The sequence below is a fragment of the Gymnoscopelus microlampas genome (genome assembly GCF_963454915.1).
Source record: "Gymnoscopelus microlampas genome assembly, chromosome: 14".
In the NCBI taxonomy this organism is placed as follows: Eukaryota; Metazoa; Chordata; class Actinopteri; order Myctophiformes; family Myctophidae; genus Gymnoscopelus; species Gymnoscopelus microlampas.
The window spans coordinates 13584801-13710242 of NC_139951.1; the positions used below are offsets into that span (position 1 = coordinate 13584801).

Here is a 125442-nt window from a genome sequence, read left to right on the forward strand (position 1 = left end):
TTCTTCATGTAAACTGTCAGGAGAGTCTGAGGAAACCTATGAGGAGATGAAGAAGCTGGACACCACACCAGTTGGCTACCTGGTCCAGAAAACCCCTATATTGTTACCTTTTGGAGAGGCAATGTACCCCACGGGCTGTTGCCTGAGCTACCAGGTAAATGGTTTAAATGCACTTTTGGGATGAGGTGAAAATAAACCCATACATACACGCAGTTACACACACACAATACAGCATAGTGATTTATTTTCCACAATACAGTATTATATACATAACAATATTTTACACATACAAGTAATGATGCAAATGGCCACATAGTCAGACAGGAAAATTCCCACATCCAGAATTAATTCCCAGATACGCATTTATTATCACCTGTTACTTTAATTTAAATTCACATGATCTCAACAGCCCCCACTAGTAAATGACTCCGTTACTGCAAAAATCTGGTGCTATCAATTGGTTGAAAGTTGGAGAGCATGCTCACAACGTACCAAATCTCATTTATGTTGTGCAAGCGGTCGTTGGGGATTCTGCCAGAGACAATTTTAAACATTTTCATTTTCGAAATAGCCCTTTCAACATGAATTCTGTTCTTTGTGGTCTTTGTCCGATCTAACCGCCAGATGCCATTGTTTGATGTCAGCCAAACAAAGGGAGGGGTGTTTAATTTCAACCCCAAGTCCTCCACATCTTGCTCTATTAGGAATTCCTTATCTGCCATAAGCCCATCACCCTGCTTAAGGTAGCCATGCTCTATCAGATTTCTCAGGAGTGGTATGATTCCACACTTCCTGAATATCTCCTGGTCTGATATACAACCTGTATATAGGGTGGAACAAAACATAATAGAGCCTCTTGGGTCAACAACAATCAATGATTTGAGTGTGTTGGTAGATTTGTAATTTGAAAATGTTTCGCTCTGTAGCGCCAACGAGCTTGGTTGCTGAATTTTAATCTCTGTGCAGTCCAGGATTGCAAATGTTGTAGGGAATTTAAACCGGTACCACGATGGCATTTTCTGTGTGATTATATCTCTGTCGGGCCACATAGGAAGTCGCCCAAGTGTGGTGAACATAAAATCAATCCAAGAGTTGAACAAAGTGCTTACACTTTGATGACTAATGTTAAACTTGAAAGCGAGCTCCTTGTGATCGAAATTTTGACGTAATTTCATCAGAACCAGGAGGAGCTGCTGACGCAAGGGCATGAGAGTTATTTGCTGGTCAACTTTTTTGTAAATTAGGGGTGCCATTTGTGGCGGAGCTTTTACACTGTTAGGAATGCCGAATACTGTGCACAGGCTATTAAACTGCTCGTAGGTAAACCCTGTGTTATACTGGAAGAAATTTGGAATGGTACTGAGCTGAATTCCTTCTGGGGTAATTTCATTTCGAATTCTGAGAGTTCTTTCTAAATGATCAATCCGTTTGAGCAGTTCAGCATTCTCACTATGAATGCTGGCATGGCATTGCTTGGTAGCATGGCAGCCTCCGTGAGCATGGCATTGCTCCAGGGCATGAAATTCTTCATGGGCATGGCATTGCTCCTTGACAGAGGATTCTTCATCGGCGTGGACTTGATCCTGGGCACGGCAAGCAAGTATTTTTGGCATCCTTAGGACATCTAAAAGACATATTTAGATGATCCAATATAAAAAACCTTGTAAAAGTATACATTTGGTCCCTGATGACCACAAATATATTGAAGTCAATGAATATAAATAAATAGACTATCATGGGGATTTCTGCCTTGTATAACTCACCCCCAGAATATAACACACCCCCAGCCACAGAACTGGAACTGACATCTGGGTCTGGTCCACTTGAACTTGGGGATGTGATAACCATGACAGGCTTCCTCTTTGGCAAAACTGTTATGGGCCTGGAATAGAATTTATTTAAAAAAAAAAAGTTAATAAGTGCATAGAATAGCATGGTCCAATCAATGCTCTGCCATACTGGACATATTTAATAAACAAGACACAATCAAGGAAACTTGCTATTCACCAGGTCGCTGGTACACCCATAATGATTATCTTGCTTATGAAACCTTACGCTTTACATCAGCTTCAATGTTGGAATGTTACCTTTTTTTAGGAGATGGTCTACATGTAATATGTGAACCTCCTGCATCAGCTGGGTGTGGGTGTAATTCTGTTGGCCTCCCATCAATGAAGTGCTAGAAACACATACACACAAACAAATCCCCATTGATTAATTTTAACTCCAGTGTTACAAACTTTATACATGCATGCATGGAGAAGTGAATTCCTACATCAATGTAAGACCTACTTCAGCTGACATATGAGAAATCAAATTTCTCAACATTGCTCAACATTATGCTTATTCATAATGTTTGCCAACTTTAAATTTACGTTGTCTGGATCTGTCTGGGCTGTAAAAGTTTTAATGTACAAACATTAGCCACTTAGCTGAGCCTTGTTGTCTCCATTTACCGTGCTATAGCCACAGCCTAGTCTACCGACCTAGTCTACCGAGCACAGAGTACAACAACTTACAATGGGCCTGGTCTACAAGATACGCCACAACATTGGGATCCCCCTGTATTTGGGGGGATCCCGCTCTCATGCTATACAACAAAAATGTGGAATGCCCTACCAAAAGGAGTAAAGTAGTGTAAAACCCTACTCACTTTCAAAACTGCCCTAAAGAACCACCTTCAGGAGGCTGCAATTCCAAACTGGCCCCTGTCAAAGTCTTAATCTCGTGGGTATATCATTTTAAACAAGCTTAGAGCTTTATGAGCCTTCCAGTTTAGTAGACCTTGTATTGTGAATCTGTACTTCCATGTACTATTTTTATCATGTCTTACTAAATAAAGCACATCAATCAATCAATCAAACAGATATGTAATGTTATTCATAATGGATATGGCGAGGCTATGACACCACTGTTCAAATAATTAATTATTAACGTTATACGGGGGCACGGTGGCGCAGTCGGTATCGCTGTCGCCTCACAGCTAGAAAGTCCTCCGCGTCACCAGTGCCCATACCCTAGGTGGGGTTGGCGAAAGGGCCTACTCTGTGTGGAGTTTGCATGTTCTCCCCGTGTCTCCCAGGGTAGTTAATACCCTCACAAAAACATGTAGTAATCCTGGTCACTATACTGCCTCCCCCTGGTCAACCGGGGCGCCTGATGGAGGGAAAGGGGAACTGGCTAACAAAAGCTTTCAAATAATAGGGCTTAACAGGCTGACGTCACTCGGCGACTGTGGCTTGCCCCACCCCCGGTCGGTGGGGTTGACATTTCTCTTCACTCAGAGGTTGAGGTTCGCTAGTAGTAGCCTGCTAGTTGGTGCTCTTTCAGCCGTGTTTCGCCAAAATGGGAATGAATTGTTGTATGAAAAACTGTTCCGCGGCTTCTCACCATCGACGAGGTGAGAATAAAGGTGCTAAAATGGACAACGGACTAACTTTTCGCCACATTCCCAAATGGAAGCCAGCCAGGTGTCCGACGTAACAAAGAGACGATGCATGGCTTGGTTGTCTGACAGCCCAGATGACAGAAAAAGACGTGGAAGAAACACGCAAGACAGCACACCTCAGGATCCATGTAGAGACGGTTATAGGCACTATACGCAACAAGTAGTCTACCACATATTAAATGGTAGGGTACCCATCACTCTGAAGCATAAACCTAGCCTGGTTCCAAACAGGCTGATAACCAGGCTAGCATAAACCAGGAGTGGGCGAGGACATGATCAATCCTTGACAAAGTTGTCCGAGCGTGATCTGACTAACTGGATGATGAGTAACCTGCTGGTTTTATTTTTAATAGTACCCTTCTGCATAGTAAAAACAGACATGAGGTTATGCTCTGTAGCTAAATTATCTATTCCTTTTTTATGTACATAGTAACCTGTACATGTTTTCAAATAAAAGACACAGAGTCTTTCTACATAAAATGATTATGTATATGCAAATAGAACCGCATTCTTTCCCATGGCTAAAATGCATAGGCTATTCTATCATTATGCAGTGCTTTCATTCAATGCAAATATAACAGAATCCTGATGATGATGGCTCAGGTCACCAGTTGCCTCACCTGTTAATGATCACATTATAATATGGATGGGCAGAGACCATTTTACTCCTCTTTGAGCCTGATGAGGTTCCTTTTTTATACACATAGTAACCTGTAAATGTCCCTTGTTTTCAAATAAAAGACACCTTCACGTGACGTTGACTTACAGTGGTTACTTTGTAGATTTTGATTATTATTACAAAACATACAGTAAACACTTCAGCCCATACATTTCGGCCATTTGGAAATAGACACTCTACAAGCATTGTGAGCTTGCAGATCTGCTATTTTCCAATGATTATACATTTGTGTTGTGTGTACTAGCTATATAGTAGTGTAACCTGTTGGATGGGTCTGTAGACTGGTAGTGACCCAACCAATATGGTGAATCTTGGCCACGCCCCCCAAATCACTCCCCCACCGGGCCACCAAAGCGAACTTTGCCAGCCCTATTGTAATGGAGTAAAAGTACAATATTTCACTCTGAAATGTAGTGGAGTAGAAGTAAAAGAAAGGTATTGCATTTGAAACACTCCAGTAAAGTAAGCACCTCAAGAGTAAATGTAATTAGTTACTTTACACCACTGCTAATGCTAATGCTAACCGAGCCAGGCTGTCTCACTCATACCCTGCTACTATAGTCTAAAGCAGGGGTCTTCATCGTTTTCAGGCCAAGGACCCCCTAGCTGAGAGAGAGATGAAGCAGGGACCCCCTCTATATTGTATAAAATTGTGTTTCAGATTAAACTGTTTGGTTTTTTACTTTGTCTGCTGTTTTTTTTCCCTCTACACCTTCCTCTTTGCCAAAAATAGCAGATCTACAAGCTCACAACGCCTCGCAGCTTGTAGATCTGCTATTTTTGGCTAAAGTTCTCCTCAGAAAAAAAGGATGCTAGGGTTCAAGAAAATCATATCACACAAAGATTTTGCGGACCCCCTGTAGTAACTCTGAGGACCCCCTAGGGGTCCCGTACCCCCTGTTGAAGACCCCTGGTCTAAAGCGTAACATTAACGTCAACTTTTACGAAACAATGGTTCAATCAATCGTCTGATAAACCATAAATAACTTACCTTGGTGCAAATATAGGTGTCCTTACAAACTTTCCCGACATGGAGCTGTTTGTGTGGTCGGCCACACAGCTTGATCCACAGCTTGCACTTTTCCAGTGCAGCTTTGGGCTTGGGAAAAGGGATAAAAAATGCCCCCGCCATGCGTTCTGGGTACCTAGAATCGCTGTTGCAGGTTCCCCAGCAGCAGCGCTTCACCATGGTGTTATTGTAGTATGAACGTTCTTCTTGATATTGATTATAATCGTGTGAAATAAGGCTAAAGTTACTTTGTCTTCGATGCTACGCGCGGCCAGCTTGTCCTAGTCTGGTGTTGCTAAGCTGCGATTGGACGATCGCAGTTTGGGGAGGGGCCTAGTCAAAGGTCTAACACAGCGTTATTCTTTGAGACATACATCCGAGGTTTTTGACAAGGTATATAGAAAAGATGTGAATGTACAGAGAAGTCCCGCGAAAGGGGCTAAAACGTTTAAAAGCTAAAAAAGATTAAAATAAAAAAGATCAGTGAATCTACGATCTGCTTGTTGAGTCTTCTTGCTAATCGATTGGTCACGCCTGCAGAGGGGAAGGAAGGGGAGGAGCTCTTTATCTTTATTCAGTAACAGTTACACACCTCCTCCACCAGGTGGCGAAAGGCAGTAGTGGGGTGCCTGGATCCGCTTTTAAACACAATGACCCGGAAGTAAATATGTGTTGTTGCTTACTTAGCTCGCCGTAGCAGCTCAGTAGTGGTAATGTTGATATTTGTGCCTTTACACATTATATAAGTAAATTACAGTAGGAACAGAGAGCTTGGTGAAAATGTCTCACAAAGGAGGTAAAATGTGTCAAATGGAGTCTGTACGGCTGTCGATAAATGAACACATGACGTCGGTGGGAGAGGAGATATTGTGTGTTTTGGAAAAACAGCAGCGTGGTGATGTTTGTAGTGTGAAGCTTAATGTCAGAGTGTTTGTGTTGGAGCGCCTCAGTGCGGCTGCAGAGTTCATGTGCAACCTCTTCCAGAGAGAGACAGAGACACTAGAAACTCTGCTGGAGAGACAAAACAAACTGCTGGACGTGATGCTACAGCCACACATCAAACTACACAGAGCAGGTTGGTTCATGCTTCATGTCAAACTAACACATGTAGTTCTGGCCGAACTTAGATCTGTGTCCTGAGCGTTGGCGAGTTCTCTCTCTCTAGGAGCGGTGCTATTTCAATGTAAACTGTAAACTTCCACTACCGTGCGAGGTCTCCAACTGTAGTGAAAATAAAGACAATGATTTCACTACTCATCGAAACAAAGGCTGTTTTGTGTTGTTGAAAGACTATTCTCCATGGTGGGAAACGTGTCAGGTTCTCACCTTCTCTGTATAATACACTATTTTGGCAGAAAATAAAATATGTCCGTCAGACGGAAATGATTTTACTCAACTGCGCCCTCTACAGATCTTGTCGTTATAAACTACCATTGGCCAGATCTGTAGAGGGTGCAGTTGAGTAAATAAAATAATTTCCGTCTGGCCCAGCATATTATGGGCTTCTTTTTCTGTAAAGTTGCTTGTAAAAATTGCTAGTTGCGGGTTGCGTTTTTTTGGGGCTAGTTTCTAAAGTGTTGTTGCTTATTTAGGCTTCATTCCAAATGTTTTAATTATTATTCAAACCAGTGGGGAGCATTTGTGTATATTCCAAATATTCCACATTGTATTGCAAGAGGTTTTGAAAATAGCAGATCTACAAGCGTCGCATCGCGATGCATTGTGAGCTTGTAGATCGGCTATTTTCAAATAGCTCCCCCCCGGGGAGGACAGGTGTCATTAATTACTTCACTGCAGTGATGCTCAAACTGGGGTCAGGGGAGTGTTGAACCGAGTACTGCGTCTTTTTGGGGGGAATTTCAAAAGGTTTAAACTCTTGGAAACCGCACAACCTTACAAATACCATTATGTGTTCACTGGAGAAAATGTGGTCTGAGTGAAACTCGTGGGAAAGTGGAGATATTTTGCTAAAAACACATTTTATTTTTTGTGTTTTTTTTGTATTTGCATCTTAATTGTTACAATCAAATATTCCTTTAATATTACATTTTATGTATGAATGTGTAATATTCAGTGGTGTGCTGTTGATTTTTGAGCTAGTGGAGCTCTATTCTTAAGACTTGGAGTCATTTATTGTCCTCTAGTTTCATATCTGTGCATCACTGTATAAACTAGCCCTAGAATGTCTGTGATCTTACATACATTTCAAGTATTTCAAATACACAGTCATAGATAACTCTCGTCGCCGCGCTGTGTAGTGATGATCTGCGCGGCCGTAAAAGTGCTCTAAACTCCGTCTGTACTCACCCAATAATTAATTCCTAAGACTTGGAGTCATATTTTGTCCTCTAGTTTCATATCCATTTGAAAGTTTTGCCAGAAAACGTGTGTTTAGTCAAATATCTCCACTTTTCCACGAGCTGCACACGGACGACTGTATGGACGCGCTAGGGGGGAGCGACTTGACTGACGGACTCATTTACCTAAACGGGTCCGTCTGTCAAGTCGCTCCCCCCTAGCGCGTCCATACAGTCGTCCGTGTGCAGCTCGTGGAAAAGTGGAGATATTTGACTAAACTTGAGAGTTATCTATGACTGTGTATTTGAAATACTTGAAATGTATGTAAGATCACAGACATTCTAGGGCTATGTATAAACAAGCACTGAAAATAATGGATAAAAAACGAATGAAATGGCACCACTGCATAATCCTTAGAAAATATGACATGCTTAGTTTTGACAGTTTTATTAAATTCTCCTTCATCAAATTGATTTTTAAATGTGTTAATGATCTTGCCCCAGCTGTACTTTGTCCTCAGGTGAAAGGGACAGGTACTAATAGAATCACCAGGGGATCAGCGAATGGAGACCACAAGGTAGCAATGCGCAGCACCACTTTTGGTCAGTCATCTTATTCAGTGAAAGGGATACACTTGTGGAATGCCCTACCAACTGAAATAAAAAAAACTAACAGATCTCAAAATATTTAATGAAAAGGTTAAATACTGGCTGAAATCAAACCAAAGCTGTGAACACTAATGTTAGGCACGTTTTTAAACGTAAATGTCACTGCTTTAATGAATGTAATTTGGGAATGTTATTGTTATTGTACTTGTTTAGATTAGAGCTTCATGCATGTCCTTTTTGTAACCAATTTTTTAGGTAGATATTTATATTTGTATAGAAAGGTCTAACCAGGGACTGGGGTCGCAAATTAGCCTCGGCTATAAACCCCTTGTACAATTGCAACGTTTTCATGTTTTTATAACTGATTCATTGTTTTTTGTATTGTCCCTGTCAAATAAACATATAAATAAATAAAATATCCATTTCAAAGTTCTGCCAGAAAACGTGTGTTTAGTGAAATATCTCCACTTTTCCACGAGCTGCACACGGACGACTTTCTGTACGGGTGAGGGGGACCCGACTTGAGTGAAGGACCGAATTTACCCAAACATCACAAACGTCATCACAAGTTGATACAGGGAAGCACAAACGAACGGGGCACACAATTGACAGGTGCTTGTGATTGGTGCGGGGTAATGAGTCACTCCATCTGCCAATTGTGTGTCCCAAACATTTGTGCGTCCCAAAGGAAGTTTACATATTCAGTCCTGCACTCATTCCAGGTCCCCCTCACCCGTACAGAAAGTCGTCCGTGTGCAGCTCGTGGAAAAGTGGAGATATTTCACTAAACACACGTTTTCTGCCAGGACTTTCAAACGGATATGAAACTAGAGGACAATAAATGACTCCAAGTCTTAGGAATTAATTATTGGGTGAGTACAGACGGAGTTTAGAGCACTTTTACGGCCGCGCAGATCGCAACTACACAGGGCGCCGACCAGATCCATCTATGACTGTGTATTTGGAATACATGAAATGTATGTAAGATTACAGACATTCTAGGGCTAGTGTGCACATAAGCACTCTGCTAGTTGAAATACTGTATTCAACATTATGGCATTGCCTTGAATGACTTTTTTTAAAGACTTAACATTGTTTGCAAAACAGTGGTTTTAAAACAATCATATGAACAGTCATAAAGCCCCTTACACATCAAACAGACTGGTTCTGACTACTTCTGACTACTTCTGACTGCAACAGACTGGTATTTGGTTGGCAAAAGTTGGCATTTAGTCTGTCGGCCGACTCGCCCTTTGATATGCTAATTCGAATAACTTCCAGCCCAATCTAGAAACCCATCACCAAAGAAAAAGGAAAAACAGCGCCCTCTGCAATTCTTGAGAGATTACTTTCAGCCTAGTTGCCAAGTCTGCTTATTATAAGCGACTTTGGGCAAAGTCACTTGGATGTTCCCAGCGTTTTTTTTTTTTCTTCACTGATGTGCAGTGGTGTAAAGTAACAAGTACATTTACTCAAGTACTGTACTTCAGTACAATTTTGAGGTACTTTTACTTTACTGGAGTATTTCCAATTGTCTATACTTTTACTCCACAACAATTATTTGAAATGTTTAGTTACTAGTTCATTTGCAGATATAAATCATTGTAAAACATACATTAACCACTTTAGCCCTATTTTATACCTATAATCTATTTGAAAATAGCAGATCTACAAGCTCACAACGTGTTGCGATGCACGCGTTCTGAGCTTGTAGATCTGCTATTTTTGAACTTGCACTAATAATGACTTTAGTTGATTTTTCACTCTTTAAAATATACTATTTCTTAATTATTAATAATTACAGCTTGTAGATTGGCTATTTTCACGATTTTAAATTGTTTTTAAATAATAATAAAAAAGGAACATACAAGATTTCCACCCGACAGCCAGTCACATTCTAGCTGCTGAAATAAACTTCCCATTTAGATCATTGTTGACAAACGAACAGGGGACTGTCTGGTGTCTAAAAAAAATAACTTATTGACAGGAAAATCGTGCATTGATACTTTTACTCAACATTTGAGTACTTTTTCCACCACTGCTGACACAACATTTTTGAAAACGGTTATTCGAATAATAAAAATTAAATACATTAATTAATTTATTGAAATTAGCACCCAGAAAATAGCCAAAACTGAGCACATTTCGAAAATATTAAGAGAAACAGTGAATGTAGGTTTTCATATACATGGTCGCTTGTTTCTCTCACATAATCTGGCAACACTGATAGATAGCACGCTGCATGTTTGTTGATACTACTTCTCTGCCACATGGCTACTCCAGTCGGCTAGCCCGTTGGCTAGCCCGACCGGACATGTCCGGTCGGCCGAAAAGGTCCCGACGGACCCCCGACGGACCCCTAACCGACTGGACGACTATATACGACGCTTCCCGACACCGATTCGGCCCCAAATCGGTCCGCGTCTGTTTGGTGTGGAGCCAGCTTTAGAACTTCCAACAACGGTCAGGCATAACCTTGTGAGTGTCTGGTAGCTTACAGCTCATGTTCTTGGGTCCTCTGCTAAACGATGGGATCTATTCTATGTTATTACATAATCTGTATAGTGCAGGAACCAATAGCCCAAAAGTTGACTATACCCCTCCCCGGGTAGAACAAAACGGGACATATTTTTTTCATATCTTTAGGATGTCCCCTTCATGAAATGGATTGTCCCAAGTTTTACTTTTACTGCAAAAGTCATGAAATTGATCCATGAAGTGACTCACCACATAGGCAAAAAAAACGCCTACCCTGAAAGTGGGAGTAAATCCTCTGTCATTTTCTACCTGCTGGTTGTTTTTAGATCATACCTCCACAGATGGTCTACAGGTAGTGTCCCTACATCCCAAAACAATCAGAATGCCAATATGTGGTTCTATTGTGAATCAGCTGCCTTTTATATAAGGCCTTAAATAGGCGGAAATATCAAAAAGTTGACTTTTCTGGGCAATATATACGTGTAACTTTGGTCCAACTCTTTATCAGGGGTAGAACTAGATGTGACATTGTTTTTTCATGTCTTTAAGATGTCCTCTTCTTGAAATGGATGGTCAGAAGTTTGACCTTTACTGCAAAAGTCATGAAATTCATCCATTAAAGGACGACTTCACCACTTTTCAACATATCTTCATATAATAGGTCCTCACTAATGCTCATGATAAAATGATACCATTTTTTTCTACTTGGTCTGTGTCTCGTAGGAGGGCTGTGGACAGTCCAGAAACCCGTCTACCAGTGACATCATCGTTAGGCAGGATTTTTCCCCCCAAAAAGAATACAATTTTTTTATTCCGATTTTTATTATGGCGAGAACAATGGGATCTATTATTAGCCTGGTGAACCCTCCCTCCGGAAATCTCATTTCCATTTGATTTCAGGAGTTAGTCTGGGCTGATCCACCTTTCTGCAATATTCGCTGTGGGCTGGAGTTGGGCGGGAGTAATACCATTGACTGACAACCCCTTCAGCCAATGATCGTTTTTCCCCTTCAGCCAATTGCAGTGGATTTTTACCACTCCGTCACTAATATGACGCAACGGGACTTTTGAGATCGCCATGCCCAAAATAGGTTGCCTTATTCGGATACATGCGTGTCACAGCCCGCCCCTCCCGGTTCTCTGAATTTATATTTTTAAATAGGCTCTGTCATGATTAATTGACCACATATATGAAGTTAAACAACTAAATTCTATCCAAACGATATCTTAAAAGTAAATTCCGTGCCTCAAAAACGAAGTTTGAGACCGTTTCATAACCGAAACTAAGAAGTGACGGCACTCGCACAAAAAAACAATGGCTGCCGTTAGTCTTTTTTCGCTGCAGTCAGGCAGCACTCGGCATCATTCGGGCTCACTCGAACTCGCCACCTGATTGGCCAACTGTCGCTGTCAATCACAGAACGATGAGCGACGACGCTGATAGGCTCGTCAGGTCGGCGTACAGAGCGAATATTGCAGAAAGGTGGATGAAGCCAGACTCTCTCCTGAAATCAAATGGAAAATATAGCTGCAAGCAGCAATGAGCGGTTTCGAGAAAACTGGCAGAGTGGCAGACTGGCAGACTGTGACAGACTGGCAGACTGGCAGACTGTGACAGAGTGGCAGACTGTGGCAGACTGGCAGACAGACAGACTGAGGCAGACTGGCAGACAGACAGACAGTGACAGACTGGCAGACTGTGACAGACTGGCAGACTGGCAGACTGTGACAGAGTGGCAGACTGTGACAGAGTGGCAGACTGGCAGACTGTGACAGAGTGGCAGACTGGCAGACAGACAGACTGTGACAGAGTGGCAGACTGACAGACTGGCAGACAGACAGACAGACAGTGACAGAGTGGCAGACTGGCAGACTGTGACAGAGTGGCAGACTGGCAGACAGACAGACTGTGGCAGACTGGCAGACAGACAGACAGACAGACAGTGACAGAGTGGCAGACTTGCAGACTGTGACAGAGTGGCAGACTGGCAGACTGTGACCGAGTGGCAGACTGACAGACAGACAGACAGACTGTGACAGAGTGGCAGACTGGCAGACAGACAGACAGTGGCAGACTGTGACAGAGTGGCAGACTGGCAGACTGTGACAGAGTGGCAGACTGGCAGACAGACAGACTGTGGCAGACTGGCAGACAGACAGACAGTGACAGAGTGGCAGACAGACAGACAGACTGTGACAGAGTGGCAGACTGGCAGACTGGCAGACAGACAGACAGACAGACAGTGACAGAGTGGCAGACTGGCAGACTGGCAGACTGGCAGACTGGCAGACAGACAGACAGTGACAGAGTGGCAGACTGGCAGACAGACAGACTGTGACAGAGTGGCAGACTGGCAGACAGACAGACAGTGACAGAGTGGCAGACTGGCAGACAGACAGACAGACAGACAGACAGTGACAGAGTGGCAGACTGGCAGACAGACAGACAGTGACAGACTGGCAGACTGGCAGACAGACAGACAGTGGCAGACTGGCAGACAAACAGACAGTGACAGTGGCAGACTGGCAGACAGTGGCAGATTGGCAGACAGACAGTGACAGAGTGGCAGATTGGCAGACAGACAGTGACAGAGTGAGGAGTATGTTTGTAACAAAGTAAGAATTCCAAATAATGATCACCTCAATGCATTGTTGGGGACAGGGATCAAATCAGCGACCTATGGATTCACAGGCTGCCTCTCTTCTTATTGAACTAGAAATATAGCCTCCCTGATGGTGTCTGTTGATATCTATAGGTTTTTCAGTCCGTTATGAACCAAGCCTCTGTTTTGCTAACTACTCTAGATTACTGGTTGACAAATATTTAGCAATAACGTTTTGTTTTGTGTTCTTGTAATGGAAAGTAGTGAAAATAGTTGATCTACAAGCTGACAATGTGTTGCTATCTGAAAAGTTGTGAGATTGTAGATTGGCTATTTTCACAAGAAAGTATGTTGTACATAAAAAAACAACTAATCTCAAAAAAGCATTTCATGTTATTGTTTAAAAGTTGCACATGTCTGAATTAACAGGGTCATGTTTTGTACAATGCAATTTAAATGTAAACTGTAATCAGTGGGATTTGAACCAGGGACCTTCGGCACATGAGGCTCACACTCTACTGGTGGAGCTATTGAATACACAGGATCAGACAGTGAGAAAGGAGAATCTAACAAAACAAAACAAAAGGGCGAATGAAGTACGTCATGCATTAAAAATAACTACTTTCAAGTATACATTTCTCGTTATTTTTAACAATTGCACATGCATTTATTGATAGTCATGTTGTGTGCAATGCAATTATAAGTCTACATGAGGTGGGATTCGAACCGGCGACCCTGCGGTTCCAAGGCAGATGATTAAGCGATCAAGCTATTGAACCAACACACCTGAACCTGTGAAAAAGGGCCTCAAACATTTATTTGACACAGTTTCACGCAAATTGCTCAGAAATCCTTGGTTTAAATGTTTTTCAAACTGCTCAATACATTTCGGAATGGAAACTTGTGAAAATAGTCGATCTACAAGCTCACAACGCGTTGCTATCTAAAAAGGTGTGAGATTGTAGATCAGCTATTTTCAGAGAAAGTATGTCATACATAAAAAACAACTACTCTCAAAAGCAATTCATGGTATTGTTTAAAAATTGCACATGTCTGAATTAACAGGGTCATGTTTTGTATAATGCAATTTAAATGTAAACTGTGACGAGTGGGGTTTGAACCGTGGACCTTTGGCACATGAGACTAACACTGTATTGATCAAGCTATTGAATCCACAGCCTTGGTCAGTGAGAAGGGAGAATCCAACAAAACAAAAGAGGGAATGAAGTACATCATACATTGAAAACAACTACTCTCAATAAGCGTTTCATTTAACAATTGCATGTTTATTCATTGATACAGTCATGTTGTGTGCAATGCAATTGAGTTGAGGTCTGCATGAGGTGAGATTTGAACCGGCGACCCTGTGGTATCAAGGCAGATGATTAAGCCATTGGGCCAACAGACCCGAACTGATGAAAAGGGAGTTCACACACATGACACACTTTCACGCAAATTGCTCAGAAATGCTGGATTTAAATGTTTTTCAAACTGCTCAAAATTGCAGACAATCTAAGGGCGGAGCTTACTGGTTAACAATTGCACATGCATTCATTGATACAGTCATGTTGTGTGCAATGCAATTATAATGAATTCCACCTGAGGTGGGATTCGAACCAGCAACCCTGTGCTTTCAAGGCAGATGATTAAGCGATCAAGCTATTGGGCCAACAGACCTGAACTAGTGAAAAGGGAGTTCACACACATGACACACTTTCATGCAAATTGCTCAGAAATCCTGGATTTAAATGTTTTTCAAACTGCTCAAAATTGCAGACAATCTAAGGGCAGAGCTCACTGGTCAAAGTGATACATGTGTTCCTCATGAGTCAAGGCACATGTGTAAGCAGGTTTAACGGCTGTCGGCCAAACGAGGCATGACTTTTGCCTGTTTAAAGTTTGCATTTTCAAAAAATTGCTATAGCGCCCCCCTTTGACCTATTGGAGTAAGATTGGTTTCAGTGATACTTGGAAGGACCCTCTACAATATTGCAAAGTGTCAAACAAATGTGAGTCTGCATGTATGTGTTAGGGGCAGATGAATAATTGTCATAAAACTGCAATTTTCATTGGCTTATAAAAGCTTAACGTTTTCACTTATGGAAACTCCGCTTGCTCACGTCTGTCGGCATTGGTCCAAAGTTCATGTGTATACAGTTTCGTACAGATTGCTCAATCTGTACGAAGGAAGAGTCTTTTTTACTGCTTTTCATAGAATTCGAAATGGTGGGAGATCTAAAGGTCAGAGGTCAAAAGTCAAGAGTGTGAAAGTTGTTAGGCATGAGGAGACGCATGTGTGCATCGAAGTTTCATGGCTGTGGGTCAAACAGGGCATGAGTTGTACCTCTTCAAAGTTGGCATATTTCTACAGCTGTGCTACAGCGCCACCCTTTGGCCAATGGTTGTGAGTTTCGGGTTTTCGCCGTTTGGCATAGCCCTCTACCATATTGCCGAATTTCGTAAAAAGTGACCACGCGGTTAGGCCAGAACTGGCAAAACCGGCGGAAGATCGTGAAAGTGTAGAGATGTTATAAGGCTTCGAAGCCTGATAGGCTCTCGAAACCTAATGAGATTTCCGGTGGGAGGGTTCACCAGGCTAATCTATTATTGCATTGCAACTTTCCAGGAATACAAAGCCTGCAGTTTCTATTAGCTTGGATTCCCCATTGATGATGTCACTGGTAGACGGGTTTCTGAACTGTCTACAGCCCTCCTCTGAGACACAGACTGATTAGAAAAAAATTGTACGATTTTATCATGAGCAATAGTGAGGACCTATTATTATATGAAGATATGTTGAAAAGCGGTGAAGTCTTACTTTAAGTGATCACCACTGCAAAAAATACGCCTACCCTGAAATAGGGCGTTCCAAGCCAATCCTTTCTCATTTTACCTGCTGGTTCTTTTCACATCATACTTGCACAGATGGTCTACAGCCTTTTATATACTATAAGGCTTTATTATGGGTGGAAATAGCAAAAAGTGGACTTTTCTGAGAAATATTAACATGTAATACTGGTCCTACTCTTCTATCAGGCGTAAAACAAAACGTGACATTGGGGTTTTTCTTCATATCTTTAAGATGTCCTCTTCATGAAATGGATTGTCCCAAGTTTTACTTTTACTGCAAAAGTCATGAAATTCATCCATGAAGTGACTCAAAAACACACCTACCCTGAAATAGGGAGTTCATTTTCTACACGCTGGTTGTTTTCACATTGTACACAGATGGTCTACAGGTAGTGTCCAGCAGCCCTTTATATAATATAAGGCCTTATTCAAGGCAGAAATAGGAATATTCACTTGTGATTTTGGTCAGAGGTAGAACAAAACCTGACCTTGTTTTTTCATAACTTTGACTTGTCATCTGACTATCAACCATCAAACTATTTACATTGACTGCAAAGGTCATGACATTCTTCAATAAAGTTTCTGCACCAAGAAAGTGCAGAACTGCCCCCACCTGCATGAAAAAGGGATCATATTTGCCCAGATTGTCTACAGATAAGACCCCTACACCCCAAAGCCACCAGACAAATATGTTAAAATTGGCTTGTATTGTGAATCAGCAGGGTTTTATAGGCTTTTAGGCCTGGTTACAGGCATTAAAAAAATCTGAGTTACTTCTAATCCTGATCTATTAATACTGTAAAATGTCTACAAATACAACAAAATGACTGCTTCAGGGGAATACAATTTGATACCATGTTTTTACCCTGCCACTTCATATTTATATGGAATCTCTCAGGTAGGCCTAATATCTCTACACCTCAAAGCCTCAGGAATGACAAAATATATTTCTATAAGCCCATGCTGTAGAATACACTTTTTGTGTGCCATCCTTAATGAATAATCATCAATCAGCAGCTTATGGAAAACGGTTTGCCCCCCACTCTGCTCAAAAAAGTAAATAAATATATGAAATTGAGAATAAGCTGCTGATTGATGATTATTCATTAAGAATGGCACACAGTTGTGTATTCTACTTAGCCCATACTGCATTTTAAGTCTGGCTACCATAGAAGGCTTATAGAACTATATTTTGTCATTCCATCTGTTTTGAGGCATCAGGATATTTGGCCTACCTGAGAAACATCTTTAGATTCCACATGAATATGAAAAAACATGGTAAGGACCCGCTCCCACCGCACTTTTATTTTACCTCTGGGGCAGAATCTGCCAATGCTTTGTCAATGTAAATGCGTGGATTCGCGCAAGAGCGGATCTTTCCGCCTGTCGCGCAGACCTTGCGTTTATCTGCTCTACACGACTTGTCCATTTGAAGCAGAAAACTGCTGGAGGCAGGAGCTGATTTTCGCCCTCTGTCCAATCGGGTGAGTGGAAGGCGGACCGTCTCAAGACTCAGGAAGCAACATGGTGCTCAAGGCAGCAGGCGGTGCGGGCTACGGGGAGGGTCCTGAAAGTGAGTGACAGGCGCGTCACTCCCGTTTTTTAGAATCCACTGGCTGCAAAAAACTGTGGCCGCGCACACCTGCGTTTAACGCTAGCCGACCATGTTTTGGTGGGAGCGCGCCCTAACAGAATACATGTCCTGTTATTAAGCAGTCATTTTGTTTGCAGGCATTTTACAGTAATGGATCAGGATTAGAAGTAACTCTGAAAAAAACAACTTCATAATATAATATTTAACAAGGCCTAGGAGCCTAAAATCCTGCTGAATCACAATACAGCATATTTTGACATATCTTTCTGGTTGTTTTGGGTGTTGGGGTCCTACCTGTAGACAATCTGTGCAAATATAATGTAAATCCAACCAGTAGGTGGTCAATGAAGCAGGATTAACTTAGGTAGGTTGGGACTTTTCTGCATAGTTCTTTTCTTTTTGCAAATGTTCATGGATACATTTCATGAATTTTGACTATCTAAGAAAAACTTCTGACCATCCATTTCATGAAGACGACAAGTCAAAGTTATGGAAAAACAAGATGAAGGTTGAGGTTTTTTCTACCCCTGTGTGTCTACTTTCTGTAGTAGGACCAGTATTCCATGTGAATATTTCTAAGAAAAGTCCACTTTTAGCTATTTCCGCCTAGAATAAGGCCTCATATAAAAGGCTGCCGATTCACAATAGAACCTCATTTTGGCATTCTGATTGCTTTAGGATGTAGGGACACTACCTGTAGACCATCTGTGCAAGTATGATGTAAAACAAAAAACATCAGGTAGAAAATGAGAAATGATTGACTTCGAACTCCCTTTTTCAGTGGTGAGTCACTTTGTGTATGAATTTCATGACTTTTGCAGTAAAAGTAAAACTTCTGACCATCCATTTCAGGAAGAGGACATCTTAAAGACATGAAAAAACAATGTCACATCTAGTTTTACCCCTGATAAAGAGCTGGACCAAAGTTACAAGTAAATATTGCTCAGAAAAGTCGACTTTTTGCTATTTCCGCCTATATAAGGCCTTATATAAAAGGCTGCTGATACCACATATGGCATTCTGATTGTTTTGGGATGTAGGGACACTACCTGTAGACCATCTGTGCAAGTATGATCTAAAAATAACCAGCAGGTAGAAAATGACAGAGGATTTACTTGGAGCTCCCAAGCCTACTTTCAGGGTAGGCGTTTTTTTGCCTATGTGGTGAGTCACTTCATGGATCAATTTCATGACTTTTGCAGTAAAAGTAAAACTTGGGACAATCCATTTCATGAAGGGGACATCCTAAAGATATGAAAAAACTATGTCCCGTTTTGTTCTACTCCGGGGAGGGGTATCTCAAAAACTAAGGCTCTTTTTGAGGGGTTGTTCCTGCACTAGTAGGGTCCCAGTCATCTACAGGTGGCCCATGTAACTTGATGAACATCAATGCTGATACCTGTTTAACCAGTAACTTTGTACGGATTGGGGTGATGATTAAATTAATCTGGCTGAATCCCTTTTTGCACTCTGCAATGCAGAGACCAATTGTCTCTCATTGTGAGACACATTCAATTTCATGGCTTTTCTCAAGTAGCTTAATGTTATGCAAAGCAGGCAGGTAGAGGGGCTGTTGTTCTCTATAGTTGTTTAGGCGCCGTCAACGCGTGTTGATGGCTCTCTCGCGGGTGCGTGCATGTGGGTTGTGCATGCGTGCAGTTTCAAAGTTAGTGGAGCAGCACCCATCCCTGGTAATATTCGTTGACAACCCTAGTCGGACAGTTGCATCAGTTGCATATTATATCATTGCTGTCGGTGGAAACCTTGTATGTCCAAAACTATTACTTTTCATGAAATGTGTTCCAATGGATCCAATTTAGTTATTTTTTACAAGCTCTTTTTATAATTTTCATTGGTTCAATATTTTTATAACCCATGCACACATACTTCCACATTCTCTTTAAAATGTGTTGGAAATAGCACAAATATCAAATCTACGAGCTCACAGCGCTTGTAGAGCGGCTATTTTCACTCCTTTAGTGAGACACTGTTGTAGGACAAAGTAGGGCATTCATTTACAAAAGAAAACAATAAAATGTTGAAATGTGGAGATGTGAGGTTTCTGTACACAAACATTTTGACATGTGTCACTTGACACATGTGACACATGTCCGAATAAAACTGAAACAATCACAATATACAGTACATTGAGAAGTTCTCTGCTTACCTCCTCTCTCCTCCTTGTAGATCTCACACTCCTTCCTGTGTGTAAAGAGGAGGTTTCCCCTGAACAGGAGGAGAGGAGTCCCTGTCTGGTCCAAGTGAAACTAGAACCTCCACAGATTGAAGAGGAACAGCAGGAGAGGAGACCCAGTCTGGTCCAGGTGGAACTAGAAACTCCACAGATTAAAAAAGAACCTGAGGAAGAGCTACTTCAAAGACCACAGGAGGCTGCAGGGTCATCTTTGACATTACTAGCAGTGAAAAGTGAAGATGATGATGAAAACCAAGAGACAGAGCCTCTAGCTAGCACCTCAACTAAACGCATGAAAACACAAGCTGATTTAGAGCACTGTGGAACATCGCAACCAACTAGTGATGACCAGCTCCCCTCTTCACACAGTTCTGAATCTGACATTACTGAGGACAGTGATGACTGGTCTTCACACTGTTTTGAATCTGATACTGAAGACAGTGACACTCAGTCTGTTTTAAATACACTGAAATCACACAAGACACAACATGTGGAAGGACAAAGGTTGTCTTTGAGCAAGAAACTATCTCAAAACATGAAATTGTCCAAACAAACACCATCCATGAGGAGTCAAACAGGAAAGAAAAGCTTTTGTTGTACAGAGTGTGGCAAAGTGTGTGCTTCCAATGCTGACATGATAAAACACACAAGGATTCACACAAAGGAAAGACCATTTGTTTGTTTGGTTTGTAGCAAAAGCTTTAGCCTATCTCACAATCTGAAAAAACACATGAGGACACATACAAAGGAAAGACCATTTGTATGTTCGGTTTGTAGCAAAAGCTTTAGCCGATCTGACCATCTGAAAGGTCACATGAGGACTCATACAGGGGAGAAGCCCGAGAAGGCCTTTGCTTGTTCGGTTTGTAGCAAAAGCTTTAGCCGAAGTTATCTTAAAGTACACATGAGGACTCATACAATGGAAAGACCATTTGTTTGTTTGGTTTGTAGCAAAAGCTTTAGCCTATCTCACAATCTGAAAAATCACATGAGGACACATACAAAGGAAAGACCATTTGTTTGTTCAGTTTGTAGCAAAAGCTTTAGCCAATCTCGAAGTCTGAAAACACACATGTTGATTCATACAGAGTGTGGCAAAGTGTGTGCTTCCAATGCTGACATGATAAAACACACAAGGATTCACACAAAGGAAAGACCATTTGTTTGTTTGGTTTGTAGCAAAAGCTTTAGCCTATCTCACAATCTGAAAAAACACATGAGGACACATACAAAGGAAAGACCATTTGTATGTTCGGTTTGTAGCAAAAGCTTTAGCCGATCTGACCATCTGAAAGGTCACATGAGGACTCATACAGGGGAGAAGCCCGAGAAGGCCTTTGCTTGTTCGGTTTGTAGCAAAAGCTTTAGCCGAAGTTATCTTAAAGTACACATGAGGACTCATACAATGGAAAGACCATTTGTTTGTTTGGTTTGTAGCAAAAGCTTTAGCCTATCTCACAATCTGAAAAATCACATGAGGACACATACAAAGGAAAGACCATTTGTTTGTTCAGTTTGTAGCAAAAGCTTTAGCCAATCTCGAAGTCTGAAAACACACATGTTGATTCATACAAAGGAAAGACCATTTGTTTGTTCAGTATGTAGTAAAAGATTTTCACAATTAGGAATTTTGAAAGTACACATGAAGACCCATACAGGGAACAAACCCTTTGCTTGTTCCGTTTGTAGCAAAAGCTTTTACCAATCTCACAATCTGAAAAGACACATGACGACTCATACAGGCGACAAACCTTTGCTTGTTTAGTTTGTAGCAAAAGCTTTAGTGGTCCTCAGTCCTCACAATCTGCAGAAACATGATGATTCATACAGGGGACAACCCCCTTTGCTTGTTTGGTTGTAGCAAAAGCTGTAATGTAACTTAATCTCTGAAAAGACATGCGAGGACTCATAGAGGGGAATAGCCATTAGCTTGTTCAGTTTGTAACAGAAGCTTTAACCGGTCTGAATATCTGAAAAAACACATGATGATTCTTACAGGCAAAAAGCCCTGTACTTGTACAGCTTGTAAGAAAAGCTTCAATCAGAAATGTTCTTTGAAGATTTACAGTTACAGGGCAGTAAAAACTTTGTTTGTGGTATATGCAAAATACAAGAAACCTGTCTTTGACAGGGCTTGTGGTATCACATCTCTAGGGTCACACAGTCTTTGTCTCAAATCTGCACAAGAACGTTATATAGAGTCTTCCTTCATCTCGGTAGCTTTCAGCAAATGGCCTTTAAATAAAAAGAGGATAATACAATTAATTTGTAAATAAAAAACTATGAAGTACGACAACATTAAAACGACATTGAGTGTTCAAAAGTCTGTAACTGTACTTAACTTAACCTTAACTCCTGTCACATCTGTATCACATTCTTTAAAATCCAAGCTGAAGACTTTTCTGTTTGCTGCTGCCTTTTACTGAGGTTTTTGATTGTGCACTGATTCGGTCATTTTATTCTTTCCACGACTTTAATTAGCTTTAGTTTAATACAAATGTCCTTTTATAATGTGTCTTAATGCTCTTCATGTTGTGTAAAGCATTCTGAATTGCCTCGTTGTTGAAATGTGCTGAACAGATAAACGTATACATATGTATTACGTAATTACCCATTAGGGATACTTTATTACTCTAAAGGGCAAAACAGTGCTGCCTCTTCATTACACTGTTGGATTGATCCATATAGAATGTAATTATGTGTACCAAATTAGAAATGAAATATCATAATTACTTGGTCCAGAAAATATGTTTAGTCTATCAATATACAAATTATTTTACTCCACTAGAATTATTTGAAAATAGTTACTTTGCAGATCTAAGATATACATTATTATAAAACATACATTAACCACTTTAGCCCTATTTTATACTTGGGCTATTTGAAAATATCAGATCTACACGCTCACAGCGAGTAGGCCTACTTTTACTTTTGGTACTTAAGAATATTTTTATGCCAATGTCGCAGGCTCAGGCGCCCTAGCTAAATAATTGGAGCATTCTGGGCGACATCTGGGCCAAATTTGGGGCTTTTAGACTGATTAGCATGAACTTAGCATCATATCTCCTTAAGATCCTATTTTGAAAATATGAGTGTATTAAAAGAACCCTTAAACCCCTAGCTCCATATGATTTTGACCACATTTTAGCCATAAAGTCAATAATGAAAATAAAGAACATGACATACAAGTGGTGTTTCCAATTGTCCATTGTGCTCTCTCTCCCCTTTATTGTAGCGTGCTGAACATGGCTCGGGGTTAAACACACACACACACACACACACACACACACACACACACACACAGTAAAAGTGGGTGACAATGTTATGATAAGAAAAGAGGAAATTACCTACCTGGGTTGTATTTTAGAGGCTAATCCAGGCTAGAGGCTTCCCAGTGAAAGAATGGCAACTAAAGTAATGAAAAAAGTCAACCAAAGAACAAGATTTTTGTACAGGATCTCCTCACTGGTCAGTAGGAATACATTGAGGGCTCTAGCTGGAGCACTCATCCAATGTCACTGACTATGCATTAAATGGTACCATAGCACCACAAAGGCCTTAAAAACAAGGCTCCAGACTTCCGTAATCAAACTGGTCAGGCTACTACTTGGCCTCACACTAGCTCTGGTCCATATAGCGTTAGAAGGAGTTCAGCCTCACCTACAATTCATCTAACCCCTGCTCATTTTGCTAGGGTCAGATGGCTGGTTACATGTCGGCTTTCCGACATGTCGCCTTTCCGACGGTTACTAACCCTATACCTAACCCTAACCCTAACCGCACGCGGAAGCCACGTAGTCGGAGTAGTGGGATGTTGGAATGGAAGGCGGTTACCCAGATGGCTCAGGGTAGAGGACAGCGTACAACAACTTACAATGGGCCCGGTCTACAAGATACACTACACCACAAACACAAAGACACCCATGTACCTGTCAAACTACTTCAAAAACGTTAAAGATATCCACAAACACAACACCAGAGGGAGATCCACAAAACACGTTCAACACAGATTTGGCTCAAACAAGGGGTTAAATTTGTTCTACTGCTATGCCACCAAAATATGGAATGCCCTACCAACAGTCATAAAAAAAAGTGTGAATCCTTACTCTCCTTCAAAACCGCTCTAAAAGAGCACTTACAGGTGGCTGCAATTCGGAACTGGCCCCTGTAAAAAAAAATCAAGCCTATCACCAGGAATGATACCCCCCCCCCCCCCCCCCCCCCCCGTTTTGATTACAACTATATGATGTTTTTGCATAGTAGGCTATTGAATACACAGGACCCCAATGGAAACAAGTCATAGTGCTTTCTTAGTTTCGATCCTTTTAGCATTGTATTTGTATTAAACTGTAGGCTACTTTCTGTGCTTTTTTTTTTACAAACTGTTAATAAAGTATTCAATCAAAACACACACACACACACACACACACACACACACACACACACACACACACACACACACACACACACATTAGCCTAAGACTGCTTTAAAATACCTTTATATTGGCAGAAACATCTTTTAAATATTTAACTCACTTAAGTTACTTTTAAGTACTCATAGTACGTTTTCTCAAATGTCTTTTTATTGTGTGTGTGTGTGTGTGTGTGTGTGTGTGTGTGTGTGTGTGTGTGTGTGTGTGTGTGTGTGTGTGTGTGTGTGTGTGTGTGTGTGTGTGTGTGTGTGTGTGTGTGTGTGAGTGCGTGTGTAAGTACTTTTACTCAATTTAGTAACTTTCAAGTGCTTTGACTTAAATTAGTTACGTTTTACTAATTTTAAGTACTTTAAAAAATCACAAACGGCAAAGTCCAAAATCATTAAAGCAGAACTCCTGCTGAACTCCTGAACTCCTGCTGGAACAAACTCCCATTATACCTAAGACAGGCCCCCTCCGTGGATACCTTTAAAGCACAGCTCAAGACTTACCTCTTCACTCTTGCTTTTAGTTGATCTTTTTTATGTCACTGTGCCTTTATTTTTTGCCAATATTAAACTGCTTTGATGTTTTTTGCTTTATTGTTGTTTTGTGTTGCTTTCTCTGTAAAGCACTTTTGCATTATTTTATTTTTTGTAATTTCCCCCTGTAAAGCACTTTGAGCTGCATTTATGTCATGAAAGGTGCTATATAAATAAAGTTTATTATTATTATTATAGAGGTTTGGTGTAGAGGGGAAAAAGAGCAGACAAAGTACAGAGCCATAGGTCAAGTTTACCAAGTATCGACGGTTTAAGTGGTTAATCTATGAAATCTATTAAAAAAAGTTTAATCTGCAACACAATTGCAAATGTAGTAGCGGGTACAAATGGTCTGAGGCTTGATAAATCTGACGGCTTTAATCGACCGTCATTTAAATAACACGCCCATTCACCCATAGATAGCACACCCTTCTTTCAGAAGCACATCCTGTGAGTTCTTCTGGGAAGCCAATAAGAAAGCAAATTCTCTGTCAGAAAGTTACCCCTCCAATCATATTAGTGAAGTCACTGGCAGCCCGGGCCGTCAATAGAACAGCACACAGACATACTCAACACCTTACACAAATACAACAAAATAGGACCTCAATCGTAACAGCGTAAGTCCAGTTGAACAAAATAAAAAGTGTAATATTGTCAGAACAATGCTGTGTGGAAGATGTGGAGATACAGTAGTAATTTACTAGTAAATCACAAACTTCTAGCCATGACTCTTTATCATATATGTATCATAGAAAACGAAAACCTGAAACATGCATTACATAAATAAAAATATTTGACTAAACCTACGCTGTCTGTTAAGCCTACTTGCCAGACATCATTTTAGAAGGGATGAGGTCCCGAGGTCTCATCCCTCCGAGTTGGGACTGTGATATCCACTGCTCCCTCGGAACTTCCAATGGCACCCTGTTAATGCAAAAATAGGCCTATTAAAGCAATATATATACTTTACCTGGCATGGCAGCATGTACCTATAGGGACAGTCGAGTTCCCCCTTGATCCATGTGAAGCCCGAAAGCAATCCATCATGGCCGGGCCATCATGCATATTTTTGGCAGACTGTGCGCAACAACTCGGCACTCCTTCAGTGTTTGTGAGTGGGATCATATATAACACATGGTAATAATCTTTGTCAAACTACATGAATCACACCAAAAGGTAGGCTATGTTATGATTGGAATACGTTTTGAATATCAATTTCACCCAGCACCGATTAGGCTATATGACTGTACCGTATGTGTGCCCTGGAGGGGTCCATACGTTGCTGTTTGCAAAATTAACATCCTCTTTCGAGCGCTTATGCTGTTAAAGTCAGGTTGCTTAGGACCAGATTTTAGAAAAATGTGGACACGGCGGACAAAAGCACTACATTACCCTACAGTACCCAAAGTCGCTTTACATAAGGAAAGGAAGGAACCAACTTTAATAAGAAAAACTAAAACAATAAAGATATAAGTGCTAGATTAAAAACGATAAAAAAGATAAGCATGGGTTGGGGAGAGATCCTAACTAGACCTCAACTGGGAAAGGCTATTCTGAAGAGATGTGTTTTGAGTGTGGTTGTGAAGGAAGTGAGGGAGCGTCTTTAATATGGTCGGGGAGTTGCGTTCTGCGTTCCAGAGGGAGGGGGCAGCAACAAAAAATCCCTGTCCCCCCAGGTACGGCACTTGGCCTTGGGACCTTCAGGATGTTGCCTTTACTGAACCTGAGGCAATGGGAGGGGACGTAAGGTTTGAGAAGATCAGAGAGGTAGGGGCGTGCCAGATTATTGAGTGCCTTGTATAGGTGGTAAGATCTGTGCCAGTGTGCCTTCTTGCATGAGCACTTTGCACAACAACCAACCAGCTCACTGCAGGCTTTTGACGCCATCGGATTGCCCATCCCACTGATTGTGTGCACAAGTGCTTCTGTTTGCTCTTTGAATGTCTTTTGTGTAGTCATTCCTTCTTCGTGGTGTTGTTTATTATTGTTCATGAATGGACGTTGGCAAGCATTCCATGTCATGGATGTGGACATAGTTGTGGTGATCAAGAGCAACGAACCATGGGACGAGAGCCTTCAGTCACTCCACATGGAGGGGAAAATCCTGTTCTCTGTGGGCCCGCACAAATATCAGACCCAGAATGTCCATGTTGAGGATGGTGTCCCAGTACTGGAATGTTGGACTCTTGGTGATCATGTCTTGTCTCCAAGCTTTTTTGGTCTTCTCATCATGTGGTCCCTCAATCATGTCCAAGAAGGCATCCTGCTGCAGCTTTGCCAATATCAGAGACGGATGCCTGAGTCATGGAAGGACCTCTGAGCTGTGGTTCTTGATGGGTTATGATCAAGGTTTGCTAGGGCACTCACAGTGAAGAGCCCTTTACGTAGCTGAGCAGGACACAAAACACCAACCTTCTCAATGTTCTCACAGATGGCAGTAGCCAACTGATTCTCCACTTCCATGACCCAATCATAGTTTACACTCAGGCCCAACTCATACGGCTGTGTAATACATGTATTTGTGAGACAGTGAGGCAGGCCTGGGAGTCAGCAGCGCTCTGATCCTTCAGGTCAGCTCCAACCAGCATCATGGTCACCAGGGACTTGAGACTGTTGGGAATGGAGCGCAGTAGTTGCATGCAGGATCAAACCAAGTGAGGCTACAATTGAAGGGGGTTAAACACACGCTTTCTGATGTAAATAAATAGGAAATAACAAGAGTCAGATCTGTCAACGTGTAATAAAAATCATACCAATATGTTGTGCATAATCTAGCCAATGCAAACATAATTGTGTACACATTTGCCAGAATGAACCAAATGATCTAATATTGGCAGAATTGGTCACTTATTGATATTCCCTATAGTTTTATCCTTGTCCCAGAAAATGTGTATTATTTTACAACACCAAGATTGACCTTCTATAAGTGGCTTGGAAACTGAGATTTTGGCATTTATAGATTTTACATGGTGGCCACCTATCTATCTATCTATCTATCTATCTATCTATCTATCTATCTATCTATCTATCTATCTATCTATCTATCTATCTATCTATCTAATCTTATTTTTATTCAGTAACAGTTACACACCTCCTCCACCAGGTGGCGAAAGGCAGCAGTGCCTGGATCCTTTGCTGCGCACGCTTGAAACACGATGACCCGGAAGTAAATGTGTGTTGTTTATTTTCAGTAGCCGTTAGCGTAATGGTGGAATTGTTGATATTTGTGCCTTTACACTGTATATTACAGTAGATTTACACATTATATAAGTATATTACAGTAGGAACAGAGAGCTTGGTGAAAAAGTCTCATAAAGGAGGTAAAATGTGTGAAATGGAGTCTATACGGCTGTCGATAAATGAACACATGACGTCGGTGGGAGAGGAGATATTGTGTGTTTTGGAAAAACAGCAGCGTGGTGATGTTTGTAGTGTGAAGCTTAATGTCAGAGTGTTTGTGTTGGAGCGCCTCAGTGCGGCTGCAGAGTTCATGTGCAACCTCTTCTAGATAGAGACAGAGACACTAGAAACTCTGCTGGAGAGACAAAACAAACTGCTGGACGTGATGCTACAGCCACACATCAAACTACACAGAGCAGGTTGGTTCATGCTTCATGTCAAACTAACACATAGTTCTGGCCGAACTTAGCTCTGTGTCCTGAGCGTTGGCGAGTTCTCTCTCTCTAGGAGCGGTGCTATTTCAATGGAAACTGGAAACTTCCACTACCGTGCGAGGTCTCCAACTGTAGTGAAAATAAAGAAAACGATTCACCACGTTCATCAAAACAAAGGCTGTTTTGTGTTGTTGAAAAAATATTCTCCATGGTGGGAAACGTCTCAGGTCCCCACCTTCTCTGTATAATACACTATTTTGGCAGAAAATAAAATATGTCCGTCAGACGGAAATTATTTTATTTACTCAACTGCGCCCTCTACAGATATGGTCATTATAAACTACCATTGGCCAGATCTGTAGAGGGTGCAGTTGAGTAAAATAAAATAAGTTCCGTCTGTCCCCCAACCATACTATGGGCTTCTTTTTCTGTAAAGTTGCTTGTAAAAATTGGTAGTTGCGGGCTGCGTTTTTTTTTGGGGCTGGGTTCTAAAGCGTAGTTGCTTATTTAGGCTTGATTCCAAATGTTTTAATTATTATTTAAACCAGTTGTTCTCAAATATTTTCATGAAAATGTTTTGTGCCCAGGGAGCATTTGTGTATATTCCAAATATTCCACATTGTATTGCAAGAGGTTTTGAAAATAGCAGATCTACAAGCTCACAACGCGTCGCATCGCGATGCGTTGTGAGCTTGTAGATTGGCTATTTTCAAATAGCTCCCCCCTGGGGAGGACAGGTGTCATTAATTACTTCACCGAAGTGATGCTCAAACTGGGGTCAAGGTATGGTTGAACCGAGTACCGCGTCTTTTTGGGGGGCATTTCAAAAGGTTTAAACTCTTGGAAACCGCACAACCTTACAAATACCATATGTGTTCACTGGAGAAAATGTGGTCTGAGTGAAACTCGTGGGAAAGTGGTGTAGCGGACCCAGCTGGACATGAAGGAGGTGAAGCTCGACTGATGAGTTTATCATTTTTATTCGGAACCCAACGTGAAAACTAGAACAGAAAACATACAATACATTCATCAAAAGTCAATTCATAAACATTGCATCAATAAAACATGACATATAAACTCCTAATCATTAAGAATACATTGTACCTTATATACACAGCCTACAATATCCATACCATTAGACAGAGCATAAACCATAATAAAACGATGAAGCATCCAACAGTGACAACAGTACCAAGAAAACAGTTACAAAAATAATACCTTTTTCCCCTTCCAGCTAGGCGCTATGGCAGAGTTCTGTCACCTTCCTTGACCATACTTTCAGGTCCATTAATAAACATTTTCTGTGCAGTCGTTTCCTTGACCATCCTTTCAGGTCTATTATTAGACATGCAGTATATGTGCAGTCTTTCCTTCCGTGCCGTCTGTAACAAACATTTCTCCTGCCATGCTGTCACTGAACTGGTTTAAATAGCCCCCTTTCAGGAAGCCAGCCGCCCTGACTTCCGTGTTCCGGCTACAGCCTTCAAAATAAAGGTTTGGCTGTACCAGGGTCCGTTACAAGTGGAGATATTTAGCTAAATACACATTATCTTTTTTGTATTTGCATCTTAATTGTTACAATCAAATTTTCGTTTAATATTACATGTTATATATGAATGTGTAATATTCAGTGGTGTGCTGTTGATTTTTGAGCTAGTGGAGCTCTATTTTAATGACGTCACGCACACATGCATGCGCATATGCACGAGTGCACATGTGTGCACATAGGCACTCAGCTAGTTGAAATACTGTACATACTGTACAACATATGTCATTTTTAATGTAATTATATTTGTTATTATTTAGTTGCATTGATAATTTGTTTTATTTTTGTTTCTATTAATTAATTATTTAATATTCCTTTTAGTTTTATATAAAAGCCCTTTACAAAGACTTTACCTTTACCCACACATAAGTACTTAAAATAATCAGACAACTTGTCTTGAATTACTTTTTTAAAGACTTTACATTGTTTGCAAAACAGTGGTTTTAAAACATCATCATCATATGAACAGTCATAATAAGAACTTCCAACAACGGTCAGGCATAACCTTGTGAGTGTCTGGTAGCCTACAGCTCTCGTTCTTGGGTACTCTGCTAAACGATGGGATCTAGTCCAAGTTATTACATAATCTGTAGGGTCCCAGTCATCTACAGGTGGCCCATGTAACTTGATGAACATCAAGGCTGATACCCGTTTAACCAGTAACTTTGTACGGATTGGGGTGATGATTAAATTCAACTCATTGTGAGAGGAATGTGACACATTCAATTCCATGGCTTTTCTCGAGTAGCTTAATGTTATGCAAAGCAGCCAGGTAGAGGGCTGTTGTTATGTAGTTGTTGGGGTACGCACGGTGACGGCTCTCTCGTGGGCGCGTGCATGTGGGGCGCGTGCGCAGCTTCAGAGCTAGTGTAGCGGTGCTCCGGTGGGCTCCACCGGCAACCCATCCCTGATAATATTCGTTGACAACCCTAGTCGGACAGTTGCATATTATATCATTGCTGTCGGGTGGAAACCTTGTATGTCTAACACTATTACTTTTCATGAAATGGAAAAAAGAACCATTGTTCCAATGGATCCAATTTAGTTATTATTTACAAGCTCTTTTTATAGTTTTCATCGGTTCAATATTTATAAAACCCACGCTCACACACTTCCACATTCTCTTTAAAATGTGTTGGAAATAGCACAAATATCAAATCTACAAGCTTGCAACGCTTGTAGAGTGGCTATTTTCACTCCTGTACTGTACACTGTTGTAGAACAAAGTAGGGCATTCGTATTCGTATAGAAAACCATTAAATGTTGAAATGTGAAGATATGAGGTTTCTGTACACAAACATTTTGACATGTGTCACTTGACACATGTGACACATGTCTGAATAAAACTGAATAAAACAATCAGAATATACAGTACATTGAGAAGTTCTCTGCTTAACTCCTCTCTCCTCCTTGTAGATCTCACACTCCTTCCTGTGTGTAAAGAGGAGGTTTCCCTTGAACAGGAGGAGAGGAGCCCCTGTCTGGTCCAAGTGAAACTAGGACCTCCACAGATTAAAGAGGAACAGCAGGAGATGAGCATCAGTCTGGTCCAGGTGAAACTAGAACCTCCACAGATTAAAGAGGAACAGCAGGAGAGGAGACCCAGTCTGGTCCAGGTGGAACTAGAAACTCCACAGATTAAAGAAGAACCTGAGGAAGAGCTACTTCAAAGACCACAGGAGGCTGCAGGGTCATCTTTGACATTACTAGCAGTGAAAAGTGAAGATGATGATGAAAACCAAGAGACAGAGCCTCTAGCTAGCACCTCAACTAAACGTATGAAAACACAAGCTGATTTAGAGCACTGTGGAACATCGCAACCAACTAGTGATGACCAGCTCCTCTCTACACACAGTTCTGAATCTGACATTACTGAGGACAGTGATGACTGGGCTTCACACTGTTCTGAATCTGATACTGAAGACAGTGACACTCAGTCTGTTTTAAATACAGTGAAATCACACAAGACACGACATGTGGAAGGACAAAGGTTGTCTTTGAGCAAGAAGCTGTCTCAGAAAATGAAATTGTCCAAACAAATACCATCCATGAGGAGTCAAACAGGAAAGAAAAGCTTTTGTTGTACAGAGTGTGGCAAAGTGTGTGCTTCCAATGCTGATATGATAAAACACACATGGATTCATACAAAGGAAAGACCATTTGTTTGTTCGGTTTGTAGCAAAAGCTTTAGCATATCTGGAAATCTGAAAGTACACTTGAGGACTCATACAATGGTAAGACCATTTGTTTGTTTGGTTTGTAGCAAAAGCTTTCGCCAATCTCACCATCTGAAAGGACACATGAGGACTCATACAGGGGAGAAGCCTTTTGCTTGTTCAGTTTGTAGCAAAGTCTTTAGCGAATCACAAAGTGTGAAAATACACATGAGGACTCATACAAAGGAAAGACCATTTGTTTGTTCAGTTTGTAGCAAAAGCTTTGGTCAAGCTGTGAATCTGAAAAAACACATGAGGATGCATACAGGGGACAAAGCCGTTGCTTGCTCATGGGACAAAGCCATTGCTTGCTCAGTTTGTAACAAAAGCTTTAGTAAATCTGGGAATCTGAAAGCACACATGAGGACACATACAAAGGAAAGACCATTTGTATGTTTGGTATGTAGCAAAAGCTTTAGCCTATCTCACCACCTGAAAGGACACATGAGGACTCATACAGGGGAGAAGCCCTTTGCTTGTTCAGTTTGTAGCAAAGCCTTTAGCAAATCCCAAAGTTTGAAAATATACATGAGGACTCATACAAAGGAGAGACCATTTGTTTGTTCGGTTTGTAGCAAAAGCTTTAGCCGAAATGAAAATCTGAAAGTACACATGAGGACTCATACAATGGAAAGACCATTTGTTTGTTTGGTTTGTAGCAAAAGCTTTAGCCTATCTCACGATCTGAAAACACACATGAGGACACATACAGGGGACAAAGCCTTTGCTTGCCCAGTTTGTAACAAAATCTTTAGTCAAGCTGGGAACCGGAATACACACATGAGGACACATTCAAAGTAAAGACCATTTGTATGTTCGGTTTGTAGCAAAAGCTTTAGCCTATCTCACCATCTGAAAGGACACATGAGGACTCATACAGTGGACAAAGCCGTTGCTTGCTCAGAGGACAAAGCCTTTGCTTGCTCAGTTTGTAACAAAAGCTTTAATCAAGCTGGAAATCGGAATACACACATGAGGACACATACAAAGGAAAGACCATTTGTATGTTCGGTTTGTAGCAAAAGCTTTAGCCTATCTCACCATTTGAAATGACACGAGGACTCATACAGGGGAGAAGCCCTTTGCTTGTTCAGTTTGTAACAAAGTCTTTAGCTAATCTCAAAGTGTGAAAATTCACATGAGGACTCATACAAAGTAAAGACCATTTTTTTGTTCAGTTTGTAGCAAAAGCTTTAGCCTATCTCAAAGTCTGAAAACACACATGTTTATTCATACAGGGGAGAAGGCCTTTGCTTGTTCAGTTTGTAGCAAAAGATTTTCACTATCAGGAAGTTTGAAAACACACATGAAGACTCATACAGGGAACAACTCCTTTGCTTGTTCAGTTTGTAGCAAAAGCTTTAGTGATGCTCACAATCTGAAAAGACACATGACGACTGTGATGGCTGACTCAGCAGCCACACATAAGAGACTATAATGTATGGTAACTCTTCCTTTTGGTTTATATATTTAGTGTGTTTATTTTCAGTTGTCCATTATTAACCAGTTGAAATGACATAATTTATTGTTTAGTTGTTTTTCTATGAGTTTATTTGCATTTGATTTGACTGAGTTTCTTTGAGTTACCAGTTCTGTGGGATGTGCTGACTAACATACATGGGCATGATGGGCTGGCCAAAACGATGGGGATCAGCTGCTCCAGATCTACAGCTAATTGGAGAAATTGGACTGCATCACAGTCCCTCTGTACCATGGGGTGGTGCAGGGGTTTTGAGTGTGTGTTTCAATTGCAGTCTTGTCTTTTCCCCCTTTTGTATTAACAGTGGTCTGACCCGTCCCTATATATGTCCACCTCCTGTGTCATTCTAGTTAGTTCAGTTTTCAGTTCAGTTGTGTTGTCTATTTAGTTATTTAGTTTAATTTCCTTTGTGTTGAGCACATTTGTTTTGTCAAACCATTTATTTGCAAAAACGAAAAAAGAAAAGAAAGAAAAATAAATAAATAAGAGAACAATGTTTTAAAACCAACAAAGTTTTCCCTGTCTCTCCTTCCGACCAACTCGGTCCCTGACAGATGGTGGCAGTGGTGGGACAACGGTGGAGAGCACAGGTTTTTTTTTGTTCCTTTTTCTCAATATTTTTTTTTTCCAAACCCTGATGAGCCATGAATCATGGCAGAGGAGCAAGACGACCACCAAGACCAATACAGGATGAGGATAGTCCAGACTCTGGGGCCACTGGAGGGGACACTGGGGAGATCAGCCAAGATCCAACACTGGCAGACTTGGCCGGTATTGTTCAGGCCCACATGGCAGGTGATGAACCTGATCGACAGGCCGAAGAAACAGTGTCTCCAGACTCCAGAGGGTTCTCCAGACGTCATTACCTCAGCATGGGCGTGGCCAACCTGTGGATTCTCACGCCACACTGGTAGTGTGTTGTGAGGGGGGTTGTTGGTGTGAGGCTGCTGACCTGGTAAATGGCTTGTGTCGTCTCTTGCATGATGGACGTGATGGACGTGAGGGACGTGAAACGACGTGAAGCGAGAAGCGTGAAGCGAGAAACGTGAAGTGAGAAGCGTGAAGTGTGAGGGGATCCAGACTGACCATAAAGCCCTCCAGTGGATTCAGCAGATGACAGACACCAATGCCGCCGCATCACAAGGTGGTACCTGGCCATGCAACCTTTTCACTTTACAGTGCAGCACATACCCGGCAAACTCAACGTGACTTAAGATTATCTCTCGCTGTTTCAGCGAGAGCTCCGAAGGGGGGGAGTGTGTGATGGCTGACTCAGCAGCCACACATAAGAGACTATAATGTATGGTAACTCTTCCTTTTGGTTTATATATTTAGTGTGTTTATTTTCAGTTGTCCATTATTAACCAGTTGAAATGACATAATTTATTGTTTAGTTGTTTTTCTGTGAGTTTATTTGCATTTGATTTGACTGAGTTTCTTTGAGTTACCAGTTCTGTGGGAGGTGCTGACTAACATACATGGGCATGATGGGCTGGCCAAAGCAATGGGGATCAGCTGCTCCAGATCTACAGCTAATTGGAGAAATTGGACTGCACCACAGTCCCTCTGTACCTTGGGGTGGGGCAGGGGTTTTGAGTGTGTGTTTCAATTGTAGTCTTTGTCTTTTCCCCCTTTTGTATTAACAGTGGTCTGACCCGTTCCTATATATGTCCACCTCCTGTGTCATTCTAGTTAGTTCAGTTTTCAGTTCAGTTGTGTTGTCTATTTAGTTATTTAGTTTAATTTCCTTTGTGTTGAGCACATTTGTTTTGTCAAACCATTTATTTGCAAAAACGAAAAAAGAAAAGAAAGAAAAATAAATAAATAAGAGAACAATGTTTTAAAACCAACAAAGTTTTCCCTGTCTCTCCTTCCGACCAACTCGGTCCCTGACAACGACTCATACAGGGGACAAACCTTTGCTCGTTTAGTTTGTAGCAAAGGCTTTAGTGGTCCTCACAATCTGAAAAAAACAAGATGATTCATACAGGGGACACCCCCTTTGCTTGTTTGATTTGTAGCAAAAGCTGTAATGTAATTTCATTTCTGAAAAGACATGTGAGGACTCATACAGGGGAAAAGCCATTAGCTTGTTCAGTTTGTAACAGAAGCTTTAACCGGTCTGAATATCTGGGGAAAAAAACACATGATGATTCATACAGGCGAAAAGCCCTGTAGTTGTACAGCTTGCAGCAAAACCTTTAACCAAAGAACAAACATGAAAGCACACATGAGGATTCATACAGGTTAAAAGCCTTTTGCTTGTTTAGCTTGTAAGAAAAGTTCAAGAAACCTTTTGTACTGTCTGTGACAGCATTTGTGGTAACACATCTCTCTAGGGACACAGTCTTTGTCTCAAATCTGCACAAGAGTGTTATATAGAGTCTTCCTTCATCTCGGTAGCTTTCAGCAAATGGCCTTTAAATAAAAAGAGGATAATACAATGAATTTGTAAATAAAAACTATGAAGTACGACAACAGTAAAACGACATTGAGTGTTCAAAAGTCTGTAACTGTACTTAACTTAACCTTAACTCCTGTCACATCTGTATCACATTCTTCAAAATCCAAGCTGAAGACTTTTCTGTTTGCCGCTGCCTTTTACTGAGGTTTTTGATTATGCACTGACTCTGTCATTTTATTCTTTTCTTTCCACGACTTTAATTAGCTTTAGTCTAATACAAATGTCCTTTTATAATATGTCTTAATGCTCTTCATGTTTTGTGTAAAGCATTCTGAATTGCCTCGTTGTTGAAATGTGCTGAACAAATAAACGTATACATACGTATTACGTAATTAGGGATACTTTATTACTCTAAATGGCAAAACAGTGCTCCCTCTTCATTACACTGTTGGAGTGATCCATATAGAATATAATTTTGTAAATCAAATTAGAAATGAAATATCATAATTTCTTGGTCCAGAAAATATGTTTGTCTATCAATGTACAAATTATTTTCCATCGTAGACTTCTGGCGTATGCCTTCCACAGAAATGTACGTGCATGCAGTCAGAGGGAGGGGGATCCGTGCACAGCAGCGACAGTGCAGAAGAACACTCTTCACTTTGATAAGACACAATATGTTCAAATGTTAATTCAGTTTTACTGTTGTCACAACTTTCAATTCTGTATTACAATCTGCTTCAGTTTGCATAAGCAGCACTGCTCTTCTAGGATTTTTACCTACAGTACTCTGCCTAGTGTCACTCACGCACACACACACACGCACACATGCGCGCACACACGCGCGCACACACACACACACACACACACGCACACCCGTCACACACACACACACACACACACACACACACACACACACACAAACAGTCAGGGGAAAACCTCTGCGCTGTCCGGCTGAGGTCAAAAATGACCCTAAAGGTCCTTACACACCAGGGGCGTTTTTTAAAATGCGAATAATATGTTTTTTTTTAAAAACCTTATAAAGTCAATGCAAGCTTCCACATCAGTTTCGCGGAGCGAAAAAGCATCTTTTATTTATTCAGACTGAGTCCGAATTTTGCGTATATTCGCATAATCGCCGGTGTGTAATGACCTTTAGACTTCTCAAAAGGGTGATAGCTCACATGCAGAGACAGCGTGGGTAACAAAAAGTTCAATTTCCAGACACAAATTAAGTCTTTAATGACAGAAATACAAATCACAAAAGTCACAAAGTCTCTAAAGGTCCAAAGAGTACATCCAAACTCAAAGAAGCACATTTATAGCAAGCAAAACGTCCAACACAAAAATCCTCAAGAAGAACCAAAATCACAAAAGGCAAAGTCATAAATCATTAAAGCAGAGGTTTGGTGTAGTAGAGGGAACAAAGAGCAGACAAAGTACAGAGCCAAAGGTCAAGTTGAAGTTTACCAAGTATTGACGGTTTAAGTGGTTAAATGTCTGAAAATACACATTAACATGAATCCAATACAACACTGATGACAGTGCTGTCAAACAATATGAAGGTATCTATGAAATCTATTTAAAAAAAGTTTAATCTGTAACACAATTTTAAACAACATGTAGTAGCGGGGTCCCTGCTTCATCTCTCTCAGCTAAGGGGTACTTGGCCTGAAAAAGGTTGAAGGGGACCCCTGTCTTAAAGAACGCATGGCACACGAGAGCTGGAATCAAACACAGTGGCCCTCATTTATCAATGGAACGTAGAATCCAGGAATCAGCAGACCACCACGTCCACATGTGATTTATCAAGCAATCGTATCCAGCCACTCCCAGCGTACAAATGGTCTGAGGCTTGATAAATCTGACGGCTTCAACCGACCGTCATTTAAATAACACGTCCATTCACCCATACATAGCACACCCTTCTTTCAGAAGCACATCCCGTGAGTTCTTCTCGGAAGCCAATAAGAAAGAGCAAATTCTCTGTCGGAAAGTTACCCCTCCAATCATATTAGTGAAGTCACTGGCAGCCCGAGCCGTCAATAGAACAGCACACAGACATACACAACACCTTACACAAATACAACAAAATAGGACCTCAATCGTAACAGCGTAAGTCCAGTTGAACAAAATAAAAAGTGTAATATTGTCAGAACAATGCTGTGTGGAAGATGTGGAGATACAGTAGTAATTTACTAGTAAATCACAAACTTCTAGCCATGACTCTTTATCATATATGTATCATAGAAAACGAAAACCTGAAACATGCATTACATATCCTACTATAATTCTAGTAACCTCTGTAGTGGTAGGTGAAGCTACCCGGTTCTCCTCAGTGGCTGGACCAATTGCTCTGATTTTGCACACAGCCATTGACCATTACCATCTGAACTTAACTGTGAAGCCCGTTTTTCAATTTCATCAAATCTCAGCTTCTTATTAGCGTTTATGTGTCAAACAATGTCGCCTCCCGGGTTGCCAGATCATGTGCGCATATCCCCCCACGGATGCGTCGACCGGGTATGGTCTAGTATAAAAATATTTGACTAAACCTACGCTGTCTGTTAAGCCTACTTGCCAGACATACTTTTAGAAGGGATGAGGACTTGGGGCGGCCATAGCTGAGTGGTTAGTGATCCCGCCTACGGAGCCAGAGGCCCTGGTTGCCGCAGGTTCGATTCCCGGCCAGGACAGCATATGTGTTGATGAAATGAAATTTGTCCCTGAGCAAGACTCTTAACCCCTAATTGCTCACAGGTTCTCATTGGAAACAAGACCGCAAGGACTTTCATGAACGACCTGTTAAAAGGAATTATCCTTATTCTTAGGTCCCGAGGTCTCATCCCTCCGAGTTGGGACTGTGATATCCACTGCTCCCTCAGAACTTCCAATGGCACCCTGTTAATGCAAAAATAGGCCTATTAAAGCAATATATATACTTTACCTGGCATGGCAGCATGTACCTATAGGGACAGTTGAGTTCCCCCTTGATCCATGTGAAGCCCGAAAGCAATCCATAATGTCCGGGCCATGCATATTTTTGGCAGACTGTGCGCAACAACTCGGCACTCCTTATGTGTTTGTGAGTGGGATCATATAACACGTGGTAATAATCTTTGTCAAACTACATGAATCACACCAAAAGGTAGGCTATGTTATGATTGGAATACGTTTTGAATATCAATTTCACCCACCACCGATTAGGCTATATGACTGTACCGTATGTGTGCCCTGGAGGCCTCCGTGCGTTGCTGTTTGCAAAATTAAAATCCTCTTTCAAGTGCTTATGCTGTTAAAGTCAGGTTGCTTAGGACCAGATTTTAGAAAAATGTGGACACGGCGGACAAAAGCACTACATTACCCTACAGTACCCAAAGTCGCTTTACATAAGGAAAGGAAGGAACCAACTTTAATAAGTAAAAATAAAACAATAAAGATAGATTAAAAGATAGATTAAAAACGATAAAAAGATAAGCATGGGTTGGGGAGACATCCTAACTAGACCTCAACTGGGAAAGGCTATTCTGAAGAGATGTGTTTTGAGTGTGGTTGTGAAGGAAGTGAGGGAGAGTCTTTAATATGGTTATGGAGTTGCGTTCTGCGTTCCAGAGGGAGGGGGCAGCAACAGAAAAGCCCTGTCCCCCCAGGTACGGCACTTGGCCTTGGGACCTCCAGGATGTTGGCTTTACTGAACCTGAGGCAATGGGAGGGGACGTAAGGTTTGAGAAGATCAGAGAGGTAGGGGGGTGCCAGATTATTGAGTGCCTTGTATAGGTGGTAAGATCTGTGCCAGCGTGCCTTCTTGCATGAGCACTTTGCACAACAACCAACCGCACTTGACCAGCTCACTGCAGGCTTTTATGGGCAATCCATCGGATTAACCATCCCACTGATGTTGTGCAAAAGTGCTATTGTTTGCTCTTTGAATGTCTTTTGTGTAGCCATTCCTTCTTCGTGGTGTCGTTGTTTATTATTGTTCATGAATGGAAGTTGGCAAGCATTCCATGTCGCGGATGTGGACATAGTTGTGGTGATGAAGAGCAAAGAACTATGGGACGAGAGCCTTCAGTCACTCCACATGGAGGGGAAAATCCTGTTCTCTGTGGGCCCGCACAAATATCAGACCCAGAATGTCCATGTTGAGGATGGTCTCCCAGTACTGGAATATTGGACTCTTGGTGATCATGTCTTGTCTCCAAGCTTTTTTGGTCTTCTCATCATGTGGTCCCTCAATCATGTCCAAGAAGGCATCCTGCTGCAGCTTTGCCAATATCAGAGACGGATGCCTGAGTCATGAAAGGACCCCTGAGCTGTGGTTCTTGATGGGTTATGATCAAGGTTTGCTAGGGCACACACAACACCAACCTTCTCAATGTTCTCACAGATGGCAGTAGCCAACTGATTCTCCACTTCCATGACCCAATCATAGTTTACATTCAGGCCCAACTCATACGGCTGTGTAATAAATGTATTTGTGAGACAGTGAGGCACGCTTTCTGATGTAAATAAATAGGAAATAACAAGAGTCAGATCTGTCAACGTTTAATAAAAATCATACCAATATGTTGTGCATAATCTAGCCAATGCATACATCATTGTGTACACATTTGCCAGAATGAAGCAAATGATCTAATATTGGCAGAATTGGTCACTTATTGATATTCCCTATAGTTTTATTGCATTGCTTGTCCCAGAAAATGTATATTAATTTACGACACCAAGATTGACCTTCTAAGTCAGTGGTTCTCAAACTTTTTCGTGCCAAGGACCCCCAAATAGACACTTATTAGCCCGCGGACCCCCATTTGAAAAGATAAGCCAGGGACCCCCATAATAGAAGATTTTTACGGCTCTCTAGCAGTGATTCTCAACCATTTTAATTTCAAGGACCCCCCAGTTTGACATGCATTAGGCTACGGACCCCCATTTAATGGCATGTATGTCTCTGGGACCCCAATTTATATTGTAAAATCAATGTTAATTTAAATCTGAGAGTGTACAAACGGAACCAAATGGACCCTAACGGGTCCATTTGGTTCCATTTGTACACTCTCAGAGTTACAGACCCACAAGGGTCCATTGGGTCCCTGTCCATCATTTAGCTGGGGACCCCCTGGAACCCCCTCAAGTACCCCTGGGGGTCCTCGGACCCCACTTTGAGAACCAATGTTCTAAGTGGCTTGGAAACTGAGATTTTGGCATTTATAGATTTGACATGGTGGCCACCTATCTATCTATCTATCTATCTATCTATCTATCTATCTAATCTTATCTTTATTCAGTAACAGTTACACACCTCCTCCACCAGGTGGCGAAAGGCAGCAGTGCCTGGATCCTTTGCTGTGCACTCTTGAAACACGATGACCCGGAAGTAAATGTGTTGATTATTTTCAGTAGCCGTTAGTGGAATTGTTGATATTTGTGCCTTTACACTGTAAACAAGTATATTACAGTAGCTTTACACATTATATTATATCATATTACAGTAGGGACAGAGGGCTTGGTGAAAATGTCTCTTAAAGGAGGTAAAATGTGTCAAATGGAGTCTGTACGGCTGTCGATAAATGAACACATGACGTCGGTGGGAGAGGAGATATTGTGTGTTTTGGAAAAACAGCAGCGTGGTGATGTTTGTAGTGTGAGGCTCAATGTCAGAGTGTTTGTGTTGGAGCGCCTCAGTGCGGCTGCAGAGTTCATGTGCAACCTCTTCCAGAGAGAGACAGAGACACTAGAAACTCTGCTGGAGAGACAAAACAAACTGCTGGACGTGATGCTACAGCCACACATCAAACTACACAGAGCAGGTTGGTTGCTTCATGTCAAACTAACACATACGTAGTTCTTGCCGAACTTAGCTCTGTGTCCTGAGCGTTGGCGAGTTCTCTCTCTCTAGGAGCGGTGCTATTTCAATGAAAACTGTAAACTTCCACTACCGTGCGAGGTTTCCAACTGTAGTGAAAATAAAGAAAACGATTCACCACGTTCATCGAAACAAAGGCTGTTTTGTGGTGTTGAAAAACTATTCTCCATGGTGGGAAACGTCTAAGGTCCCCACCTTTTCTGTATAATACACTATTTTGGCAGGAAAAAAAAATGTCCGTCAGACGGAAATTATTGTATTTACTCAACTGCGCCCTCTACAGATCTGGTCATTATAAACTACCATTGGCCAGATCTGTAGAGGGTGCAGTTGAGTAAATAAAATCATTTCCGTCTGTCCCCCAACTATACTATGGGCTTCTTTTTCTGTTAAGTTGCTTGTAAAAATTGCTAGTTGCGGGTTGCGTTTTTTTGGGGCTGGTTTCTAAAGTGTAGTTGCTTATTATTAGGCTTGATTCCAAATGTTTTCATTATTATTTAAACCAGTTGTTCTCAAATATTTTCATGAAAATGTTTTGTATCCAGGGACAGGGAGGATTTGTGTATATTCCAAATATTCCACATTGTATTGCAAAAGGTTTTGAAAATGGCAGATCTACAAGCTCACAGCGCGTCGCATTTGAGCTTGTAGATCGGCTATTTTCAAATAGCTCCCCCTGGGGAGGACAGGTGTCATTAATTACCGCGTCTTTTTGGGGGGCATTTCAAAAGGTTTAAACTCTTGGAAACCGCACAACCTTTCAAATACTATATGTGTTCACTGGAGAAAATGTGGTCTGAGTGAAACTCGTGGGAAAGTGGAGATATTTTGCTAAATACACATTTTCTTTTTTGTGTTTTTTTGTATTTGCATCTTAATTGTTATAATCAAATATTCCTTTAATATTACATTTTATATATGAATGTGTAATATTCAGTGGTGTGCTGTTGATTTTTGAGTTAGTGGAGCTCTGTTTTAATGACCTCACACGCACATGCACGCGCACATGTGTGCACATAGGCACTCAGCTATTTGAAATACTGTATTCAACATATGTCATTTTTAATGTAATTATTATTTAGTTGCATTGATAATTTGTTTTTTGTTTTTTTGTTTCAATTAATTCATTATTTAATTTTCCTTTTGGTTTTAGATAAAAGCCCTTTACAAAGACTCACCCACACATAAGTACTTAAAATAATCAGACAACTTGCCTTGAATTACTTTTTTTAAAGACTTTACATTGTTTGCAAAACAGTGGTTTTAAAACAATCATATGAACAGTCATAATAAGTACTTCCAACAACGGTCAGGCATAACCTTGTGAGTGTCTGGTAGCCTACAGCTCTCGTTCTTGGGTCCTCTGCTAAATGATGGGATCTAGTCCAAGTTATTACATAATCTGTAGGGTCCCAGTCATCTACAGGTGGCCCATGTAACTTGATGAACATCCAGGCTGATACCCGTTTAACCAGTAACTTTGTACGGATTGGGGTGATGATTAAATTCAACTCATTGTGAGAGGAATGTGACACATTCAATTCCATGGCTTTTCTCGAGTAGCTTAATGTTATGTAAAGCAGCCAGGTAGAGGGCTGTTGTTCTATAGTTGTTGAGGCGCGCGCGGTGACGGCTCTCTCGTGGGCGCGTGCATGTGGGGCGCGCGCGCAGCTTCAGAGCTAGTGTAGCGGTGCTCCGGTGGGCTCCACCGGCAACCCATCCCTGGTAATATTTGTTGACAACCCTAGTCGGACAGTTGCGTATTATATCATTGCTGTCGGGTGAAAACCTTGTATGTCTAAAACTATTACTTTTCACGAAAGGGAAAAAAGAACCAGTGTTCCAATGGATCCAATTCAGTTATTATTTACAAGCTCGTTTTATACTTTTCATCGCTTGCAACACTTACACGTACAGTGGCTATTTTCACTCCTGTACTGTACAGTGGAGGTGTGAGGTTGCTGTACACAAACATTTCGACATGTGTCACTTGACACATGTGACACATGTCTGAATAAAACTAAATAAAACAATCAGAATATACAGTACATTGAGAAGTTCTCTGCTTACCTCCTCTCTCCTCCTTGTAGATATCACACTCCTTCCTGTGTGTAAAGAGGTGGTTTCCCTTGAACAGGAGGAGAGGAGTCCCTGTCTGGTCCAAGTGAAACTAGGACCTCCACAGATTAAAGAGGAACAGCAGGAGATGAGCATCAGTCTGGTCCAGGTGAAACTAGAACCTCCACAGATTAAAGAGGAACAGCAGGAGAGGAGACCCAGTCTGGCCCAGGTGGAACTAGAAACTCCACAGATTAAAGAAGAACCTGAGGAAGAGCTACTTCAAAGACCACAGGAGGCTGCAGGGTCATCTTTGACATTACTAGCAGTGAAAAATGAAGATGATGATGAAAACCAAGAGACAGAGCCTCTAGCTAGCACCTCAACTAAACGCATGAAAACACTAGCTGATTTAGAGCACTGTGGAACATCGCAGCTAACTAGTGATGACCAGCTCCTCTCTACACACAGTTCTGAATCTGACATTACTGAGGACAGTGATGACTGGGCTTCACACTGTTCTGAATCTAATACTGAAGACAGTGACACTCAGTCTATTTTAAATACACTGAAATCACACAAGACACGACATGTGGAAGGACAAAGGTTGTCTTTGAGCAAGAAGCTGTCTCAGAACATGAAATTGTCCAAACAAACACCATCCATGAGGAGTCAAACAGGAAAGAAAAGCTTTTGTTGTAGAGAGTGTGGCAAAGTGTGTGCTTCCAATGCTAATATGATAAAACACACAAGGATTCATACAAAGGAAAGACCATTTGTTTGCTCAGTTTGTAACAAAAGCTTTAGTCAAGCTGGGAATCGGAATACACACATGAGGACACATACAAAGGAAAGACCATTTGTATGTTCGGTTTGTAGCAAACGCTTTAGCCTATCTCACAATCTGAAAATACACATGAGGATGCATACAGGGGACAAAGCCTTTGCTTGCTCAGTTTGTAACAAAAGCTTTAGTCAAGCTGGGAATCGGAATACACACATGAGGACACATACAAAGGAAAGACCATTTGTATGTTCGGTTTGTAGCAAACGCTTTGGCCTATCTCACCATCTGAAAGGACACATGAGGACACATACAGGGGAGAAGCCCTTTGCTTGTTCAGTTTGTAGCAAAGCCTTTAGCGAATCTCAAAGTTTGAAAATACACATGACGACTCATACAAAGGAAAGACCATTTGTTTGTTCAGTTTGTAGCAAAAGCTTTAGCCTATCTCGAAGTCTGAAAACACACATGTTGATTCATACAAAGGAAAGACCATTTGTTTGTTCAGTATGTAGTAAAAGATTTTCACAATCAGGAACTTTGAAAGTACACATGAAGACTCATACAGGGAACAAACCCTTTGCTTGTTCCGTTTGTAGCAAAAGCTTTTACCAATCTCACAACCTGAAAAGACACATGACGACTCATACAGGCGACAAACCTTTGCTTGTTTAGTTTGTAGCAAAAGCTTTAGTGGTCCTCAGTCCTCACAATCTGCAGAAACATGATGATTCATACAGGGGACAACCCCTTTTGCTTGTTTGGTTGTAGCAAAAGCTGTAATGTAACTTAATCTCTGAAAAGACATGCGAGGACTCATAGAGGGGAATAGCCATTAGCTTGTTCAGTTTGTAACAGAAGCTTTAACCGGTATGAATATCTGAAAAAACACATGATGATTCATACAGGCAAAAAGCCCTGTACTTGTACAGCTTGTAAGAAAAGCTTCAATCAGAAATGTTCTTTGAAGATTTACAGTTACAGGGCAGTAAAAACTTTGTTTGTGGTATATGCAAAATACAAGAAACCTGTCTTTGACAGGGCTTGTGGTATCACATCTCTAGGGACACAGTCTTTGTCTCAAATCTGCACAAGAACGTTATATAGAGTCTTCCTTCATCTCAGTAGCTTTCAGCAAACGGCCTTTAAATAAAAAAGAGGATAATACAATTAATTTGTAAATAAAAAACTATGAAGTACGACAACATTAAAACGATATTGAGTGTTCAAAAGTCTGTAACTGTACTTAACTTAACCTTAACTCCTGTCACATCTGTATCACATTCTTTAAAATCCAAGCTGAAGACTTTTCTGTTTGCTGCTGCCTTTTACTGAGGTTTTTGATTGTGCACTGATTCGGTCATTTTATTCTTTCCACGACTTTAATTAGCTTTAGTTTAATACAAATGTCCTTTTATAATGTGTCTTAATGCTCTTCATGTTGTGTAAAGCATTCTGAATTGCCTCGTTGTTGAAATGTGCTGAACAGATAAACGTATACATATGTATTACGTAATTACCCATTAGGGATACTTTATTACTCTAAAGGGCAAAACAGTGCTGCCTCTTCATTACACTGTTGGAGTGATCCATATAGAATGTAATTATGTGTACCAAATTAGAAATGAAATATCATAATTACTTGGTCCAGAAAATATGTTTAGTCTATCAATATACAAATTATTTTCCATCGTAGACTTCTGGCGTATGCCTTACACAGTAATGTTCAACAGTATAAATTAACTAAGTGCTTTACCTAAGTACAATTTGAGGTATGTTTTACTTTACTGGAGTATTTCCAATTTTCAGTGCTTTTACTTCTACTCCACTACATCTCAGAGTCAATATTGTACTTTTACTCAACTAGAATTATTTGAAAATAGTTACTTTGCAGATCTAAGATATACATTATTATAAAACATACATTAACCACTTTAGCCCTATTTTATACTTGGGCTATTTGAAAATATCAGATCTACACGCTCACAGCGAGTAGGCCTACTTTTACTTTTGGTACTTAAGCATATTTTTATGCCAATGTCGCAGGCTCAGGCGCCCTAGCTAAATAATTAGAGCATTCTGGGCGACATCTGGGCCAAATTTGGGGCTTTTAGACTGATTAGCATGAACTTAGCATCATATCTCCTTAAGATCCTATTTTGAAAATATGAGTGTATTAAAAGAACCCTCAAACCCCTAGCTCCATATGATTTTTACCACATTTTAGCCATGAAGTCAATTATGAAAATAAAGAACATGACATACAAGTGGTGTTTCCAATTGTCCATTGTGCTCTCTCTCACCTTTATTGTAGCGCGCTGAACATGGCTCGGGGTTAAACACACACACACACACAGTAAAAGTGGGTGACAATGTTATGATAAGAAAAGAGGAAATTACCTACCTGGGTTGTATTTTAGAGGCTAATCCAGGCTAGAGGCTTCCCAGTGAAAGAATGGCAACTAAAGTAATGAAAAAAGTCAACCAAAGAACAAGATTTTTGTACAGGATCTCCTCACTGGTCAGTAGGAATACATTGAGGGCTCTAGCTGGAGCACTCATCCAATGTCACTGACTATGCATTAAATGGTACCATAGCACCACAAAGGCCTTGAAAACAAGGCTCCAGACTTCCGTAATCAAACTGGTCAGGCTACTACTTGGCCTCACACTAGCTCTGGTCCATATAGCGTTAGAAGGAGTTCAGCCTCACCTACAATTCATCTAACCCCTGCTCATTTTGCTAGGGTCAGATGGCTGGTTACATGTCGGCTTTCCGACATGTCGCCTTTCCGACTGTTACTAACCCTATACCTAACCCTAACCCTAACCGCACGCGGAAGCCACGTAGTTGGAGTAGTGGGATGTCGGAATGGAAGGCGGTTACCCAGATGGCTCAGGGTAGAGGACAGCGTACAACAACTTACAATGGGCCCGGTCTACAAGATACACTACACCACAAACACAAAGACACCCATGTACCTGTCAAACTACTTCAAAAACGTTAAAGATATCCACAAACACAACACCAGAGGGAGATCCACAAAACACGTTCAACACAGATTTGGCTCAAACAAGGGGTTAAATTTGTTCTACTGCTATGCCACCAAAATATGGAATGCCCTACCAACAGTCATAAAAAAAGTGTGAATCCTTACTCTCCTTCAAAACCGCTCTAAAAGAGCACTTACAGGTGGCTGCAATTCGGAACTGCCCCCTGTAAAAAAAAATCAGGCCTATCACCAGGAATGATACCCCCCCCCCCCCCCCCCCCGTTTTGATTACAACTATATGATGTTTTTGCATAGTAGGCTATTGAATACACAGGACCCCAATGGAAACAAGTCATAGTGCTTTCTTAGTTTCGATCCTTTTAGCATTGTATTTGTATTAAACTGTAGGCTACTTTCTGTGCTTTTTTTTTTACAAACTGTTAATAAAGTATTCAATCAAAACACACACACACACACACACACACACACACACACACACACACACACACACACACACACACACACACACACACAAGTCTGAAAACACACATGTTGATTCATACAAAGGAAAGACCATTTGTTTGTTCAGTATGTAGTAAAAGATTTTCACAATCAGGAACTTTGAAAGTACACATGAAGACTCATACAGGGAACAAACCCTTTGCTTGTTCCGTTTGTAGCAAAAGCTTTTACCAATCTCACAACCTGAAAAGACACATGACGACTCATACAGGCGACAAACCTTTGCTTGTTTAGTTTGTAGCAAAAGCTTTAGTGGTCCTCAGTCCTCACAATCTGCAGAAACATGATGATTCATACAGGGGACAACCCCTTTTGCTTGTTTGGTTGTAGCAAAAGCTGTAATGTAACTTAATCTCTGAAAAGACATGCGAGGACTCATAGAGGGGAATAGCCATTAGCTTGTTCAGTTTGTAACAGAAGCTTTAACCGGTATGAATATCTGAAAAAACACATGATGATTCATACAGGCAAAAAGCCCTGTACTTGTACAGCTTGTAAGAAAAGCTTCAATCAGAAATGTTCTTTGAAGATTTACAGTTACAGGGCAGTAAAAACTTTGTTTGTGGTATATGCAAAATACAAGAAACCTGTCTTTGACAGGGCTTGTGGTATCACATCTCTAGGGACACAGTCTTTGTCTCAAATCTGCACAAGAACGTTATATAGAGTCTTCCTTCATCTCAGTAGTACCATAGCACCACAAAGGCCTTGAAAACAAGGCTCCAGACTTCCGTAATCAAACTGGTCAGGCTACTACTTGGCCTCACACTAGCTCTGGTCCATATAGCGTTAGAAGGAGTTCAGCCTCACCTACAATTCATCTAACCCCTGCTCATTTTGCTAGGGTCAGATGGCTGGTTACATGTCGGCTTTCCGACATGTCGCCTTTCCGACTGTTACTAACCCTATACCTAACCCTAACCCTAACCGCACGCGGAAGCCACGTAGTTGGAGTAGTGGGATGTCGGAATGGAAGGCGGTTACCCAGATGGCTCAGGGTAGAGGACAGCGTACAACAACTTACAATGGGCCCGGTCTACAAGATACACTACACCACAAACACAAAGACACCCATGTACCTGTCAAACTACTTCAAAAACGTTAAAGATATCCACAAACACAACACCAGAGGGAGATCCACAAAACACGTTCAACACAGATTTGGCTCAAACAAGGGGTTAAATTTGTTCTACTGCTATGCCACCAAAATATGGAATGCCCTACCAACAGTCATAAAAAAAGTGTGAATCCTTACTCTCCTTCAAAACCGCTCTAAAAGAGCACTTACAGGTGGCTGCAATTCGGAACTGCCCCCTGTAAAAAAAAATCAGGCCTATCACCAGGAATGATACCCCCCCCCCCCCCCCCCCCGTTTTGATTACAACTATATGATGTTTTTGCATAGTAGGCTATTGAATACACAGGACCCCAATGGAAACAAGTCATAGTGCTTTCTTAGTTTCGATCCTTTTAGCATTGTATTTGTATTAAACTGTAGGCTACTTTCTGTGCTTTTTTTTTTACAAACTGTTAATAAAGTATTCAATCAAAACACACACACACACACACACACACACACACACACACACACACACACACACACACACACACACACACACACACACACACACACACACACATTAGCCTAAGACTGCTTTAAAATACCTTTATATTGGCAGAAACATCTTTTAAATATTTAACTCACTTAAGTTACTTTTAAGTACTCATAGTACGTTTTCTCAAATGTATTTTTATTGTGTGTGTGTGTGTGTGTGTGTGTGTGTGTGTGTGTGTGTGTGTGTGTGTGTGTGTGTGTGGGTGTGTGTGTGTGTGTGTGTGTGTGTGTGTGTGTGTGAGTGAGTGAGTGCGTGTGTAAGTACTTTTACTCAATTTAGTAACTTTCAAGTGCTTTGACTTAAATTAGTTACGTTTTACTAATTTTAAGTACTTTAAAAAATCACAAACGGCAAAGTCCAAAATCATTAAAGCAGAACTCCTGCTGAACTCCTGAACTCCTGCTGGAACAAACTCCCATTATACCTAAGACAGGCCCCCTCCGTGGATACCTTTAAAGCACAGCTCAAGACTTACCTCTTCACTCTTGCTTTTAGTTGATCTTTTTTATGTCACTGTGCCTTTATTTTTTGCCAATATTAAACTGCTTTGATGTTTTTTGCTTTATTGTTGTTTTGTGTTGCTTTCTCTGTAAAGCACTTTTGCATTATTTTATTTTTTGTAATTTCCCCCTGTAAAGCACTTTGAGCTGCATTTATGTCATGAAAGGTGCTATATAAATAAAGTTTATTATTATTATTATAGAGGTTTGGTGTAGAGGGGAAAAAGAGCAGACAAAGTACAGAGCCATAGGTCAAGTTTACCAAGTATCGACGGTTTAAGTGGTTAATCTATGAAATCTATTAAAAAAAGTTTAATCTGCAACACAATTGCAAATGTAGTAGCGGGTACAAATGGTCTGAGGCTTGATAAATCTGACGGCTTTAATCGACCGTCATTTAAATAACACGCCCATTCACCCATAGATAGCACACCCTTCTTTCAGAAGCACATCCTGTGAGTTCTTCTGGGAAGCCAATAAGAAAGCAAATTCTCTGTCAGAAAGTTACCCCTCCAATCATATTAGTGAAGTCACTGGCAGCCCGGGCCGTCAATAGAACAGCACACAGACATACTCAACACCTTACACAAATACAACAAAATAGGACCTCAATCGTAACAGCGTAAGTCCAGTTGAACAAAATAAAAAGTGTAATATTGTCAGAACAATGCTGTGTGGAAGATGTGGAGATACAGTAGTAATTTACTAGTAAATCACAAACTTCTAGCCATGACTCTTTATCATATATGTATCATAGAAAACGAAAACCTGAAACATGCATTACATAAATAAAAATATTTGACTAAACCTACGCTGTCTGTTAAGCCTACTTGCCAGACATCATTTTAGAAGGGATGAGGTCCCGAGGTCTCATCCCTCCCTGTTGGGACTGTGATATCCACTGCTCCCTCGGAACTTCCAATGGCACCCTGTTAATGCAAAAATAGGCCTATTAAAGCAATATATATACTTTACCTGGCATGGCAGCATGTACCTATAGGGACAGTCGAGTTCCCCCTTGATCCATGTGAAGCCCGAAAGCAATCCATCATGGCCGGGCCATCATGCATATTTTTGGCAGACTGTGCGCAACAACTCGGCACTCCTTCAGTGTTTGTGAGTGGGATCATATAACACGTGGTAATAATCTTTGTCAAACGACATGAATCACACCAAAAGGTAGGCTATGTTATGATTGGAATACGTTTTGAATATCAATTTCACCCAGCACCGATTAGGCTATATGACTGTACCGTATGTGTGCCCTGGAGGGGTCCATACGTTGCTGTTTGCAAAATTAACATCCTCTTTCGAGCGCTTATGCTGTTAAAGTCAGGTTGCTTAGGACCAGATTTTAGAAAAATGTGGACACGGCGGACAAAAGCACTACATTACCCTACAGTACCCATAGTCGCTTTACATAAGGAAAGGAAGGAACCAACTTTAATAAGAAAAACTAAAACAATAAAGATATAAGTGCTAGATTAAAAACGATAAAAAAGATAAGCATGGGTTGGGGAGAGATCCTAACTAGACCTCAACTGGGAAAGGCTATTCTGAAGAGATGTGTTTTGAGTGTGGTTGTGAAGGAAGTGAGGGAGCGTCTTTAATATGGTCGGGGAGTTGCGTTCTGCGTTCCAGAGGGAGGGGGCAGCAACAGAAAATCCCTGTCCCCCCAGGTACGGCACTTGGCCTTGGGACCTTCAGGATGTTGCCTTTACTGAACCTGAGGCAATGGGAGGGGACGTAAGGTTTGAGAAGATCAGAGAGGTAGGGGGGTGCCAGATTATTGAGTGCCTTGTATAGGTGGTAAGATCTGTGCCAGTGTGCCTTCTTGCATGAGCACTTTGCACAACAACCAACCAGCTCACTGCAGGCTTTTGACGCCATCGGATTGCCCATCCCACTGATTGTGTGCACAAGTGCTTCTGTTTGCTCTTTGAATGTCTTTTGTGTAGTCATTCCTTCTTCGTGGTGTTGTTTATTATTGTTCATGAATGGACGTTGGCAAGCATTCCATGTCATGGATGTGGACATAGTTGTGGTGATCAAGAGCAACGAACCATGGGACGAGAGCCATCAGTCACTCCACATGGAGGGGAAAATCCTGTTCTCTGTGGGCCCGCACAAATATCAGACCCAGAATGTCCATGTTGAGGATGGTGTCCCAGTACTGGAATGTTGGACTCTTGGTGATCATGTCTTGTCTCCAAGCTTTTTTGGTCTTCTCATCATGTGGTCCCTCAATCATGTCCAAGAAGGCATCCTGCTGCAGCTTTGCCAATATCAGAGACGGATGCCTGAGTCATGGAAGGACCTCTGAGCTGTGGTTCTTGATGGGTTATGATCAAGGTTTGCTAGGGCACTCACAGTGAAGAGCCCTTTACGTAGCTGAGCAGGACACACAACACCAACCTTCTCAATGTTCTCACAGATGGCAGTAGCCAACTGATTCTCCACTTCCATGACCCAATCATAGTTTACACTCAGGCCCAACTCATACGGCTGTGTAATACATGTATTTGTGAGACAGTGAGGCAGGCCTGGGAGTCAGCAGCGCTCTGATCCTTCAGGTCAGCTCCAACCAGCATCATGGTCACCAGGGACTTGAGACTGTTGGGAATGGAGTGCAGTAGTTGCATGCAGGATCAAACCAAGTGAGGCTACAATTGAAGGGGGTTAAACACACGCTTTCTGATGTAAATAAATAGGAAATAACAAGAGTCAGATCTGTCAACGTGTAATAAAAAAAATACCAATATGTTGTGCATAATCTAGCCAATGCAAACATAATTGTGTACACATTTGCCAGAATGAACCAAATGATCTAATATTGGCAGAATTGGTCACTTATTGATATTCCCTATAGTTTTATCCTTGTCCCAGAAAATGTGTATTATTTTACAACACCAAGATTGACCTTCTATAAGTGGCTTGGAAACTGAGATTTTGGCATTTATAGATTTTACATGGTGGCCACCTATCTATCTATCTATCTATCTATCTATCTATCTATCTATCTATCTATCTAATCTTATTTTTATTCAGTAACAGTTACACACCTCCTCCACCAGGTGGCGAAAGGCAGCAGTGCCTGGATCCTTTGCTGCGCACGCTTGAAACACGATGACCCGGAAGTAAATGTGTGTTGTTTATTTTCAGTAGCCGTTAGCGTAATGGTGGAATTGTTGATATTTGTGCCTTTACACTGTATATTACAGTAGATTTACACATTATATAAGTATATTACAGTAGGAACAGAGAGCTTGGTGAAAAAGTCTCATAAAGGAGGTAAAATGTGTGAAATGGAGTCTATACGGCTGTCGATAAATGAACACATGACGTCGGTGGGAGAGGAGATATTGTGTGTTTTGGAAAAACAGCAGCGTGGTGATGTTTGTAGTGTGAAGCTTAATGTCAGAGTGTTTGTGTTGGAGCGCCTCAGTGCGGCTGCAGAGTTCATGTGCAACCTCTTCCAGATAGAGACAGAGACACTAGAAACTCTGCTGGAGAGACAAAACAAACTGCTGGACGTGATGCTACAGCCACACATCAAACTACACAGAGCAGGTTGGTTCATGCTTCATGTCAAACTAACACATAGTTCTGGCCGAACTTAGCTCTGTGTCCTGAGCGTTGGCGAGTTCTCTCTCTCTAGGAGCGGTGCTATTTCAATGGAAACTGGAAACTTCCACTACCGTGCGAGGTCTCCAACTGTAGTGAAAATAAAGAAAACGATTCACCACGTTCATCAAAACAAAGGCTGTTTTGTGTTGTTGAAAAACTATTCTCCATGGTGGGAAACGTCTCAGGTCCCCACCTTCTCTGTATAATACACTATTTTGGCAGAAAATGAAATATGTCCGTCAGACGGAAATTATTTTATTTACTCAACTGCGCCCTCTACAGATATGGTCATTATAAACTACCATTGGCCAGATCTGTAGAGGGTGCAGTTGAGTAAATAAAATAAGTTCCGTCTGGCCCCCAACCATACTATGGGCTTCTTTTTCTGTAAAGTTGCTTGTAAAAATTGGTAGTTGCGGGCTGCGTTTTTTTTGGGGGCTGGGTTCTAAAGCGTAGTTGCTTATTTAGGCTTGATTCCAAATGTTTTAATTATTATTTAAACCAGTTCTCAAATATTTTCATGAAAATGTTTTGTGCCTAGGGAGCATTTGTGTATATTCCAAATATTCCACATTGTATTGCAAGAGGTTTTGAAAATAGCAGATCTACAAGCTCACAACGCGTCGCATCGCGATGCGTTGTGAGCTTGTAGATTGGCTATTTTCAAATAGCTCCCCCCTGGGGAGGACAGGTGTCATTAATTACTTCACCGAAGTGATGCTCAAACTGGGGTCAAGGTATGGTTGAACCGAGTACCGCGTCTTTTTGGGGGGCATTTCAAAAGGTTTAAACTCTTGGAAACCGCACAACCTTACAAATACCATATGTGTTCACTGGAGAAAATGTGGTCTGAGTGAAACTCGTGGGAAAGTGGTGTAGCGGACCCAGCTGGACATGAAGGAGGTGAAGCTCGACTGATGAGTTTATCATTTTTATTCGGAACCCAACGTGAAAACTAGAACAGAAAACATACAATACATTCATCAAAAGTCAATTCATAAACATTGCATCAATAAAACATGACATATAAACTCCTAATCATTAAGAATACATTGTACCTTATATACACAGCCTACAATATCCATACCATTAGACAGAGCATAAACCATAATAAAACGATGAAGCATCCAACAGTGACAACAGTACCAAGAAAACAGTTACAAAAATAATACCTTTTTCCCCTTCCAGCTAGGCGCTATGGCAGAGTTCTGTCACCTTCCTTGACCATACTTTCAGGTCCATTAATAAACATTTTCTGTGCAGTCGTTTCCTTGACCATCCTTTCAGGTCTATTATTAGACATGCAGTATATGTGCAGTCTTTCCTTCCGTGCCGTCTGTAACAAACATTTCTCCTGCCATGCTGTCACTGAACTGGTTTAAATAGCCCCCTTTCAGGAAGCCAGCCGCCCTGACTTCCGTGTTCCGGCTACAGCCTTCAAAATAAAGGTTTGGCTGTACCAGGGTCCGTTACACTCCCACCAAATTATACAGTAATTTTAAAAACAGTTAAAAATTACAAATGATTTACAATCAAAATCATGTGACCCCAGACGCATTCAAAATTCTTAAAACAGGTAGCAATGATCTGTACCATTGTTCTCCCACCTTGAGTCCTTCTCCCACCTTGATGATCAGGTTTCCCTCCTGGTGTTTAGGAAGGGATGCCTTTGCTTTGTCCGATTGTCCTTGTTGCAGCGGCACTCCTCTAGTCCCCCGTTCCGCCTCTACTGCAGCTACTACAGCAGCTGGGGCGGTTTCCTTGGCGTCCTCTTTGCAAGCCACCAGAGCCACTGCTTTAGGGGCCTGGCCCTCTGGACTCCTGGCAACAGCCTGGGCTTGCTTCTGAGGGACGGCATGAAGCTCGGTCTCGCCGACCTGCGGGGCATCAGCTTCAACTGAGTCCCCAGGTGCCTTGGGATCTGAGCCCAGGCCAGCTGCCCCCTGCTGGGCTGGGTCTTTGGGCTTCACTGCTGCTCCCTCCGTCACCTGGTCTTTGGGCTTCACTGCTGCTCCCTCCACCACCAGGTGTTCCTTGATGTCCTTTTCTTCCAGAGCACTCGGGCCTGGCCGTTTCTCCTTGTGTTGCTCCTCTTGATCCATCCGTGCCTTATCCTCCGCTTCCCTTGTGGTGAGCTCTGCTGCTGCCTCAGATGAGGGTGTGGAGTGAAAAGGATCACAACTAAACCGGTCATGAAAATGTGGCACTTCCATTCCATTAAATTTTCCATCTACCATACCCCCATGAACAATTTCTAAAAGATCATTCGTTATAGATTCACATGCATCCACTCGCCATCGCAGACCAATTTCTGGTGTGATGCATTTTTAGATTTCAGAATACCGTTTAGAAATGTCTTTACTTTTCTCCAAAGTGTCAATGACCAGTTTTGAGTCGCTCTCAGCAACATTGGACTTTAACTGTTTCTTTGCTACTTTTACCAGGGCCTTCCACTGGTCAAATAGGCAGAGAAGCTCTTTTACTTTTTTCTCAATATCTGAGTCTGTATGGATATCTGACTCTTTGACCATCATGCGTATGTCTGGCATTCTGCCTTAGATTTAGCCTACTGGCATAAACAAATACAAGCCTAGTTAAACTAAATAAAATACCTTAAATAGATGTAACACGGTAAATTATATTTCCTTTTTATAACTGTATTGCAAATTCAACAAGGAAATCATAAACAGCTGAACATTACATTAAACCCTTTTGCTAAACATTTCCATAATTATATCCACAGTTAACTTTCCATATTAGTCCTTATTTATCGTTTCCCCGACCTTGTTGTATAATGTTCTGTAGCTGTACCGTTTGTGTCCATGTAACTGTTAATCAGATCCATTAAACAGGTTTGATGTAGTAGAAGTTGAGCTCAGATGCCACTGAGTGAGAGAAGTCCATTGTATTGTAGGTGTAGACAGCAGGCCCTTTGGGTGAAGTTTGGTAGATGTAGAGATGATGGGTAAAGTTTTCACTGTAGCGGACCCAGCTGGACATGAAGGAGGTGAAGCTCGACTGATGAGTTTATCATTTTTATTCGGAACCCAACGTGAAAACTAGAACAGAAAACATACAATACATTCATCAAAAGTCAATTCATAAACATTGCATCAATAAAACATGACATATAAACTCCTAATCATTAAGAATACATTGTACCTTATATACACAGCCTACAATATCCATACCATTAGACAGAGTATAAACCATAATAAAACGATGAAGCATCCAACAGTGACAACAGTACCAAGAAAACAGTTACAAAAATAATACCTTTTTCCCCTTCCAGCTAGGCGCTATGGCAGAGTTCTGTCACCTTCCTTGACCATACTTTCAGGTCCATTAATAAACATTTTCTGTGCAGTCGTTTCCTTGACCATCCTTTCAGGTCTATTATTAGACATGCAGTATATGTGCAGTCTTTCCTTCCGTGCCGTCTGTAACAAACATTTCTCCTGCCATGCTGTCACTGAACTGGTTTAAATAGCCCCCTTTCAGGAAGCCAGCCGCCCTGACTTCCGTGTTCCGGCTACAGCCTTCAAAATAAAGGTTTGGCTGTACCAGGGTCCGTTACAAGTGGAGATATTTAGCTAAATACACATTATCTTTTTTGTGTTTTTTTGTATTTGCATCTTAATTGTTACAATCAAATTTTCGTTTAATATTACATGTTATATATGAATGTGTAATATTCAGTGGTGTGCTGTTGATTTTTGAGCTAGTGGAGCTCTATTTTAATGACGTCACGCACACATGCATGCGCATATGCACGAGCGCACATGTGTGCACATAGGCACTCAGCTAGTTGAAATACTGTACATACTGTACAACATATGTCATTTTTAATGTAATTATATTTGTTATTATTTAGTTGCATTGATAATTTGTTTTATTTTTGTTTCTATTAATTAATTATTTAATATTCCTTTTAGTTTTATATAAAAGCCCTTTACAAAGACTTTACCTTTACCCACACATAAGTACTTAAAATAATCAGACAACTTGTCTTGAATTACTTTTTTAAAGACTTTACATTGTTTGCAAAACAGTGGTTTTAAAACATCATCATCATATGAACAGTCATAATAAGAACTTCCAACAACGGTCAGGCATAACCTTGTGAGTGTCTGGTAGCCTACAGCTCTCGTTCTTGGGTACTCTGCTAAACGATGGGATCTAGTCCAAGTTATTACATAATCTGTAGGGTCCCAGTCATCTACAGGTGGCCCATGTAACTTGATGAACATCAAGGCTGATACCCGTTTAACCAGTAACTTTGTACGGATTGGGGTGATGATTAAATTCAACTCATTGTGAGAGGAATGTGACACATTCAATCCCATGGCTTTTCTCGAGTAGCTTAATGTTATGCAAAGCAGCCAGGTAGAGGGCTGTTGTTATATAGTTGTTGGGGCACGCACGGTGACGGCTCTCTCGTGGGCGCGTGCATGTGGGGCGCGTGCGCAGCTTCAGAGCTAGTGTAGCGGTGCTCCGGTGGGCTCCACCGGCAACCCATCCCTGATAATATTCGTTGACAACCCTAGTCGGACAGTTGCATATTATATCATTGCTGTCGGGTGGAAACCTTGTATGTCTAACACTATTACTTTTCATGAAATGGAAAAAAGAACCATTGTTCCAATGGATCCAATTTAGTTATTATTTACAAGCTCTTTTTATAGTTTTCATCGGTTCAATATTTATAAAACCCACGCTCACACACTTCCACATTCTCTTTAAAATGTGTTGGAAATAGCACAAATATCAAATCTACAAGCTTGCAACGCTTGTAGAGTGGCTATTTTCACTCCTGTACTCAGTGGTGAGCTGTGGATTTTTGAACTAAGGGTACTGTATTTTATGACGTCACGTGCGCGCGCACAGGCATGTGCACATAGCCACTTACTAATACTGTATTCAACATGTGATTATTAATGTATTTATATTTCTTATCATTTTGTTGCATTGTTAATTTGTTGTTTTTATTTTTGTTTCAATTAATCAATTATTTTATTTTACTTTTAGTTTTATATAAAAGCCCTTTACATAGACTCACCCACACATAATCAGTTAAAATAATCAGACAACTTGTCTTTGTCTTGTCTCAGAGAACTGGGTCCTCTGCTAAGCGATCCCCTTCACACTCTGCAGTGCAGAGACTGTTGTCTCTCATTGTGAGAGGAATGTAAACACATTCAATTCAAGTCCGTGGCTTTTCTCCAGTAGCCCAATGTTATGCAAAGCAGCCAGGTAGACGCTATTGAGAATGTCTCGCCACTGACGGCGCGAACCTTCAGAGGCTATTGTTTAAACTTTAAGGTGTTAACGACCGCCGCTGACGGTGAGTGCATGTGGAGCACGCGCGAGCCCCCAGACCCCACAGTCTCAGAACTAAGGGTACGCCGTACCCGCCCGTACCCCCTAGAGCTCAACCCTGCCTGTACTGTACACTGTTGTAGAACAAAGTAGGGCATTCGTATTCGTATAGAAAACCATTAAATGTTGAAATGTGAAGATATGAGGTTTCTGTACACAAACATTTTGACATGTGTCACTTGACACATGTGACACATGTCTGAATAAAACTGAATAAAACAATCAGAATATACAGTACATTGAGAAGTTCTCTGCTTAACTCCTCTCTCCTCCTTGTAGATCTCACACTCCTTCCTGTGTGTAAAGAGGAGGTTTCCCTTGAACAGGAGGAGAGGAGCCCCTGTCTGGTCCAAGTGAAACTAGGACCTCCACAGATTAAAGAGGAACAGCAGGAGATGAGCATCAGTCTGGTCCAGGTGAAACTAGAACCTCCACAGATTAAAGAGGAACAGCAGGAGAGGAGACCCAGTCTGGTCCAGGTGGAACTAGAAACTCCACAGATTAAAGAAGAACCTGAGGAAGAGCTACTTCAAAGACCACAGGAGGCTGCAGGGTCATCTTTGACATTACTAGCAGTGAAAAGTGAAGATGATGATGAAAACCAAGAGACAGAGCCTCTAGCTAGCACCTCAACTAAACGTATGAAAACACAAGCTGATTTAGAGCACTGTGGAACATCGCAACCAACTAGTGATGACCAGCTCCTCTCTACACACAGTTCTGAATCTGACATTACTGAGGACAGTGATGACTGGGCTTCACACTGTTCTGAATCTGATACTGAAGACAGTGACACTCAGTCTGTTTTAAATACAGTGAAATCACACAAGACACGACATGTGGAAGGACAAAGGTTGTCTTTGAGCAAGAAGCTGTCTCAGAAAATGAAATTGTCCAAACAAATACCATCCATGAGGAGTCAAACAGGAAAGAAAAGCTTTTGTTGTACAGAGTGTGGCAAAGTGTGTGCTTCCAATGCTGATATGATAAAACACACAAGGATTCATACAAAGGAAAGACCATTTGTTTGTTCGGTTTGTAGCAAAAGCTTTAGCATATCTGGAAATCTGAAAGTACACTTGAGGACTCATACAATGGTAAGACCATTTGTTTGTTTGGTTTGTAGCAAAAGCTTTCGCCAATCTCACCATCTGAAAGGACACATGAGGACTCATACAGGGGAGAAGCCTTTTGCTTGTTCAGTTTGTAGCAAAGTCTTTAGCGAATCACAAAGTGTGAAAATACACATGAGGACTCATACAAAGGAAAGACCATTTGTTTGTTCAGTTTGTAGCAAAAGCTTTGGTCAAGCTGTGAATCTGAAAAAACACATGAGAATGCATACAGGGGACAAAGCCGTTGCTTGCTCATGGGACAAAGCCATTGCTTGCTCAGTTTGTAACAAAAGCTTTAGTAAATCTGGGAATCTGAAAGCACACATGAGGACACATACAAAGGAAAGACCATTTGTATGTTTGGTATGTAGCAAAAGCTTTAGCCTATCTCACCACCTGAAAGGACACATGAGGACCCATACAGGGGAGAAGCCCTTTGCTTGTTCAGTTTGTAGCAAAGCCTTTAGCGAATCTCAAAGTTTGAAAATACACATGAGGACTCATACAAAGGAGAGACCATTTGTTTGTTCGGTTTGTAGCAAAAGCTTTAGCCGAAATGAAAATCTGAAAGTACACATGAGGACTCATACAATGGAAAGACCATTTGTTTGTTTGGTTTGTAGCAAAAGCTTTAGCCTATCTCACGATCTGAAAACACACATGAGGACACATACAGGGGACAAAGCCTTTGCTTGCCCAGTTTGTAACAAAATCTTTAGTCAAGCTGGGAACCGGAATACACACATGAGGACACATTCAAAGTAAAGACCATTTGTATGTTCGGTTTGTAGCAAAAGCTTAAGCCTATCTCACCATCTGAAAGGACACATGAGGACTCATACAGTGGACAAAGCCGTTGCTTGCTCAGAGGACAAAGCCTTTGCTTGCTCAGTTTGTAACAAAAGCTTTAATCAAGCTGGAAATCGGAATACACACATGAGGACACATACAAAGGAAAGACCATTTGTATGTTCGGTTTGTAGCAAAAGCTTTAGCCTATCTCACCATTTGAAATGACACGAGGACTCATACAGGGGAGAAGCCCTTTGCTTGTTCAGTTTGTAACAAAGTCTTTAGCTAATCTCAAAGTGTGAAAATTCACATGAGGACTCATACAAAGTAAAGACCATTTGTTTGTTCAGTTTGTAGCAAAAGCTTTAGCCTATCTCAAAGTCTGAAAACACACATGTTGATTCATACAGGGGAGAAGGCCTTTGCTTGTTCAGTTTGTAGCAAAAGATTTTCACTATCAGGAAGTTTGAAAACACACATGAAGACTCATACAGGGAACAACTCCTTTGCTTGTTCTGTTTGTAGCAAAAGCTTTAGTGATGCTCACAATCTGAAAAGACACATGACGACTGTGATGGCTGACTCAGCAGCCACACATAAGAGACTATAATGTATGGTAACTCTTCCTTTTGGTTTATATATTTAGTGTGTTTATTTTCAGTTGTCCATTATTAACCAGTTGAAATGACATAATTTATTGTTTAGTTGTTTTTCTATGAGTTTATTTGCATTTGATTTGACTGAGTTTCTTTGAGTTACCAGTTCTGTGGGATGTGCTGACTAACATACATGGGCATGATGGGCTGGCCAAAACGATGGGGATCAGCTGCTCCAGATCTACAGCTAATTGGAGAAATTGGACTGCATCACAGTCCCTCTGTACCATGGGGTGGTGCAGGGGTTTTGAGTGTGTGTTTCAATTGCAGTCTTGTCTTTTCCCCCTTTTGTATTAACAGTGGTCTGACCCGTCCCTATATATGTCCACCTCCTGTGTCATTCTAGTTAGTTCAGTTTTCAGTTCAGTTGTGTTGTCTATTTAGTTATTTAGTTTAATTTCCTTTGTGTTGAGCACATTTGTTTTGTCAAACCATTTATTTGCAAAAACGAAAAAAGAAAAGAAAGAAAAATAAATAAATAAGAGAACAATGTTTTAAAACCAACAAAGTTTTCCCTGTCTCTCCTTCCGACCAACTCGGTCCCTGACAACGACTCATACAGGGGACAAACCTTTGCTCGTTTAGTTTGTAGCAAAGGCTTTAGTGGTCCTCACAATCTGAAAAAAACAAGATGATTCATACAGGGGACACCCCCTTTGCTTGTTTGATTTGTAGCAAAAGCTGTAATGTAATTTCATTTCTGAAAAGACATGTGAGGACTCATACAGGGGAAAAGCCATTAGCTTGTTCAGTTTGTAACAGAAGCTTTAACCGGTCTGAATATCTGGGGAAAAAAACACATGATGATTCATACAGGCGAAAAGCCCTGTAGTTGTACAGCTTGCAGCAAAACCTTTAACCAAAGAACAAACATGAAAGCACACATGAGGATTCATACAGGTTAAAAGCCTTTTGCTTGTTTAGCTTGTAAGAAAAGTTCAAGAAACCTTTTGTACTGTCTGTGACAGCATTTGTGGTTACACATCTCTCTAGGGACACAGTCTTTGTCTCAAATCTGCACAAGAGTGTTATATAGAGTCTTCCTTCATCTCGGTAGCTTTCAGCAAATGGCCTTTAAATAAAAAGAGGATAATACAATGAATTTGTAAATAAAAACTATGAAGTACGACAACAGTAAAACGACATTGAGTGTTCAAAAGTCTGTAACTGTACTTAACTTAACCTTAACTCCTGTCACATCTGTATCACATTCGTCAAAATCCAAGCTGAAGACTTTTCTGTTTGCCTTTTACTGAGGTTTTTGATTATGCACTGACTCTGTCATTTTATTCTTTTCTTTCCACGACTTTAATTAGCTTTAGTCTAATACAAATGTCCTTTTATAATATGTCTTAATGCTCTTCATGTTTTGTGTAAAGCATTCTGAATTGCCTCGTTGTTGAAATGTGCTGAACAAATAAACGTATACATACGTATTACGTAATTAGGGATACTTTATTACTCTAAATGGCAAAACAGTGCTCCCTCTTCATTACACTGTTGGAGTGATCCATATAGAATATAATTTTGTAAATCAAATTAGAAATGAAATATCATAATTTCTTGGTCCAGAAAATATGTTTGTCTATCAATGTACAAATTATTTTCCATCGTAGACTTCTGGCGTATGCCTTCCACAGAAATGTACGTGCATGCAGTCAGAGGGAGGGGGATCCGTGCACAGCAGCGACAGTGCAGAAGAACACTCTTCACTTTGATAAGACACAATATGTTCAAATGTTAATTCAGTTTTACTGTTGTCACAACTTTCAATTCTGTATTACAATCTGCTTCAGTTTGCATAAGCAGCACTGCTCTTCTAGGATTTTTACCTACAGTACTCTGCCTAGTGTCACTCACGCACACACACACGCACACATGCGCACACACACGCGCGCACACACACACACACACACACACGCACACCCGTCACACACACACACACACACACACACACACACACACAAACAGTCAGGGGAAAACCTCTGCGCTGTCCGGCTGAGGTAAAAAATGACCCTAAAGGTCCTTACACACCAGGGGCGTTTTAAAATGCGAATAATATGTTTTTTTTTTAAAAACCTTATAAAGTCAATGCAAGCTTCCACATCAGTTTCGCGGAGCGAAAAAACATCTTTTATTTATTCAGACTGAGTCAGAATTTTGCGTATATTCGCATAATCGCCGGTGTGTAATTACGGGGCCAGAGCTCAGCTCTGGAACCGTATTGTTATTGGCAGTATTCTGTCACTTCTTCTTCTTCTGCCACTTTTCGCAGTTCTGGCTGAACCGTGCAGTCGCTTTTTACGAAACTCGGCCATATGGTAGATGGTCATGAAAAACAATCAAGAAATAATTCTCACAATCTTTCGTCCAAAGGTGGCGCTATAGCACTCAATTGAAAATGGCAACTTTGAACAGGTACAACTCATGCCCTGTTTGACCTACAGCCATGAAACTTGGATACACATATGCGTCTCCTCATGCTGAACAACTTTCACACTCTGACTTTTGACCTCTGACCTTTAGATCGCCCACCATTTTGAATTATATGAAAAACAGTCATTGGCTCCTAACTTCTGCATTTTTTCACTTATGGAAAATCCGTTGGAAATTTTTGTAGGCAGTGGTCCAAAGTTCAAGTGTTAAACGTTTTGTGCAGATTGCTCAAAAATCCCAGGAGGAGATAGATTTTAACTATTGCAGTTTTATGAAAATTATTCATTTGCCCCTAACACATACATGCAAGACTCACATTTCTTTGAAACGTTGCAGTAATGTAGAGAGTCATTCCAAATATCACTGAAACCAATCTCACTCCAATTGGCCAAAGGGGGGCGCTATAGCAATTTTTTGAAAATGCAAATTTTAAACAGGAAAAAGTCATGCCTCGTTTGGCCGAAAGTCGTGAAACTTGCTTACACTTGTGCCTTGACTCATGAGGAACACATCTATCGCTTTGACCAGTAAGCTCCGCCCGTAGATTGTCCGCAATTTTGAGCAGTTTGAAAAACACTTAAACCCAGGATTTTTCAGCTATTTGCGTGAAACTGTATCATCTGTGTGATCTCCTTTTTCACAGTTACTTGTCTGTTGGGCCAATGGCGTCTCCCTTAAATGAATGCCTCACAATCTCAAGGTCGCCAGTTCAAGCCTCACTTGATGCAGACTTAATTTAAGTTGAATTGCAAACAACATGACTGTATCAATGAATACATGTGCAAATGGTAAAGATAACCTGAAATGCTTATTTGAGAGTACGTTTTTTCAACGTATGACATACTTCATTCTGAAAATAGCTGATCTACAATCTCACAACTTTTCATGGTTTGTGAGCTTGTAGATCGGCTACTTTCACTAGTTTTGGTTCTGAGGAGATGTACAATTTCTTCATTGGTAAATGGTTTGTGAACGAGTGATCTTAGTGTTAGTGAAACAGGGGCTTGGTTCATGAAAGAAGGCAAGAGTTTATGATCTTCAACAGACAATATCAGCCTGGACAAAGCTATAGCACTATAGGTAGTGTTGCAGCCTATTAGTCTGAAGGTTGAGAGTTCGAATCCTGTTAATGGCAGTAGGTTGAGATGTCCAATCAAACCATTATGTTTCCATCTCTCTCTCTCATCAATCTATTGTTTCCATGTCACTCTCTCTCTCTCTTCAATCTATTCCGTTTCCATGTCTCTCTCTCTCTCTCTATTCACTGGCCCCGTATTATCGCTGCTTGCAGCTATATTGACCTTTAGACTTCTCAAAAGGGTGATAGCTCACATGCAGAGACAGCGTGGGTAACAAAAAGTTCAATTTCCAGACACAAATTAAGTCTTTAATGACAGAAATACAAATCACAAAAGTCACAAAGTCTCTAAAGGTCCAAAGAGTACATGCAAACTCAAAGAAGCACATTTATAGCAAGCAAAACGTCCAACACAAAAATCCTCAAGAAGAACCAAAATCACAAAAGGCAAAGTCATAAATCATTAAAGCAGAGGTTTGGTGTAGTAGAGGGAACAAAGAGCAGACAAAGTACAGAGCCAAAGGTCAAGTTGAAGTTTACCAAGTATTGACGGTTTAAGTGGTTAAATGTCTGAAAATACACATTAACATGAATCCAATACAACACTGATGACAGTGCTGTCAAACAATATGAAGGTATCTATGAAATCTATTTAAAAAAAGTTTAATCTGTAACACAATTTTAAACAACATGTAGTAGCGGGGTCCCTGCTTCATCTCTCTCAGCTAAGGGGTACTTGGCCTGAAAAAGGTTGAAGGGGACCCCTGTCTTAAAGAATGCATGGCACACGAGAGCTGGAATCAAACACAGTGGCCCTCATTTATCAATGGAACGTAGAATCCAGGAATCAGCAGACCACCACGTCCACATGTGATTTATCAAGCAATCGTATCCAGCCACTCCCAGCGTACAAATGGTCTGAGGCTTGATAAATCTGACGGCTTCAACCGACCGTCATTTAAATAACACGTCCATTCACTCATACATAGCACACCCTTCTTTCAGAAGCACATCCCGTGAGTTCTTCTCGGAAGCCAATAAGAAAGAGCAACCTCTGTCGGAAAGTTACCCCTACAATCATATTAGTGAAGTCACTCGCAGCCCGAGCCGTCAATAGAACAGCACACAGACATACACAACACCTTACACAAATACAACAAAATAGGACCAATCGTAACAGCGTAAGTCCAGTTGAACAAAATAAAAAGTGTAATATTGTCAGAACAATGCTGTGTGGAAGATGTGGAGATACAGTAGTAATTTACTAGTAAATCACAAACTTCTAGCCATGACTCTTTATCATATATGTATCATAGAAAACGAAAACCTGAAACATGCATTACATAAATAAAAATATTTGACTAAACCTACGCTGTCTGTTAAGCCTACTTGCCAGACATAATTTTAGAAGGGATGAGGTCCCGAGGTCTCATCCCTCCGAGTTGGGACTGTGATATCCACTGCTCCCTCGGAACTTCCAATGGCACCCTGTTAATGCAAAAATAGGCCTATTAAAGCAATATATATATACTTTACCTGGCGTGGCAGCATGTACCTATAGGGACAGTCGAGTTCCCCCTTGATCCATGTGAAGCCCGAAAGCAATCCATCATGGCCGGGCCATCATGCATATTTTTGGCAGACTGTGCGCAACAACTCGGCACTCCTTCAGTGTTTGTGAGTGGGATCATATAACACGTGGTAATAATCTTTGTCAAACTACATGAATCACACCAAAAGGTAGGCTATGTTATGATTGGAATACGTTTTGAATATCAATTTCACCCAGCACCGATTAGGCTATATGACTGTACCGTATGTGTGCCCTGGAGGCCTCCGTGCGTTGCTGTTTGCAAAATGAACATCCTCTTTCAAGTGCTTATGCTGTTAAAGTCAGGTTGCTTACGACCAGATTTTAGAAAAATGTGGACACGGCGGACAAAAGCACTACATTACCCTACAGTACCAAAAGTCGCTTTACATAAGGAAAGGAAGGAACCAACTTTAATAAGAAAAACTAAAACAATAAAGATATAAGTGCTAGATTAAAAACGATAAAAAGATAAGCATGGGTTGGGGAGACATCCTAACTAGACCTCAACTGGGAAAGGCTATCATGAAGAGATGTGTTTTGAGTGTGGTTGTGAAGGAAGTTAGGGAGCGTCTTTAATATGGTCGGGGAGTTGCGTTCTGCGTTCCAGAGGGAGGGGGCAGCAACAGAAAAGCCCTGTCCCCCCAGGTACGGCACTTGGCCTTGGGACCTTCAGGATGTTGGCTTTACTGAACCTGAGGCAATGGGAGGGGACGTAAGGTTTGAGAAGATCAGAGAGGTAGGGGGGTGCCAGATTATTGAGTGCCTTGTATAGGTGGTAAGATCTGTGCCAGTGTGCCTTCTTGCATGAGCACTTTGCACAACAACCAACCAGCTCACTGCAGGCTTTTGACGCCATCGGATTGCCCATCCCACTGATGGTGTGCACAAGTGCTACTGTTTGCTCTTTGAATGTCTTTTGTGTAGCCATTCCTTCTTCGTGGTGTTGTTGTTTATTATTGTTCATGAATGGACGTTGGCAAGCATTCCATCTCATGGATGTGGACATAGTTGTGGTGATCAAGAGCATGGAACCATGGGACGAGAGCCTTAAGTCACTCCACATGGAGGGGAAAATCCTGTTCGCTGTGGGCCCGCACAAATATCAGACCCAGAATGTCCATGTTGAGGATGGTGTCCCAGTACTGGAATGTTGGACTCTTGGTGATCATGTCTTGTCTCCAAGCTTTTTTGGTCTTCTCATCATGTGGTCCCTCAATCATGTCCAAGAAGGCATCCTGCTGCAGCTTTGCCAATATCAGAGACGGATGCCTGGGTCATGGAAGGACCTCTGAGCTGTGGTACTTGATGGGTTATGATCAAGGTTTGCTAGGGCACTCACAGTGAAGAGCCCTTTACGTAGCTGAGCAGGACACACAACACCAACCTTCTCAATGTTCTCACAGATGGCAGTAGCCAACTGATTCTCCACTTCCATGACCCAATCATAGTTTACACTCAGGCCCAACTCATACGGCTGTGTAATACATGTATTTGTGAGACAGTGAGGCAGGCCTGAGAGTCAGTAGAGCTCTGATCCTTCAGGTCAGCTCCAACCAGCATCATGGTCACCAGGGACTTGAGACTGTTGGGAATGGAGTGCAGTAGTTGCATGCAGGATCCAACCAAGTGAGGCTACAATTGAAGGGGGTTAAACACACGCTTTCTGATGTAAATAAATAGGAAATAACAAGAGTCAGATCTGTCAACGTGTAATAAAAATCATACCAATATGTTGTGCATAATCTAGCCGATGCAAACATAATTGTGTACAAATTTGCCAGAATGGACCAAATGATCTAATATTGGCAGAATTGGTCACTTATTGATATTCCCTATAGTTTTATTGCATTCCTTGTCCCAGAAAATGTGTATTAATTAACGACACCAAGATTGACCTTCTAAGTGGCTTGGAAACTGAGATTTTGGCATTAATAGATTTTATATGGTGGCTATCTATCTATCTATCTATCTAATCTTATCTTTATTCAGTAACATTTACACACCTCCTCCACCAGGTGGCGAAAGGCAGCAGTGCACGCTCTTGAAACACGATGACCCGGAAGTAAATGTGTGTTGTTTATTTTCAGTAGCCGTTAGCGTAATGGTGGAATTGTTGATATTTGTGCCTTTACACTGTATACAAGTATATTACAGTAGCTTTACACATCATATAAGTATATTACAGTAGTAGGAACAGAGAGCTTGGTGAAAATGTCTCTTAAAGGAGGTAAAATGTGTCAAATGAAGTCTGTACGGCTGTCGATAAATGAACACATGACGTCGGTGGGAGAGGAGATATTGTGTTTTGGAAAAACAGCAGCGTGGTGATGTTTGTAGTGTGAAGCTTAATGTCCGAGTGTTTGTGTTGGAGCGCCTCAGTGCGGCTGCAGAGTTAATGTGCAACCTCTTCCAGAGAGAGACAGAGACACTAGAAACTCTGCTGGAGAGACAAAACAAACTGCTGGACGTGATGCTACAGCCACACATCAAACTACACAGAGCAGGTTGGTTCATGCTTCATGTAAAACTAACACATACGTAGTTCTGGCCGAACTTAGCTCTGTCCTGAGCGTTGGCAAGTTTCTCTAGGAGCGGTGCTATTTCAATGGAAACTGTAAACTTCCACTACCGTGCGAGACTGCGAGGTCTCCAACTGTAGTGAAAATAAAGACAATGATTTCACTACTCATCGAAACAAAGGCTGTTTTGTGTTGTTGAAAGACTATTCTCCATGGTGGGAAACGTCTCGTCTCATTATACAGAGGCTTCTCTATACACTATTTTGGCAGAAAATAAAATGTCCGTCAGACGGAAATTATTTTATTTACTCAACTGCGCCCTCTACAGATCTGGTCATTATAAATTACCATTGGCCAGATCTGTAGAGGGTGCAGCTGAGTAAATACAATCATTTCCGTCTGGCCCCCAACCATATAATGGGCTTCTTTTTCTGTAGTTGCTTGTAAAAATTGCTAGTTGCGGGTTGCGTTTTTTTTGGGGCTGGTTTCTAAAGTGTAGTTGCTTATTTAGGCTTGATTCCAAATGTTTTAACTATTTTTTAAACCAGTGGTTCTGAAATATTTTCATTAAAAATGTTTTGTGCCCAGGGAGCATTTCTGTATATTCCAAATATTCCACATTGTATTGCAAGAGGTTTTGAAAATAGCAGATCTACAAGCTCACAACACGTCGCATCGCGATGCGTTGTGAGCTTGTATTTTCAAATAGCTCCCCCCCGGGGAGGACAGGTTTCATTAATTACTTCACCGCAGTGATGCTCAAACTGGGGTCAGGGGAGGGTTGAACCTTTTGAAGTCTTTTTGGGGGGCATTTCAAAAGGTTTAAACTCTTGCAAACTGCACAACCTTACAAATACCATATGTGTTCACTAGAGAAAATGTGGTCTGAGTGAAACTCGTGGGAAAGTGGAGATATTTGGCTAAATACACTTTATATTTTTTGTGTTTTTTTGTATTTGCATCTTAATTGTTACAATCAAATATTCCTTTAATATTACATTTTATATATGAATGTGTAATATTCAGTGGTGTGCTGTTGATTTTTGAGCTATTGGAGCTCTATTTTAATGACGTCACGCACACATGCATGCACATATGCACGAGCGCACATGTGTGCACATAGGAACTCAACTAGTTGAAATACTGTATTCAATATATGTCATTTTTAATGTAATTATATTTATTATTATTTAGTTGCATTGATAATGTGTTGTTTTTATTTTTGTTTCAATTAATGAATTATTACATTTTCCTTTTAGTTTGATATAAAAGCCCTTTACAAAGACTCACCCACACATAAGTACTTAAAATAATCAGAACACTTGCCTGGAATGACTTTTTTTTTTAAATACTTTACATTGTTTGCAAAACAGTGGTTTTAAAACAATCATATGAACAGTCATAATAAGAACTTCCAACAACGGTCAGGCATAACCTTGTGAGTGTCTGGTAGCCTACAGCTCTCATTCTTGGGTCCTCTGCTAAACGATGGGATCTATTCCAAGTTATTACATAATCTGTAGGGTCCCAGTCATCTACAGGTGGCCCATGTAACTTGATGAACATCAAGGCTGATACCCGTTTAACCAGTAACTTTGTACGGATTGGGGTGATGATTAAATTCAACTCATTGTGAGAGGAATGCGACACATTCAATTCCATGGCTTTTCTCGAGTAGCTTAATGTTATGCAAAGCAGCCAGGTAGAGGGCTGTTGTTCTATAGTTGTTGAGGCGCGTGCGGTGACGGCTCTCTCGTGGGCGCGTGCGCAGCTAGTGTAGCGGTGCTCCGGTGGTGCTCCACCGGCAACCCATCCCTGGTAATATTCGTTGACAACCCCAGTCGGACAGTTGCATATTATATCATTGCTGTCGGGTGGAAACCTTGTATGTCTAAAACTATTACTTTTCACGAAATGGAAAAAAGAACCAGTGTTCCAATGGATCCAATTTAGTTATTATTTACAAGCTCTTTTTATACTTTTCATCGGTTCAATATTTATAAAACCCATGCACACATACTTCCACGTTCTCTTTAAAATGTTTTGGAAATAGCACAAATATCAAATCTACAAGCTTGCAACACTTGTATACCGGCTATTTTCACTCCTTTTGTGAGACACTATTGTAGGACAAAGTAGGGCATTCATTTACAAAAGAAAACCATAACATGTTGAAATTTGGAGATGTGAGGTTTCTGTACACAAACATTTTGACATGTGTCACTTGACACATGTGACACGTCTGAATAAAACTGATACAATCAGAATATACAGTACATTGAGAAGTTCTCTGCTTACCTCCTCTCTCCTCCTTGTAGATCTCACACTCCTTCCTGTGTGTAAAGAGGAGGTTTCCCCTGAACAGGAGGAGAGGAGTCGCAGTCTGGTCCAGGTGAAACTAGAACCTCCACAGATTAAAGAGGAACAGCAGGAGAGGAGACCCAGTCTGGTCCAGGTGAAACTAGAAACTCCACAGATTAAAGAAGAACCTGAGGAAGAGCTACTTCAAAGACCACAGGAGGCTCTAGGGTCATCTTTGACATTACTAGCAGTGAAAAGTGAAGATGATGATGAAAACCAAGAGACAGAGCCTCTAGCTAGCACCTCAACTAAACGTATGAAAACACAAGCTGATTTAGAGCACTGTGGAACATCGCAACCAACCAGTGATGACCAGCTCCTCTCTTCACACAGTTCTGAATCTGACATTACTGAGGACAGTGATGACCGGGCTTCACACTGTTCTGAATCTGATACTGAAGACAGTGACACTCAGTCTGTTTTAAATACACTGAAATCACACAAGACACGACATGTGGAAGAACAAAGGTTGTCTTTGAGCAAGAAGCTGTCTCAGAACATGACATTGTCCAAACAAACACCATCCATTAGGAGTCAAACAGGAAAGAAAAGCTTTTGTTGTACAGAGTGTGCCAAAGTGTGTACTTCCAATTCTGATCTGATAAAACACACAAGGATTCATACAAAGGAAAGACCATTTGTTTGTTCGGTTTGTAGCAAATGCTTTAGCCGATCTGAACATCTGAAAGTACACATGGTGACTCATACAATGGAAAGACCATTTGTTTGTTTGGTTTGTAGCAAAAGCTTTAGCCTATCTCACAATCTGAAAAACCACATGAGGACACATACAAAGGAAAGACCATTTGTATGTTCGGTATGTAGCAAAAGCTTTAGCCTATCTCACCATCTGAAAGGACACATGAGGACTCATACAAAGGAAAGACCATTTGTTTGTTCAGTTTGTAGCAAAGGATTTTCACAATCAGGAACTTTGAAAACACACATGAAGACTCATACAGGGAACAAACCTTTTGCTTGTTCAGTTTGTAGCAAAAGCTTTACCCATACTCGAAATTTGAAAAGACACATGACGATTCATACAGGGGACAACCCTTTGCTTGTTTAGTTTGTAGCAAAGGCTTTAGTGGTCCTCACAATCTGAAAAAAAAACATGATGATTCATACAGAGGACAACCCCCTTTGCTTGTTTGGTTTGTAGCAAAAGCTGTAATGTAACTTCATCTCTGAAAAGACATGTGAGGACTTATACAGGGGAAAAGCCATTAGCTTGTTCAGTTTGTAACAGAAGCTTTAACTGGTCTGAATATCTGAGGAAAAAAACACATGATGATTCATACAGGTGAAAAGCCCTGTACTTGTACAGCTTGTAGCAAAACCTTTAACCAAAGAACAAATATGAAAGCACACATGAGGATTCATACAGGTTAAAAGCCTTTTGCTTGTTTAGCTTGTAAGAAAAGTTCAAGAAACCTTTTGCACTGTCTATGACAGCATTTGTGGTAACACATCTCTCTAGGGACACAGTCTTTGTCTCAAATCTGCACAAGAATGTTATATAGTCTTCCTTCATCTCAGTAGCTTTCAGCAAATGGCCTTTAAATAAAAAGAGGATAATACAATTAATTTGTAAATAAAAACTATTAAGTACGACAACAGTAAAACGATATTGAGTGTTCAAAAGTCTTTAACTGTACTTAACTTAACCTTAACTCCTGTCACATCTGTATCACATTCTTTAAAATCCAAGCTGAAGACTTTTCTGTTTGCCTTTTACTGAGGTTTTTGATTATGCACTGATTCTGTCATTTTATTCTTTCCTTTCCACGACTTTAATTAACTGTAGTCTAATACAAATGTCCTTTTATAATGTGTCTTAATGCTCTTCATGTTTTGTGTAAAGCATTCTGAATTGCCTCGTTGTTGAAATGTGCTGAACAAATAAACGTATACATACGTAATTACCCATTAGGGATACCTTATTACTCTAAAGGGCAAAACAGTGCTCCTCTTCATTACACTGTTGGAGTGATCCATATAGAATATAATTAAGTAAATCAAATTAGAAATGAAATATCATAATTACTTGGTCCAGAAAATATGTTTGTCTATCAATGTACAAATTATCAATGTACAAATGATTTTCCATCGTAGACTTCTGGCGTATGCCTTCCACAGTAATATACAATGGTATAAATTGAAGTACTTTACTTAACTCATTCACTGTCTGAATTATTTCTGGCCGCGTTTGCCCACTGCCAAGTTTTTCATTGAAAAAAAAAAAGTACTCAGGAGCCGAGATACATAATTTTTAAGTTTTTAGTGAACAAGGAAGTGGATGGGAGTCTCGAAAAATCATCTCCTTGGTCTTTGGGTCAAATAAAATAAAATAAAAAGTCGTTCTAGGCAGGCATGGCTTATGGGACAGAAGTCGTTCTAGGCAGGGAATGAGTTAAGTACAATTTCCGGTATGTTTTACTTTACTGGAGTATTTCCAATTTTCAGTACTTGTACTTTTACTCCACTACAATTATTTGAAAACTAGTTACTTTGCAGATCTAGTTGGGAATGTGATATCCACTGCTCCCTCGGAACTTCCAATGGCACCCCGTTAATGCAAAAATAGGCCTATTAAAGCAATATCGTCCACAACCCCACAGATGTCTGGAACTTTACCTGGCGTGGCAGCATGTACCTATAGGGACAGTCGAGTTCCCCCTTGATCCATGTGAAGCCTGAAAGCAATCCATCATGGCCCGGCTATGCGTAATTTTGGCAGACTGTGCGCAACAACCCGGCACTCCTTCATTGTTTGCGAGTGGGATCATATAACCTATCACATGGTAATAATCTTTGTCAAACTACATGAATCACACCAGAGGGTAGGCTATGTTATGATTGGAATACGTTTTGAATATCAATTTCACCCACCACCGATTAGGCTATATGACTGCCCGTATGTGTGCCCTGGAGGGCTCTGTACGTTGCTGTTTGCAAAATGAACATCCTCTTTCAAGCGCTTATGCTGTTAAAGTCAGGTTGCTTAGGACCAGATTTTAGAAAAATGTGGACACGGCGGACAAAAGCAGTACATTACCCTACAGTACCAAAAGTGGCTTTATATAAGGAAAGGAAGGAACCAACTTTAATAAGAAAAACTAAAACAATAAAGATATAAGTTCTAGATTAAAAACGATAAAAGGATAAGCATGGGTTGGGGAGACATCCTAACTAGACCTCAACTGGTAAAGGCTATCCTGAAGAGATGTGTTTTGAGTGTGGTTGTGAAGGAAGTGAGGGGGCGTCTTTAATATGGTAATGGAGTTGCGTTCTGCGTTCCAGAGGGAGGGGGCAGCAACAGAAAAGCCCTGTCCCCCCAGGTACGGCACGTGGCCTTGGGACCTCCAGGATGTTGGCTTTACTGAACCTGAGGCAATGGGAGGGGACGTAAGGTTTGAGAAGATCAGAGAGGTAGGGGGGTGCCAGATTATTGAGTGCCTTGTATAGGTGGTAAGATCTGTGCCAGCGTGCCTTCTTGCATGAGCACTTTGCACAACAACTAACCGCACTTGACCAGCTCACTGCAGGCTTTTATGGGCAATCCATCGGATTGCCCATCCCACTGATGGTGTGCACAAGTGCTATTGTTTGCTCTTTGAATGTCTTTTGTGTAGCCATTCCTTCTTCGTGGTGTTGTTGTTTATTATTGTTCATGAATGGAAGTTGGCAAGCATTCCATGTCGCGGATGTGGACATAGTTGTGGTGATGAAGAGCAAAGAACTATGGGACGAGAGCCTTCAGTCACTCCACATGGAGGGGAAAATCCTGTTCTCTGTGGGCCCGCACAAATATCAGACCCAGAATGTCCATGTTGAGGATGGTGTCCCAGTATTGGAATGTTGGACTCTTGGTGATCATGTCTTGTCTCCAAGCTTTTTTGGTCTTCTCATCATGTGGTCCCTCAATCATGTCCAAGAAGGCATCCTGCTGCAGCTTTGCCAATATCAGAGACGGATGCCTGAGTCATGGAAGGACCCCTGAGCTGTGGTTCTTGATGGGTTATGATCAAGGTTTGCTAGGGCACTCACAGTGAAGAGCCCTTTACGTAGCTGAGCAGGACACACAACACCAACCTTCTCAATGTTCTCACAGATGGCAGTAGCCAACTGATTCTCCACTTCCATGACCCAATCATAGTTTACACTCAGGCCCAACTCATACGGCTGTGTAATATATGTATTTGTGAGACAGTGAGGCAGGCCTGGGAGTCAGCAGCGCTCTGATCCTTCAGGTCAGCTCCAACCAGCATCATGGTCACCAGGGACTTGAGACTGTTGGGAATGGAGTGCAGTAGTTGCATGCAGGATCAAACCAAGTGAGGCTACAATTGAAGGGGGTTAAACACACGCTTTCTGATGTAAATAAATAGGAAATAACAAGAGTCAGATCTGTCAACGTGTAATAAAAATCATACCAATATGTTGTGCATAATCTAGCCGATGCAAACATAATTGTGTACACATTTGCCAGAATGAACCAAATGATCTAATATTGGCAGAATTGGTCACTTATTGATATTCCCTATAGTTTTATCCTTGTCCCAGAAAATGTGTATTATTTTACAACACCAAGATTGACCTTCTATAAGTGGCTTGGAAACTGAGATTTTGGCATTTATAGATTTTACATGGTGGCCACCTATCTATCTATCTATCTATCTATCTATCTATCTATCTATCTATCTATCTATCTATCTATCTAATCTTATTTTATCTTATCTTTATTCAGTAACAGTTACACACCTCCTCCACCAGGTGGCGAAAGGCAGCAGTGCCTGGATCCTTTGCTGCGCACGCTTGAAACACGATGACCCGGAAGTAAATGTGTGTTGTTTATTTTCAGTAGCCGTTAGCGTAATGGTGGAATTGTTGATATTTGTGCCTTTACACTGTATACAAGTATATTACAGTAGATTTACACATTATATAAGTATATTACAGTAGGAACAGAGCGCTTGGTGAAAATGTCTCTTAAAGGAGGTAAAATGTGTCAAATGGAGTCTGTACGGCTGTCGATAAATGAACACATGACGTCGGTGGGAGAGGAGATATTGTGTGTTTTGGAAAAACAGCAGCGTGGTGATGTTTGTAGTGTGAAGCTTAACGTCAGAGTGTTTGTGTTGGAGCGCCTCAGTGCGGCTGCAGAGTTCATGTGCAACCTCTTCCAGAGAGAGACCGAGACACTAGAAACTCTGCTGGAGAGACAAAACAAACTGCTGGACGTGATGCTACAGCCACACATCAAACTACACAGAGCAGGTTGGTTCATGCTTCATGTCAAACTAACACATACGTAGTTCTGGCCGAACTTAACTCTGTGTCCTGAGCGTTGGCGAGTTCTCTCTCTCTAGGAGCGGTGCTATTTCAATGGAAACTGGAAACTTCCACTACCGTGCGAGGTCTCCAACTGTAGTGAAAATAAAGAAAACGATTCACCACGTTCATCGAAACAAAGGCTGTTTTGTGGTGTTGAAACACTATTCTCCATGGTGGGAAACGTCTCAGGTTCGCGTTCTCACCTTCTCTGTATAATACACTATTTTGGCAGAAAATAAAATATGTCAGTCAGACGGAAATTCTTTTATTTACTCAACTGCGCCCTCTACAGATCTGGTCATTGTAAACTACCATTGGCCAGATCTGTAGAGGGTGCAGTTGAGTAAATACAATAATTTCCGTCTGTCCCCCAACCATATAATGGGCTTCTTTTTCTGTAAAGTTGCTTGTAAAAATTGGTAGTTGCGGGTTGCGTTTTTTTTTGGGCTGGGTTCTAAAGTGTAGTTGCTTATTTAGGCTTGATTCCAAATGTGCTTTTTTTTTTTTTTTAATCATTTTTATTACAGAAAAGGATTGGGTTACAGCATATAAAGACAAGTTGAAGTACATATATGTATATATATATTTTTTCCTGTATCCTCCTTTTCTCTTTTCTTTTTTCTCCCCATGACCCCCCCCCCCCCCCCACCCCAGAGGACTATGACCATAATGTCAACCAGACAAACAATGCATTATATCAAAGGCTAAGTAAAGGAAACACAAATAAAAAATGCATCCAAATAGAAAAATAAAGAAAGAAATAAGATAAAAATAAAAAGAAGCTAAAGCTTGGTAAGTGCGTACAGTTGTAGCACATACCCTTGTGAGTGGTAGTGTACAGGTTTACAGTGCCAATTTACCATATACAAACATACATGTTGGGGGGAAAAAAGGGTTCACATACCATGAGGTATCAGCCTTCTATACAGTCGGCCAGGGGTCAACCAGAACATAAAAGGGAAGATATTCCACATTGTATTGCAAGAGGTTTTGAAAATAGCAGATCTACAAGCTCACAACGCGTCGCATCGTGATGCGTTGTGAGCTTGTAGGACAGGTGTCATTAATTACTTCACCGCGGTCCGCAGTGATGCTCAAACTGGGGTCAGGGGATAGTCTCGCATAGCCAGAAAACTATTCCACTATCTCTGAATGCTATATAGAGACTGGAACTACAACTCCCGAAATCCGAGAGAGGAAGCTGGCACTTCCGTTCACGAAAATATATTTTAAAATATCTTTACATTATATTTTTTAATTTCCATTTCTGCTAAGCAGCAAGCTAAATATACTTAGATGATTTGTATTTATATTAGGATAAATTTGCGCGACTGTAAAGACGAAACAGAAGTGGGGAGAAGGCTTCATATCCGGTTTATATTCTAATCATGATCAGAGCTTTCGAGTCCCAGACTGTATGACCGGAAACATTTGAAAATTGTCGGAGGCAACAGTCTGGCCACACGAGACTAGTCAGGGGGTGGTTGAACCGAGTACCGCGTCTTTTTGGGGGCATTTCAAAAGGTTTAAACTCTTGGAAACCGCACAACCTTACAAATACCATATGTGTTCACTGGAGAAAATGTGGTCTGAGTGAAACTCGTGGGAAAGTGGAGATATTTTGCTAAATACACATTTTCTTTTTTTGTGTTTTTTTGCATTTGCATCTTAATTGTTACAATCAAATATTCCTTTAATATTACATTTTATATATGAATGTGTAATATTCAGTGGTGTGCTGTTGATTTTTGAGCTAGTGGAGCTCTATTTTAATGACGTCACGCACAGATGCATGCGCATATGCACGAGCGCACATGTGTGCACATAGGCAATCAGCTAGTTGAAATACTGTATTCAACATATGTCATTTTTAATGTAATTATATTTATTATTATTTCGTTGCATTGATAATTTGTTGTTTTTATTTTTGTTTCAATTAATTAATTATTTAATTTTACTTTTAGTTTTATATAAAAGCCCTTTACAAAGACTCACCCACACATAAGTACTTAAAATAATCAGACAACTTGCCCTGAATGACTTTTTTTTTTAATACTTTACATTGTTTGCAAAACAGTGGTTTTAAAACAATCATATGAACAGTCATAATAAGAACTTCCAACAACGGTCAGGCATAACCTTGTGAGTGTCTGGTAGCCTACAGCTCTCGTTCTTGGGTCCTCTGCTAAACGATGGTATCCAAGTTATTACATAATCTGTAGGGTTCCAGTCATCTACAGGTGGCCTATGTAACTTGATGAACATCAATGCTGATACCCGTTTAACCAGTAACTTTGTACGGATTGGGGTGATGATTAAATTCATCTGGCTGAATCCCTTTTCGCACTCTGCAGTGCAGAGACCAATTGTCTCTCATTTTGAGAGGAATGTAACACATTCAATTTCATGGCTTTTTCTCAAGTAGCTTAATGTTATGCAAAGCAGCCAGGTAGAGGGGCTGTCGTTCTATAGTTGTTTAGGCGCCGTCAACGCGTCTTGATGGCTCTCTCGCGGGTGCGTGCATGTGGGTTGTGCATGCGTGCAGTTTCAGAGCTAGTGGAGCAGCACCCATCCCTGGTAATATTCGTTGACAACCCCAGTCGGACAGTTGCATATTATATCATTGCTGTCGGTGGAAACCTTGTATGTCCAAAACTATTACTTTTCATGAAATGGAAAAAAGAACCATTGTTCCAATGGATCCAATTTAGTTATTATTTACAAGCTCTTTTTATACTTTTCATTGGTTCAATATTTATAAAACCCATGCACACAGTGGTGAGCTGTGGATTTTTGAACTATGAGTACTCTATTTTATGACGCCACGTGCGCGCGCACGGGCACGTGCGTGCGCAAGCATGTGCACATAGCCACTCAGCTCAGTGCTAGTTGAAATACTGTATTCAACATGTGATTATTAATGTATTTATATTTCTTATTATTTTGTTGCATTGTTAATTTGTTGTTTTTATTTTTGTTTCAATTAATGAATTATTTTATTTTCCTTTTAGTTTTATATAAAAGCCCTTTACATAGATTCACCCACACATAAGTACTTAAAATAATCAGCTTGTCTTTACTTTAATTACTTTTTTAAAGACTTACATTGCTTTCAAAACAGTGTTTTTTAAAACAAGTTAAAAAAATAAAAAAAATACCCTTTTGCTACTCACCAAAACAAAGACGGTTTTATGGAGTTGAAAGCCTACTTTACTAAATGGGAACACTGTGAACCCCCACCTCATGTCTAAAATGCACTTTTTGGCCAGAAAAGAAAATATTTCACCGGAATTAAAACCTGTTTTTGGTTGCTCCACGTGCCCTCTACAGATCTGGTCAATGGAATTTTCCTATTGACCAGATTCTTCCTTCCGGTGAAATATTTTCTTTTCTGGCCAAAAGGTGTATTTTATACGTGAGGTGGGGGCTCAGAGTGTTCCCACTTAATAGAATAGGCTTTCAACTCCATTAAACCGTCTTTGTTTTGGTGAGTACCAAAAGCGTTTTATTTTTATTTTACTACAGACGAGAGGCTGCGCTACCGCGGTGCGAGAATCTAAAGTACCATAGCGTTAAGGAGAACTCCTTCTAACGCTATGGACCAGAGCTAGATAAGGATACCTTTGTGAGTGTCTGGTAGGCTACCAGCTCTTGTTATGCAAAGCAGCCAGGTCGTTGAGTCCATTGTTTAAGGTGCTAAAAACGGCTCGCCCCTGAAGGTGCGTTGTTGTATTAATCTTGACTTCTCGCGGGCGGCTGACGTGTGTGCTCGCGAGTGCATGTGGAGCTGCTCGTGCATGTGCACGCGCGAGTCCCCAGCGCCCACAGTGTCAGAACTAAGGGTACGCCGTACCCCCCCGTACCCCCTACAGCTCAACCATGCATGCACACATACTTCCACATTCTCTTTAAAATGTGTTGGAAATAGCACAAATATCAAATCTACGAGCTCACAGCGCTTGTAGAGCAGCTATTTTCACTCCTTTAGTGAGACACTGTTGTAGGACAAAGTAGGGCATTCATTTACAAAAGAAAACAATAAAATGTTGAAATGTGGAGATGTGAGGTTTCTGTACACAAACATTTTGACATGTGTCACTTGACACATGTGTCCGAATAAAACTGATACAATCAGAATATACAGTACATTGAGAAGTTCTCTGCTTACCTCCTCTCTCCTCCTTGTAGATCTCACACTCCTTCCTGTGTGTAAAGAGGAGGTTTCCCCTGAACAGGAGGAGAGGAGTCCCTGTCTGGTCCAAGTGAAACTAGAAACTCCACAGATTGAAGAGGAACAGCAGGAGAGGAGCATCAGTCTGGTCCAGGTGAAACTAGAACCTCCACAGATTAAAGAGGAACAGCAGGAGATGATACCCAGTCCGGTCCAGGTGGAACTAGAAACTCCACAAATTAAAGAAGAACCTGAGGAAGAGCTACTTCAAAGACCACAGGAGGCTGCAGGGTCATCTTTGACATTACTAGCAGTGAAAAGTGAAGATGATGATGAAAACCAAGAGACAGAGCCTCTAGCTAGCACCTCAACTAAACGCATGAAAACACTAGCTGATTTAGAGCACTGTGGAACATCGCAGCTAACTAGTGATGACCAGCTCCTCTCTACACACAGTTCTGAATCTGACATTACTGAGGACAGTGATGACTGGGCTTCACACTGTTCTGAATCTAATACTGAAGACAGTGACACTCAGTCTATTTTAAATACACTGAAATCACACAAGACACGACATGTGGAAGGACAAAGGTTGTCTTTGAGCAAGAAGCTGTCTCAGAACATGAAATTGTCCAAACAAACACCATCCATGAGGAGTCAAACAGGAAAGAAAAGCTTTTGTTGTAGAGAGTGTGGCAAAGTGTGTGCTTCCAATGCTAATATGATAAAACACACAAGGATTCATACAAAGGAAAGACCATTTGTTTGCTCAGTTTGTAACAAAAGCTTTAGTCAAGCTGGGAATCTGAATACACACATGAGGACACATACAAAGGAAAGACCATTTGTATGTTCGGTTTGTAGCAAACGCTTTAGCCTATCTCACAATCTGAAAATACACATGAGGATGCATACAGGGGACAAAGCCTTTGCTTGCTCAGTTTGTAACAAAAGCTTTAGTCAAGCTGGGAATCGGAATACACACATGAGGACACATACAAAGGAAAGACCATTTGTATGTTCGGTTTGTAGCAAACGCTTTGGCCTATCTCACCATCTGAAAGGACACATGAGGACACATACAGGGGAGAAGCCCTTTGCTTGTTCAGTTTGTAGCAAAGCCTTTAGCGAATCTCAAAGTTTGAAAATACACATGACGACTCATACAAAGGAAAGACCATTTGTTTGTTCAGTTTGTAGCAAAAGCTTTAGCCTATCTCGAAGTCTGAAAATACACATGTTGATTCATACAAAGGAAAGACCATTTGTTTGTTCAGTATGTAGTAAAAGATTTTCACAATCAGGAACTTTGAAAGTACACATGAAGACTCATACAGGGAACAAACCCTTTGCTTGTTCCGTTTGTAGCAAAAGCTTTTACCAATCTCACAATCTGAAAAGACACATGACGACTCATACAGGGGACAACCCTTTGCTTGTTTAGTTTGTAGCAAAAGCTTTAGTGGTCCTCACAATCTGCAGAAACATGATGATTCATACAGGGGACAACCCCCTTTGCTTGTTTGGTTGTAGCAAAAGCTGTAATGTAACTTAATCTCTGAAAAGACATGCGAGGACTCATAGAGGGGAATAGCCATTAGCTTGTTCAGTTTGTAACAGAAGCTTTAACCGGTATGAATATCTGAAAAAACACATGATGATTCATACAGGCAAAAAGCCCTGTACTTGTACAGCTTGTAGCAAAACCTTTATCCAGACAACAAATATGAAAGCACAGGATTCATACAGGTTAAAAGCCTTACTTTTAACCTTGCTTGTACAGCTTGTAAGAAAAGCTTCAATCAAAAATGTTCTTTGAAGATTTACATTTACAGGGCAGTAAAAACTTTGTTTGTGGTATATGCAAAATACAAGAAACCTTTTGTAATGTCTGTGACAGGGCTTGTGGTATCACATCTCTAGGGACACACAGTCTTTGTCTCAAATCTGCACAAGAGTGTTATATAGAGTCTTCCTTCATCTCAGTAGCTTTCAGCAAATGGCCTTTAAATAAAAAAGAGGATAATACAATTCATTTGTAAATAAAAAACTATGAAGTACGACAACAGTAAAACGACATTGAGTGTTCAAAAGTCTGTAACTGTACTTAACTTAACCTTAACTCCTGTCACATCTGTATCACATTCTTTAAAATCCAAGCTGAAGACTTTTCTGTTTGCCGCTGCCTTTTACTGAGGTTTTTGATTATGCACTGATTCTGTCATTTTATTCTTTTCACAACTTTAATTAGCTTTAGTTTAATACAAATGTCCTTTTATAATGTGTCTTAATGCTCCTAATTGCCTCATTGTTGAAATGTGCTGAACAAATAAACGTATACATACGTAATTACCCATTAGGGATACTTTATTACTCTAAAGGGCAAAACAGTGCTCCTCTTCATTACACTGTTGGAGCGATCCATATAGAATATAATTATGTAAATCAAATTAGAAATCAAATTAGAAATGAAATATCAATCACTTGGTCCAGAAAGATATCTTTATCAATGTACAAATAATTTTCCATCGTAGACTTCTGGTGTATGCCTTCCACAGTAATGTATAATGGTATAAATTAACTAAGTACATTTACTCAAGTACCTTACTCAAGTACAATTTGAGGTATTTTTACTTTACTGGAGTATTTCCAATTTTCAATACTTTTACTTCTACTCCACTACATCTCGGAGTCAAATATTGTACTTTTACTCCACTACAATTATTTGAAAACTAGTTACTTTGCAGATATAAGATATAAATTATTATATTATAAAACATACATTAACCACTTTAGCCCTATTTTATACTTAAGTGCGTTCGGAAATTACGCACAGTGCGCTCAGTGCTGTATTTTCGAACGCACCCTCCGGCTTTTTGAAAATAGCAGATCTACAGGCTCACAGCGTGTAGATGTGCTATTTTCAAACATTAATAGTACTTTTACTTTTGGTACTTTAAGTATATTTTTATGCCAATAATTTTTAACTTTTGCTCAAGTAACATTTTGAACGCAGGCCTTTTAGTACTTGTAAGGGCGCGCTCCCACCGCACTTTTATTTTACCTCTGGGGCAGAATCTGCCAATGCTTTGTCAATGCAAATGCGTGGATTCATGGTCTTGCGGATTTTTTCCAAGAATCCATTTTCAGATGTGTACACACACACACACACACACACACACACACACACACACACACACACACACACACACACATTAATTAGAGTTGTCTTCAGCACAATAGATAATAGCCTCTTGTAGCCACTATGCACAGTATGCAGTAATTCTTTTCGACAGCAGGGGGTGTTGTGTGACTGAGAGAGAGTATCTTAAGTTTATTTATTTTTACAAGAATCAGGAACGTGTGTGTGTGTGTGTGTGTGTGTGTGTGTGTGTGTGTGGGGGGGGGGGCAGCAGCAAAAATAACAAGGGACAGACCTTGAGTCAGATTTGCACAAACTCAACGGGTCATGTCATGTGTAATGCTACTGTCTACAAATGATAATAGTAACAGCAAAAAAATGCGACTTTATAAAGCTGTGTGTGTGTGTGTGTGTGTGTGTGTGTGTGTGCGTGCGCGCGCGTGCGTGCGTGTGCGTGTGTGTGTCACAATACGGACAGCGCCCATTGGTCGACATCACCATTTCCCTACAAATCATGCTACATCTGTGCATCACCTGTTGCTCCAATCAGTCCTTCCCCACCCGTTCTCCCCCTAAGGCACGTCGCAACTAGTGACCTATGGAATATTGTGACTCTAGGGGTCGGCTGACGCAACGGTCGCCGGTCACAGTCAGAGCCCACCCCCACGAGTACTTCTCCCACCACTGTTAGATAGGTCACCGATGTCAGTGTAACACACGCCACACAGATCCAGTCTCCGTGTCTTGTCTCTCTCCTCCACATCTCTCTGCTCTCACACAGTTACTGCCAGCCAACGGTTTCGGTTCTTTTAGACCAGAGAGCCTCACAGTCAGACGCACAACAAACCCAACCCATCCGTTTAAAACAAAAGAAACCTCGTTTACTTTACATTAACTTTAACATCATAGCAGGGTTATAAAAAACGATTGATCGCGTTAAGAAGTCATACACCAACTTTAAGACCGTATATATTTATGTATGTATTTATTTTGTATTCAAAACATTTACGTGCGTTTTAGTACCAATTCTAGTGTGTTTTCACCAAGGATTTTCCGGTGCGTACTGCTATTGTGATTGTAGACTAGAAGGAATCTAGTGGTTTTCCATCTTCATCGTCACTAGCAGCAGCAAGCAGCATCATGTCAGGAGAAGAAGAGGCTCAGGAGCAACAGCTGCAGACCCGGCAGGAGGAGACACAGGAGGAGACGGCACCAGAGGAAGCCCCTCTGTCAGGGGCCACCACATCCACAAGTAGGGCTGCTGGCCAGGGCAAGCCATCGATATTATATCATGATCTGTGGTTCATCGCCATGCTGGCTTGTGGTGGACATTTCTTTGTCAAAATTCTATTTTTCCCAAGACATACAAATGAGTGGGAAAGTAGGCTATATTATCAGAAACACGCAGCCTTGTACGCTCTCAGTATATGGAGTTATGGGGGTCCTTAACCCCCAAGCAACTCTCTTGAGTCTCTTAGATACTATTTTTTATATTTGGAATCTAGAGTTGAAATACCAACCCTTGACAGCCCATACATCCAAACAGAAAAGTCCGATCTGATTGTATTAGACGACGTTAAACTCACCAACATTGCAGCTGTACGGAAAGCTTGAATTATTAATTTATCCTCTTTCTATCTGCAACGTTTTTGTTTCATTAAAAACCCACCTGTTTTTCTGTTTGCGTGTATGGGGCTGTCCAGGGTTGGTATTGCAACTCTAGATTCCAGACATTAAAAATACAGTAGGATCTAAGAGTTGCTATGGGGTCCTTGAAAATAAAAATGTTAGAGAACCACTGTACTAGTGGACTCCTATTGTGTCATAGTAAATCAGTGTCATACATATTCTGAGGAAAACCTGGAGATGGAGATATTCAGTAATTGGATCTTGTGATCAAAATAAGATAATAATGTTATGTAAAAAACGAAAAGTCTTGCCACAGACAAGTGTACGGGCACATTGATGACCCCTGATGATAGGAGATGAGATTAGAATATCGTCTGAGATTTTGGATGCCATAATATCGTAGTGTGACATAACTGTGTTAATTGTCCCTTTCTGGTTTTAATCACTTAAAAGTAGGCTAAGTTATTTTCTTTTATTGAAATAAGTGTTAAATAGCTCTATATTCTGATAGTACTCATAGAGTGTTTGTTCAGTAACAGGAGTGATCCATGTCTCTCCAGCTCTTTATTAAACAGAAAATGCATTTTCAGGTTTGGGATATCAATTTTATCCAATCAGGATAGAGAACTCAGTCAGGATACAGATTAAAGAAGTGAAATTGGAAGTGATTACACAAAGACATTTACAGACACGATTGGAACTACAAACATTAGATGGAGAGACCCCTGTTACTGAACAAACACTCCATATCAATGATTACTATCAGAATATAGTGAATTAACCTTCGAAAAAAGTTTAGTTTCAACCCAAAAAATATCACGTACCCACTTAAGCCTTATTTTTATACTTTACATTTTTTTCAAATCTAAATTATGATTATAGCCAATTGCGTTATGATTGGGCGTGCTGAGCTGCAGTTAGCTCTGCTATGTATATTTTTGACACCTTTAGGAACAAATTGAAAGAAATGTTATATTATCGTCACATTATTATCATCACAATATCGATATTGTGGTATTAGGTCAAAGAATATTGTAACATTAGATTTTGTCCATATGGTCCAGGTCCATCCACAAGCACCCCCGTGGAGAAGGAGGAAGAGGAGGATGTTTTCACGTACCGGGCGCTGGTTCTGACGGGCCACGGGGGCTACGATAAAGTCAAGCTGCAGGTGAGCAGAGGTGGAAGAAATACTCAGATTGTTTTTACGTAACCCTGAGGACGATTTCTACAAATGCCTTCTTAATCCGTATTTTATTCGTGCCATGGACCCCCAAATTTATATATGGCAGGCATTTGGCCGAAGACCAGCATCTGAAAATGTTTTGTGCCAGGGAGTCGGGACCCCTAGAAGAGAAGATTTGTGTTTAAAAAAAACACTTTCAAGATTTGTAAAAAATAGCAGATGTCTGCTATTTTTTGAATAGCCAATGCTAAAAATCTAAAATGACACAGGTGCTTTCCCTGTTTTAATGATTTAATTAGCTACAAGTAAGTAGCAACACCACAATTTAGAAATACACTGTTACAAGTAAAAGGCTTGTATTAAAACTGAGCTTTACCTGAGTAAAAGTCCACAAGTTTGAATCCAGGAGGAGTCGGACGAAGGCGACTCCTCCCGCCAGTGGGGGCTCCTCACTGGCAGGCGAGTCGGTAGGATACAACAGCAGTGACAACACAGAAATGTGTGTGGGGAGGAATCACAAGTATTAAAGTCCACACGTATTGGCATCAAAATATACATACAGTACCAACCATGAATGCCCCATTTCACAGTTGTTGTTTTCAAAAATAGGCGATCTACAACCTCAGCTTGCAGACCGGCTATTTTTTAATAGACAAAGTGAAAAATAGGTCTTAATTGGTTAATGTATGTTTTGTTAATGATAATCTAAATATGCAAAGTAACTTATAACTAAAGTTTTCAAATAATTCTAGTGTAGTAAAAACTCCAATATTTGCCTCTGAGACGTAGTGGAGTAGAAGTGTAAACAACTGAAAGGTGACCATACTCGAGTAAAGTGAAAAAGTACCTAAAAATTCTACTTAGCCGCCCATTAATACCTGGAACGCATCTGTGTCACTTTAGATGTCTTTGGCTATTCAAAAATAGCAGATATACAAGCTCATAGCGCGGCACCGAGTGCTTGTAGATCTGATATTTTTGAAAAATCGTGAAAATTATTTTTAATATATATATATATATATATTTTTTTTTAGGATTTTGAAAATGTTTAGAAGCGGCCTCAGGTCTTAATGGGTTAAACCCCAGCATCCGTATTGTGGGGAACGCTTTCGCTTAAAATAGCCGATCGACAAGCTCACAACGTGTCGCAGAGCTTGTCGATCGGCAATTTTCAGCTAAAGCTTTCCCCACAATAACAGAAAACAGAGAAGACACTAGTAAAGAGCCCTGTGAGACTCCGGTCGGGTCAACCATATATATAGGGTTTCACCCGTTCAATCTAGAAATGTATGTCATTTTAAGATTTCTTTGGCTATTCAAAAATAGCAGATATACAAGTTCATAGTGCCGTGCTACAAATCTGCTGTTTTTGAAAAATCTTGAAAATTTGTGGTGTATCAGTGGTGCTCCAACTTTTCCATGTCAAGGACCCCCAAAATGATGTATGTATTTGGCCACGGACCCCCATCTCAAAACATGTTGTTCCAGGGACCCCCCAGAAGCACAGATTGGAGTTTAAAATGTTCGCTTTAAAACATTTAATTATACTAGACCATACCCGTTGGGGAATATGAGCACCTAAAGTGTGCAGTTTGGCTTACTGTATGCGCTGAGAACAGAGAGTTTATCAGGGATCGAAAGTGAGTTTGTACTGTGTAGTCCATTGGTTCTGAAAGTGGGGTACGGGGACCCCCAGGGGTACTTGAGGCAGTTCCAGGGGGTCCCCAGCTATATGATGGATAGGAACCAAATGCACCCTTATGGTTCTGTAACTCTGAGAGTGTACAAATGGAACCAAATGGACCCTAACGTGTCCATTTGGTTCCATTTGCACACTCTCAGAGTTAAATTAACATTGATTTTATAATATAAATTCGGGCCCCAGGTATAAATGCCATTAAATGGGGGACCGTAGCCTAATACATGTCAAACTGGGGGTACTTGACATTAAAATGGTTGAGAATCACTGCTAGAAAGCCGTATAAACCTTCTCTTATTGGGGTCCCTGGCTTATCTTTTCAAATGGGGGTCCGCGGGCTAATAAGTGTCAATTTGGGGGTCCTTGACATGCAAAAGTTTGAGAACCACTGGTGTAGTCAGTCGTGTGTACACACAAACGGATGCACATCCCGTCGTGGAGGCACAGAACACACCCGCGCATATAACAGGCGGAGCCGTCGGCCGTCGCGAGCGCGCACAAAAACAAACACACACACACACACACACACACACACACACACACACACACACACACACACACACACACACCACGGTACATCCATGCAGCCCGTGGCCTGTCGCGAACACACACAGGCGATCATCCCCCCCCCCCAGCCACACACACACACCACGGAGGCACGATGCTACGTCCCCCCCGTCGTCGCAAACACACACACACACACACACACACACACACACGAAACACAGCAGAGTTTTTGACGCACACACGCTCACAGTTTTTTCAGTGCACTCTAGCACACACGCTAGAGTGCACTGAAAGAGTGGGCGGGGTCTATGTTGCAGCCTGGTGTTGCCATGTCCGCGTATTGTAAGCGCTTTAGGGCCAATGTTGGTGTTATAGGGTTTGTTTGGTTTGGCCTCGTTTTCATAGACCTTGCTGCTTGTTTCTCTCGCGAAACCTGGCAACGACGCATGCGCAGTTTGATCAAGAGTCCACCCAACCACCACCGTGAGGTTACTAGAATTATAATAGGATATACTATTATTATAAAAAAAGAAAAATCAAAGATTTGCACACATTTTCCATGTTTCAAAAAATAGCAGATCTACAAGCTCGTAGCGCGGCACTCTGTGCCGCGCTACGAGCTTGTATATCTGCTGTTTTTGAATAGCCAAAGAAATCTTAAACTGATACAGATCCTTTCCTGGTCTCAATGGAGGGATTTTTTCGTTGCCACTGTCGCAAAATTGCTTGCTCAGGGTGGGATGTTGGGTCTCTTCTCTACATGTAAAGTGTCTTGAGACAACTTGTTGTGATTTGACACTTTAATAAAATTGAATTGAATTGAATGGATTAAGTGCAGTACTTGAGTATAAAATGTTGCCCTGTTTACTTTCCACCACTGCAGGTGAAGAGGGGAAAGCCGGCGGTGCAGAGCGGCCAGGTGCTGGTCAGGATGAAGGCCTGTGGGCTGAACTTCGCCGACCTGATGGGCCGACAGGGTCTGGACGAGCTGCTCCCCTCCCCGCCCGTCGTCATGGGCATGGAGGGCGCTGGGGTGGTGGAGGAGGTCCACCCCGACGTCACGCACAGGAAGGTGAGACGTTCGGTGTTGACGTTGTCGACTTTCATGTCAAGGACCCCCCAAATTGATGTATATTTGGCCGCCGACCCCCGCCCCCCATCTGAAAAGGTTTTATGCCAGGGACCCCCTGAACAACAGATTGATGTAAAATAAGTATGTTAAGTACTTTAGCTTTTGCTCAAAGTGGAGAACCAATGCCATACTGTATATAGCAACAACTACACAAAGGGGTGTTCCCGGCTTGAAAGGTATAACTATTTGTCCATAACTAAAGGTATAACTATTTGTCTGATATACGGGTCTGACCTTTATCTACCTCATCAGCCATCTTTCCATCACAGCTGTGTGTGTGTGCGTGTTTGTGTGTGAGTGCGTGCGTGCGCGTGCGGTTTCCTTATGTAGAAATAGTTGCATATCCTCTAGGTGTTCCAGGTCTAAAGTACTCCCATTCTTCACTTTAAACTACTAAAGGTGCAGAACTAGCACCTACAGTGGTTGGAAGTGCATGGCCTCCCTACTCTTCCATTGCGAAAATTAGACCCTAGAGTCGTTTTTAGAGAGTCGATTCAAATCCCGGGTAGGACATATCAATTATGGATTGCAACTTTTAAGATTTGAGAAATGGCATCGTAAACAAGACGTGGGCCATGATTTGTGTTTAGGTTCTTCATACACAGTATTGCTTTATTAGACAGTGGACACTATTGAGTGAGGATTATGTTGGCCTAGTAGGCCAATAAGAGAAAGAGTAGATAGACATGTGATGAAAGTTTTATAAGCTGGTCTCAGACTCATAATGCTGTTACTTGTGAGAGCTGCCTGGATTTCTAGATCACATGGCAACAAATCATGAACTTTTCAACTCTGCTCTTAAGTGCCGATGGTTGTAAGTGGATCCTACAGCTTAGACCACACGGAGCTCCCATCATCAGTTTGTCAAGTGTCCCCTGAGATCGCCGTAGAAGCGTTAACGTAGCATAATGCTTATTGGTTTACCATTAAAGTGCACTCTATCTTCCTGTCCACCTGTCTGTAAGTCCGCCTCTGTCCCTCAGGCTGTCATCATTTACAGTAACTCATAACTTTGTCACAACTACTCAGACTCTGACACAGTATTCTAATGATAATAATATTAATAATACGTTTAATCAGTGGTGGAAAAAGTACTCCATTCTTTTACTTAAGTAAAAGTATCAATACTGCAATGTAGAAATACTCTGTTATAAGTAAAAGTCTGGAATTCAAAATTGACTTGATTAAAAGTACAAAAGTATTGATATCAAAATGCACTTACAGTACCAAAAGTAGAAAGTACTCGTTATGCAGAATGTCCCATTACACAAGTTCTCAAATGTATAAAAATCTTTTGAAAATAGCAGATCTACAAGCTCACAATGCGTCGCATCGCGACGCATTGTGAGCTTTTAGATCGGCTATTTTCAAATGGCCGAAATGTATATAGGGGTTGAAGTGGTTAATGTATGTAATAATAATCAAAATCTACAAAGTAACTAGTAACTAAAGTTTCAAAATAATTGTAGAATTTGCCTCTGAGATGTAGTGGAGTAGAAGTAAAAGCACTGAACAGATTAAATACAGTACTTGAGTAAATGTACTTAGTTACTTTACACCACTGCATTTCATTAATATTGCACATTTGAAACACATCTCAAAAGCCTGAGTACAGAATAAAAACATTTGCACGAAAAAAACGGATCTAAAAAAGAGTCAATTTAAAATCACATGGGGGTAAAACCTAGACCTAGGGGGTAAAACCAAGATATCTAAATGAATGCTTTGTTAAAAAGGAAAGTCTTTTAGTCCTCTCTTAAAAGCATCAACAGACTGTGGAGCTCTCAGGTGGTCAGGGAGTGAATTTCTCAGTCGTGGGGCAGCTGAGCTCAAGGCTGTTAATCACTTGAATCACTTGTCCCTATTTCGGGCATGTCATAATAGGCGAACATTCTGCGAAAAGAGACGCATCTAGCAGCATGTTGTGAGCTTGTAGATCGGCTATTTTCGGAGGCTGTTCACTGGCGTTATAAACAAGCGAATGTGACGTTTGAGATGTATGGGCAGACAGGAAGTTCATGGAACTTTATCACAAACGCCCCAATATGGGGTGCAACATTTAATCGAACTAATCGATTTAATAGATTATTAAAAATATATATATATAAGATTGTTAATTTTATGAAATAATTGATTCATAATCTATCCTTATCACGTGCATGTCAGTATGGATGAAAATGTGAAAAAATAGCAGATCTACAAGATCACAATGCGAGCTGGTAGATCGGCTAGTTTCACTATTTTTTCACAACACCGTTGTGCGATGAAGTATGCTTGAGTGGTCTTCGTGTCACGTTGATATATTTAAAAAAAATATATATATAAAAATAATATTTTTAAAAAATGTGCTTCTCAATTATTCAATTAAACGAAAAAGCAATCAATAGACAAATCGCTACGAACATAATCGATAGTTACAGCCCTGAAACTAAAATGTATAAACATGTTGTGAGCCCAGAAGGGCCTTCAGCTTCTCTCACATCTGAAGAGGAGAGCTATTTGTCTGATATATGGGCCTGACCTTTATCTACCTCATCAGCCATCTTTCCATCACGTGTGTGTGTGTGTGTGTGTGTGTGTGTGTGTGTGTGTGTGTGTGTGTGTGTGTGTGTGTGTGTGTGTGTGTGTGTGTGTGTGTGTGTGTGTGTGTGTGTGTGTGTGTGTGTGTGTGTGTGTGTGTGTGTGTGTGTGGGGTTTCCTTATGTGTTGCATATCCTCCATCTCCCACAACGTCAGTTTGGAATTTACATCTGCTCCTTCCCAAACCTGTTTATCCCATCCTCCGAAACCCATATGATCCCATCCTTGGAGAGGAAGAGCGGTCCATTCCAACGCCTATATACTTTGGAATGGACCAGATGGCCACTAAAACCACGGCAACAACAACAGTAGCAGCGGTGGTGGAGAGTGAGTGGGACCGCTAGGAAACAACAAACATGACAAGCTAATGACTTCCATACGCACTGGTGGAAAGTAACTAAGTACATTTTCTCAGGTATTTAAAAATGTGCGGTACTTTAAGGATTCAAATTTTAAGTAAAGAACAGAGGCCTTATCTCTTTCTTTCAATACACCAGTAGGAAACCAACTCTTTGACCTTTTTTACTTTTGACATATTCAACAGTGACCTTTCAAGACATTGGCAGTTTGTAAAAGACTGCCATCTATTAACTATTAATTATACATGCATTTTGGGAGGCTTTGCCATGATGAGTCACTTTATACTTTACAGAACCGAGCGCAGCGCTGCACTTAAAAATAGCCGCCGCCCGTCCATCCTGGAATGTTGATCCGAGTTGACACACACGTTCTATCCAATTCCTCTCCGGTGTGAGGACCTAACACAGTCAAAGCTGTGTCTTGTCCATGACCTTGTCAGAGCATTAGATAGACCTTTTTTTTGTAGTTGTTGCTTGGACATTGGGAAATATAGTTCATTGTTCATGTGTCCACAGGAGATGGATGGCATGTAGTCTCTCAAACCGGACAACTATTCCACAATCATATGGGTTTCGGAGGATGGGATAAACCGGTTTGGGAAGGAGCTGATGTAAATTCCAAACTGACTTTGTGGGAGATAGAGATCTGCTACATTACAGTCTGTAATACTAATGCTGTGACCGGAAGCTGTCATCTGTTCCCTCATTTGCATTCATGAAAATACAGTGTATTTTAACTCATTTAGACCTGAGGCTGATTCTTAGTTTTCAGAAAAATATATATATATTGCTATATATCGTCTCAGTCGGGTGGAAACCTGTCCAAAACTGTGACTTTTCAGGATTCAAATAAAAAAATAGCAAAAGTAGCAGATTTACAAGCTCAAAACGAGTCCTGCCGCATTGAGCTTGTAGATCTGCTACTTTTGATGCTTTTGTGTGACGCTGTAGTATGATCATTTATGGCGCTAATTTATGAAAAAAAACACAAAAGGTTAGAATATGGAGATAAGAGGTTTCTGCCTGACAACAGCGATATATAGCAACAACTAAAATGACACAGAGGCGTTCCCAGCTTGAAAGGTATAACAATGTATAGGATAAAATACCCTTTTCAATGTTCATTTCTGCTAAGCAGCAAGCTTTGAATAATTTGATTGGGTGGGGGGGGGGGGGGCATCCGCTTTACTCCCTTCTCATTTTAAGTGCTTCTATTCAGGCGGAAGGGTTTGAAACTCGTCTGAGCCAACAGTCTGGCTCGAGAGACTAGGTGGCAGCCTAGCAGGACATTTTGTCTGTGAATTGTTTACAGGCAATTTTATGTATACATGTTCAGCTTTGTTTTAAAAAATAAGGAGTAAAGATGCTTTAGCATTCATCTCTAACAATGGTGTGTGTGTGTGTGTGTGGGGGGGGGGGGGGGGTGTGTGTGTACGTGTGTGAGTGATGTGTGTACTGCGTTGTCATGGTCCAATAGGAAGTGGTTTTAACAGGAAGCGCGGTCAGATGATCCCTATATCCTGTGCCCTTCACTTCTTGCCATACTCCAGTGTTGTGTTTATGACTCCACTTCTCTCAAGGATGAATCAACGCACACAAACATGCTGTGTTTTCCCATAATTCCACAGGGCTAGTCCAGCAGTGTGTCTAATGGATATAGACGAGGCGTTGGTTCTCAACCCAATTCTGAACTGTGTTCAGCTGTACCTACATTAATAACATTGAGTAAGATTAAACGGTGTCTACAGACTTCATGTAGAAGGCTTGAAATCACATTCACTTTCCCATGCATGAATTACTGTACAGTACATCACACATCATTGGCCTAAACTACAGAGCATTTAAAGAATAGATCAGTGGTTCTCAAAGTGGGGTCCGGGAACCCCCAGGGGCCCTTGAGTGGGTTCCAGGGGGGTCCCCATCAACCAAATGGACTCTTAAAGGTTTGTAACTCTTGACAGTGGTTCCATTTGCACACTGTCAAAGTTATGGGGGTTCGTGGCCTGATTCATACAAGTTTGCTATGCACTACACACACTCGTATGAGAACTATATGGAGCACTGCTTCAGCTTAAACGGGGCAGGTTTGAATATGAACTCTTGACCGCATGATTGAGTTTCAGTTCCGTGTTTTATGATGATTGGAACGTCTCTTGAGCACTATGGTGTCCTTGTGCTCCTCACTGCTGCTTGCTCGTAACATTGGTGATCCACTTTGCAATACTTGTGACATGTATTTGAGACACCTGTACTATATTCTGCTAGTTATAACGTTGGACTCTGAGGCTGTTCTTTAATGTTATATTACTCTTATTTGTTTTATGTATTTATTTTTAGTTTTTGTGTGTGTGTGTGTGTGTGTGTGTGTGTGTGTGTGTGTGTGTGTGTGTGTGTGTGTGTGTGTGTGTGTGTGTGTGTGTGTGTGTGTGTGTGTGTGTGTGTGTGTGTGTGTGTGTGTGTGTGTGTGTGTGTGTACACTCACCATGAAGGCCAGTTCTTCATATACAGCCTGGGTCTTCAACAGGGGGTCCGGGATCCCGAGGGGGTCCTCAGAGTTACTACAGGGGGGCCGCCAAATCTTTGCGTGATAGGAACTTTAACCACATGAGCCCGAGCATCCCTATTCTGGGCAAACATTTGCAGAATATAGCTGATCTACAAGCTCACAGCGTGTTGCGATGTGACACGTTGTGAGCTTGTAGAGCAGCTATTTTTTTGGGAAAAAAAAAAAAAAAGCAGACCAAGTACAGAGCCAAAGGTCATGTTTTATGACGTATTGACGGTTTAAGTGGTTAAATGTCATGAATGTAACATTAATAGAAAAGATGTGTAAAACAAAAAACATGAATTCACACAACACTGATGACAGTGCTGTCAAACAAGTCTATGAAGCCATCTCTGAAATCTATGAAAAAGTTTAATCTGCAACACAATTTTATACAATGTGGTAGTAGGGGTCCCTGCTTCAGCTCTCTCTCGGCTAAGGGGTCCTTGGTATGAAAAACGTCGAAGACCCCTGATATACAGTATGTGAAGCTTCTTTCACGTATTTGCTTCATGTCATACTTAAACCCTGTACTGTATACTTCGGGACCTGTACTTGTTCCCCTCCTTTTCCCCCTGCACACAGAATCTCTTCGCCAAAAATAGCCGATCTACAGTACAAGCTCGGCACTCATGCTGTGAACAGCTGTGAGTCCGCTATTTTCGCCCCACGCTTGCCTATTTTCACAGAATGCCATTATGGCATATACCCAGAATAGAGACACGAGGGTTTGTGTGGTTAAAAGTCTCCGTGCTGACTGTCCTTCCCTTTTTTAGGTGGGTGACCGGGTCATCGTGTTAAACCACGACGGCATGTGGCAGGAAGTGGTGGCAGTGGCGGCGGAAAATACCTTCCTCATGCCCGAGCCAATGAGCTTTGAGGAGGCCGCGGCCCTCCCCGTCAACTACCTGACCGCCTATCTGATGCTGTTTGAGATGGCCAACCTCCGGCCCGGCAGGAGCGTTCTGATCCACATGGCTGCAGGTACAGTAAGGCTTGGCCTGAGCGCTATATACTCATGACCCTGTGTGATAGTGTGGATGCAAATCTGTATGGGGAAATAAGATAGAAAATAAGGCAAAGACAACAGGTCACAGTTTAGAAGAATGAGGGATTATATTTTGATATCAAAATAGTTTCAAGACTTACAATTTCAGCAGAACAGAATTGTATGGAAGACGGCCTAGTTGAACTCCGTCACACACTGACTTGTTACGTGTTATATACAAGTGACTTAAAACGCTTCCCACAGCATCAAAAAGACCTTCTGTCCCAATAAGATAAAACACTTAGGTCATCCCCCTTCCTGCCACTCCAAAACACAGACGAGCTAATTTACTTATCAACTTAGCACAATGGCAAAATAATGCAAATGAGGTGCCATGCCGTCTAAAGCAGGGTGGGGTCTCGCAGCACAAATTGAGACCGTGGGAACAGAAAAGCAATTCAATCATCTCATTTAAAATGTTTACTTGATAAAATATCTTTGACAATAGAGTGGCCTCCTGGTAAACAGAATGTCCCTGGTTCGCGTCCCGTCCCTGTTCTAAGTGTCCCTGAGCAATACACTTAACCCCTAACTCACTGGTTCCCAAACGCGAACGTGCGTTTCACCTCCAATTTCAGTAAACACGCTCCCTGCGTCGCCCCAAGTCATGCAGTACTCCGTGGTGGAAAATAAAATTTGGCGCTGGCATTGCCTAGGGGGAGGGCGATAATTTACGATTCTGTGCCTATCGGTATAACTTCGCAATGTTCAGCACGGCAACTCGCGCGCTTTAGCGTGCTTGGTGGTGCTTCTCGTGGCTCAGGTTCGCTTGAGACTGCGGCCCTCCGTCGCGGTCCAAAACCAGGAGTCTAGTGATTAACGAGGCAAGCCACTGAGGCCTGTGTTGAGATTGGGTATTCGGGCTGTATTAGTATGTGACAACGCCCACCGTTCCCAACTCTTCTAATGTAGAGCGAAAGAAGTCCCGCCACTGGGCGAGGCTACTGAGACACGTCCACTTCCCAAACACGGGGTCATGACCCATTTTTATGGGTTGTGGGTAAATATTGCTTTTTTCGTTTCCATTGTTTTAATTATTATTATTATTATTTCAAAAGATTTTCCAAAATAAACATTTTCATGAATGAAAAAAATATTAAAACATTTGTCAACAGAATTTCAAACATTAAAACAAAAATGTTTAAAGAAGTCCCAGGGAGACTTTACATTTTGGGTCGTGAGTTAAAATGTTTGGGAACCTCTACCCTAATGGTAGAGTTTGAATTGATGTGATGCATAAAGTGTTTTTAAAATGCAGTGTTCTTATTATCAGTCATACAAGTTATGACCTTGATTCCTCCCACTCACACACACACACACACACACACACACACAAGCCATTCTAGTAGATTGTGTGTGTGTGTGTGTGTGTGTGTGTGTGTGTGTGTGTGTGTGTGTGTGTGTGCGTGCAAGTTTGTGTGTGATTTGAAGGGAAACAGGATGTGAACCTTGGTTTGTGTGTGCTGTGAGTGTGAAGGAAAGTGCTGTTTACATCCGTATGTGTGAACACGCTTGTGTGTGTGTGTGTGTGTGTGAGAGAGAGAGAGAGAGAGAGACGGTGCACGGTTCTATTGTAAAATTACAACCTAGATGGGGTCATCATGGTTACTTTGGCAAGAGGTGGTGTTTTGTAAAGTGGTTATAGACCATGGGCAGTAGCCTGCAGCAGCCAGCTAGAACAGTGCGTGTGCATGCGTGTGTTTCCAGATAACAAAGACCGGCTTGATTTATCAGCACACAGAGGAAACTTTATATGACCTTGTGTTTTTGACTTGAACTTTCTGTTCAACTTCAGTGCTTGATGTCAGTTCTTCTCTCTCTGCCTCTTTTTCCTCATATTTCCTGTTCACAAACACACAGAGTAAACGTGTGTGTGCGATCACGCGTTTACACACCCTCACACTAACTCACACTCACACACACACTGAAGTTTCACCTGATTTGTTGACAGAAGTAAGGTGAGTGCACTTTTGGTGAATGTGCTTAACCATACAACGAATAGTGAAAATAGCAAACAACTATACAGTAACATAAAAAAAGTAAATCTGCCTATAATAACACCCGAAATAAGGACGCCAGGTTGAAAGTGGTTAAAGCATCAGCGACAACATACCTGTCCCGTACATACGTACATTTCTTGTGTACATCTTCAGGCGGTGTGGGGATCGCTGCCACCCAGCTGTGTCAGAGCGTGGGGGACGTGACCGTTTTCGGCACTGCGTCAGCCTCCAAACACGAGACCATCGTCCAGGGAGGGGTCGCTCACCCCATCGACTACCGCACCAAAGATTACGTGGAAGAAATCCGCAAAATCAGCCCCAAAGGTGAGGTCACACACATCTTATTTATGACCTGGGTGTGGAGGGGTGGATGTGTGTCCACCGTTTGCAGGAATTAAACTGCTGCAAGCGCCACCATTTGTGATGAAAATAGATACAAAATAAATGCAGGTCAACCCACACATAGAATCTCACCAAAGATTTTAATTATGTTTTATACTAATAATATTGTTACAAAATTAATTATACACAGCACAAAACAAAATAGAAAATGAAAAATTATATTGTTTCATTGTAATTCTAGGAATGATCATGCCATAATAAGTATAAAATTAAAATACATTTAACATTGAATTGTAAATAAATATGGTGAAAGGGCAAAAAAGGGAAGAGACCAAGGAACTCTTGTGGAAAAGTTTAAAAGCCTTTAATGGTGCGGCTAATGCATGCCAAGAATAGAGAATACACCTACACGTTGCGGCAACAATGCCTTGGTCAGAGTGAGTCAGTCACCCTGACTGAACTTACAGTAAATGGTTCATCTCTCTGTTTTTATTATCTCTCCAGGGTTGGACGTAGTTCTGGATCCTCTCGGGGGCTCCGACACCCAAAAAGGCTACAGTCTGTTGAAACCAATGGGAACACTCATAGTGTTTGGTAAGAAACCGTTTTGGATACAGAAAACGACCATCCATTCCCTGAATCCAAATCCAATTTTAACCTGGGTTTTAAAGATGTCTCCTGGATCAACTCTGTGACACGTGTTTTGTGATTTTGTTAGTTTTCCATTTAAGGAACACAAGTCACAGTGGACAGGAGGGACATGCACTGGTGTGAGACTTCTTTGATAGTCAAAGTAATTTTATAGTTCTGTTCTCCTCCTCTCCGTTCTTCTCTTCTCTCCTTTCTTCTCCTCTCTGCTCCTTTTCTCTCATCTCTTCTTCTCCTCTCATCCCCCCTTTCCTTCCCTTCCCTTCTCTTCTCTTCTCCTCTCTCCAGGTGCGGCTAACTGTGTGACGGGCCAGAAGAAGAGCCTGCTGGCCATGGCGAAGACCTGGTACAACCAGCTGTCCCTCACCACCCTCAAGCTGATGCAGGCCAACAAGGCGGTGTGCGGCTTCCACCTGGGCTACCTCGACGACGTCCCGCTCATCACCGCCACCATGGACACCCTGCTGGGACTCTACAACCAGGGGAAGATCAGACCTCGCGTCGACTCCTCCTATCATTTTGAGGATGTTAGTGAGCGTTCTTTTCCCTTTTCATCGCTTTAAAGTGCCAGTTCACACATCCAAATTTGGTCCGAAATATAAATGTTTGATCAATTAAGCCCCCGTCACGTGTCACGTCACACACCTGCTGTCACAGAGAGGGCGGTCTTAAGGCCATTCTTGGGGGTAAAAATCCATATGATGTTTTAGAGAAATTCTAAAAACCACCAGGATTTTCATAAATAAGCTTCAAAAACATTAAGAACGCAAAAAGCATGATTAACATAACCACGTAGACCCTATAGTTTCGTGGTTCTCAACGTAGGGCCCAGGGGACCCCCAGTGGTCCTTGAAGGGGTTCTAGGGGATCCCCAGCAATAATGGTTAATATAGCATCACAATCAGTTTCACCACTTTAACCCTATTGTATGCTAATACGTTAGGCAGGGTATTATTCTTTGATTATTTATTTCCCCCCCAGATTTTTTCTATCTTTTTTTTTTATGAACTCGGGAACAATGGCTTCCATTATAGCATGCTAACATTCCAGGAACAGAAAGCCTGTAGTTTCTATTAGCTTGGGTTCCTCTTCGATCATGTCACTGGTAGGTGGGTTTCTGAACTGTCCACGGCCCTCCTCTGAGACACAGACAGAGCAGACAAAGACGGTACCCTTTCATCGTGAGCTATTAGCGAGGACCAATTATACGAAGATAAGTCGAAAATGTGCGAAGTCGCCCTTTAACAGAAGCGTTTTTGTTGTTCCTCATTAGGCGCAGCTCGTGGGCGTCTGGCTGACAGACTCGTTAATTGTTGTTGACAAGGAACAGAGTGAGGTGTGAACACGAGGCGACGCACGGCGTCTGCTGCGGGAGTAAAAACAGCTGTCTGTTCACACTGTGACTGTTGACAGCTTCTGTTGTCCGAGAGCCAGTGTTAAGCCATTAAGACCGGGATGGTTTAAGTCTAACCACTTAAACCATTATTGTACACTTTGGCTATTCAAAAATAGCAGATCTACAAGCTCATAGCGTGGCACAGAGTGCCGCGCTATTAGCTTGTATATCTGCTATTTTTGAAAAATCTTGAACATTTGTGCAATATCTTTGAATATATATATTTTTTCAAGCAAACTTTTTTTCTCAAATATTTACTTCTGGGGGTCCCTGGAACAACATATTTTGAGATGGGGGTCCGCGGCTTAATACATATAATGTTGAGGGTTCTTGACATGAAAAGGTTTGAGCACCACTGATATAGCAACATCGTTTTTTCAGAAAACTGTTAGGATTTAGGTCTTATTGGGTTAATATTGTACAGGGGTTCCCAGCCTTTTCTGGGCTCAGTGCCCACTTGAAAATCTCAAACACAAGCGTTCACGGCCCACCCATCTGTCCACGTAACAGTGGTCAGGATGAGTGGGCCGCGTGCATTTTCAGAGCATGTTTATTTTCCGACACTGTCTGCCTCTCGGCTTTCCTACTGTCTGTCTCTCCTATAACGCTGTCTCCTTCTCAGCTTTCCTACTGTCTGTCTCTCCTATAACGCTGTCTCCTTCTCAGCTTTCCTGCCGTCTGTCTCTCCTACGCTGTCTCCTTCTCAGCTTTCCTACCGTCTGTCTCTCCTACGCTGTCTCCCTCTCAGCTTTCCTTAGTATATGTCTCAATAACATAAAACGAAGCTAAATGAAGTGGACTGACTTCTCCCTTCTGGAGTAACCCTTCCTTTGCTGTTCTCTCTCTCTCTCTCTCTCTCTCTCTCTCTCTCTCTCTCTCTCTCTCTCACTCTCTCACTCTCTCACTCACTCACTCACTCACTCACTCACTCACTCACTCACTCACTCACTCACTCACTCACTCACTCACTCACTCACTCACTCTCTCTGTCTCTCTCTCACTCTCTCTCTCTGCTGTGTTCACTTCCTGCGGGTTCCCATCTCCTCGTCAGATTAGATGATCCTCTCAACACCTGTTGCTAGGTGACAGGTTATTGTTGCCGTGGCATCGGCCATCAGGGAGTACGTGTCTCTCATACAGTGGGCTCAGATGGAGACAGGAGTTAACCCATTCAATCCGGGAACGCAGTGCGGTGCTATGAGCTTGTAGATCAGCTATTTTTTTTAAATCATGAACATTTGTGCAAATCTTTGAAGCTATATTTTTTTAAAGCCAATATTTGTAAATCAAATCTTTGCTCCTGGAGGTCCCTGGAACCAAATATTGTACAAATGTTCGCTTTAAAACATATATATTAAATTTGCACAAATGCTTGAGATTTTTCAAAAATAGCCAAAGAAATCTAAAATGACACAGATGCGTGACCGGATCGAATGGGTTAAGGACCTCTTTTGTGTGGATGTCCATGAGCTGTCTGGCAGCTATTATTAAATGATGTAGACAGACACTTTATATCCTACATTCTCTGATACAGCATGTGAGTTCCAATATAAATAGCATCGAGGATTCTGGCTGCCGTTTGTGGGGGAACAGGGAAAACATTTTATTCATAAAAACATGAACGATGTTATATTCAAAACACAGGAAGCCTACAAGCTGTGAAACGTGGAATTATTCATAGAAAAATGCTGCTGATAGAAACCGCTCCACTGTATTCCCGAGGAATAGCGTAATTTTCAGACAATAACTGTCGCCGTGTCGAAAACAGTGACAGGCTGTTTACGTGCCGTGTTAAACTCAGGGATGGAACCAAATGGGGCCATTTGGTTCCATTTGAGTGCTCTTTGGAGTTTAATTAATACAGGGTTTTACTGCGTAAATCTGTGAGTGGGATAACTTCTTTCCCCTGTGGGGATGATAGTAAATCATCAGGGGCGTGGATGGAAATATAAACCACATTTATGTGAACTTGTGCCTACATCCCTGCGGACATACAGTAAATCTCTCACAAATCCCGCTTACTTCATCGGCCTACTCTGCCTCTTGTCTCCGTACAAACAACCATGCTGGCGAAACACTCCGCCCCATAAGGAGATGGAAGCCAATGACAGAGCAGACGGTTTGCAGTGCCACCCCTGACCCCTGCGTGATTTGTCCCTTTTAAATCTTCTTTACCTGTGAGCAGTGGTGTGTTCTACCAGTATACGCTGTATACGCAGTATACTCAAACCAAATTTTTGGAGAAAAAAAAATAGTACACCCTATGTAACCACAATAATTCATTCTGTGACCGCGTGCGTATATGTGCGCGTGCACGACACTCGCGCGAGGGAATAATTATGGCATACCGTCTGAACGAACCTAGACTACAGCACTGCCTGTGAGTCACCAATGTTGTTGTTTTTAGCCATGAGCTTACAGAGGAAACGGGTTACTATTATAATTTTTCATTTATATGGTCAAGAAAGCTGAATGCTGTCTGGGTGATGCTCACCCTCCACCGCTGAGGTGCGGGTTCGGTTCTCGGGAGCGGTGCCCCCGGCTTGCCTAGGCCGGTCGCATCATGGGTGGGAAGCCATTCTAGCCAAGCCAGCTGGGGGATTGTGTCCTTGATGCTGAAATAGCGACTCCTACTGGTTGGTCAGGGCACCTGTTCATCAGGGAGAGGAACGGGGAGGGAGATCATGAAGCTTTGTGCTACGCTCTCCTGGTGAAACGGCTCACTGGCCTCTTTTCCACCGGGGTTGAACCGGTTTGATTCCTTTTTTCCCCACCTAATTTTGAACCAGTTCAGTGTTTCCACTGAAAATGAATTGGTTAAGAACCCTAAAAGTTGGTTCGGAACTGGAACCAAAAAACACTTGGTTTTTCTTGCCCTGAACTGGGAACCAAAGTGGGCGTGTCACTATTCTACAGGTTGGAAGATACAGATGTGATATAAACAAGGGGCAAAAGCAAGCGAAAAATCATCTTTTAAAAAAAAAGAAAAGGGAAACGGCATCTGCCATTGTCGATTGAATTTCCCCCTGAAATGTAAAAAAAAACAGTTCGACCGATCATATTCAACACATTGCTGGCCAGCAGGGCTGTTTTGGTCGCTTCAAGCGACACCACGGCGTGGGGGCAATATTCTTTCACTCGCACGCACAGGTACGGCACGGTACGGATGTGCACGTGCGTGCATGCTAGAACCGTAACTCTATGGCTAGAACGCGTCCACCTACCTCGATTCATGAGCCACAGCCAAGTACCCAAATGGCTACTTTGCATAACAGGTTTATAAGTGAGTGTGCAAATGCATCCTCACTCCTCGCATCTATAGGCTACACGGTGAGCAACACAGCCGCTGCTGCCAGTATCCTATCTGCACGCAACAATGCCTCAGCCACCTTCGAAAAAGAGAAAGACTTTGTTTCAGCTCCTATAATTCAAGGCATTCTGTGAATTATTTTTATTAGTTTAAAAAGACTAAAACTAAGATAAAAAATTCCTATGTTTTCTGCTTTAAGGTAAAATAAAATGTGCGTGCCGTGTGCGTGACGTCATTAAAATAGCATAAAACACCCCTGCTGGCCAGGCCTGGAATCGAACCTGGGGCAATTGGGGACTCCTTCTCCACAGGCGGGCACCTGAAACTGGTGCTTAAAACTGGTGGAACGCAAGCCGGTTCGTGGCCGGTTTCCGTGAAAGCACCACGGTTCCAAGAATCTAGAACAGAACCAGTTCTAGAACCAAAGTTCTTTTGGTGGGAAAGGGGCCACTGTCAGTTGAAAAGATGACTCCATGTGTCTGAGAGGACACAGGGTGGTTGTCTACACACCCTCCTCAAACCAACACTGGAGCTTAGCAGTGACAGGGACTACAGCACACATGGGTGGAAATTGGTAAATGTCAGCGACTAAAATTGGAAGAAAATGAAACATTGTTTGAGTTTTTTGTTTGTTTGTTTTGAAAAATCATTACCGGTATGTATTTTTTTTACTTTTAAAATAATTTAAAAAAGCAATTTGTAGGAAATATAAAAAAGGGATATACAGTACTCGCGACCCATAAAAATGGGCCCATCACCCAAAACTGGGTCCTGACCCATTGTTTGGGAAACACTGCTTTGCTGGGTCATGAACCCTGGTTGATGAGCTTTATTTCTGCCTGTATCCTCTCTCCCCCTCCTCCCAGGTGGCTGATGCAATGAGGCGCATGCAGGAGCGCCACAACATCGGCAAAGTCCTCCTCCTCCCCGAACACAAGAAGGAGGAGGAGGTGGTGGCGGCCCCCGCATCCAACCCCGAGCCAGAGGAGACAGAGGCCGTGGCAGAAGTCGCCGAAAAGAGAGAAGTCGTCGATACAGAAGGAGTCGCCAAAGACAATTAAAGTAAATTATGTTGTGGTATGCTCAAGCACTTTCCAGTAATGGCCTTTCTCTACTGTTTACCCGTTTGATGAAAACAAGTTCACCGTGATGCAATTATCATCTTTAAATTCGTCAGTGTTTTCCAGAATGTATGTGAGGATTTTGTAGTGCAATATGTCAGTGATATAGTGAGCGTAAATATTGATGTGATGATATCCGTTTAGAATAGCAGTGCTGATGGTCCGGATTCACAAACATCCCGCAACTCAAAGATTTATGTAAAGATGAGGCAGCATAGCTTTAGTTTTGTCATGTGCTGCAGTCTGCATCTTCATATAATAGGCCCTCACTAATGCTCATGATAAAATGGTTCAATTTTCTTCTACTTGGTCTGTGTCTCATAGGAGGACTGTGGACAGTCCAGAAACCCGTCTACCAGTGACATCATTAGGCAGGATTTTTTTTTTCAACAAGATTTACAACATTTTATTTAGATTTTTATTAACGCGAGAACAATCGCTTCTATTATTGCATTGCAACTGTCCAGGAATACAAAGCCTGCAGTTTCTATTAGCTTGGATTCCCCATCGATGATGTCACTGGTAGATGGGTTTCTGAACTGTCTCTCACAGCTCTCCTATGAGACACAGACTGAGTAGAAAAAAATTGTACAGTTTTATCATGAGCATTAGTGAGGACCTATTATATGAAGATGGGTTGAAAATGGGTGAAGTCGTCCTTTAAGGAGGTGGAGGGAGTTTGATCAATGACAAGCTGCAGAAGAGGTGTGACCTATGCTATGCAGTAGGAAGAGTGAGCGGTGTTCCAATTAAAAAGAACGCCTAGAATGAACCCAGAGGGCGTACAGTATGTGTTAGCTTGTTAGTGAATGAGACTGGCTGGTGACTGTGCGTGGGGAACAGCCTGACTGCTGTGACCGCCCGAACTTTCGCGAAGCTCCATATCTACAGTCATCGTTATTAATTCCTCACATAAACGTGCCAAACTGAAGGCCTGGATTCCCCCCATTGTCGCCAAGCCAACAGTGAGTCACAATTTAGGCATGATTAATACTTAGTTGTGCATCATGTCTTGCACTGAAAATCGCCAATCTACAAGACAGACCTTGTAGATTGACAATTTACCGTTTGAGACGCGGGCATTGCAGTATGAAGTATTATTCAGGCATTAGAGTTGGACTTCCTTTGTCCTGTCAAACACCTTGGGGCGATTTGTTTTCCAACGATGTCACCCTGACCTGGCGCTTTGACCATCTGGCACAGCGTATAAAGGCGGGATGACTTATGCATCTCAGAGCCTTCTCTTATTGTTGAACCGCTAGATAATATTTACTTGCTTTTATCGTTTTGAATTCCAGCGTGATTGATAGCAGCTTTAAAACAGTGCATCTCAACTTGGAGGATTATTCTGCAGATAGTTCAAACCTCCCGGGAAGAAACACTGGGGCTTGATGCTTGACTGTTTCCTTTCAAACACACGTTATAGTTTATGCTTTTTAAGCGGTGCTGTCATAATCCTTATCTTTTAGCTATTGTAAGGTGATTTATGTCTATATTTCGTGCACACATACACGTGCGTACAGATTTCAAAACACTGCTATGCATCAAAGCTTCATGTAGGGTTCTTTCCGCACTGCACTAATGCTTCATTTAGAGTTTACACTCTACCGTACGACGGTGACCCGCACCAAAAATAGCCGGTCACAACCCATCGACACATTGGGAGCTTGTAGATTGGCTATTTTCGGTACGAGACACATTAATGCGACTAAGTATAAATGGGGCTTAAACCTCTCTACGGGTCCATTTGAATAAAATGCCAATTTTGTTCAAATGTGTTTACAATCAAATGAGCGGAAAGTAGATTTTGGTGTGCTTTTGTTTATTTGGTGATCTATCGAATGACTAAACTAATCTCCATTTATCTAAGGTCAGGTATATTGTAACTTAGTCTAAAGTCAAAGGACATTTCTCCTTTAAAAATGACTTCCCTGTTTACTTTGAACAATGACAGCGAGTGTTAGATATGAATAGACTAGAGAATACGATGGAGAGTTCAGATGTTCTCTCCAGATGTTGCTGTAATTCAATGCTGTGACTCAGAAGGGAGCGGAGAAACACACCAAAGTCAGAGAGAGCTCAACACATTCCACATCCTGCTCCCTTCGTGTTCTCTAAACTCTCTCACTGCATCCCTGATGCTGTTTCGATCTTCAAACAGAAGGGTGACATTTCATAAAGACTTTAGTTCTATATTTTATGTCTTATGCTCAGAGAGAGACCCCAGAATATTTTGGTTAGGTTACCGTAGCAGCATTTTCCTTTCCTTCTCTTCAGTACCAAGTAAGAGCTGGAATGGACTATGAACAGGAATTGGAGTCTCATTGTTTTCTCTATAGGGAAGTGGACGGTGTACTGGTGTACTGAAAAGACTCAATGATAATGCGATCCTCTAAATCTGTGTTAAAGCCTCTTCTTTTCCCAGCGCTACCAAATATTGATTTATTAATAATGATTTGAGTGCTTGTCTCATTCATAGAGCTTATGTGACTCCGACACTGGGATACATGTAGCAGTGTTTCACTTCACTGCATTTTAAGACGTTCCAATATCCTGTGTGAGACAGAGTGAGAAAGAGAAGAAGGCATCATTTCTACCACGACAACTCTGATACACATAAAGATAATGTAGCCTACATGCCCTCACAACGGTGTTAAAGCGCTGTTCTTTTTTGCTGCACCCGATTGTATCAAACTAACTCCCCATATTTGAAAGAACAGGCTGTTATCCGGATTCACGCTAAAGAACCCATTATATTAAATAGCATAGCATTATGCTTCTTTTATTGGCTACTCTGTCATATGGTATTTTCCTTTCTATGTGCCAGTGGGGAACAGTTGATGGGACAGACCCTGTTAGTATCTTTCTTGCAGGTATTTTAGAAATGTGATAAAAGGTTTTAGTGCATAAACAAAACGTCAGGCTGAGAAGAAGCAGGCTCCAAAGGCCAAGCCAAACATTTCCCTTTGGTCTGTGACCATCAGTCAATACCATTATCATCTTACTGATGTGTGTGGGGGGGATATTGCAACCATAATGCAAAGTATTTTGAATGTTATGAAAAAAAAAGTGTTTGTGCTAGCTTCTGTATTTTTATCTACGTACAATTTGTATGCAGCACTAACTTGTAAGAGGTGTTATTAATGTGTATGTGTTATATCAAATATTTGCCTCTGAGCTTTTCTGTCTTTGGTTCTGGTTCTGACTCTGGTACTTAACCATATTAACACTGGTGTTACGTGATTTACATGTTAATGATTCATTAATAATCACATTTCATATTCATAAGTGGTTATTGATATCTGAATATGAATCAGTCTATTATATGTACTCATTCATATTCAGATATCAATAATCATATATGAATATTATTATGAATATTATGCAGTCTATTATTCGGTAGGTGTTGCGTTGTGAGCTTGTACATCGGCCTTTTTTGCCGAAGAGATTTGGTGTGGGGGGGGGGGGGGGGGGTCTATTACATACCCCTCGGGGTCAACTAAGTGGTCGAACCTGGAATCAGACTCTTATGTATTATGTTCATAAAAGTGTGTGAGCTTTCCTGCTATGCTGCCTATACTGTTGTGCATGTTTTATGAACGGAATTAAATGTATTCTGTAATGTCTAATGGCACAGTGTTGTATGTCTGCATTTCTAATGGGATCAATCTTTTAAGGTTCAAGGCTTCTTTGTTACATATTGTGTATGAGTACAGAAGAGTAATTATTTAGTTCTGGTTTGCTCAGACATTGTAGCAGAAGTAATAATCATAAACATAAAACAACAAAGGAAATAAGAGAATCACAGAATCAGAATCAATCAATGTGCAGTTCTTACTCCCAAGTCGTGGGCTCCACCTTGTGGCTAGTATAGGCTACGACAAGCAGTAGTAACCAGATGAGTAGAGACATATTACTCATTTCCGTTGCTGGAATTGATGTAAATTAAGGATGAGTCGTGATGACCATGTAATAATGAAGGTCTTAAAGGTTTTAAAACAACTGCAACCAAAGGAGTTTCAGCCGGTAGTAAACACATTTACAAGCAAGTACCAGTCAAGTTCTAATATGTACACATGCATTTTCCAATCTTGAACAAGTTGTGTGCATGAGTGAACATTGCAAATATAGCCAGGGACCACAACAACCTCTTAATTTCTATGAGATCTATGTGGTCACATAACATTTCAAATTGGCTACTTCCTAATTAATTGACTTTCTGCTCATATCTACTGTACAATCTGGATGTAATCAATTACGTGTGATTTCTGGCCATACATCATGCATAGAGTTGCCACAGGAAGGCCAGGGCCTGAAAATTCATATTAGTTTGTGCTGCATCATTACCCAAATAAAATGTTTTTATTCACTGGTTCAAATTGAATTGACAATTGAATTGAGAATGGTTTTAATATCAAATAATTAGGAACTTGTAACAGCATTTCAAAACTGGATTGACAAAGAATTGTACTGAACTGGCCCGAACTAAAATCAACTAAAGATTTTGTAGGAAATTGTTATTACTCTTAATGCCATTGGAATCTTTAGTCCCCATATGAATGACACCAGTTATCTAGCTTTGAATTAAAAGATATAAGCTACAATCCTTATTTTAACTCACGTCGAGCAAGTGGTAACAGGCGGGCTTTGGAATTGCCATTCGGCTGTGGTAGAAGGCAAAGCTGCTTTCATAACAGCTTACGCATCCTTGCTTTCCCTCAACTTCCTTGCTCTGACCGAGACTTGGATCCCACCAGAAAACACTGCTACGCCCGCGGCTCTGTCAGATGTGTATTCTTTCTCTCACACTCCCAGAGCCGTGCGGAAAGGTGGTGGTGCTGGTCTGCTAATTTCCAGAAAATGGCAATACTCCCCTGTCTCACTGTCACAATTCTCTCCTAACTCTTTTGAATTTCACATGGTCACTGTTTCTCATCCAGTCAAGCTCACCATTGCAGTTGTTTATCGCCCACCGGGCCCTGCTTCCTGGAGGAGCTCGACCATCTAGTCTCTCACTTCCCGGTCGACGGATCTGGATTCATCCTTCTGGGTGACTTCAACCTCCCAACTGAGAAGCAGCGAGACCCACTCCTTAAGTTTCTCGCCGCCTTCGACCTAGTTCTTTCCCCATCTCCTCCTACCCACGAGGCTGGCAACCAACTGGACCTGATCTTCACCAGAGGCTGCTCTACTGCTAACCTGTCTGTCACTCCTCTTTCCAGTGAAGAAGAGGGTAAGAAACTCTCTGATCACTACTTCATGTCCTTCTCTCTCTCTCTCTCCTCTCCCCCCTCACAGCTCCTCCCTACTCACATGATTTCCTCACGTCGCAACCTTCGCTCACTTTCCTCCACTGATCTTTCCGCTTCTGTTCTCTCTGCTCTCCCTGCCCCCGAATCCTTTGCTCTTCTATCCCCTGATACTGCCACTGATCTTCTTTTCTCTACTCTATCCTCTTCCCTGGACCATCTCTGTCCCCTCACCACCAGGCCTGCACGCCAAACTCCACCTGCCCCCTGGTTGTCGGACTCAGTGCGTACTGAGAGACGGAGCCTAAGAGCAGCTGAGCGCAAATGGAGAAATGGCAACCTCCCGGAGGACCTTCTGACCTTCCAATCTCTCCTTTCTACTTTTTCCTCCTCTCTATCAGCTGCTAAAGCTGCTTTCTTCTGCACTAAAACTCAGGCTTCTGCTTCCAACCCTAAAAAACTCTTTCAAACTTTCTCCTCTCTCCTGCAACCACCTCCCCCTCCTCCCTCCTCGTCCCTCCTCCCCTCGCCAACTTCTTTGACAAGAAGGTGAACGATATCCGATCCTCATTCCCTCCTCCCCCGGCTGGTGCCCTGCGCACTACCCACACCCGTCTGTCTTCCACCCTCCCCTCTCTACCTTCACCTACTCCTCTCCCCCCCCTCTCCACCTCTCTATCCCACTTTTCTCCCCTCTCCTCTAACGAGGTCCTTCTCCTTGTTACCTCTAGCCGCCCCACCTCATGCTCTCTGGACCCGGTCCCATCCACTCTGCTGCAGTCCACTGCACCTGAACTTCTTCCCTTCTTAACCCACCTTATTAACACCTCTCTGACATCTGGTTACTTTCCCTCTACTTTCAAGACTGCCAGAGTCACCCCCCTCCTCAAGAAACCGACACTTGACCCCTCTGAAGTCAAGAACTACAGACCGGTTTCCCTTCTATCCTTCCTATCTAAAACTCTCGAACGTGCTGTGTTCAAACAACTGTCCTCGTACCTCCACCAGAACAACCTCCTGGACTCCACCCAGTCTGGGTTCAAAGTGGGTCACTCGACAGAGACTGCCCTCCTGGCAGTGGCGGAGTCGCTCCATGCCGCTAGAGCGAACTCTCTCTCCTCTGTCCTGATACTCCTGGACCTGTCTGCAGCGTTCGACACAGTGAACCATCAGATCCTCCTCTCCACCCTCGAGGGGATTGGTGTCTCAGGCTCTGCACTCTCCCTGTTTGCATCCTACCTGATGGGTCGCTCCTACCAGGTGATGCTGGGAGGGTCTGTGTCAGAACCACACAGGCTCGCTACTGGGGTTCCCCACGGCTCGGTTCTGGGTCCTCTTCTTTTCTCTCTCTACACTACATCTCTTGGTGCTGTCATCCGCTCCCATGGCTTTTCCTACCACTGCTATGCCGATGACACCCAGCTGATCCTCTCATTCCCCCCCTCTGACACGCAAGTGGAGGCACGCATTGCTGCTTGTCTGGCTGACATCTCGGAGTGGATGTCGACGAACCACCTGAAGCTCAACCTGGACAAGACCGAGCTGATGTTCATCCCGGGGAAGGGCTGTCCTCACCGAGACATGGCCATCACCATTGAGAACGCTGTGGTGACGTCAACTCGGACTGCGAATAATCTGGTTGTGACCCTGGATGATCAACTGTCGTTCTCGGCTAACATCGCATCAGTGACACGGTCCTGCAGATTCCTCCTCTACAACATCAGGAGGATTCGCCCCTTCCTCACGGAGAAGGCAGCCCAGGTGCTCATCCAGGCTCTTGTCATCTCCCGCCTAGACTACTGCAACTCCCTCCTGGCTGGTGCTCCGGCATCTGCCATCAGACCTCTGGAGCTTGTTCAGAAAGCTGCGGCTCGTCTGGTGTTCAACCGCCCCAAGTTCTCTCACACAACTATCCTTCTCCGTTCTCTGCACTGGCTCCCCGTAGCGGCTCGCATTCAGTTTAAAACCCTGGTGCTAGCCTATAGGGCAGTGAAAGGAACAGCTCCTTCTTACCTACGGGTTTTGGTCAATGCCCACACCCCTGCCCGACCACTCCGGTCTGCCACCTTGGGGGCGACTGACTCCCCCGCCACTCAACGGTCCTTCTGGTCGATCGACACGGTCACGACTTTTTTCTGTTCTGGCCCCACAGTGGTGGAATGAACTTCCCACTGATGTCAGGACAGCATAGTCACTGCCCATCTTTCGCCGCAGGCTGAAAACCCACCTCTTCAGGAAACACTACCCTTCCTCTTTGCCTGGCCTACTTGTTGTTAACTAGTTGTACGAATGCTTGTTTTATTGTTGGATTGTTTATTGGATCTTGTTTAGTCAATACAATTTATTGTTTTAGCTCCTGCTCATTTGATTCAGCTATTTTGTCTCATCTGTTTAAGGAAATAGGTAGCTGATATATTCCACTTTTACCTTAGCGCTAGGTGTGCTCTTGGTTGCTTGTTTTTGCAGAAAATGCACTTATAACCTCTGGTGATTAGTAGTTTTCGTTCCCTACCTATGTTGATTGCACTTATTGTAAGTCGCTTTGGATAAAAGCGTCTGCTAAATGACTGTAATGTAATGTAATGAACAAAACACTATTTTAAACTATGTTTGACAGAGTATGAATCAAAGATTAATTTCACTCACTCATACAGGTGGTTGGTGCGGTATGTCCGCATAAAATCAAATCAAAATCAAATCTAGAATTTGTAATAAGATATAAACTCAGAACCATAGATATGCAGTAATTGCCATTTTCTGTAAATAGTAAGGTATTAGACATCAATATATCAATATAGAAGACATGTATTTACATTAGTTCCAAAAATTCACACTATCCTACATTCGTTCAAATGTTTGTCTACAGGCCTTACGACGCAGAGCAGTATGATAATTCAGTATAGAAGTTATGTTACATAATATATAATCTCTCAGGACAGATTCAGCTAAGCAGCCGATTCAATTAACTTTTTTTTGCAGATGGGTTCCCAGATTGCATAATATACAATATAATTAACACATCTGCAGTGTTGGTCTTCATTTGTGCACCGGGAAGACTGGGCACCGGGAAAACTGGGCACTAGGTGCACTGGTGCACTGCCTGTGAGACTGCATTCCTGTGATGTCACACGCAGTAGTCCGCTGTATAGTTAAGCTAATATTTTTCATTGGTTGTTTATCATGTTCTGTTGTGTACTATAGTGTACATGTTCACCTAACCAATAATCAGAAAACATGAACAATGCCTGTATGTATTAATAACTATGGTCATCTGTGCATGCACAAACGTGTTCCTGGATTGGGAGCTGAATGAGTAAAGTTGTGACATGACATCTTTGCATTGGCTTCACACAGCATCTTTAGACCGTTTCAGCGGTTTGTGGTTGTTCCATTCATGCTCATTCTTTCAATGTAATTGCATACAAATGCTGTGATCAAACGTTCTAATTACATTGAATAGTTAGATCACCTGTGATTGAGCACATTATCATCATTAAAGGTGTGCTTTCCATTGTTTTGTGTGGAAGGAACAATCCAATGATGATGGCTCATTTGTAATTTCTTGGTCTATTGTTTGCCGGTGAACGCCAGGTCGTAAATAACAACTCTACAGCTGCCAAAGTTTTTTTTTTTAAAACATATCGTCTTTATCACATGCAAATCACTTTCTGTGGACACAAATCCTAAGACTTCAAGTGCCCACTCTTCCTGGGGCCCACTCTTCTCCCCCCAAAGTGCCAACTCTTCCTGGTGCCTACATTTCCCTAGTGCCCACTCTTCCTGGTGCCCAGGTTTCCCGGTGCCCACTCTTCTCCCCCCAAAGTGCCCACTCTTCCAGGAGCCCCCCTTTCCTTAATGCCCACACTTCCAGGTGGCCAGTTTTCCCTAGTGCCCACTCTTCCAAGGTTCCCAGTTTTCCCTAGTGCCAAGAATGTTTTGGTGCCCACCTTTCCTGTTACCTTTGAAACACAGCGCATGTTGCAAACAACATTTTCACATACTATGTAGCCTACTTATGTTGTACCTGCAGGTATCTCCTGTGCAGCCTGTGTTAGTAACCTTCTGTTACACCTCGTCCTCCTAGTTTGCGTGTAATAATGTTAATAGTTTTATCCTCGGCTCGAACACTCAGCAGTTCTTTTATTTCAGTGTCGGTCCAATGCCCACACATTTTGGTCAAATGTTGACTGTAGTATTATTCACTGGATTTGCTTCCCACATCTTACTTTTTCTTTCCGTTTAAATTCAAAACCTAAACCAAAAAAGAAAACGTCACTTCCTACGTTCATACGTCTTCTTCCTCTTCTTTTGTTTTATGGTGTGTTGAATTTTTGCTTTTCAGGTGCATACCACCACCGACTGTACCGGAGGCTGTGGTGTGAAAGACCCTGGATTAGCCTACCATACTTCATACTATTAAAGTTTCAATTCAATTCACATTTTGGCACGAGAAAACATACATTTACGTTGCCAAAGCAAGTGTCAAAAACATAATAAAACAATTTAAGAAAAAACAGTGGAAAATATATACAAGCTCACAGCGTGTCACTTCTGCTAGTTTTGAATATTTTTGAAAAATCTTGAAAGTGTTTTGAATAATTTTGATTTTTTTTTTACACAAATCTTCTCTCCTGGGGGTCATCCCTGGCACAAAACATTTTCAGACGGGGGGCTGCGGCCAAATATCAATTTGGGGGTCCCAATTGACACAAAAACGTTTGAGAACTACTGCTTTAACTCAAGTACAAATTTGACTGAGCAACTTAAATTTGTAGGAGCGAGTCTCTATACTTTGACTCAGGTTCTGTGGCTGAGTATACTTTGTCCACCACTGTTGATGGTTCGCTCTCAGGCGTCTGCACTGCAGCTGGTGCAGAATGCAGCCGCTCGCCTCCTAACTGGCAAGAAAAAGCGCAACCACATCACCCCGGTCCTCCTCGCCTCACTCCATTGGCTCCCTGTCTGTTTTGGAATTGATTTAAATATTGGATTGTTTGTTTTTAAAGCCCTAATCGGGCTTCTTCTTGTTCTAATCTATTCTCTTGTTCTTGTGTGTTTGATTCTAATTGACCTTGTGCAGCACTTTGGTTGACCTTGGTCATTGTAAATGTGCCATGTATGGCCTGAAGTTTGAGCTCAGTTGAGAAATCTGGGTGTTTCCAGCAGGTTATTTTGTTCTAAAAAATAATTAAGACAACGCTTTTTAACAAATAGACAATAACACATGACACCAAAACCAGATGAATTAGTTAATGGCTTTATATTCCTCATATTAGTCTTGGGTTACACACAGTCTTATGGATTAAGGCAGTGGTTCTCAAACCTTTTCATTTCAAGGACCCCCATAACTCTAGTGTACAAAAAACATGTGTACACTCTCAGAGTTACAGACATGTACGGGTCCATTTAGAACCCCCTCAAGGAAGGCTGAGAACCACTGGATTAAGGACACACACACACACACACTCAAAATAAGTCATATTGTCATGGCAACCACAACTCTGGTTAAACTCATTCAACTGAGATCGATTATTTTATCAAGCTATCAATCATCGATTACGTTTTTATAAGCGATTAAATCGATTAGTTTGACTAACTGTTGCATCCCTACTATGCTCCCACCGGTTGAGCCCCCCCCCCCCCCCCCGTACCGCCAAACCTGACAGCCAATCAGGACAGCCAAAGAGGAGCTTGTGTGCAGTGACAATATGAAAAACACAAGCATTATTACTCTGAAAAGGAGTAGTGAATATGACAGAGATCACAGTAATAACACCATACACGTGTACAATATTACAGCAGCCTTCAAACACAAATATACAAAGTAATGAAACATCATTGTACTTTGCCTGCTATGTGGCTGTATTACACTGTATAATCATTATTTTTCAGTGTATCCTGTTTCATTTGGGTGGGCGAATCTTGACCAGTGGTTCTCAAAGTGGGGTCAAGGGGACGCCAAGGGGTCCTTAAGGGGGTCCCAGGGGGTCGCCAACAAAATGAGGAACAGTTTAATTTCTCTAAAAGTTAGCCCAATGTGAGACGGTACATGATAATAATAATGACTATTCATTCACATCATAGGTTTCAATCTCTCCACTGTTATCTCCCCACTTACAGTGAGTGGGCAGTTGTGGAATTATGCACAAAATGTGATCTAACAAAACAAATTTGTGGGTCCTTGACATGAAAATGTTTGAGAACCACTCAATCTCATGCTGTTAAAATGAACCAGGACGCAGGGCGGAGAATATTTTTGAACCACTCAAAAATTGCCAAAACATTCTGAACATTTTTGAAACATTTTGCCCAAAATAGGGTTAAAGTGGTTAAGAGTTGACAGTACAAGGTTCATTGCTTTCCCCATCCTGTCTCATTAACTGGATGGAAGTCTTAGATGCATTAGCAATTCAAGTAAAATCAACCATCTTTGTTAGATTGACAGTTATAGCACCATTAGGATTCAATCTCTAAGAACTTGGGGCTATATAAGGTTACTGATCTCAAACACCGCTGCATGGACTCAGCCTGCTTTACAAGCCATCGCTATAGTTCGGGCGATTCCCAACCTGTGGGACGGGGCCCATTGGCGGGCCGTGAGGATATAGGCTCTATGCACAGCAGCCATATTATCACTTCCTTCACAGGTGTTACCAATGATACTAATGAAGGCTCTGTTCCATTTAGTGTAGCACAGTGGTTTCCACGACCCCCATAACTCTGAGAGTGTACAAATGGAACCCAGTTACACACCCGTAAGGGGCCATTTGGAAGCCCATGAGGATCCCTGGACCCCAACTGTAGACCCACTGGTGTAACAGAGTGTTTCCAGTGGGCCAACATGCACAATATCAGCACCCTGACTCTGTTTGAACAGAATGGAACAGAGCCTTCATTAGTATCATTGGTAACACATGTGAATGTCTTCATAATATGGCTGCTGTGAATAGAGCCTATTGCAGGTGGGCCCCCAAAGTAATTGGCAAAACACTAAGATTTTAATGATAATAATAACATTAATGTTTTAAAAGATTTTTGAAAAATAAATGTTATGGTATTTTGTTCTTTCAAAACCTTGAAAAAATATTCTCATTATAATACAGATAAATAGGAATTTATACATTATTTCCATTGATCCAGACGGAACACAATCAATTGACTGATAATTTAAATAAACATCTAAAAATGCACGTGGCCCACACTTCTAACCAGCCTATCGGCTGCCGTGTTAAGTGGTCATACGGGTGGGCCACGAACGCTTTTGAGATTTCCAAGCTAGTGGGCCCTGTTCCAAGAAACGGTTGGGAAGTGCTGCTATAGATTTTTACTTTAAAATCACACGTTTTTGCAGTATGTTCTGAAAGAAATAAAAACAGCTGAAGGTGCAAACAGACATATTTGCATGAACACACTATTGGTACATTCCCTGGTATACTTTAAACACTTTGTTCTCTTTTCCCTGAGAAACTAAAACATACACAATACTGGCCACTAGTGGGGATTAAGCTGTTCAGCATGACAGAGTCAACAGTAATATCACTTATTTTACCCTTGAACGTCATTCAAACCTAAACTCAGTGAGCCATTTGCAATATAAAGATATTAGACGAGACACACGTCAGTGACTTTTTACATGCTCAGGTATTCTGAATGTGAAAGGCCTTAAATAGAATATATATTGACATTGAAATGGAACACTTACAGACTATGTATATGCCTCATTCCATATTATACTGGCGTGTCTAAACCATATTTATACTTTGTTTCACAAAGTGTCGCACGCTGTGAGGCTGTTCGGCTATTTTTGGTGTCCAACAGCGATATATTAAGCATAAGGTATATCGTATTCTGTTTTCTCATTGTCAGGATACAAGCTTATCTGCTTTTATTGCAAACGAATGGTAAACGATGTTTACATACATCAACCGCAGATTTCCAGGATCCTGATAATTACCAGAATACTGGTATGTGCACTGACGTTCTGGGTTTTTTTCTTTTTTACGTTCAGAATTCAGTGGGGACCGGCACGGTCAAAGGTCAAGCAGGAAGTCATGCAAGATCACCACAAAGGGAGGCTGAAATGCTCATCATAGTTACTGAAGTAATATAATAGATTAATACTAATCTATACACATTTCAAAGAAAGGTTGACCTATTTACAGAACCAACCGTTGAAAGTTGCCACTAGCTACTACTATCGATATTCTAGGCTGGAGTCTCCCGTAGCAAAACGATCAGAGTTCTCTGCCTACCAATACATAACGTCTGGTGACATTTAAATTAAATACAGGGGCTATCACTGGGTGGAAATGATTCAGTTATAAAAAATAGATAAATAGCAGAATTGCAGAACCAATCCTTTAGGGCGGTCATATCAGATGGTTGTATGATATGAATAACAGTGGTGGTCAGTAACAAAGTACATTTACTTGAGTCCTGTACTTAATAATTATTTTGAGTATCTGTACATTACGACCTATTTTTGGAGAATTAAGACATTGACTTAATCCCTATGTCATATACAGTATAGTGAAAATAGCCAGCTTGTGAGGTTGTAGATCGGCTATTTGGAATATTATTTCTTGTTGAAAATGTCAAAAATATTTACACAGCATAAAGTATTTGTATTAAAAAATATATATATACTTTGTAATTTGTACATTTGCATACTTCAGTATTTTTAAAAGGAAGTACTCCAGTACTTTAACTCAAGTACATATTGACTCAACAACTTTCCCTTGTAGTTGAGTAATCTTCGACCAGGAGTATCTATACTTTGACTCAAGTACCCGGGTTGAGTATTTATTCCACCAAAGATGAATGGTTTTCAAAGCAGTGGGCGTATGTTAGCGTAGGATTTCTCTGCCGTTCTAGACGTTACATTGGATTTAGATTTTCCTAGCCGTGTCCGGTGTCGGTAGGCAGAAATCTCTGATCGTCTGGCTATGCTAGACTATTAGGCTGGAGGTGGACTGGCTGTTCAGCCTGCTCGTAAGGAAAGTGTTCAGATGGAAGGCTGTTGGTTGGTTTGCTTTAGAATTCTATGTATGAAAAACAGTTGAGAGAAGCTGGCATCGAGGTGATTTAGTGAATGGGGGAACTGCTGTCCAATCAGCCTTGTCAAAGTGTCCTTGAGCAGGGACTATAAAGCTGAACAAACTCCATTCTGGGTCTGTCTTATATTAACCCATTAAGACCTGAAGCAATTCTTACATTTATTTTCTAAATCCTAACAGTTTTTTGAAAGAAATCAGGAAAATATTTGTTCAAGATTTTTCAAAAATAGCAGATCTACAAGCTCATAGCACGGCACTCTGTGCCGCGCTATGAGCTTGTATATCTGCTATTTTTGAATAGCCAAAGAAATCTAAAGTGACACAGATGCGTTCCAGGTATTAATGGGTCAACACTGAAGGGTGGACAGCAAAACAAAAGTTGCCTATTCCATAATGGTCTCACAAGTTGCACGTTAAACCTCATATACGCTTCGTAGTGCGGTGGTGTCGTGCGCTGAAAATAGGAGATGGACAAGCTCACAACTAATCACACCATGACTTGTAGATCTGCTATTTTAGGCTTGCAACACTGTCATCCTACAGAGTTATTAAGTAATATACAATGCACAGTAAAGCAAGGAGGCCACCTTTGAATCTCCCGTCCGTGTTTGTGTGTGTGTGTGTGTGTGTGTGTGTGTGTGTGTGTGTGTGTGTGTGTGTGTGTGTGTGTGTGTGTGTGTGTGTGTGTGTGTGTGTGTGTGTGTGTGTGTGTGTGTGTGATCTTGTCTCAGACATTGTACAATAATAAATAAACAAGATTTTGCTAATACGTCTGTTGGCAAGGCCTTGAAATAAAGACTAAATCAACCTTGTCGCTCGGGGGAAATGTTTTTTTTTTTTTTCATCGAGTGACATGGTTTTACACAGAAGTTTAAATTAGCTCTGTTTTATGAAGTGTCAAAATAAAGACCCAGAAAGGTTTGGAGAATGTAAAGCAGTCACTTTCATTTCAGTCAACACAACACTGCCACCTGCTGAACATGACATGTCACATCCAATGGCTGGGATTAACTGGATTAACTGGCTCAACCAGAAGTTAACGTGCGTGTCACATAATCACTGTCACTAATCATGACCTCTCTTTGCCCTCTCCTGTTTCTGTCGCATAATACAACAGAAATACCTTCTCTTTAATAAAAAATATTAATATTATTAATATTATTAATAAATTAAAACATCAATTAATCACTTAAACCCTATTTTGCACCTTCAAAAATGTTCGCCTACCCACAATAGGGACGCCAGGTTCAAATTGGTTGAAGTCATATGGCCCTCCTAATTATTCACCTCTAAGAAATATTACGAATATAAACTAGCTAGAAATTGTTGGCCAAGCGAACATTCGATTTCATTTCGAGGTGTAAGATGCATGATTATTGATCAACTGACTGCATTCGAGGATGAAGCTAAAATCTCAAGTACATTTTCAAGGCACACCTGAGTTCGCTCTGAACCAGAGCACATCAAGTATGTTAAAGATTACACTGTGTTACATAACTTTGGTTAATAAGATCCATCACGGCGCTTCAGCACAAACCGGACGTGCAACAGTTGCTGCACCACTGGCTTTGTTCTGTATGTTTTCTCTCCCCGTCTCATGCACGCCCGCACACACACGCACGCGCGCACACACACACACACACACACACACACACACACACACCCACGCGTCTCATCTCTCCTCCATGAGTTTCTTCAGACAGTCCACCACGTCCTCTCCGCTCGCCCAAGGCTTGACGTTGGCCTTGAAGTTCGCCGCGGGGCTCTGCGTCAGCTCCTCCAGGAGCCTGTGCATGGGGAAGCCCCTCCTGGGGAACGCCGTGTCCCCGGGGCCCAGCGCCAGCGAGGGGCAGATGTCATTGGCCCCGTCCCCGACGTAGAACACCCTCTGGAAGGGCGCGCCGCCTCGCTCGTGCTGCCGCCGCGCCAGGTACTCCCTCAGGATGACCTGCTTGCACATGTTCTCCGGGCAGCGCGGGCACGAGTGCGAGTGGAAGGGCAGCAGGACGAGGCGCCCGTCCGCGTCGAAGCTCGCCGGGTTGCTGAAGACCCGGCGGAATAGGAGGCGCGCCCCCGCGCGCTCTAGCCACGTCTCGATGAAGTACACGTTGGCGTCGGAGACCACCACCAGCTCAAAGTCCTTCGGGTGGCCGTGGAGGTACTGGAATAGAGCCGGCAGGCCCGGCACGGGCGGTATGCGCTCTATCGCCTGGCGGATAGCGTCCTCGGACACGCCCTGCTCCGCCACGTAGGCCAGCACCCGCTGCATGTGCTCGTTGTAGTGGCCCTCGCGGTACGAGTCCCGCAGCCAGTCGGGGAGCCGCTGGCCCGGCGCGGCACTCACCACCGCGTCGTCGCTGTTCTCGTTGATGATGGTCTCGTCGAAGTCGAACAGGACCAGGAAGCGCTGCGGCGACGCGGGTGTGGCGTCGTTGAGGCTGGAAGGGGAAGCCATGGCTCTCGGCGTGCGATATGAACACGATGGTGGACTGCTGGGGAGGAGAGGAGACATGGAATGGAAGATTTTTGTCAGCAATTATTTATCTCAGCTGTTTTGTTAATGCTGCAATCCATAATTTTTTTGTGTGTGAATAAAACATTAGGCATATTTTACTACCACTTGAACACTAGCATTCCTATTTAGGGGGATAGAACATAGAAAAAAGCCGATCTACAATCTCACAGCGCTTCACGATGCGACGAATTGTGACGTCGCAGATCGGCCTATTTTCGGCAAAGAGATTTGGTGTAGAGGGAAATAAAAGAGCGGACCTTATTTAACCTTGATGAGAGGTATTGCATTATGAAACTCAAAGGAAAATATTTCGCTGCACATATGGGCTCTCGGTTATAGCTCAACACTAGAAATGTCAACGCTCACACAGAGGGCATATCCCTTGGTAGGGCATGAACCTTACAGATTGCAGCATTCAATAGGATACTAAGTACACTTTATGTAAGCGCTGATTACATGGTGCCTGGTGGGCAACCAATCATGTTCATGGGTTTACATCACATCATGCCAACCATGTCAGACTTACATCATCTGTACCATCTTTGGACTGGGTCACAAGGTGATAAAACCCTGGCAATTGTTCTCACTTAAAGCAATACAACAGGGAGCAATCTCTGATGTGTCCCTTTTATTCCCATATATGGACATCTCTATATCTGTCTGTCTGTCTGTCTGCCTGTGTTGCTTTTATGCCCGTTTATGGACATCTCTGTATTTGTCTGTCCGTGTCCCCTTTATGCCAATATATGGAGATCCCTGATGTCATCAATATATGCCTACAGTATATATGGCATATGGGACCGGCGGTCCTATACATGGGCTTACAACGCATTGTGAGCTTATCAGCTATTTTCACTATTTTACATTTTTATTTAATTTAAAAAAAAAAGGTTTTTATGTCCACCTGACAGCAACAATATTAGATGTAATTAGGAAATCATTTGTTTTCATGCAGTATACAATTTAGCTGTCATTGCTGACTCCCGGGGACACACCGCAGAAAACATTAACAGAAACGCAGTTGGCAAACTGAAAGCTCTTCACTGATGAAAAAGTAATGTACACCTCACAGGGCAAAAGTCAAACTTAAAAATACTTTTACAGCGGGCAAAAAACAGGAACTTCAGCAGGAACACACACAGAACAAGGCAGAACAGGTGTCAATAAACCAGCAAACTAAACTGATAACACACCACTCCTTATATAGCCTACCCATAAAAGTCCAATTAACTAAAATGCCACAGCTGGGTGCTCAGGTGGAAACAGTCTCTTAATGTAAATCCACAGGACACAGGAAGGGCTCACACAGGGCAGGGCAGAGGCCAAGATCGTGACACTAGCAAGCCATCTTGTCAATACAATAAGTTACATGTATTTGTTAACCAAACACACATGGTATGACATTACTGTTTAAAAACAGCAGATACAATACTATTAATAATTAAGACAAGATTTTAAAAGGTTCTAAAATTAGAATTTGACATGCTTCTTTTACTGTTTGATTTTTCTCCCTCCCTTCCCTCTACCCGTCCCCCCTCCGTTTCTTCTTCTCCCTTTCCGAAAAACTACAAAATGATGGAGCTTATGCAAAGATGAATTTCACCCACTTTTGCCTGTAAACCTGTGATGTGACAATAAAGTTGATTCTTGAAAATGGTTTACAGTGATGTGTTATTTCATCAATGCTCACTCCAGCTAACAAAACCCAACAGCCAAACTTTCATTTTCCACATAAATGTACCCAAATTTGACAGTGTATCACCACCTAAAACATTAACCCTGCTATGGTTCTATTCTAGTGCCAGGCAAGCTGTGGTTGTTAAAACTTCTACTGCACAAGTTTGTTGTGAACCTTCACATCAATGAAACATAGACAAAAAGTCCATAATCCATGTCTTGTAGTGATAATGAAGTTAAAGGAACAGTATGTTTACAAGATGAAAGGAAGGGATAAATATTTAGCAGAAGGAAGTTGCAGCAGACAGAACATGCAAGCAAGCGACCACAACAATGAAACTCATGCACATGTTGACAAAACAAGTCTAAACTTGAAGACTCTTTATATCAACATACCTTTCATCATAGGCTACAATACGCTGCACTCCAACTATCTGCCACCAACAGTGGTGGCAAGTAATTAGTACATTTACTCAAGTAATATACTTAAGTACAATTTTGAGGTAGGCTACTTTACTGGATCCATTTCTGATACTTTGATGTTCTACTCCACTTTCAGAGGCAAACATTGTACTTTTTACTCCTCTACAATGATCTCACAGCTTTACTAGTTACTTTTCTGATTATTAATAATTAAATCAAACCATTAATCAGAAATAATAATAAAGCAGATATACAAGCTTACAACACACATGTTGTGAGCTTGTAGATTGGCTGTTTTTGAATAAGAAATAGTGCTTAAGTGGCTAATGATTATTACACAGCTATTGTGCAGGTATTGCCCAATAGCATGATATATGATTCTGAAATGAGCATTTTGTATAAGGAGTAGGTCTACTTTTACTTTTTCTACTTTAAGTATATTTTGTACTTTGACTTACTGTAAGTAGGATTTTGACTGCAGGACTATGACTTGAACAAAGTA

At 41.5% G+C, this 125442-nt stretch overlaps 4 protein-coding genes and 2 long non-coding RNA genes across 7 annotated transcripts in view; 3 read left to right on the top strand and 3 right to left on the bottom strand.

Moving 5' to 3' along the window:
* Positions 1 to 1804: 1804 nt before the first annotated feature.
* LOC311060668 lies at positions 1805 to 5339 on the bottom strand. Its single transcript, XR_014602300.1, has 3 exons — positions 5119 to 5339; positions 2088 to 2179; positions 1805 to 1882 (listed from the first exon to the last, which is right to left on the bottom strand). It is a non-coding gene; the product is annotated as an uncharacterized lncRNA (long non-coding RNA).
* A 594-nt stretch (positions 5340 to 5933) lies between these two features.
* LOC311060054 (uncharacterized protein) lies at positions 5934 to 32167 on the top strand (the record flags this gene model as incomplete). Its single annotated transcript, XM_084078182.1, has 6 exons — positions 5934 to 6211; positions 19755 to 20201; positions 26671 to 26882; positions 28224 to 28314; positions 31292 to 31978; positions 32139 to 32167. The coding sequence occupies exons 1-6, from the start codon at positions 5938 to 5940 to the stop codon at positions 32165 to 32167; spliced, it is 1740 nt and encodes a 579-aa protein (XP_083934308.1). The 5' UTR covers positions 5934 to 5937.
* Positions 32168 to 53649: 21482 nt separating this feature from the next.
* LOC311060055 (uncharacterized protein) lies at positions 53650 to 76184 on the top strand (the record flags this gene model as incomplete). The annotated part of the gene is made up of 5 exons (XM_084078183.1): positions 53650 to 53881; positions 59597 to 59796; positions 71900 to 72685; positions 75172 to 75281; positions 76082 to 76184. 5 exons carry the CDS (start codon positions 53650 to 53652, stop codon positions 76182 to 76184), a joined length of 1431 nt encoding a protein of 476 aa, XP_083934309.1.
* Positions 76185 to 85341: 9157 nt separating this feature from the next.
* On the top strand, positions 85342 to 109654 carry LOC311060439 (synaptic vesicle membrane protein VAT-1 homolog). The gene is made up of 8 exons (XM_084078617.1): positions 85342 to 85770; positions 87212 to 87318; positions 90423 to 90611; positions 96932 to 97139; positions 99357 to 99527; positions 100050 to 100139; positions 100482 to 100720; positions 105766 to 109654. Exons 1-8 carry the CDS (start codon positions 85659 to 85661, stop codon positions 105958 to 105960), a joined length of 1311 nt encoding a protein of 436 aa, XP_083934743.1. The 5' UTR covers positions 85342 to 85658; the 3' UTR covers positions 105961 to 109654.
* A 6858-nt stretch (positions 109655 to 116512) lies between these two features.
* Positions 116513 to 120521, bottom strand: LOC311059679. The gene is made up of 2 exons (XR_014602186.1): positions 120081 to 120521; positions 116513 to 120038 (listed from the first exon to the last, which is right to left on the bottom strand). It is a non-coding gene; the product is annotated as an uncharacterized lncRNA (long non-coding RNA).
* A 99-nt stretch (positions 120522 to 120620) lies between these two features.
* LOC311059814 (putative phosphatase phospho1) overlaps positions 120621 to 125442 on the bottom strand; it is a 7173-nt gene continuing 2351 nt past the window's right edge. The window contains exon 2 of one of the 2 annotated variants that reach the window (XM_084077886.1): positions 120621 to 122814. In XM_084077886.1, coding sequence (XP_083934012.1) covers positions 121998 to 122780 — 783 coding nt within the window. In that variant the 5' untranslated portion in view covers positions 122781 to 122814 and the 3' untranslated portion in view covers positions 120621 to 121997. Of the gene's footprint in view, positions 122818 to 125442 lie in introns of both variants that reach the window. The other variant, XM_084077885.1, reaches the window with a different exon arrangement.

Coding starts and splice junctions, on each gene's coding strand:
- LOC311060439 (XM_084078617.1), top strand. CDS start 85,659: ATGTCAGGAGAAGAAGAGGCTCAGGAGCAACAGCTGCAGACCCGGCAG. Junction 87,319..90,422: donor ACGATAAAGTCAAGCTGCAG/GTGAGCAGAGGT, acceptor CCACCACTGCAG/GTGAAGAGGGGAAAGCCGGC. Junction 99,528..100,049: donor CCGCAAAATCAGCCCCAAAG/GTGAGGTCACAC, acceptor TTATCTCTCCAG/GGTTGGACGTAGTTCTGGAT.